This window comes from Vigna angularis, chromosome 2 (genome assembly GCF_016808095.1).
Source record: "Vigna angularis cultivar LongXiaoDou No.4 chromosome 2, ASM1680809v1, whole genome shotgun sequence".
In the NCBI taxonomy this organism is placed as follows: Eukaryota; Viridiplantae; Streptophyta; class Magnoliopsida; order Fabales; family Fabaceae; genus Vigna; species Vigna angularis.
In genome coordinates this window covers 27516237-27617539 of record NC_068971.1, presented here as the reverse complement: position 1 = coordinate 27617539, position 101303 = coordinate 27516237, and the positions used below count along the sequence as shown (strand labels likewise).

At 34.9% G+C, this 101303-nt stretch overlaps 8 protein-coding genes across 11 annotated transcripts; 2 read left to right on the top strand and 6 right to left on the bottom strand.

The window, feature by feature from the left end:
* The first annotated feature begins 4036 nt into the window (after positions 1-4036).
* LOC108328752 (kunitz-type trypsin inhibitor KTI1) lies at positions 4037-4821 on the top strand. Its single transcript, XM_017562642.2, has one exon. It carries the CDS (start codon positions 4075-4077, stop codon positions 4702-4704), a length of 630 nt encoding a protein of 209 aa, XP_017418131.2. The 5' UTR covers positions 4037-4074; the 3' UTR covers positions 4705-4821.
* A 14732-nt stretch (positions 4822-19553) lies between these two features.
* LOC108327457 (uncharacterized) lies at positions 19554-20572 on the bottom strand. Its single transcript, XM_017561155.1, has 2 exons — positions 20170-20572; positions 19554-20077 (listed from the first exon to the last, which is right to left on the bottom strand). Exons 1-2 carry the CDS (start codon positions 20570-20572, stop codon positions 19554-19556), a joined length of 927 nt encoding a protein of 308 aa, XP_017416644.1.
* Positions 20573-21792: 1220 nt separating this feature from the next.
* Positions 21793-22625, top strand: LOC108328611 (kunitz-type trypsin inhibitor KTI1). Its single transcript, XM_017562492.2, has one exon. It carries the CDS (start codon positions 21845-21847, stop codon positions 22493-22495), a length of 651 nt encoding a protein of 216 aa, XP_017417981.1. The 5' UTR covers positions 21793-21844; the 3' UTR covers positions 22496-22625.
* Positions 22626-31011: 8386 nt separating this feature from the next.
* LOC108326838 (metacaspase-1) lies at positions 31012-40859 on the bottom strand. Its single transcript, XM_017560416.2, has 5 exons — positions 40355-40859; positions 32678-33011; positions 31797-31917; positions 31483-31695; positions 31012-31267 (listed from the first exon to the last, which is right to left on the bottom strand). Exons 1-5 carry the CDS (start codon positions 40710-40712, stop codon positions 31208-31210), a joined length of 1086 nt encoding a protein of 361 aa, XP_017415905.1. The 5' UTR covers positions 40713-40859; the 3' UTR covers positions 31012-31207.
* Positions 40860-47123: 6264 nt separating this feature from the next.
* On the bottom strand, positions 47124-54044 carry LOC108329387 (phosphatidylinositol 4-phosphate 5-kinase 6). 2 transcript variants are annotated; one of them, XM_017563564.2, is made up of 3 exons: positions 52799-54044; positions 49351-49612; positions 47124-47681 (listed from the first exon to the last, which is right to left on the bottom strand). In XM_017563564.2, exons 1-3 carry the CDS (start codon positions 53740-53742, stop codon positions 47505-47507), a joined length of 1383 nt encoding a protein of 460 aa, XP_017419053.1. In that variant the 5' UTR covers positions 53743-54044; the 3' UTR covers positions 47124-47504. The 2 variants fall into 2 exon arrangements, with proteins under 2 accessions (XP_017419053.1, XP_052728369.1); XM_052872409.1 differs by having other exon boundaries at positions 49351-49572.
* Positions 54045-61217: 7173 nt separating this feature from the next.
* Positions 61218-67526, bottom strand: LOC108329716 (elongator complex protein 6). The gene is made up of 5 exons (XM_017564064.2): positions 66764-67526; positions 65803-65875; positions 63236-63432; positions 63011-63157; positions 61218-61531 (listed from the first exon to the last, which is right to left on the bottom strand). The coding sequence occupies exons 1-5, from the start codon at positions 67001-67003 to the stop codon at positions 61406-61408; spliced, it is 783 nt and encodes a 260-aa protein (XP_017419553.1). The 5' UTR covers positions 67004-67526; the 3' UTR covers positions 61218-61405.
* A 3355-nt stretch (positions 67527-70881) lies between these two features.
* On the bottom strand, positions 70882-75087 carry LOC108328130 (cytochrome c oxidase-assembly factor COX23, mitochondrial). 2 transcript variants are annotated; one of them, XM_017561940.2, is made up of 3 exons: positions 74916-75076; positions 74014-74090; positions 70882-71085 (listed from the first exon to the last, which is right to left on the bottom strand). In XM_017561940.2, the coding sequence occupies exons 1-3, from the start codon at positions 75004-75006 to the stop codon at positions 71038-71040; spliced, it is 216 nt and encodes a 71-aa protein (XP_017417429.1). In that variant the 5' UTR covers positions 75007-75076; the 3' UTR covers positions 70882-71037. The 2 variants fall into 2 exon arrangements, with proteins under 2 accessions (XP_017417429.1, XP_052729886.1); XM_052873926.1 differs by having other exon boundaries at positions 70995-73722; positions 74916-75087.
* Positions 75088-88342: 13255 nt separating this feature from the next.
* Positions 88343-97414, bottom strand: LOC108328913 (eukaryotic translation initiation factor 4G). 2 transcript variants are annotated; one of them, XM_052873843.1, is made up of 10 exons: positions 97084-97414; positions 96709-96976; positions 96255-96394; positions 95917-96066; positions 95682-95749; positions 95516-95572; positions 93843-95219; positions 90754-93740; positions 88944-89138; positions 88343-88846 (listed from the first exon to the last, which is right to left on the bottom strand). In XM_052873843.1, the coding sequence occupies exons 2-10, from the start codon at positions 96873-96875 to the stop codon at positions 88516-88518; spliced, it is 5472 nt and encodes a 1823-aa protein (XP_052729803.1). In that variant the 5' UTR covers positions 96876-96976; positions 97084-97414; the 3' UTR covers positions 88343-88515. The 2 variants fall into 2 exon arrangements, with proteins under 2 accessions (XP_052729803.1, XP_017418305.1); XM_017562816.2 differs by having other exon boundaries at positions 95682-95746; positions 97084-97413.
* Positions 97415-101303: the final 3889 nt, after the last annotated feature.

Genomic DNA, 101303 nt, shown 5'->3' with positions numbered 1-101303 from the left:
CTATATGATGTGCATGCTTGATAATTTATAATTATCTACTGTTGAGTATATTTTGTGGTGAGCATGTTGATTTGTATCTGCTGGATGTGTGGAAGTTGTGTAACCATGGTGTGTTGAACATTGTTTGACTTGGATGAGGTTGTTGGCTGTACTGGATTTCTGGATTGGGATAAGGACTCTGGGAAATAGTTAAAATGGATAGTGAATGGTATATGTACTGTTTTAGGTTACTGTGAGGGAAGTTGAGTATTGAAATTGGGCAATTGGGGTCTAGAGTACCACAAGACAGTTTGGTGTGGTTTAGACAAATTAATTGTGGTTTGTTGAGAGTACTTGTTGGTAGGATAGAGGAACCTTAAAAACCTGAGTTGGCACATCCTGATCATAGAGCAGCCCTGGCCTAGTCCAGTCAGTTGTGACTAGTCATATGTGCTGACATCGAAGGTGAGTTTGATGCGTTCAGACGTTGGGTTCTTCTTCGGTGACCAATTGGGCAGTTGGGTTAGTTTAGATGAGTCAATGGAACTGGTGAGGGGTCAGAGAACTGAGTAAAGTCTTTAGCAAATGGTTGAAATGAGATTGGGTCCATAAGTTGCAGGAATTGATGTTTTAAAAGGTAAAACTGGATTTAATCACTTCAAAAAGATGTTAGGAAGGGTTAGAATCAGTTGGACATGTTTAATTCAATATATACTTTGAGTTGGGAGTGTTAGAAGTTCACCAAAATGGTTAGAATGAGTTTGGAGTGGTAGAGTTGTGCAAATCTACAGAATTTCATTTTGCAGATTTTGTAGATTCGTAGAGCGAAGCCTTTCGCTTAGCGAGTCACCCTAGCGAGGTGCTCTCTGCCAGGGCATTCGCATAGCGACTCTGTGCGTGATGCGAATTATAACAGAGGGTTGCTCTCTGTTTGATAAGTTGCGTAGCGAATGTAGGCGCTTTGCGACTGTTGCTAGCCTAGAAAATTAGCCAAATTAATTCGAATAGCGAATTAGGGACGCTATGCGAGGGTTTAGGGACTGATAATGTGTATTAGAATTTTAGTTTAGCATAGCGCACAAACTTGGTGCGCTATGCAAATTTTAGTTGTCCTCTTGTCAGAAAAATTCGCCCAGCACATTAAGGGTGGTGCACTATGCGAATTTTAGCTGAAAAACACTCCCCCTGTCAGGAAAATTCGCTCAGCGCACCAAGGGTGGTGCGCTATGCGAATTTTTGCTGTCTTGCCTTGTATCTTGGTGTGTTGTGCGACCTGGTTCAGTGAGTTTCATATTTTTCCACATCTGTTTGAGTTGTTTGATGTTGTTTGACTGTTAGGATGTATGTATTTCCATATATTTGAATTGTGTGGCTTGAAATAATGTGACTGCAAATTGAAATGATGAAATTGAGTGTGAACTGGACATCTCAGGGTGAGATGATTGAAAGTGATGTGCGGGGTGTTAATGTTGTTCTGTATAACTGTATGGAGCTTTGAACTGGTATGTCTATCCCTACACTCAAAGCACTATTCATGCTCAAATAGAGAAGAACAGTGTGAGTGGTGAGAGTAGAGGGAGGTCCTCGTCTATAGTCTTAGAGTTTAGACATAGACAGATTGGGGGATTTACCTTGCATAGTGTTGGGGAGGGCCAGCTGAACTATGCAAGTGCAAAGACGACCAATAGTTCGACAGTTATACCAATCCGGATGAGTCTTGTTGAGTGTTTGAGTCATGGTTTAAAGGGTATGCTTTAATTGTTCTTTTATATGTAACTAAGCATGATGACATCAATTGATTGTACTATATGATTATTGCTTATTTATCTAGCTCACCCTTGCTTCTTGTGGTGGGTTGCTTTTGTATGTTTTCTTTTGCGATGATCATCTACTTGGATGGGAGCAGAAGTTGTTGAGGAGATACCTTTGGAGCAAGAACTAGAGGACACTGATGCTGCTAGGGTTGGGCACAGTTAAGTTAAGAAACTTAAATTATAATTTATCTATACTGTTTTAAACTTAAAAAACTTAAAACTACTTTTACTAAAAACTAATTATACTGGTTAACAGTTCAGTTTAAAAATACTGAACTATTTCATTTCGAGTACAGTTAACTATGGTTTCAGTTTCCTGTTTCCTTTCTCAATCGTAAGTTTTTCTATTTTCTTTTTCCATCACAATTTCCTGCTGCCGCCATTATTGTCGAAGACTCGGGTTGTGAGAACACTTCTCGTTGGAAAGAGAAGCAAATCTGCAAACCCATGTTTTTCCCTTTCCCTTTCAAAAGAGATTGAAAAACCTTGGCATGGTAGCAGTGAAAGAACGAAGGAAAAGAGGGGGAGAAAAACGATGTTGTTGAGACGGGAGCCGAAGGAGGACGCACCTGAGTTCCAGAAGGAGTCGATGGAGTTGCCGGCGGGGGGAGAGGGTGAGGGCGGGAGGTCGTCGCCGAAGAGAGAGTAGTCGAGGAAGGACTGGACACCGACGAGGGAGGAGGCGGAGAAGAGGTCGGGGTGGGTGAAGGGGGTGTGGTCGAGGGAGAAGTTGGCAGGGGAGTTGTCAGTGACGAAGATGGTTTTGGCGGCGAGGAGCGTAGGGAGGCAAGCGCGACGAGGGAGGAGGAGGTGGTCGTAGAAGGAGAGGCGCGGCGGAGGAGGAGGTGGTCAGAGAAGGAGAGGCTCTAGGAGACCACGTGACAGGGAAACAGGAGAGGATCCAGAGAGGACAGTCTAGGAAGGCATTGCGTGTGAAAAGTGTGGCTTTGAACTTAAGCAGTTTACTGGATTCTACTGCACTAACTGCACTAAAATTAAGTTCAGATCAGTTTTTCTTAACTACTTTTTAGTTCAATTCAGTTTCTTTGAATTATTATATAGTTAATTATAGTTTGGTTATAATACAGTACAAATATTGCAGTTTGCCCACCCCTAGATACTGCAGTACAGTCTACTTAGGAATTTCCTATTTGAACGCTTGAAGTATTGAATATTCTAAACTGTTTAAGTTTAAAATTTTGTCTTCATATTTGGATGACTGTAATTCCATACTTAATTACAAGTCATACTCTAACTGTTCTCTTTATTTGGATGTTGACGCCTATATTATATGATTGTGGTTATTATATATTTGGGATGTCACAATAAATATTATATTATTTTTTATACTAAAAAATTAACTCTTTCATATATAATATGGTATTATAATATATTAATAATATAATTATTATGACATTTTTACACATAAATATAAACAATAAAATAATTTTAAAAATAATCCGTTACGTTTATAATAGAATATATTATATTCAAAGTCATACTCGGTCATATAGAGATTTCTTTACATATTTTCGTTTCACAACCCATAAAATTTATCCGTATATATTCTTTTCTTCTATTTTCTCGTGATATCATTGTTTTTCAGTATGTTTTTAGTTTTTAATTTTTATTACTAAAAATTAAAGTTAATTTACTTTTAGATTTTGATTTAATTTAGTCTTATAACTTTAAAAATAAACTTAAAAGCATTAAATCCATTATTTAAAGTTCAGAGATTAAATTAGACTAAATTTTAAAAATAGATTAATTCTAATTTTCACTTAAAAATTAAAGAGAACAAAAATATATGTAAAATTTTTTAAGTATACATGCTTACTAATGAGTTAATTATTCAATCTCGTATCATCAATGATAGATTAAATATCATTTTTAGTCGTTAAATTTTGACTTAAAATTAAAATTTATTTATTTATGTGAATATATGTTGGTTCTTAAATTTTAAAAATAAATAAGTATTGTCTTTTTAACAAAATTATATTAAATTTTTGACATGTCAAATGTGTTTACAAGTTAACATTGAACATAAATATATCTGTAAACCACTCAAATATTATATTAAAACATGTTTAATAGGTCAAAACAAATTCAACGTAATTGAATTAAAATAATTATATGTACTATTTTTATTTTGAGAAAAATATATTAAACTCATAATATACTATTCACCATTTCCATATTAATCTACGAGTCACTCTACTACAGGCAGTCCATAAATAGATTCTTGCTAGGTTGCTTATTCACAACAAGCCTCTCATAAGAAATGGAGATGCGTACTACCACCTTCTTCGTTCTCTTTCTACTTTCTGCCTTCACCTCGTACCTTCCTTCAAGCACCGCGGATGTGCTAGACATGAAGGGTAATTCTGTTCTGTATTCTTCTGCCTATTACTTTCTTATTCCGCAAAACGGTGGGGGTGGTCTAGGCATTACCCGTACAGGAAACGAAACCTGTCCTTTATCTGTTATCCAAAATTCAAATTCTTCTGTTTATGGTACACCGGTGAAATTTAGATCAGATCCGCCGGGTTTTCTTTATGTCGGAGAATTGGACTATTTAAATATCCAGCTTCCTTATGATCTTAAGTGTAGTGGCGCCACTCCTTCTGACTGGACTGCTTTGGGGGATGATGAGAAAGAGCAACTCTATGTTAAAATTAAAGGATACGACAACACTGTATCGGGTTTATTTCAAATTCGGAGCGCTCCGGGTTACTTTCTGGGCTACAACCTCTTGTTCTGTCCCTCGGGTCCTCGTCCTCGTAAATGTAGCTACCTTGCAGTTGAGGTCGATGATGGAGAAAACAGGCGTTTGGTGGTGAGTAAGAGTGACGAAAATCGCTTGGTGGTTAAGTTTAAGAAATTCGGGGAAAGATTCAAAGCAAGTGCATGATGCACCGGTGCCCCTGAAAAGTCATGTGCTTATGACTAAATCAATATGCTTTGGTTTTTAACTTGTACACGTTATTATTGCAGGTTTCAATAAAATAATCAAAGCTTAAGCCATGAATTAGTTGAATCTTTCCATTTATGCATAGGCGAAATTAATTAAAAGAACTTAAACTGGATATAATAATCATACTAGGACGAAGATACTTTGTAAGATAATTTAATTATAATTTTACTGCTATTAATTATTATTACCATTTAGTAAATTTATATTATAAAGATGTGTGTTTGGATAAATGTTCTTGTAAGGATTTATGTGTAAAGAGCTAATTAAGAAGAGAAAAAAGTGAAATGATTTTTTTTTTTGTAAAATAAAATTAGTTTATATATTGAATAAAAATTTACTTTTTTAGACGTTAATGTGAGAATTAACTTATACATAAATTAATTTTAATTTATAGAGAATTTTATTAATTGAAATTTATTAGAAATCATCGATAGAAGAATTCACTTTTAACTTAATATAAAAATAAATCATTTTGGCTTATCATTTTGACCTATTTATTATACATTTAAAAAAAATCAATTAAAATTACTTTCAAATTAAATATAAATATGAAGATTTTCCGAAAGTTTTAATTACTGACATCCAATACTAGAGGAGGGCCAGAGGCTCACCACTGTGTGAGACCTAAAAGTTTATATATTTAAATAATTTTAAGTTGCTCAAGGTAATAAAAAAATATTCTTACAGTTAATTCTTTTAGAAATTTTGCTTAAGTGCAATTCTTTTTGTTGGGAAAATGGGAAATACTATTAAATAAATACCTACAAGGATAAATTAATTCGATTAAGAAGAGGTAATTGTTTTTTTCTATTTTAGTTATTGTGGATTTGACTTTATAATCATGTGTTATCTCATCCATTAATCGCATGCTACTGTGGTTACACATGTATTTTTGTTAATGAAAGTAAAGTTTTTATAATTGTTGGATAAATGTGATTATCTAGATATCTAGATAGAGAAGCCTGAAATAGATATCTAGATATTATTTTCTTTATCTTCATAAGTATCACCTAAATACAAATAACTTTTTAATGTTATTTTTAGCAAATAAAATTAATAAATAATGATTATGATTAAAAGTATAAAAGGAGTAAAAGGCTATAGAACAGCTGTCACGTACAATAATGCAAGATGTTTGTTGCAAAAAGAACAAAACGTGGGAAACGTTCGAAAATTTAATTGAACTGGTTTAAGAGTATGCTAACCCATTATAAAGCTGAGGGTTTCTCCATGCACCATCACAAGTTTCTTTCTCCACCACCACATTTCACAATTGCCCCTTAGTAAAAATTAAAGTATTGTGGTTAAAAAAATTTACTTCACCTAATTTTAAAATTTTTAACTACTTCAATAAATATGATCTTCACTATATACCCCCACAGCCCCAGAGAGAAATGCTCTTCTCATTCTCAATTTTCTAATTTCTCTTCTCTCTTCTCATTCTTAATTATTTCTCTTCTCTAGTTTGTGTGCTTGGTGTGTGGTGGTGGTGGTGTGCTTCTGTGCTTCTGTGCTGGTGAAGAGGTTTGTAGTGAAAGACACTGTATCTTTTCATATTCGTTAACCCTTCAACAAAATCTGTTGATGGAGTTCAATATCTGTTGAAGAAAACAAATTTCAGCACCATCTTTTTCAGACCATTTCCATGATAGCTGCCATCTACCACCAATCCGTGTGTTTCCAGCAACTTCTCCTTGCACAAGACTACCTTGCCTCATGCTACCCTGGGTGAGAGCAACCATGTCCCCATCCACACTTGTTGCTTGTCGTGAGATTGAGAAAGAGAAATGAAACGAGATTGTGGAGGTGGGGAGAGGTGTGCTGCGTAGTTGAGTAAAAGGGGTAAGAAATTAGGGTTTTACATAAAAGTAAATGTAAAAATAACAAAATTTTTAACTTAGGCATTTTTGGAAAAAACAAAAATTAGGGAGGTTTAGGGAGAAGTTTGTGGTGGTGTAGAGAGAAACCTTCTATAAAGCTGTGTGTTAATCCTTGTAACTGAATCAATCAAAACTTCAATTCAAATCATTAACTCAAGTATCACGGTATGAGTATGGTCATTATAATTAAGGACCAGTTCTTTTTATAAAATTTCTTTATCATGAATACAAGATTTTTGCTGTACTCATGGTACCAAAACAAATTAATCATGCCAATAAATGAAAATGACTCATCAGATTGGCCAACTCAGTTTATTTTACTTTCAAACCTTCTCAACATTTTTGTTGTCTATTTGAAATTATTTAATATCAACAGAGTTAAAAATCTTTCATTGCAAATTTTTTTGCAATTTTTTGACTCGTGACACCAAATCCGCTTAGCTGTGGTAAAATACAAAAGATAACTCACCAAATCGATTATTGACCCAATCAAGATGAATACATTTTGTTCCTATGCAAAATTGGTAGGTGTCATTCTTATTGCATCCCTTATTTTTTTTCCTGATGCACCCTTTAAATTAAGAAATTCCAACTTTGTTCTTCGTCACCATCAAAACCTTAACCTTACTTTCTCCTTCCCTCAATTTCCCTTAGCCATACATCTCCCTCTCATCTCTTTGTTCTTCCACCTCCAATCCTTCTCCTCAACATTTGGTTCTCACAATATTCTAAATATTTATTTCACAATTATGTACATCCATCTCCTGCATCTTCATGCACTAATTTCTCCATACATAAGTTACAACATTTGGTTCATACACCGCGTCATTGAAGGAATTTTATTTAGGTGAAGAAACTCATGGACAACATGCACCTCCTTCCAAAAGGTATGTTTTAAGATGTTGTATTAAATATGGATAAAAATATATTCAGTAAGTGAAGGTTATTTCGTAGAGGTTATAAAAAACTCCTACAAACTAACATGATATAGGATGATTTTTGGTGAGTTGTTTAAAAAATGATAATAGTGGGGATTTTAGTTCTTTTTTGAAGAGGCTTATACCCTATTTAAGTTATAATCCATTTTTCCATTTTAATTTTTTTTCCTTTCCCTCAATTTTTTTCAGATCCCTCACAAATTTTACCCTTATTGAAACTTTCCCTAAATCAAAATCCAAAAACTTTTCCCAAATCAAAACCCTAAGCAAGAGTTCACTATTTCCGCAACCATGACCTCCTCTACCTGCTCCCTCTTTCTTGCCATGCCTTCCATGCCTAGTGCATCAACATTTGGTTCCAATCCAACCTCTCGTGTCCATTTTGCCACTCTCTTATCATTGTCGCTCTCCCATATCTCGATCGTATTCCATTGGTTCGTTCAATTATTTAGCGAACAAAGAGTCTGAGCTTAAGCTCAGTCACACTTGTTGGAGGAGCGAGGATGATGCGTTGGAGTTTCCATCCGCCGAGGCTAATACTTCGTCTACTCACAATGAGAAGAGTTTGGCCGACGAGGTCACCGATTTTAGGAGTTGGCTTAAGGACTAGATGGATAGGTTTTTCACTTCTATCTCATCACGAACGACGTTGTTTCAAAGCTCTGGAAGGTTCTTTGGTAATGGCAGGAGTAATCGGCCAAGTGACGTCGTTCTAGTGGTCGTTACGAAATATGACATGGAAGGGAACTGAATCCCCTATTTTCTTTCAACTACTTTAGAATAACAACTAAATTTATTTATATAATATCTTTTTATTAAATTTCTATATTATTTAATTTGCATGCTTTTTTTTTCTACACTTTCCTATTTTAATTTCTACACTTAATTAATTAAATGTAAAAGACCATTTTATCTCTAGACAGAAATATAAATATAATCAAAGAAAATAACATAATAATTATGCCTTAATAAATATGTACACACAAAAACATTAACTACCAAACAAAAACATCAAAGTCTCAAGACTAACTTATTTCCAATACCCATAGAATTGTGATCGAAGTGAGTTCTTAAGACCTTTGATCAACAAGAAACTAGAAAAGAGAGGTGGACGACACATGTGAGAAAACCTCTAGTTGCATGTGTCTTAAACTACGAATTTAAGAAAAGAAGCAAAATCTTACTTACTCTAAAATGGAAACTGATTAGTAGAGAAGGATTCACCACCACTAGTGCAAAAACAACATTTTAACTCGCACAATAGGCTTCGGTTTAGAAGAAACCAAAGCCTTTCAAAACGCGGTGGACTTTTCGTAATTTCGACTAACTTATACGCCTCAGTTTAAGGGGAACCGAGATAGAAAACCCATATTACCTCAGGTAAATTAGCAACCGAGGCCTAAAATCCTCCAAAAGTTTTGTGTGTCCCTCTGCAAAACAGACTTTTCGCCTGACACCTTTTTAAAAGGACCTACTGCCTCAGTTCTACACAGAACCGAGATAGTATGTCTTGTCCAGCACTGAGAATTATGATGTGAAAAGGGTTTTACGCATCGGTTGCATTAATAACCGAGGCGATAAGTGATTTATTGCCTTGGTTAAAAAAAGAATCGAGGTAGTATCTCTTTCGATATTTAACTTCTTAGAAACGTAAAATATTTTCACCTAATGTTCATTCTTCTTCCTCGCGGTTTCCCTCTTCTTCCTTGCGATTTTCTTCTTCTTCCTTGTTGTTTCCTCTTCTTCTCTCAGGCAAAGCTCTTCGTTCATGGCCTTCATTTCTCTCACGCGAAGTGCCTAGTGTGGTCTCCATCTTTGTTGCCTCCATTTCTCTCGCGCGAATTGCATTATTTTTTGCCACCACTAACCGTTCATCATTGCCATTGGCTGTTTGTTGCCACCTTAGGTCGTTCATTACTGCCTTTGGTCGTTTGTTGTCGCCACTAGCCGTTAGTCACCATCTCTAGGCGTTTGCAAAGCCATAGTTCATTTATCCTTATTGTTTAATATAAAGTATGAAAACATTATACTAGCATTTTAATTTCATTACATTTTATTATGTTAATGTGATGAATTTTATTTAATCTGTTAGCATTTTGATTTCAATGGTGAAGTAGGTTCCGTGGCGTTGAAGTGGGAAACAATGCATGATAAACTTAAAATTTGTCCATTGCAGATAAAAAAAAAAGTGATTTTGAAGAAGGAAAAGACCCCATTTTCTGAAGAAAAAAAAAAGACATCTACCGCCTCGGTTCAAAACCAACCGAGGCAAAAGACACCTACATATTGCTTCGGTTCCCTGAACTAAGGCAAAAGACCCCCACATACTGCCTGTTTCCCTTTACAGTTCTTATGAGTTTAGGCTACCGAAAAGAAAATGCATTTGGTGATATAAGTAGCCAAATCAATCCCAACTACATGCCCACCAACTTCCGTCACCGTACTAGGAGAGGCTAGGCTCTGATACCACTTGTAACGTCCCGGCAACTTACAGGGAATGTTGACTGCCCCCACACATCACCACGAGGCTTTCCAATGTGCTTTGTCCTCACTCGCACATTTTCTGGGAACTCCAGGCTAAGTACGCTTAACCATGGAGTTCTTATGAGTTTAGGCTACCGAAAAGCAAATGCATTTGGTGATATAAGTAGCCAAATCAATCCCTTTAAGCTATCCTTCAACTGTATAGTCCCATACCTATACAGTCTCTAGATCCCTCTCATTCCGGTGTATGTTCGATTCATCCATGTGTCCCTTCCACTCGAAGCCTGCTAGGAGCTGCTCCTTGTCTGTGTCCTTTGCACTTCATGTCTCTTGCACCGGCGATCACTTCTCGCCCTCGTCAATGCCCGAGTGTCACATTATACACACAATAAGAATCAAACACATGACCTTCAACCTATAATAAGAATCTTTAACTAATTATGTTATACCTTTGCTTCTGTATAATTTATATTTTATTATTTTAATTAATATTGTCCATGCTCATACCACCTTTATAGATATTTTCTTTTTTTTGAATTTTACAAATAATGGTAAAGAACGACAAAGGAAGGTAATGCAATGAACCATAATGGCACAAAGGGAAAAAAGGTGGAACTGAAGGACATTGGGATATGATGATGGTTCAACATAGGAACCGTTATTGTTTCTCAAACATTTTTTTACGACGATTCAACTTTGGAATTATAGTTGTTTCTCTATAGCTTTTAACTACAGTTGAGAGTTGTAGAAAGGTTGGCTTTTATTTCAAAATTACGACAATGTTTCAATTAACAAGAATAATTTTTTAGTTGTGGTTATTTGACTACACTAGTGTCCTTTTTCGTTTCAACCATATTTTAACAGTAATAGTGGCCAATTTATATCTTAACTATGAAATCATATTAGATTTATAGGCATTATATTCAATACAACTTTTACCACTTAGATTCCTTCACTCTTTTAAAATGTATAAAAACAGAAAATACAATAAAAGCAGAATTTATTATATATTCTTCTATTTTAACCCACATTATTAATTACTTTAAAATAGATACCTTTCATTTTATTTTTTCTCACTTCATTTTTTACCTCGTATAATATAAGTCCAATTTATTGTTTTACTCAATTGTCTTCTTCTGTTCTAATTTTTTTTTTATGTTCTTGAACCCTGGCTCTCTTGTCTAGATCTGTTCCTTTGATTTTTTTTTTTATCACTTATATTGTCAGTCATTTCTTCAAGATTTGCCAAATCATCAGGCTGCTGCTTCTGGACCTTTGAAGGAGATTTTTTTATTGGATTCGTGGAGGTGAAGGGCACAAAATTTCCCTTGAATTCAACTTGTAAGATGAATTTTAGAATATCGCCTGTATGGAGGTATTGCTCCCCTCATGGTAAATAATCAATCTTTAATTTTTATATTTTTAAATAATTTAATTAATATTTGAAATATTAAAAGATGAATACGTGTATACTCATTAACAGAGATGAGATATGTTCAAAATTGCCTGTATGTTAAACATATAGATAAAAATGAAAACGAGTTTTCACTTTAAAGGATGAAATAATGAACCAGACATTTTTCATGCTGTAGTCTATGAATAGATGGCCTTCAATTAAATACCAAGAGTTGTTCTATCAAATCAATTTCAAAGCTATCCTTTTGTTATTTATAATATTGGTGAATGAAATTTAAAGGACAATTAAAATAAAATTAAGAAATTGCTATAATAAATTATTTAAATAGTTAAAATTTATTTTATAAAAATCTCTTTCTTTTGAAACTGTTTCCTTCTGCTTATAACTTGTTTATCAACAACTTTGGCTCATTCACGTGATTCAACTTTGAGAGAAGCTTATCACCACTACAATGTGAGCCTTACAAAATTATAAGAAATAAAGGAGATGCAGATGTTGTTATGAATCCAACGAGATCAATCATAAATTAACAATAAATTTTTAATCAAAAAACCAATCTTTAATTTTTTTCATAACAGTATACGAAAATTGAATAATTTATTAAAAACAATACAAATGAAAAAAAAAGTATTTGATATTTTAACTGTAATGCATCTTAAATTTCTTTTTAATTTTCTCTTCCAATAAAGATGAAGAAAAAAAAAACGTCTTCTCTCCTAAAAACTAAAGGATTGGACACAATAGAGGAGAAAGATAACGTGATTTGTGTGAATGTAAACATGTAACTGTATATTATATGAAAAATGAATTAAACTGTAAAACAAAGTGTTTCGGTGTAGATATTGTCTGGTGTGTCTTTGTTGCTCCTGGCTGTCTGGGACGCTTGCTCTTTTCCAATTGTTGTTGTTCATACTTGCCAAAGGAGGGGGAGGTACCTGCAAAGATACTCCGACGCTCAAGTCAAATGTGAGTTATGGAGCCTCAGCTCTGAAGAGAGTGATTACGATACTGCTCTGAAATATTATTTAGGGTCTCTAGACATAAAGAGAGCGTACCTGAACTTTTGCCCTGTCATTGTATTTATAAGCAAAATAAAAATAACCACCTTACCTAAAAATGTGGTTAGTGGCTTTATAAATATCTTAACCGTTTAAGATATTTTATGTAATAAATATAATATCTAAGATATTTTATGTAATAAATATAATATCTAAGATATTTTATGTAATAAATATCTTACTACATAACATGCCCCCCAAGTCCGAGTTAACAGTTCCGTTTTACGGACGTGGTAACTATAGGACTTATGAGTTTGAGGGAGGCTGTATTCGCTGTGGTCTGAACGTTTCAAACCAGGGATGACCGCGCGGTTGAGTTTGAAGGACCGAAAAGATGTGAAGCCGAACGGCCAAAAAAGCGGGAATGAGTGAGGCCGAACGTGAGGACCTGGATGGCCGAGCGGTAGAGGCTGTATAGTCGAAGGTCATAGAAGCTGAATGCCTGAGGTCACGGACGGTAGAGGTCGAGTGGCATGTGAGGCCGAATGATTGAAGCCAAGCGGACGAACGTCATGGAGGCCGAATGGTAACATTAATGGTGTCGAACGACCGAATACTTGAACGCTCGTACACAGGGATTGTCGAGCGGTTGAAACCAAAAGGAGGCCGAACGACCGACTGCTTGAATGCTCGTACAAAGATTGTCGAGCGGTTGAAGGCAAAGGTCGAACATCTTTGAGACCGAACGGCCGAATGCTTGAACGCTCGGACACAGGGATTGTTGAGCGGTTGAAACCAAAAGGAGGCCGAACGGCCGACTGCTTGAACGCTCGTATAGAGATTGTCGAGCGATTGAAAGCAAAGGTCGAACATCTTTGAGGCCGAACGGCCGACTGCTTGAACGCTCGTACAAAGATTGTCGAGCGGTTGAAAGCAAAGGTCGAACATCTTTGAGGCCAAATGGCCGACTGCTTGAACGCTCGTACAGAGATTGTCGAGCGGTTGAAAACAAAGGTCGAACATCTTTGAGGCCGAACGGCCAACTGCTTGAACGCTCGTATACATGGATGGTCGTGCATTGTCGAGGGCTTGAAATCAAAGGGCGAATAGCTTCAAGGCCGAACGGGCGACTGTTTGAACGCTCGTACATGGATTGTCGAGCGGTTGATGTTCTGGGTGTTCTTGGGCGAACAGCTACCAGAGGGAGTGTATCCCGTAGAACGCTCGTGGACATGGTTTGTCGAGCGGTTGATGTTCTGGGTGTTCTTGGGCGAACAGCTACCAGAGGGAGTGTATCCCGTAGAACGCTCGTGGACATGGTTTGTCGAGCGGTTGATGTTCTGGGTGTTCTTGGGCGAACAACGGCCAGAGGGAGTGTATCCCGATGTTCTGGGTTGTTCTTGGGTGAACAACGGCCAGAGGGAGTGTATCCCGATGTTCTGGGTTGTTCTTGGGCGAACAACGACCAGAGAGTGTATCCCGTTGAATGCTCGTGGACATGGGTTGTCGAGCGCTTTGAAATCAAAGGGCACATTCCTTTGAGTCCGAACGACCGAATGTTTGAGCGCTCGGTTTTTGGTTGACCGTCTACTGCGACCTGCATAAGATATATAACATATATAAAAATATAGAGCGTTTTAAACCTGGTGGTCGAACGTCAATAGGATCGCATGGTAGAGCGGTCGTGTCGATAGATGGTCGAGCCGTAGAGGCCGAGTGGTCGAACGTCAGGGAGGCTGAGTGTTGGACGCTTTAGGCCGAGCGTTCGTGAAAACGAATGCTGGATTTGCTTTGGCGCAAATCGCCGAACGACTGAGGCGAAAGAGTGGAGGCCAAGCGGCCGAACGTCATTGAGACCTACAGCTGAACGAGTGAGGCAAGCGGACGAACGTCATTGAGTGCAACTGGCTGGTCATCAGCAGGGTCGAATGGTCCAATGCTTGAGTGCTCGTGTAGATGTATTGGTCGAGCGGTAGAGGCCGAAAGACCGAGAGTCAATGAGGCTGAGTGTTGGACGCTTTAGGCCGAGCGTTTGTGAAAACGAATGCTGGATTTGCTTTGGCGCAAATCGCCGAACGACTGAGGCGAAAGAGTGGAGGCCAAGCGGCCGAACGTCATTGAGGACGACTGGGCGAGCATCAGTTTAGTCGAATGGGCTAACGCTTGTGGATCTATATGACCGAATGTTGGAGTGTTTGAGGCCATGGATGACCGAGCGCTAGAGGCCGAACGTCAATAAGAAAGGCCGAACGGTCCATGCGAAGCTGCCGAACGTCGATGAGACGGATGGTGGAACGGTTGAGTCCAAACGTCCGAACGTCGTTGAATATTGGACGTTGGTGGAGCCGAGTGTCCGCATGCTGAAGTATTTCAGGATGAAGAACCGACAATGGAGTGCGGCTCGTTCTTGAGTGTCGACCAGGAAATGGTCGAACGGCAAGGAGATGGTCGACCTGAAATTGTTGAACGACAATAAGGAAGGTTTTGTCGATCGGTCTCGATACACGTTCGGTCTTGTCGGTCGGCCTAGATGGTCGACCTGGAGGGTGGCGCGTCTTTGATGGTCGACCTGGAAATTGTTGAACAGCAAGAGGAAGGTTTTTGCCGATCGGAGATGGACGACCTTGGAGGGTGGCGCGTCTTTGATGGTCGACCTTTAAATGGTCGAACGGCAAGGAGATGGTCGACCTGGAAATTGTCGAACGACAATGAGGAAGGTTTTGTCGATCGGTCACGATCGACCCTCGGTCTTGCTGTCGACCAAGGTGGATGACCTTGGAGTGTGCCGAATGGTTGATCGCCAGGGAGGTCGAACGGTGGATTGCCAAGGAGGCCGAATTATTGAACATCAGTGTGGTCGAACGCTGGAACGCTCGTGACCATGGATGGTCGAGCGTCATTGAAGCCGAAAGGCAGAACGTTTGGCGAGGCTGATTGCTGGACGCTTGAAGCCGCACGTCCGTTAGGTGAAATGGCCGATCATGAGTAGGGCCGAACGTCATGGAGGTTCAATAACCGAGCATCAGTTTGGTCGAATGACCGAACGCTGGTGGATCCGAATTGCCGAATGAAGGAGTATTTGAGGTCATGGACGACCGACAATGGAGTGCGGCTCGTTCTTGGTGGTCGAACAGGAAATAGTCGAAGGTCGTTCGGAGTTTGAAGTTTGGGGAATAGAATTTGGGTTGGATGATGTGGAGGCAGAACCGAACGACGCGTGGATTGTGCGAGGGTTGCGGAAGACGTGGATAATGGGTCTGACAAGACACCGAAAGGGTTTACCCTGGGTGACAACCGTCTTCTTCCCGCCTCTCTGTAAAATCCCTTTCTGCCCCCAAAAAACCCTAGAATCAACCACACTGCGGAACGGCCGATCCTGAGGTTGTCATCGACGGAAGCCGCGATCCAAGGTGATCGAAAACCATGGAGTCCCCAGGTTTGGGATGGACTGGCGGAAACGCAAACCTAGCCCTGGCTCGTGGCGCTGCGGAAGGCGCGGAGGCGGAACCGGACGGCGAGGTGATCTTTCGTGTGGGAGTCTTTCGCGAAAACTGCGAGTTTGCTGCCGGCGAGCCTGCTCATGTGACTGGAACCGAGCTCCTGGCATTGGGTTGTGATTTGGGAATTTAGGGTTTTCGGTTTGCGGATTGGGGTTTATGGAAATTGGGAAATTAGGGATTTCTGGTGTACCTCTGTATCCTTAAGTTCTAAGGAGACAGGAACTGAAGTCTGGTGGATGAACCATGACCCTGTGATCAGAGCGTGAGTGACGGTAGTGGTGGTCTTCTTTGCGGACTAGGCTCATCACCAACTGTAGAGGATCGTTCCCGTTCTTATGAATTGGGGTTGGTTTTGATTGCGCGTTTTGGGATCTGAGGAATGGCGTCAATGAAGGTGCTGGTGTGGGCTGTTCTTGTTGAGATGAATCGTGGATAGGAGTTCGGTGGTCTCCACCACTATCGTAGGATCAATGTGACCGTGTTTGGGAGGCGATGGGGATGAATTAATGATTCCCCTATGACAGCGGTGTCCGGTGGCGCGACAGAGGCTGATGGATGGACCTGATTTGGAGGCGTTCTCTGCGCTGGGTCTGACCCGCAAAGAGGCACAATTTCGCAAAGGTGTTTACAGTGGCATTAATGGCTCACGGGGGAGAATCCTTGCGATGATGCGGCAGTAGCTTTATCCGAAGAAGGGATTCATCGAGGCCGAGGCTCCTCTTGTGGCTTCTTTGGGTTGGCACTCGGCCCCACGGTAGGCGCCAAAATGTTTCGGTGTAGATGTTGTCCGGTGTGTCTTTGTTGCTCCTGGCTGTCTGGGACGCTTGCTCTTTTCCAATTGTTGTTATTCATACTTGCCAAAGGAGGGGGAGGTACCTGCAAAGATACTCCGATGCTCAAGTCAGATGTGAGTTATGGAGCCTCAGCTTTGAAGAGAGTGATTACGATACTGCTTTGAAATATTATTTAGGGTCTCTAGACATAAAGAGAGCGTACCTGAACTTTTGCCCTGTCATTGTATTTATAAGCAAAATAAAAATAACCACCTTACCTAAAAATGTGGTTAGTGGCTTTATAAATATCTTAACCGTTTAAGATATTTTATGTAATAAATATAATATCTAAGATATTTTATGTAATAAATATCTTACTACATAACACAAAGTATTACCCTTATTTATAAGGATTAGAAACTCTTATCAGAGTGCACAAACCAAACAGCACCATCGAAACTGACAATCAGACAGCTGTTAAAACTGAAACAGCTCTAGAACCTTTTGGCTTAACACCTGTACACACAAACATATTCTAATACACCTTCTCAAGCCAAAAGCTAGATTTTTCCAGCAACCCCAATCAGCTTCCTGAGGTTTTTAAATCACTTTTATCTCCGCATCAGAATAGGCATTTATTCTCATTTCCATACCTCTTCTTCTTCTTGGAAATAGAATGCCATAGCCGTGTGTCCCCTATATGTATCTTAGAATGCGTTTCACAACATTCAAGTGTGATATTTTGGGATTTTGTATGTACCGGCTCACAAGACCAACATTAAAACTCACATCTCGCCTTGTATTGCACAAGTATCTTAAACTTCCTACCATTACGATAAAAGGTAGCATCAACAACCTCCTCTTCTAGATCAGTTTCTAGTCTTAAGCCCACTTCTTCAGGGGTATTTGCAGCATTGCAATTCTGCATCTCAGCCTTCTTTGTCATCTCCTTTGCATAGCGTGAATGATGCATTACCATACCCTTCTTTGTTTCAACAAATTCTATGCCAAGGAAGTAATTTAGTTTGCCTTAATCACTCATTTCAAACTCACTCAACATTTGCAGTTTGAAATTTTGAATCAACTTCTCATTACTTATAGTAATTAGCATGTCATCTACATATAGACATACTATTAGTCTTTCAACTCTCCCTTCTCTTTTGTTGTCTTGCACATAGACACCATATTCTGACACGCACTTCTCAAAATCAATGTTGTCCATGAATTGATCTATCCTCCGATTCCAGGCTCTAGGGGCCTGTTTTAGCCCATACAGGACTTTCTTCAATCTATATACAAGACCCTGTTGCACTTCAACTTCGAAACCAGGGGGCTGCACCACATATACTTCTTCTTCTAATCTTCCATTTAGAAAAGCTGACTTCACATCTAATTGATGTAATGACCAACCAAACTAATTTTCTAAAGCCACCACAAGTCTCATCGTTTCCATCCTAGCCACAGGTGCATAGATCTCACCATAGTTTATTCCAGCCTTTTGCAAAAAAACCCTTTGTAACCAGCCTTGCCTTATATCTCACAACCTCTCCTTGTGGATTTACCTTAGTTTTGTAAACCCATTTTAGACCAATCGGATTTTTATCAGCAGGCAACTCAGTCAACTCCAAAGTATGATTTTTCTCTATGGAGTCAATATCCTCCTTCATAGCTTTCACCCACTTATCATCTGCTGTTGCTTGCTCAAATGTCACGGGTTCAGCTTTAGCAACAAGAGCATAATGGACCAGGTTTCCCTCTTAAGTTACTGCAGCATCATAGAACAAATCATAGTCCTTCAAGTGTGAAGGTAACTGTGATGTTCTAGATGATCTTCTCTGATTCCTTTCTTGCTCAGGAGACTTCCCTTCCACTGGATCACATTCATCTCTTGAAGTCCCATCTTCCAACTAAAGAGTTATACTCTTTCTCTGCATAGTCTTCCAATCCCACACTCTTTCCTCATCAACAATCACATCTCCACTTACAGTAGCTTGTCCAGTTTCTGGATTGTACAACTTATATCCACCAATTACCAAAATCCGTGGCACTCACTTATCATCGAGTTTTCTCCTCAACTGGTATGGCACATGCTTGAAACATATAGAGTCAAATACTCTCAAATGCTCCACATTTGGCTTGACTTTACTTCAGGCTTCCTCTAGGGTAATATTTCTTCAATCTTTTAGTAGGATTTCTGTTCAAAATATATGTTGCAGTCAACACTGCTTCGCCCCATAAAAGTTGTGGCAGCTCCTTGCTTTTCAGCATGCACCTTACCATATTCATTATGGTGCGGTTCTTCCTTTCTGCCGTGCCATTCTGTTTTGGTGTGTAAGGAGGAGTCAGCTCATGCATTATTCCTTCCTTCTCACAATAGGTATTGAATTCTGCTGAGATGTACTCACCCCCTCCATCCGTTCTTAACACTTTTAGCTTCTTATCATTCTGCCTTTCAACCAAGGTTTTAAACCTTTTAAACACCTCCAGGACTTCACTCTTTCTTTTGATCAGATAAACCCATGCTTTTCTAGTCCAATCATCAATGAAAAGCACAAAGTACCTGCTACCTCTTGGAGTTTCAGTTTGTATGGGTCCACATAAATCTGAGTATACAATCTCCAATCTTTCTGAGGTCCTTTGAGGCACAAAACTCTGAAATTGCCCTCTAGTTTTCTTGCACTGAACACATTCATGACATATAGATTCTGGAATGTTAACCAAAGGCAATCCACTCACCATAGAGTGTTGACTCAGCTGGCACAACTTCCTGAAATTGAAGTGCCTAAACCGTAGAGGCTATAACCACTCTGTTGACGTTCCTGCTGCATTACAACATTGATGCCTCACAACCTTCATTATCACACGGAAGGTTCTGTTTTGAGACAAACTCGCCTTGATAATCATTCTTCTGCTCTGGTAAAAAATACTAAGATAGTTATTCTCCATCTTCATTGCAAAACCTTTATGTAATAGTTGTCCCAAACTCAGTAGGTTTGTCTTGAGTCTTGGAACAAATAAAACTTCATCTATCACCACTTCTCTCCCATTTTCATCACGAAGCACAATCCGATCAGACTCCTTTGCAATCAAGCTTCTATCATCTGCAAATATGGTTTTGCCATTTAAAACCTCCTTCATCTTGACAAACCAATCTCTTCTTCCAGTCATGTGAGTCGAGCACCCTGAATCAAGGTACCATGATGCTTCCTCCAGTTCATCTCCGCTTGTTCTTGCCATCAACATCACTACTTTTGAGTCAGATGTGTTGTCTTGCGCAAGATATGCTTCGGTTTTGGGTTTGTTCTTTGCACCTTCACACCCTTCCAACATTCTTTTGCAAAGTGTCCAAGTTTTTGACAATTAAAGCATCTGACCTTCTTTTTGTCAAACTTCCAACTCTTTTCTTGATCACCATTATACTCTGACTTGTGACTCTTTCGATTTTTAGTGTCATTTGAGTCCTTTCCTTGCTGTTCTTGAGCCTCCTTATGCTTCTTTTTGCCAAACTTCTTCGACCCTTTTCCCTTTCCATGAAACTGGAATCTGACTTGCAAGACTTGCTCTTGATATTGCCTTCGTTCATTTAATCTATGCTCATGAGCCTCCAGCGAATGTTGCAACTCTTCTACCTCCATATTTTCTAAGTCACGAGTCTCTTTTATTGTAACTACAATATGATCAAACCTTGGTGGAAAAGTCCTTAGGATCTTATCAACAATGTACTGATCCGTAACTGTATCCCTGCAAGCCCGCATAGCACTTACATGTTCTTGGACCTTATCAAAGCAATCAGCCACGGTTTCACTCTCTTCCATGGCTAGACATTCAAACTGCCTCCTTAAAATCTGCAACTTCACTTTCTTGGTTTTGTCTCCATCTCCATACGTTTTTAGCAAGATTTCTCATATCTCCTTTGTTGTTTGTGCCTTTGAAATTATGTGAAACACTCTCGGTCCAACACATTGATAGAATAAATCGGGCCTTACTATCAAGCTTTTGCTGAGTTTTGAAGTTTCTATTTCCTTCATCAAAGGCCTTGGTGCTTAATTCAGGCAACCCTTCAAACACCGCATCTCTGCAACATCTTAGAAGCCGAAAATGGCATTCATCTTGATATGCCATTCATCAAAACTTTTTCATCAAAGATTGGATAAAAACCTTGCGTCATTCCTCCTAATCAAACCATAACTTCACCGTAATCTCCTTCTTGCACTCCTATCCTCTCAGATGATCTTCTTCTACACTTCTTGAAGACTCAAGATATCTCACTTCTTGATGGCCTCAAGATACACACTCTGAAGAACTCTCACACCCCTTCTTGAAACATGAAGAAACTAGAAAACTAGTTTGTCTCACACTCACACTCACATGTTTCTAATCTATGCTTTGATACCATAAAGGATTGGGCACAAGAGAGGAGAAGGTAACGTGATTTTTCTGAATGTAAATCTATAAGTGTATATTATATGAAAAATGAATTAAACTGTAAAAGCAGAGTATCACCCTTATTTATAAGGGTTAGAAACTCTGATCAGAGCGCACAAACCAAACAACACCGAAACCGATAATCAGACAGTTGTTAAAACTAAAATAGCTTTACAACCTTTTGGCTTAACACCTCTACACACAAACATATTCTAATAAGAACCATAATGTATTTTATAAAAATTTATAAATTTATTTTATAAAAATCTTGTTCTTTTGAAACTTTTTTTTTCAGCTTATAAATTGTTTATGGACAAGTTTTGGTTCATTCACGTGATTCAACTTTGGGAGAAGCTTATCACCATACAAAGTTATTAGAGATAAAGGAGATGAAGACTTCATTTTAAAATGTGGATTTAAGAGAAAGCTTGAAATTCTTGCAGTCTCGTTAAACTCCTTAGGTTCCACGTTTAACCTACTTTGCTCATGGTCTCTGTTCTGAGAAAAGTTGAACCACATAAAATAGATAAAACATTGTTCACTCAAACTAGAAAACATCATGTGGTGGTCTCTGCCTCTGTACTCGCGCGTCTATAAATACATGTTTCCTAGATTATTCGTTCACACAAACAGAAGATAAGCCTTGTAGAACCTCCCAAAAAATGAAGTTTACGACCTTCTTCTCTCTGTTTCTACTTTGTGCCTTCACGTGGAACCTTCCATTAGCCATAGCTGATGTGGTGGACACTGAAGGTAAACCTCTTCGAAATGGTGGCCTATACGGTCTGAGGCCAGTTATAATAACCGGCAACGGGGGTGGAGTAGAATATGCAGCAACGGGAAACGAAACTTGTCCTTTGTCCGTTGTCCAAAATCCCAATCCTTTCTCTATGGGCTTCCCGGTACAGATTTCATCCCCATTAAGAATCCTTTATTTAGGCGAAGGCGATAATTTGGACTTTGGGTTCATTGCTGTGCCCCTGTGTGCTCCCACTCCGTCTCTGTGGACTCCTGTGAAGGGTGAGGAAGGAGAACTATCTGTTAAACTTACTGGATACGACAACACCGTAAGCGGTTGGTTTAAGATTCAGAGTGTTCCTTATGACATTGGGGGCTACAACATCTTGTTCTGTCCTAATTACATTAGTTCATGTGGTTATGTTGGGGTTATGTTTGATGCTGCTAGAAACAGGCATTTGGTGGTCACCCAGATTGCTAGCACAGCCTTATGGGTTCGGTTTGAGAGACTTTCGCCGGCATCATCTGCAACTGATCTCCATGAACCATCACTGCTCCTAAAAAGTCATGCCTAGTTTCTTTCTATTCGGTGACAAACATAATCTATGCGCTAACTAAATGCTTATTTCGTTGTAATAAATCATCGCATGGCTCAATATAATAAGATTCGACTATCTTAAAAAAATACCCTGTTAATTTAAAATATATATATTTATTACGTACCCAAATCAGATAAATATAAATAAAATATTAATATTTTAAATTGTCAATTGAATGATTTTTTTTTAAAACATCATCAATAATAAGAATAAGAATAATTAAAGTTTATATCTTATCTATACTGCTTTCTCTTTATTTAGATTATAACTTTCCTCGAGTGTATTTTTTTTAATTAAACTTATTTTCAAAATAAATTAAACAAATAAACTTCATCTTAACATTATATACCAATACGTATTTACTGATTACGGTCAAAACTGGATCTACTTTAACTGATGTTGCCAGTTACAATTATTATGTTACATTGTTAATTACAAATTGTTTGTTACATTGTTCCATTGGTAATTAATAAAGTAATTTTTTGTGAAATAAAAAAATAGTTCAAAATTTTTAATGTGGATGAATAATGAAATATTTAACTAATAAAATTACATTTTTAATCTGTTGAAGTAATAATATTAATTGAAAATAATTTTAAACTATGAAATACTATTTGATGATAAAACATTTATATGTAGAAATTTTGAATAATAAATTAAATTTAAAAAATTAAAAATTGAATGCATGAAAAAAATTAATAAAATATAAAAATAAGTATACTGTAATATAATGAAAAAATAAAACAATTAAATATCTCAATTCATTGTTGTAGTTTAAAAAAATACGTATATACATATTAATATTAATTAATGTATTATGAATAAAAGAAACAAGAAGATTATAAATTATTTTGAAATTATATAAACATGGTTTAAAAATGACAAAAAAACATTAATTTATAGTTTATTAACTTTATTTCGTATTGTTTTGGTTATTATAAACTATACAAATAACATGTAATAAATAATATACGACTGATATTGTTATAAATTAGTAAAACTAATTGAGATAAATATTTTAAAGATTTTCACTAAAATAGAACGAGTCTTACATATAACTACTAATATGATATAATATTTGTGAGGTATTAGCTTCTATAGTGGTGTCCAATAACGCAACGAGAATTAGGATAATTATGTGTTGAATTCATTGCATTTGTTCTTTCGATATAGTGCTTGTTTTCTTAACGGAATTATTGTTGGATTTAGTGGAAAATCTCCAATAGAAGTATCAAAGTTTTATTCATAAGTACGTATACAAATATAAAGGAATCAAATATATCACAATAAAAAATAATATTTTATTTATACAATATTATATATATATATATGTTTTACAGTTTTATGACTTTGGAACAACATTTTATTTTAAGCTTAAGTTTTTTTTTCACAGTTTTACTATTTGTGTGTTGGGTTAAATATTAAGTTTTTTTTATTGCAAACCTACCAAGTTATTCTGTTTATTTAAATGTGATGTAATAATTTATTACTTTGAGATAAATCATTAAGCTTTGATATCTCTATAAAAAAAATGAATTCATAGTGTAAAAGCTAGAAAAATCCAACAGTAATATTATTTTATGTGAGATTAAAATTCATTGATTAAAATATTGTTGGTAAAATTTATCAACAAATATTATCTGTTAGTAATTATCAACATATATATTTTTAATAATTACTGAGAAATATATCTGTTGATAAATTTTGTAACAGATTTATCAGTTGATAAATGGTGTGACAATTTTTAATACAGTGGACTATATTGTTCTACCACACATGGAATCTTAAGACATAAACGTTTAAAAGTCAACAAAACTAATGATGCAAATCAGACAATCAAATCCATACAAACATGAATACAATACAACATAAACATCACAAACATGTTTATAATGTAATTCAAATAAACATAAAACTTTTAAAAGCATGTTTATAAGTAACAAAATGTTAATAATCTACGTATCCATCATAATTGTTTTTTTCTACATCATTATCCTATTATTAGTGCTAAGAATGTGGCTGGAGTAGATGGACTGAACTGAACTAGGTTGTTGCTGGGATAATGTTGGGATGGACTAAGGTTGTTGAACACAACTCTATCCTTCTAAAGGCATGAATCTCATGACTAGATTTTGCAAACTCCCGAACCTTTGACTCAAATCATCATAAGCATGGTTAGGTGTTTTCGGTTGCTGCATGAGTGGATAACGACCTTTCTAAGACCTAGGAAAAACAAAATACCTAGAAAGATGGTGGGTCTAGATGTCATTAATTAAAATAAGACAAAATAAGTCAAGTGTAACACAGATGGTTAAAGCTCCTTGTTATGGGTTGGTGGTCATGGGTTTGATTTGTGTTGTGTGCATACTACATGTTTTATTTATTTTATTAATATGACCATTCAACAATCATATAAAAGTCATTCGTGTAAAAAAATAACCCAAAGAAATAAAATCCTTAAGTTTCTCATTATCCTCGCCGCTTTAAGCATCCATAGAACTATCTGTAACATTATCTGCTCTCGTATAACAACACGAGTTATACGATCATCGCATGTGGAAAAAAACAAAACCACAAGAAATTATTGCTCAGGGACATGGAGTGGTTGGGTGCATTAATTATGTGTTGTTACCAAGGAAGTCATGAACATCGATTTCTATAGGGCTTCGACGTAAAAATATTATTAACAGGTATACTTGTTCACATAGTTGTTCAGTTCCCTACGATGGTTACACATTGAATTCGGTTGGGCTTGGACATCAATTCTGGGTATTGCAAAGGGGAAGTTAGTAGGCATAATTAGTATTGTTATCTATGATGAATTGCTTATTGAACGTTGAATTCTTTTGAATTTTGACGTCCGTTATTCTTCTATAAATAACATGCATTTAACATTACTTCCTACCTTATGTTTCCTTATTGAACATATTAGGATCCATGTTTTTTTATTTTCTTTGCATTTTCCTTTTCTTAGATTTCAGACATTTTTATTCTTTAAATTGCAATTTGCTGACTTGAATTTCAAAGTGGCGCATTCAGCTTAGTTGATGTGAAGGTGCCCTTTGAAATTCAAGTCACCAAATGTTTTTTATAGTACATAAATGGTTAGGATATCTTATTGAGAGGGAAGTGCTCAGGAAAAGGAAATATAGTTCATAATATGTTTATTGCTGAAACAATTTTAAGAACTAAAATAAAGCTCTAAAAAACTGTCCAACTTGTTCATTTAGCAATGTATGATTAATCTTTTAAATTGTCTTGAAGTTGTTTTATACTGTGAGATTTCAGAGCTAATTGATATCTTAGGGTGGAAGTAACTTGAAGACAATTCAATATATGAATCTATATACACATTTGATGTCGAATATTGGTTGCATCCGGTGCAAAGACCATGCATTTCCCTTTGGTTGATTCATTTTTCTAAGTTCTCCTGGAGGTGTATTTTAAAGGTTTGACGTTGCATATTGGTTGCATCCGATGCAAAGAACATGCATATCCCTTTGAATGATTCATTTTTTTAAGTTCTTCAGGAGTTGTATTTTAAAGTTGGACGTCGAATTTCCTACCTGGCTGACGTCCTACATCATATAGGATTTATATAAGAAATTCATTTTTACAAGACATAGCATAAAAAATGAAAACAAAATAAGAACAAATACATTCAACGAAACACGAGAAAAAAAATCAAAAACAACATCAAAATATTAAATGGAGAACGTTTGCTAAATTCATAAGTGTGAACATTTTTCGTTGGTTTTCCATAGTACCATCATTGTTAACAAAGAAATGTTTTTGTTTCGTGAAGGACTGATGGAAAACCAAAATAAAACGTTAACATGAATTTGGTGAATGGAGGTGTAGAATTTTCAAAGGGTGCGAAATACAAATCTATTAACTTTTTTCTGTGGATTTCTATCATTCCTTCAAGCTTTTCACAATGATGAAGAATCAACCACAAAGAAGTGTTCACTTTTGTGACCTTGAAGGAGCTAATAGAAACCTAAAGAAAAAAGTTAATAGAGGGAGTGGTTACGTGAAATTTTAAAAATGGAGGTGTAAAGGTTATCCAAGGATCCAAAATTGTATTTAAAGAAAATGAAGGTGTCCCTTGACGTCGAATGTTGTTTGTATTCGATGTCAACTATGCATGGGGAAGGGTAGTGATGAGTCTCAGTAGATGTTGTTGTTACCAATGTGGACAACAACGTCGTATTTTGTAGGTGTTCGACGTCCATCATAATAAAGACATTTTCTTTGGGAATGCAAATGATTGTTTATTACTCATAAAGCATTGGTGTTTGACATCGAACTTGGGTTCCGTACGACGTGATCTATACATGGGGAAGGTCAATGATGAGTTTTAATGGATGTTGTTGTTACCAATAAGGAGGGTAATGTTCTATTTTGTAGAAGTTCGACGTCCATTTTGTAAAGACATTGGTGTTTGACGTCGAACTTGGGTTCTGTACAATGTGATTTATACATGGGGAAGGACAATGATGAGTCTTAGTGGATACTGCTTACCGATGAGGAGGGTAACGTCGTATTTTGTAGGAGTTCGACGTCCATTTTGTAAAGACATTGGTGTTTGACGTCAAACTTAGGTTCTGTACAACGTGATCTATGCATGGGGAAGGGCAGTGATGAGTCATAGTGGATGTTGCTGTTACCAATGAGGAGGGTAAGATTGCATTTTGTAGGAGTTCGACGTCCATTTTGTAAAGACATTTTCTTTGGGGATGCAAATGACTATTTATTATTTATTTATTTTGGATTATACGTCTGGTGTATCCTAAGGTGACGTTATATGGTTAATAAGGGCATTGTTTAACATGTGACTTGTGCATGGTTGGACGTCATTGATTTTTAGACGACAATTTGTATTCTGAAAAGACGTTGAGCGATTGAATTTGTTTACAACAATGCCATCGACAATTTTTAACGTTGGTTGTTCTGTTATTGGACGTTTAACGCATGACATTATATGCGATTTTTGTACTAGTGTTGGAAGCGAAAAAAGCAGAGAACAATGGAGAACGGTGACTCTATTTGCGTTTTGGAATGCACCAAAAGGCCACCACAAAAAAACTATACATGGACACAAATACAAAAAACCTTATTAGTCACAGGAACCGAAAGTAAGTAAAGAATGCCCGAAAAAAAGGTAAAAAACGAAGGAAACAAAGATTACCGCGGAGAAACTCGAACAAACGAATGAAAGACCACTAAGAAAGAGTTCAGACAATATTAATGGAGGCGATGGCATTAAAGGCAATGACCACGATGTTCGAAGTTAATGGAGCAGTATTAGGATAAATGAGGGTTCGAGAGCAATGAAGATACATGAAAAAACTGTAAAGAGTTATGTGAATTTGCACTTTTTTTACCACTACAAAGACATGTTGTCTCGGTTATTTTAATAACTGAAGCAATATGTACTCTATGACCTCAGTTCTACTAAGAACTGATGCCAAATAGTACCGCAAAATATTTAAAAAATAAAAATTTTAGAGTTATTTTTATCTTTTGGCTCACATCTTTGGCCTTGGTTCTTTGTAAAACCGAAGCAAAATGGGTCTATAGCATCGATTCTCTGAACAACCGAGGTCATAGATCTCTTCAGAATTTGAACAGTTTGATTAAGTTCCTTCTGTTGGGTGTAAAGTTAAGAACATATGACAACGGTTCTATAAAGAACCGAGGTCATAAACCTATTTAGAATCTGAAAAGTTGACACATCTCTTTATAGGGGAAGTGTCAAGACTCTATGACATCTATTTTGAGAATAACTGATATCACTGATCCTTATTAGTATGTACTGAAATAAAAAATTTAAATTTGTATATATGTAACTCACCTTTAAACTTTAATTGTTTATTAACCAGTGTGAAAAAGGATATATGACTTCAATATTTTTTCTAATTGAGACTTATAAGTTCGTAAAAATTAAAAAATATTACCACGTCTTTTCGTGCTTCGTTTTCATCGAATCCGAAGCCTATGTGCGCTAAAAATCCATTTTTATACCAGTGGAGCTTCGTTTTCATCCTACAAAAAATGTTTTTTTTTTTAAATTTCGTTATAAACTTCGTTGTGCTTCCCATCCATACTATAATGATGAAATAAGTTTAAAGGACAGTTGGAAGTAACTTAAAAAATACATATAACAAAAATATTTAAAAGCGAAAAATTTATCTTAAAAAAATCTTAGTTTGATCCAAAGTATTTTCTTATCATATTAAAATGACTTTGATTCAGTTACACTTTGAGAGATGCTTATCACCAACACAATCTGATGTGCCATGCAATTGAAAAAAGATGGAAACTTTATTTGAAAATCTTGATTTAAAAGAGAAGTTATTTAACTCTTGCAGTCTCCATAAAATCATTATTTTCCACGTTTAACCTACTTTGATTATGCTCTATCCAGAAATACGTTGAACCACACAAAATAGATAAATGAAGCTATTTACTCAAACTCTAACATATCTTGTGTTGGTCTTCAAATAAGCCTTTCAGACACTCCCAAAAAATGAAGTTTACGACCTTGTCCTTTCTACTTTGTGCCTTCACCTCATACATTTAAACATGTAAAATTCCGTATGATATTGGGACCACATCTTGTTCTCTCCTTTGGATAGTTCATGCGGCTATGGGATCGAGTTTGATGCTGAAAAAACCTCATATTTTTGTGATGACGCATACCTTCTGTAACTGCGTCGGCACAAACCACCACTGCCCTTAACGGGTCATGTGTAATTTCTCCTAGGGAGTGAGATGCATTATCTAAGCACTAGATATATGCTTATTTCGTTGAAATAAATTATCGCATTTCACTAAAAATAATAGGGGAAATAACAATTAATTGACTGCCTTAAAATAAATAGTCCGTTGGTTTTAATAACATGTATTGTAATTATATATATATATATATATATATATATATGATATTGTATTTAAAAATTAATTAAAATTTTGTAATGGAACTAAACTTATCTTAACCCGCTTATAAGGGGTCTAGAAGTTGTGGATTTTTTTTGCCCCTAGTTGATGAGCTTCCTAAAAATGTGTTTTTTTAAGAATGGGTTAAGATTGTCCATTGCTCAAGGTGACAACTCTACTAATAATACAATTAGCTTGAATCTCCTCGGCCGATCTTGTAAGGATACTAGGTTTCTATTAAACCCTCTCTCCAAGATTTCTTCGTTTTCAACAATATGATCAAAATTATCAATGCAATGTAGTTCTTGAAGGGAAATGAGTAGAGCTCAATGACATTTTGTGATCATTTTGCACTACTAAATATTTTTTGAATAAATATAAAAAAGTTAAAGGAAAAAAAGTTATAAATATTTTAAAAATTAATTAAAACAAACAACATACCATTAGTAAAAAAAGTACACATTTTTTAAAAACTTAGATCAAATTTTTATAATTTAGTACATGGGTTTGATATGGTTCTCATTATTTTTTGTTTTCTTAATAATATTTTTTATTCATTTACGTAATGTTAAGGTACTCATACTTAGCATGTTTAAAAAAAACTATAACTTATTAGACATTGATAAGAAAAATGTTGGATAGGATAAGAGTGCTCGCAATGTGGTTTGAGTTGATTTTTAGTTAGAAGTACATCTAAACCAAACATAAAAATTACATCTGACTTAATTTGAACATTTAAAAAGTTTTAACAAACCAAACCAGCAATTTTATTTGAATCTGATTTGTGTTTTTTTATAACTTTTTAATAATATACATGTTATATTCATATATTGTGACATAAACACTAGATGATAACTAGAAAGATTTATCTCTCATAAGCCCTGTAAATCCCCAGCAAGCATACAATATTACACAAACATAAACATCAAAGTTAGGTCTTCTATTTTGTTTTCTTTCAATAATATTTTATTTGTTTTGGCATTTTTTTCTCTTCCAATATTAACATTCACACCATTAGAATAACTCTTCTTCCCCCTTATCCATATGTTAAACATATTATTCCTGTATTATATATTTTTTGGCATAAATCAATAAAGGTATATTAGATTTTTCTCTTCTATACACACTATAACTGACATAATAGATACTATAATAATATTTAAATAATTATTTTCGGTTCAATTCAATTTGGTTTTAATCGGTTCCAAAATTTCAAATTTGTAAACTGATTCAAATGGCTCAGTTCCCCAAAAAAAAATTCAAAATCGATCCAAAAATTTCCGGTTTAATCAGTTTTCGGAAATCAGATTTTTTGTTTCGTGGATCAGTCTAGTTCTGTACACCCCTCATATTGGAAATTTAAAAACCTATTTAAATCTAAAATTACATCAAAATTATGCACATGATGCAAGATTAACACTAGACAATCACTTGTCATTATTGAGACTTTAGGTAAAAGAAGACCTAATTTAATCAGGAGAAAGGGTAAGATGCTCACCTTTTTACGGGGAATTCAATTAGGAATCGAATCAGCATATTAATCCAATGAGTGCAGCAGCAACCGAGTCGTTATTATTAGAGCATATAAAATTCTCAAGGGTAACATAAATCATCCAAACATATCCTCAGTAACTTCCAAAAAAGGATCCTATCTACTTTATAATACATTAATTTATCATTGTGATCAATGTCGTATACAGGGGCAATGCCAAAGAAAACAAATTGCAGAACAAAGAATATTGAGTATCACAAGGAAAAAGGTTTTCTATAAACATCAAATGATTCGCAAGCCGTTAACTGAGGTTCCTGTCGAAACAAAACGCAACAAGGAAAAACAACAGAAGTAAGTTTAACATAAGGAAACTCAGTGAGCACAAACACAAATATAAAAAGGGAACTCTTATAGGTGGTATACAAGTAATGAGTTCAGAACTTCATATCATCCAGCAACTGATAGAAAGGGAACAGTTAAAACATGGTTTGTGATACGATCAAACAACTGTCAAGTAAACTATATTTACCTGTCTCAGTCCACCAGCACTTAGACTACCTCCGGTCACAAGCATGGTGAGAAGAGATGTCACCATATCTCCACCCCCACCGCCACTGCCAGCATCTCTGATGGCAGTGCGCATTGCAGTGAGAATGCTGCCATAAGTAGCCCCATGACCTCGCTCTATTGCTTGGATGAAGCAAAATGTCATTGCCCCAGTCGATGTAATCTTTGATAGAGCCTGTTTATAAATATAGTGATCATATGTTCGGACAACAGATCTCATTGGTCTAGATTGAAACACGATCAGAGATAAATCAATTTGAATTTGCTGAAACTTACAGATGTATCAGCGGAAGTTTGATCATCATCGCATCCACTGAAGCAAATAACTTCCCCACCATTAGATCCTTTCCATACACCAGACCTAGGACGATGGTCCTCCCATGCATATTGTCCATTCCTGTTACAAAGATAGAAGAATCAGTGGACCGTAAGGAAATATGATGAGTCAACAACGACAGCTGTTAGTAAGTTAGTCCATTACACAATTAGCTTTACTCACTAGTTTGTTAGTAACCTTAGAAGATATTTCTATAAATGGGGAAAGAAGATTCGAGAGAGACAAACTGTAAATTTGATGGATTTTGTAATTGAAGGGATTCATGAAGTAGAAACCCCTGAGAATTCTATTCTCTATTTTCTGTTATATTCCTTTGGTTCTTTCTCGCCAGCTTCCATCTCTTTTCTCTATATATGTACAATCTAGGCAAAAAATAAAGTGAAAACTAAATGTATATAAAAACATAGGAAGGAACGGAAGAAAAAGCAAAACACATCTTAGTTTTCTTCTTGTAAATGCTTTTCCCATTGAACTCTATTTATGAAGGAATAAATGTAAGTAAGCAAAGTAAATTTAAATAATGCAATAAATTGGTTTTATCCTACACATGCAGTACGCCACATACAGGCTTCAGTTTTTACTCAATAAGTGACGCTCCAACTTTCCCAGGCATACAATATTTCCTACACGTATGCTATTAATCCTCATACTACTCGGTATTAAATAAAAAGTGCATATATTTATATTATATCCCTTTTCCTTTTCATGAAGCGTCAATGCAAAGTTAAAATTTCATTAAACATCACAATGCTAAAGTCAACCAAGCCAAATATAATAAAGATAAACCATGCAGAAACAACAGACTATTTTATAAGGTAACCTCTTCATTCTGCAAAGAAAAGGCAAATCTAGAACAGTGCCACTGTGGCAGGCATCAATTAGTGCATGTAGCTTAGCTCCGCGAGGAATGGGTCTAACAAGGGCTGCATTGATCTCATCATCTACAATCATACCCTGCGTTTCAAAATCCAGGGGACATAGAGTTTCATCATATCCATCAGCTTCATCACCACTATAGTTCCTTTGCTGTGAACCATGACCAGAATAATGGAAAACCAGAGAGTCTCCAGGTTGAGATCCTTGTGCAAGCCAATACATTGCCATCCTAATGTTGTGCTTGGATGGAAATTTGGGGCCATGGGGATCTTCTTCTTCTGCATTTTAAAATTCAAATGCTTTATGAATTTCTTTTTTTTGAAAAAGAAAATATAGGATAATCAACTCTTCCAAATTTGTAGATTACATCATAACCACATATTGCATGTCAAATTTTAAAATCAGATTTAGCTCATACAAACTGTTGACAGGATTTGACCCCACACATTGCATGAAACTCAAATAGCTATGATATTCAGAGATCTAGAGAAAGAGAAATTCCACATCAAGGTAGAGCCTTCTAGATCGGATTAGACCCTCTAGAGGTGTTAGACAATGAAGCATTAGAGGATGTAAGCCAACCTTCTACCTTTCACTAAAGAAGGCCAAAATATGGAGAAGTTGACATCGAATATCACATTACGCGTGATAGGGAGAGAAGGACGACCAAACCAACACAGAAGTTTGGATATGCTGACTTTATCATTTATGCTTCGATAGCAGCTAAAGATATATATTGTTCAGAGCCTAAAAGCTTCCACAAGGCCCCACAATGGAGGAAATTGAATCTCTGGAAGAACCACAAAAGGTTTCAAAAAATCTAGAATGGCCAAAGTTGATAATCGTGATAGGCGTCTTTAAGAATACAAAAGCCCTATGAGCTTCCATATTCCATTGAAACCAATCCTTCTTCAATAACTGTCAATGGTTTTGCAATTTTTCCACAATCATTTTTCCATAATCTTGCACAAACTGCCTATAATAACCCATAAGGCTGAAAAATCCACGTAAAGCAGTGGCATCTTTTGGGATTGGCCACTTCCACATTGCTTCTATCTTCTCAGGGTCAACAGATACCCCTGCACCTGAAATCACATGGCCCAAATACTCAATGCTAGCTTGGCCTAAACTGCACTTTTCTCTAATGACTTGCAAGTGATGCTCACGCAGTTACTGTAAAACTTGGGATAAATGTTGGAGATGCATATCCAATGAAGGGCTATAGATTAACATGTCATCAAAGAACACTAGAAAGAATTTCTTGAGAAAAGGTTTTAGAACCTCATTCATTAAAAACTGAAAAGTAGCTAAAGCATTAGTCAGCCCAAAAGCATGACAAGGAACTCATAGTGGCCTTCATGAGTCCTAAAAGTTGTCTTCTCAATGTCTCCGTCCATCATTCGAATCTGGTGGTAGCTAGATTTAAGATCCAGTTAAGAAAAAATGGTTGTTCTAGCTAATTCATCCAACAACTCCTCAATTACTGGAATTGGAAATTTATTGGGGATTGTCAACTTGTTAAGAGCCTTATAATCTACACAAAATCTTGACCCACCATCCTTTTTTCTCACAAAAATTATAGAACTAGGATGAAGGTTGATGCTTGGGCGAATGATGCTAGCCTTCAACATCTCACTAATTAGCTTTTCTTTTTCATTCTTCTGTTGGTGAGTATATTTGTAAGGCCTCAAATTAGGAATGGAAGCTCCTTCCCAAAGATGAATAGCATGATCTTGCTGCCTCTTTAGGGGTATTACTTCTAAACTTTGAAAAACTTCCTTGTATGAATTTAATAGTTTATCTACTTTTATTGGCACGGTAGTTGACCCCTCTGTGTATCCCCATTAACTGCCTCCACCAAATACCATGTATCTCCTTTTTGCAATTCAGTGATCAATCCCTTGAAGGAAGTGGTTGTGGTAGACAAAGTTGGGTCTCCTAACACAGTGACTTGATTACCCTCTCCACCAACAGTGAGCTGTAACTTTCCAAAATTTGCCTTTACTTCACCAAAACTAGATAACCGTTCTAGGCCAAGAACAATATTTTCCCCTCCAATATCAAAGATAAAGAAATCTTGACAAATCCTCAAACCTTGAATTTCCAACATCAATTTTGTGCATTTTCCTTGGAATTTCAGTTTTCCACCATATTTCCACCACATATGTAGGAGTATCAACATATGCCAGCCCACATCTTCCCATCAATTCTTTGGAAATAAAATTATGGGAAGCCCCACAATCTATCATCACAATCACTTGTTCTTTACCAATGTGTCCTCAAACCTTCCATGATTTCTTGGTGGTTAAGCCAACCATAGTAAACATGGACAGCTGCATCGTTTTCGCCTCTTCCACCTCAATCTCTATGTTTGTCTCTTCTTCCATTTGCTATTGCTCTACTTTTGTAATTAAAAGCATATGAAATTACTTGTTCCGACAAATATGATTAGGACTATACTTCTCATCACATCTGAAGCATAATCCTTTTTTGATTTTGTCCTACATCTTATCTGTCAGGCGCTTAAAAGATGATCCCCTACTGTGGTTTGAACCTTGGTTGCGTCCCACTAAATTGTTTATTCCTCCTACTTCTTTTCCTTTTCCCATAGCATCCATTTGAGAATTTCCATCTCTTGCAAAACGACAAGTCATGTAATTGGATTTGGATGTTGTCACAGCCTTATTTTCTGCTAAACCTTTTCCTTTGGACAGAATTTTAGTTTCATCTTCAACCATTTGAGTTGTTATCATCAATTCATCCAAATTAGAAGGTTTATACAACTTGACTTCAACCTCGATCTCATCTTTTAACCCATTCAAGAATATCCCAATGAGATAGTCTTGATCCATTCCTTTTAACAATTTTGCATATTGCTCAAATTGTTCAACATAATCTTCTATATTTCCTGTTTTCTTTAATGCCAACAAAACTTCGAAAGGATTTTGCAAAATATTTGGCTGGAAACGTTGTACCACTGCTATCTTGAAAGATTCCCAAGTGGGATATGAGGTCCAAGATTCTAATAGGTTCAAGGGAAATGTTTATATTAGGAGAAATAAAAGGGACAGATAGTTATAACTACCTGTGGGTAGGTTTTATTGTCTCAGACTTTTATAAAGTCTGTGTAGGCAGTTGTTTTTAGCAGTTTTTCATTGTTTTTGTACATTCTGAAAAGAATAGAAAGAGTGGAGAGTCTGGTTCTCTCGAATAACCAGAAATTGTATGTGTTTGGTTTCTCCACATTGGAAGAAACCCGGTATGTTGTTGGAATAAAGATCTGCAGTTTCTAAAACATCTCATTATAGGTCTGAAAACCTATCAGATTCCCATCATTGAAACCAATTTAAAGCTTTTCCCTCCAAAGCCACCATTGAAATCAAAGTTAGAGACTTCTTGCAAACGAAAATATCTATCCAATCTATTAGTCCAGCCAAATGCATCTTCTCATGCAAAGATTGGAATGTCGAGTTCACGCCACCTTGAACCTCCCTACATCTTCCAATTTTGCACATTTTGTCCTGACTTATGGGCTGAAAACACGTTCTGATTTGACCCAAACGGTGCAGTGCATGTCATCTTTTCCACCACACCAGACAACCCACTGATCAAATTCTCCATCCTCTGTAAATGTTCATTTTGCTCCTTTTCCGATCTTTCTCTATCATGCTCAGATTCTTGAAACAAACATTCTAAAGCCTTTTAATCTTGAGTCCATTCTAGTGTTAACCATAAGCCTCCTACACTGCTACCACAGGGCCAAGAAAGGAGCTCTTAATACCAATTGATAGGACAACCAGTAGCTACAGAAAGATCTAAGACAGGTTCCTGAATGATTTTATTATGAATAGAGTTGTTCTGCCAATGTGGTAGGTATACAACCCAAGATGCCTCAGAACACACATATCTTTTTGGGTTTTCCTCCTAAAACTCCAAAAACTAAAAACAACAGCCTAAACACAGACTATATATACTAGTCTATTACAACCTGTTACAGCTGCAGGAGGTTATAACTACCTCCTTTATTTATTTCTCCTAGTATAGACTTTTCCAATGAACCTATCATATATCCAGAACAACTGCTAGATACTAGAAAGACCACTCAAGGTGACTTAGAAGTTCTTATCAAATGGAACCATCTTTCAAATATTGAGAATAGTTGGGAATCCGCTCCCTGCATTCATAAAGTATCACCTTGAAGACAAAGTGAATCTTCATGGAGGGGGTATTGAAAGGTTTGGTACAGTTTACAAAAGAAAGAAAAGAGAAGTTAGTTAGTACAGTTGTAATTACATAACTGTAACAGACTATTATAAATAGTCTTATTAGGAGGTGAGCAGTTAGATTTTGGAGATAGAGAAGGAAAAGTTCAGGATTATTGTGGAGAGTGAGGTTCTCGTGAACAACCTCTGGGGAAAATAAGTTGTAACATTCTAAGCCATTTCTATTCCTATTACATTGGTAGGTACAAAATTGGAAATAAAGCAATAAAGATTTACAAGCCAGAGTATTGTTTCCCGTTGTACTTATCATGGTTCTATCACCAACACACTACTCCCTACTTTAATTTAATGATTACTCTAGCACACTTAGATTTAATAATTACATTTAATAATTACTTCTAACACTTATAAACAAATATTATTACAATAAATACAGAATTGTATTCACATTTTCAACAATTGTCATTCATGTTTGCGATACTAACATTTCAACCATGTTCATGATAATGCTGATTTATTTTGCTCATGATTAGTGAGCACGTTAGCCATGTGATCACACTATAAATTAGAGATTAACATGCATACAAGAACACAAAATTTCTGTAGCACATGTTTCAACTAGTTACATGTCAAAAGGGTTTCACAGATGTTTCTTCTTCTCTTTACCAATAGGATTAAAGAATGAAAACACAGCTTGCTTCGAAAAATAGTTATGCCAATCTCCAACATGTATTTCAGATTCACACTTACTTTGTCGGTAAAAACAGTACAGTTAAAATATATTCGAGGAGTAGGTGAAAGATATAAGTACATGGAAACAGTGTTATCAATTGCATGTAATAGTGCAACAATTGCGGACTTATTTTGCATTGTGGCCTTGGTCTACTATATAAAAGCCATTGTGACATGATTTTAATATCTTTCACACCAATTAGCAGCTATTTTCCTCGTTTTTCATTAGATAGAGTTTTGATCTCCTATCCTATCTAACTTCTATTAAACACAAACTATCTAACACGCAGCTCTGTTTTGTGTTTCTGGCCAACCATGAGTCAGTAATCTGGAAGCGTTTTAGGACAACTAACTAACCTCTTTTGCTATGGTATCTTTCCTGCTGTCTTGGCATGTCTACATTTTGTTTCTTTCCTCAGTTCTTTGATTCTTCATATGTTCTGTTCAGATAGGCAATTCAAAGTTGCAGATAATTGGTAGGTGTCAGTTGTTATTGACTATGTGCAGCTATTGACTATGATTTTTTTACTTTTAATTTTGAATATCTTTACTTTTTGGAGAACTTATATTTTAAGCATTTATGTGTATACAGTACATATTATTTAGTTTGTATTCATAAACTTCAGTATAGAACCTATCCTACCATCCATTATGCCACTATAGTGGTTTCAAGGCTGGATGCCATGCACCAATATTTTGGATTGATTAACAAATATGAAGGTGACTGAAGTCTACTGCTTAGAGTTGTATTTGAGAAACAGGAAACCAAAAAGAATTGAGTTAATGACTAAATTCTTAGAACTTGAAGAGTAGATAACAAAAATATGCCTGACAAATGACAATTGCAGATTGGTGACTTTTCAAAGTTCAATTCATAAAGTTAAACAATCTATCTAAAGCCATGTAAACTTGTTACAAGTAATAAGATTTTGCCCAAATTTTAAAGGGCGCAACACAATGCAAGCGCTGGTTAATGAGCCAGTGTAATTGTTGCTTAAATATAAACTGGCATAAACCAAGACTGAAGAGAGCATATGTATGGATTTTCCATCAGATACTATGTGAAGAAAATATACATACCTGATTCCTAATATATGACAAACTCACACCACCTATCTTCTAGGCTAAAATGTAACAGAACTTCCATTATCATAAAATTTAGCACACGATTCATCTCCTCCCAAAAGCTTTTGATGGAAATACAAAATGGTGTTGATGAAATGTTCTATTGAAGTTACCCTCTTCACCAAAAATTGAGTAAATGATATTTATTGAATTTAACTCTCTTCAACTTTTGGATAATAAGGAGAAAAATAAAAGAGAAACCATGCATCTAAACTCCATATGTTCTATTTATATAAATAACCAATTAATAAAATAACTGCTTATTAATTACATTATCTATAAGCAAATAACTAAAATACAAGATTCAGATATCATAGTAGCATACAATTAATTCAATTAAAACCTTCAGATAGAGAAACAATTCAAAAACAAAGTGAAAACTGGAAAATTACTATATTCCTCAAAGAGATCGTTTACCAACCTGTGTTTCTTCTATCCATTTTTTAGTAGATGTGTTTGTCAAGAAAAGCATTTCTTTTTGTATTAGCCATATTTACCATGAAGGCAATACATGTGGGAACAAACTGGCCAGTTAAGGTAACAAGGTCTTTTTGATGGGCTTCAATCACCCCCTTTGTAAGGGAACATTTCAATAGGGATAGGCATGGGTTCCCTGGTTTTATACTTTCCTAATCCTTCCATGGGTTTTGGCCTATGTCCCCCCATGGTCCTGTTTTTTCTTTTGTTTTTATATTAGCAGGGCACGCTGCAGATGATTGTTAGAGTCTTGGGTGCAGACATTGTTGAGATCATTGAATATATAGTTATGTTTTTATATGCTCCCTTTTAAAAACAAAAAAAAAAAAAAAAAAACTTTCGTTGTTGTCTTGAAAACTTTTACAAACATTCAATCCCCAACAGGCAGAAAAAGAATAATATCCTACATCAAAGAGGTTATAGACAAATTGGCATTGAGTTTACATGTTTCAAAAGCAAAACCTGGGGGACAAAGTGTCACTTTTTAAACCGAGGCAGGTATAGTGACTGATTTTTTATTCAAACCATTCGGGTAAACCATTGACGATTCTATATTTCTCAACCATATTATTCAAAAAACCTAGTGGATACTCAACTCCAGAAATTCTCCTTCCATCTCTATTGAAGAAAAGTGAAAAAGATTACCGAGCTGCAAGCAGAGTAATATTAACAGAACTGCTAGATATGGAAATTTTCAGATTGAAAATTATTAAGCGCGTGACAGAATAAGTCTATCACAATAAACTAATATATAATCAAAATAAAATAGATAAATAAAAAGTGTACTCCTAGAATGTTTCAACAAGCAGTTAAGCCTGCATTATTTGAGAGAATTGCGTCAGTTGAAAAAAATAAAAACCACTCCCGCGTCTCAATCTCAGTTAGCTCGAAATAATTAATTTTAACAAAATCAACCAATGCAATAAATACTAAAACATGAATTATCAAGAATAAAAAGAAAAATCCACTCACAAGATAACAAAAATCCCAAATCATGACATTCCATGAAAAATTCTCTCGGGAAACGAAAGAGAAAATCAGCGATCGAAAGATGAGAAGTGTACCGGTGAGCATAATGATGGAAGATTCTGGAAAACTGAACTTGTTGATGAGAAGGTATTTCATGCACTTAGCGTCGTTGATGCATCCCTTGAGCTCGTGCCTCGAGAACCGGTACGAGATGCCTATGATGACGGCCTTCTTGCGGCCGTGGGGGTTGGGAGGGGGTCCGGGCGGGGCGTGGTTGTAGGGGGATGGTGGCGGATGCGGGTGGTAGGAAGCCGGGGGCTGAGAAGAGACAGCGCGTGGGTCGCCGATGAGAGTGACAGCGTGGCAGAGGGCGCAGCGGATGGATCCTGCGCCAGGTGGCAGCTGGAGAGGGGTGCGGCAGTTGGAGCAGTTGACTAGCATGTTGCTGTACATGATTCCCTGCCAACACAGAAAGGCTTGTAAATTAGGGAATATGGTAGGGGTATGATTGAAATTTGGCGTGTGCTTTCGATTTCTTGGGTCCGAATAAGAGGCGGAATGGTGTCAAACTAATTAACAGAGTTTTTGTTTGTGAGAATGAATAGAGGCAAAAGCGTGTTTCTTTTATTTATTATTATTTCAGTAAGGTTCTGTTAGGATTTGGTGAAGTTAATTTCCTGGAATTTTAATCGAAGATTCATTTGACCTTCCTATATCTTTCAAGCCCCAATTTCTCACATCAGTCACGTTTCGGGAATTTAAATAATATGATACATATATCGTAATTTAAATTTAAATATGTTTTTATTTGAAATTGGAATATTATTTCTTTTTAATTAAATGTATTTAGTCTTTTAATCTTGGAAAATGTTATTTTAGTTTTAAGGTTATACCACGTTATTCATGTTAAAGATTTGGTAAACTAGTTTTTATTCAACATTCTTTACCTGAAGTAAATTTAGGTACATTTTTAAAAAAATTAAATATTTAAATCTCTTTTTAGTCCTTTAAATTAAGTATATTAATTTTTTAAACTTTTGATTTCTATTATTTTTAGTTCATAGGGTTAGATAATATTAGTGATATATGATGTAATATTCCATGTGACATCCCAAATATATAGCAGATATATATGCAAAGACATCATCAATTTATAATATTAGAAAGCAGTTAAGAGATGTACTTAAAGTATTATAGGATTACAGTCTTCCAGAATTTACTAAGAAATTAAAACTTCAAACACTAGAGTATTCCAAAATATGTCCAAAATTTGAAACTTAAAACATAACAAGGTTCTTCAAAATGACATAAGAGAACTAAGAATTTTTAGTGAGTCTAAGCTGCAGCATCATCTTCATTTCTCTCCAATGTTGCCTCCAAAGAAACTTCATCTTCCTCTGCCACATCCAAGTGGATGATCATTGCAAAAGAAAACACATACAACAAGCACCCAAATAAGCAAGGGTGAGCTAATTATATAAAAAATATCAAGCACATAACATACAAGAGTTAACTTAAATCAAAGCAGTTTAAGGCATACATCCTAGCATGTTATCTTCTAGACTTGACTCGTCCGGACTTTAGAATGATAGTCGAGCTATGGCGGGTCCTGCACTCGTGGTGACTTATGAAACTTGGGTTCCCCACCCTGCCACACTCACGAGGTTAGCCTGTTCCGGGCCTTGAGGCATACTGGAAGCCCCCAAGACTAAGACCTCATGCTACTCCTCACCACATGGATTAATCCCTCTACTTGAGTATGATTAGCCATTGGAGTTTTAGAATGACCCCCAAGACTGAGCTCCTACTTTCATTCTAAAACACTAAGGATCTCACTAAGAGATCCTACACAGATGGAACTTGATTTACAACTTGGATCATACTTTCATCACTTTGTAATCATATACTTTCTGCCACAATCAACATATACACAATCTCAACAATATACATTACTCACCACTCACAAATTATAAAATAACATCTCCACAATTGAATCTAAGTTAATCAATACCAAGAACCAAACAGCTCCAACTAACCCATAACAGCTCATAAAATGCATCAATTTATACATACCTACAAGTAATATAATTATTGATTAACACTAACGTTTCAATATAAGAAACAACTATCATTACTTTATTATATATATATATATATATATATATGATACGTACAGTATCTTGTAAATATACGTATTTATATTATATTAGAAGCATATCAAACTCTCTTTTCAGGCACCTGTTTTGCTGCAATCAAGGTTACTCTGGATTCTAAATTAATCATAACTAACCGCCTACCCTGTAAATCATAAAGTGCAAAATGGATATTGGAGTTATTGTTTGGAGATACCAACGCACCATTAAACTAATATATATATATATATATATATTAAACTAATATATATTATATTAAATATATAGGGCTTCATTTCTACCGAACGTTCTCTCCATTTCGATCGGTAAGTCATTTCTCCCTTTCTCCTTCACTGTCTCTGAACATAGGGCATGCAATGTGCTGTTTGCATGTTACTAGTGGGATTCCGCTTTCGAACTTTTAGTCAAATCAAGCTCTAAGAGTTGTTGTTGTCGCCACTTGGGTGGGTTGTAGGGCCAGGTTGTGTTCTTGTGCTGTCAAGGGTACTGCTAGAGCAGTTCTAGTTAGCTGTGCTTGGAGAAACCCAGGTAAGGGGAGCTAAATATTTTTGTATGAATTTATTTTATAAAAATATATGCAGGATGAATGTTGAACTGGTGTGTTCTTGTGAAGCTGTTATATATATATATATATATATATATATATGTATATATATATATATATATATATTTATATATTTATATATGGATCCTTACTTTAAATTTCAAACACACAGTGACTGATTTCCTAAAATTATAATTGACTAGAAATTAACACATGATAATTTTATGCATCTACAATTAACTTGTTTTATTTTATTTTCATCCTAGTAGAGATCTTTCTTTACCCCAATTGGTCACCAGAGAGGACCCAAATGTCTAAACGCATCAAACTCACCTTCGACGCCAACACATATGACTAGTCACAACTGACTGGACCAGGCCAGGGCTGCTCTATGATCAAGGATGTGCCAACTCAGGTTTTTAAGGTTCCTCTATCCTACCAACAAAGCAAGGCTCTCAATAATTAACAATCTACCATGTTCTCTTATGCTCTAAATCTGAAATGCCTAGTTTTAATATTTTCACTTCCGCAACCTCAAACAGTACTTGTACATCTATTTAATACCCATATACATGCTATTATAGAACCCTTACTCCAGACTTTCCAACAAGATCAATTTTAGCCAACAAACTCATTCAAAACAGATTAAATTCATCACATCACAACATGCACAATTTCACAGTTTCAGTTATAACACCCAATACAATAAAAGTCATAAAACAGTTTCACAAGAGCACACCAATTCAACATTCATATGCATATATTTTTATAAAATAAATTCATACAAAAATAATTAGCTCCCCTTACCTGGAAAGCTTAACAGTACCACTCCTAAGAACGCTCTAGCAGTACCTCCTCACAGAGGCGAGTTTGACAGCACCTATAAGCCCCCAAAAATTGGTGTAGAGCACATTTCTTAGAGTTGGAAGGGACAAAGAAACTAAAGGAAAAGCTATCAGTAACAGGCAACCAGCAAGGATACCAATAGATCCTACAACAACTGCCTCTAGAGGATTTCCCAGTATTAAGCTAAACACTTGAGATTTCGCACCTATCACAAGGATACCAATAGATTTTAGCTTATAAAATCATGTCTCTATCCAATCTTCATATATGACAAGGTTAGTTCACCTATGACCACTAAAAGGAATCATTTTCATAACAATTTTTATCATAAGAACCTTTATCAACTCTCACTAACTAAATATTTTATTCTATGTGAGTTAGAATACATATTAGAGTTTGGGATAATCTCCATCTGGGCCACAACTCAATACACTTATCACAAGACTGAAAAAATCTCATTCAACACATATTAAACACTAAACATTACAATAAACATTACCAAGATTATCCATCACATTTCAATCACACATCATCATCTCATTCAACATTATCCACCATTAAAATTCTTTCACACACACATATTAAACACTAAACATTACAATAAACATTACCAAGATAGTAAGTACAGTCACAAGAAAGCCAAAGAACAATATATCACACTTAGTTCATTCATCACATTCTTATATAGTCTTAAGTCCTCACATCATATCATACTACGAACACTCCATTTTTATCTCTTTTTCTTTGATAAAAGTGTTTTATTAGTTTTAATTAGTTTTCAATTTTCAAGAATTATAATAGATTTATGGTTTTTGTGTGTAAATAGGTGTTTTGTGAAATCTTTGCTAAAAAATTGTTTTTAATGGAAAATTTTGTTGAAATAAAAGCTTTTCATTTTCTAGAAAAATAAATAATAGGAAATTCATAAAAGAATAATAAAAAAATATTAGAAGTTTCTTTTAGCTTTAGACTTTAACCTTTTTTATATTTAGGGTTTAGGGTTTAGGATTTAGGGTATAGAGTTCAAAAGAGAAATTTGTGCCCAAATCAAATTGTTGACCTAGTCAACACCATATCCTAGACCTAGTTATTGAACCACGTTTCTTGGACCAAAGTAGACCAAAGGCTAAGCCAAGGCACAGTGAGCCAAGCCAAGGCAAAGTTAAATAATTAAGAATATAGGTTTTACAGAAACAACTCAGAAAACATAATAATATAATGTTCAACTCCCTAAAATTGTGAAACTGACTTCTTTAAACACAAACCTCTAATGGAATATCTCGATAGTCAAGTTAAAGAAATATGTAACCATGTGTAAAAGTTTAAGGTCAATCCAATGATTAACAAAGTAGAAACAAGAGTTTTATCGACTATGTGTAAAAGTTTCAATTCCATCCAACAGTCAAAAGTAAAAAAAAAAGGATTTTATCGAGATCACACACATTCTAATATTTAATATCTCATTTCATTAACACAATAGGTGATAAAGAATCTTCCATTGGTATGAATTTAAGGACAAATTCTCTTCAAGAAAGATAGAAAGATGGTATGATAAAGGACTATATCCTGAAATATATATGAGAAGAACTTAAAGAAGAACATTTACAATTTAAAGGATCTATGAAAAGGTCAATGATCAAAACATGTCTCCTTGAATCGTATAATGTTCCATGAAGAAATGAATTTAAAGAACATGAAAATCATGAGCACAACTAAAGAATAATTTAGAAAATTAAATAAATTGTAATTTTATTTTAATTGCAAACAATTTATTTTTGTTTTTAAATTTTCAAGTTATTTTTGGAGCCAGTATCTTTGGACTTTCTTTTAGGGATGCTTAGGTGCCTTAAAAATTTGTGCCTATATATATGGGTATTAAATACATATGTAGATATTTTTTGAGTCATAATATATGCATTTGCATTTTTGAGAGAGGATTCTCTTGGTTTTTGGATTATAACTCTAATTCTTATCAAAGATTAACATCTTTGTGACAAATCTTAACTTAACTTATCAATATACTATATTGTGGTGTTCTCATCTCTTTTATTTCGCACTCTTCTTTAATTTATTTTTGTTGTGTCCTTAACAGTTCAAATTCAGAAAAGATTATACTTTTTCCTTAATAGAATCGTATCAACATGATTACTTAAAATATGTTTTACTGTCACAAGATAACTCAACCTCGGATGATTAAAATATTGTACAATATAAATAAATAAGATCAAAATCTATACCAAGAATCAATCTACACTACAATAATTCATACAATACTAACTAAGAGAAAAAGATATATGAAAGCATACATATATCAAACATATATGAACATATCGAATAAACCTAAACGTGCACTAGAAAATATTTCTAATTTCTCTTACCTTAAAATAGTATTTTCAAGTTAAAATTTTAGAGTTATCTCCAAACTATTTTAAATTTTGATCGATTCATAATGTTTCTTATTTCAACAATTTAAACTTGATGTAACTTAATTTTTAATAGGAGAAGAAACAAATATGAAATCAAAATATAAAGAGAAAATATAGTTGGTTTGTGTGAAGGCACACTAGTGAAAAAAAAAAACTTTCCACTGTAATTTACCGCTTATTATCAACTGCTTACTCTTATTATTATTATATCATGTCAAACAGTAAGTTAAATTAGAATATTAAATTATAATAAAGTTTGAGATAAGAACAAATTTTAATTTTACATTAAAATTAAAAATTAAAAACATATTTAATTTTTTTTTCTTATAGTTGAGATAGCTTGGTGAACCACGTTTAATAGTCTTTTACTAAAAAAATCTGAATTTCTTATTTCACCGAGGTACCTACAATAGGAAACCAATCATATTTAAGGACTTTTTCCATTCTTTCGGTATATTTTATTGTGATTCAAAAATAAATATTTTAAAACTTACTAATTAACTGCAGGATTACGAATTCATTTAATGAATGTACTAGCAGTAAAATGAAATCTGATTTCCATTATTTTCTACGCAAAGTAAGATCTAAACAACAGGCACCAAATTTGCTAAATTTTCCGATTCGATAAAATAGAATTGGTGTATTTTGATAAAATTTCATCTAACTCTCGTCGCACACCCTTTGGGCACATTCTGAAAACGTTCACATTTAAAACGCAGGTTCTTCAAGGCACCCAAAAAGAATCAATAAACAAAAACATCCAGTTTTCCAGATCAGTGAAAAATTTATTCATAAAAAAGTACTCAACTGTTTATATAGCTTATTAAGATTGGTAAACTGTTCAGCTCACACGTCATCCCAGAATCTAACCGAAACAACTTTCAAGCAAGGGAAAGAAATTAACTCTTTATTGTATATATTTCTCCTCTGGTTATTTTACCAAGCAATTATACAAGAGCCGGTTGTAGGTTTCACCTGCACACCAGCACTATAAATTTACAAAAAGTGGAAAAAAAATGAAAAGTTATCTATAAAATAGTTTTACCATATGGATGCCATCACCCTTCCTCCCTCTATACAATGACCGCAGCCGATATAGATAACAAATCTGCTTTCTTTCAGCCAATAATCAAAAGATCAAATCAAAGAAAGCAAAATGCCAAAGCAATTATTGCAATGGGGATGAAGCTGTTTAAACTAATGTAGCCACCTAGGGAATCTGCTTTCTTCTACAATCTCAACCTTCTCTTTTAATACAAAAGCAGCTGAGATACTCTTACATAACAGGAATTGCGAAGCTTTCATTGTTAACCTGATGCATCCGCTTTTGTGCAGCTTTCACAGCAGCTACTCTGGCTGCATTGGCTGCTCTATTAGAAGCTGCTACAGCTCGGTTTACCCCTTCATCTACCTTTGCCACTTCATATGCTTTCGCTGCTGCTCGTCTTGCATCCTATTTGTGAAACCAATAAAAACAATTTATAATGAAAATTAGCTCATGGTGTTGTAATGTATCTAACTGTCTGCAATTCGTTTTTTTCTCTTTCCATTTACAAGGTTGAGCTAATCTCACCCAAAATAAAGTAATTTTACAACAAAAATTAAAAGGACAACGCACAAAATCGAATGAATCAAATAATAATAAGGGCAAATATGTTTTTCATACATGTATCGATAATTTTAGTCACATATGTTACTTGTGACGTGTTAACCTATTACATGTTTTTTCACGTAAGTATGTATATCACTGCCGTAACAGACATTGACTGGTCTTAATGCAACAAGTTGGGGTAGGTAAGCAGACCAGTTTGACCTGTTTAAGGCCCAATCCGCGAAGTCCAATTTGTGAAATATATCATGTTACTAACATTTATAACAAACATATCAATATTTATAGCATCAAAATTTAAACAACCTTAATTAAAATTTAAGATCCTTGATAAATACTTGGTAAAATCCACAGTAAGTCTGTGAACCAAGCATTAAATCCGTTAAGCCCGCAGGTTTTGCAGACTAGACTCAATTTTCCTGATGGTCATAATGGTTTTTCAAACGTGAGTTCGTTATTCGCAAGGTTTGTGGACCCACCCCTAACAAGTATAATTTCATCATTGAATAGAGAAATGTCTTTGGTCAACTTGTCCAGGTCAAGCCCAGTCTAGCTAAGAAGGTGTTTTTGTGGAAGAAGAGGTGTTTGCCACCACTAAGAGCTCAAGGAACTTAGGGATACAGCTTTGGAGTTGTCCAAATTGAAGGGTTTGCAATTTTTTTTTCATTGAGCCCTAGAGCTTATCCAAATTCTAGAATCTAGAGAACCCCTATACAACCTCTCGAGTTCTTCGAGCTCTCAAAAGGGTGGCAAGCAACTCTTGACTTTCACAAAAATCTCCCCGATATTTCCTTATCTGGCGACAAAAATGCTCATGAACATAACGCCTCTAACTACACTTGTCTGCGAGTAGGCATTATGTTCAAAGGATAGTCAATCCACTCACCTCCCTTCCCCTATCTAGGTGATCATGGTCCAACAGAGGGTTAAAATTTATAAATGAATGGCTGCTCATAGATTTAATTGAATATAACTATGTTTTTGTATTTAACTGGTTCTACATGTAAGTAAGTAACAAGTCAACTATTTTCTCTGTGCTGCATCAAGACTGGTCAAGTCTTCTAATTATACTAAAAATGATAATCGAGAATACTAGTTGTATGAAAAAAGCATAATAAATTAATACACACCAATATTTTTCACTTAACAATATCCACATCAGCGTTTAACATCACAATTAACAATTGCGACTAAAACCCAAACGGACCTATAGTGGTTGTATGGTGGCGGATCCATTTTTTTGTTACAGTACTAAAGGCGAAAATTGGCCATGCTTGAATGAAAAACATATTTTAGCTTGAATTACCCAAGCTAAGTTAGTCCAAGGATAGACTGGGACATCATCCTGATCTTTCGAATATAGTTTTCCATGGCAACCAGAAATGACATACTACCTAGGACCCTATATGAACAATGAGATAAAATATTCAACACTATTCACCCTTTTATATATATAACTGTAAAGAAACATTTAACAAGAACCTCAGAAATAACTCAGACATATAGAATATACCTGCACTGCATTGAGGACTTTGGAATGAGATAGACCAACAGGAGAAACTGGATAAGTAGTGCTTTGAGTGCTTGGAATGTCAAGAAGTCCATTTTGCCAGTGACCGGATTGGGTTTCACCATTTCTAAATGTATACATGCCAAGTCCTTGTCTTCTACCTTCATGCCAGGCTCCTTCATATAGATGGCCATTTGCAAAATGATATATCCCAAAACCATGCATCTTGTCCGCAAAGTATTCACCCACATATGTATCACCATTTCTAATTAAACAGATGTAATTAATTCCAAAGAAATGCAAGAAATAACTTTTGATGGTAAGCAGAGAAAAAGAAAGACAATCCCATACACAATGTTCACAATAAGGCATAAAAATTATTTTTCAGAAATGCTTCGTTATAGACAAAAACACACTGATGCAACATGATGAAGCACCGATTGTTGCATGCCAGGGATCAAACAAATTGATACTAACCACACTTTAGATTTAGAGAGGAAAATGCAGTGGGCATATTATGAAATGTTTCGACACAGTATCTACCAAAAAGTCCAATCATCAGAGAACAGACAAACTGTAACCAAAAAAGGGTAAAAATACATAAACAAAGGATGGAGTTTATTGACTATCACTCTTCTCCCTGAATTTGAATCAAAATGATAGCAGAATCCGAAGAAAGACGGAAAAGAATAAATACAGACTAATGTTTGCCACACGCACAACTCCAGTAAATCTGAGTATTGAAGATCCATTTCAAACTCTGCTCCGAGACCAAAAGTTCCCCTCAATTGCTTTCTCTCCATGATCTCAGGTAATAACCACGTACATGGTTTGAAAAATTTAGCAATATTGTTCAAACCTTTGGGCCGAAACATAATGAAGCAGGTCATTCAGTTTTTTACCATTATACCTACCCTAGAAAACGTGTCTACTTAATAGTGTGCTGATGATATAGTCATTACAACGAATGATGCTACCTGAATATCTAAGCTAAAGGAACATTTTTTCTAAACATTTTCAAATCAAGAATCTTGGATGCCTCAACTACTTCTTGGGTATTAAAGTAGCTCAGTCAAAAGAAGGTGTTGTAATCTCTCAAAGGAAATATGTTTTTAATATCCTAAAAGAGGCAAGTATGATTGACTGTAGACCAGTGGATAGTCCTACAAACCTAAATAAAAAATGAATGACAAAACAAGGTAAAACTTTCTTTGATCCAAAAAGAAATAGAAGACTGGTTGAAAAACTTATTTATCTTACTATTACTAAACCTTATCTATCTTTTGCGGTTAGTGTTGTTAGTTATATCATATAAATTACTTGTATTGACCATTGGAATGTTGTCATTTGTATCCTAGGATACCTCAAAAAGGCTCTTGAACAAGGTCTATTATTTGAAGATAAAGAAAATACTCAAATATCTGGATATTGTGATTTTGACTAGGCAAGATCCTTTACTATCAAACTTTACTATAGGATATTGTGTTTTCATTGGAGGAAATATTATTTCTTGGAAAAATAAGAAACAAAATGTAGTTTCCCAATCAATAGCTGAAGTTGAAAAACCAGGTTGCTCTCTACATTGCTTCCAATCCAATACTCCATGAGAGGACTAAACACATAGAGATTAACCGTTACTTTGTCCGGAAAATGTTGTTGCCCATGGAAATTTGTAAGCTTGTCAAATCCAATTATCAACTTGTCATTGTGTTAGCAAGATCCTTAAGAGGAACTCAAATTAAATTTATTGGTCCCAAGCTTGGTAGATATAATTTGTATGCTCCAACTTCACGAAGAGTGTTAGAATAGGTAGTAGTTGTATTGGCAAATTGTTATATGTTGTACCTATTATTGTACCTGAATCAAGTTGATCTTTGCTATTCCCTATACTCATGGTATCAAAACTTTGTCAATATAAATATGCGAACAAATGAGAGGAATGTTCAAGCTCTCTCAAACACTCAAATATAGTCTCTTTTAGTCTCAACTGATACTCGTTGATAGAAACAAGACCAAAGAAGAAAAAAAAATGAAAATTGAACTTTTAGGACCAGCCCTATTCTCCTTGATTCTGAAACATCATGACCGTAGAATCAAGAGGGAAGATGAAAAAGATGGGATACAAAAAATTATACCCAACAGCTTCCTGAAATATGAATGTCCTAATGCTCCCCTCCCAATTGACTCCAAAGCTAAAGCTCCCCCTACTATTCATACTACCTCACTACTATCTCTCCCACCCAACTGTAGAACTAACCCTCTCCCCTGTCAAATACGGGGGAGTTCAAAAGCTTTTATATGACAGAATAGTAAGAAATCAATCCCCTCTGATTGGGAAAAGTAAACATGACAAGAACTAAAGAAGGGGATTGTCTCAGACTATGACTGTGAATTGTTGGTAGTGGTAAAACAGTAGTAAAGTTTGAAACAAAAACACAACCACACATCAAATACCATGTTCATTTTTGGTGATAAACCGTTCTAAATATGCAAAGAAAGAGATCATATACAAGGTTATAGTTTATCTTAAACTAAATCTTAATTGGTTTCTCAATTTTCTTAGTTGTGTTTTTCTTAATTCTTAACAACTAGAAAACACAATCACTGCATACTCATGCAAAAACCTAACAGCTTGGAATTGAACCGTTCTAAATATGCAAAGAAAGAGATCATATACAAGGTTATAGTTTATCTTAAACTAAATCTTAATTGGTTTCTCAATTTTCTTAGTTGTGTTTTTCTTAATTCTTAACAACTAGAAAACACAATCACTGCATACTCATGCAAAAACCTAACAGCTTGGAATTGAAGCGATCCAATTTTTCTGAAGGCTGAAGATGTGTTAAAAATGAATATCCATAAAAATTGGCTTCATAATAGAGTACGACATATCCAGCTAATCCATTGTTATCAACGGGTGCACTGAGTTACAGAAGGGAAACCAGGATATTTTCTAATCTGAGAGGTATACTTTCAAAACCGAAACCCCAAAAACCTATGTTGAATTCTTGCACGTTCCATTCCTTATCAACACAAGTGAACCTCTAAGAAACACAAGGAATTATATTCAACAGCTCTCAAACCCCACTAACCTAGCAAACAGCAAATATATAACAACTGAATTCTACTAACAAGAACCTGCAATACCACCCACCATTCTAGCTCGTGAAAAAAGCTGACGGAACATAAAATGTAATACTGATGCTCACACTCAGTAACAGAACCTCCCTCCAACAGCAATCAAAGATACACAGTATCATTCCAACACGGACGCGTAACCACGGAAACACACACACAGACATATACATAGAAAACAAAACCTATCCTCAAGTTCACTACTCGTTCCAAAGTTAGCTTAGAACAATCCTAAACTTTAATTAATTGTTACACAACCCAATAACAGTTATTGAAGCAAGCATGGACAAAAAACCACAACAAAATAGAAACCAACCTGAAATGGTAATGACCAAGGCCATGCTTGACACCCCACTTGAACTCTCCAACGTATCTACTCCCATCCTCGCATGTGTGAACCCCACACCCGTGGCTTTGTCCATTAGACCACTCGCCGGCGTACACATCCCCGGTGTAAAACCTATACACCCCAAACCCGTGTCTCAAACCCTGCCGGTAACACCCCCGGTAGCGACTCCCACGCGCCCAAGTCTCCACCCCATAGCCATCGTATTTTCCATCAACCCAATCCCCTTCGTACCTCCCACTCCTACTATAATAATACACCCCGCTGCCGGAACACTTCCCTCGGTGAAACTCCCCCTCGTAAACGTCGCCGTTTCCGAAGACCTGCACCCAGCACCCCGACGCCACGCGCTTCTCCGACTTAGGCCGCGACCCAATCGTCCAGAACACCGGCAGCTGCGGCGCGGGGCGGGCGACCACCGCAGACGGCGACTTGAGCCGAATAGAGCGGAGCGGCAGCGGGAACGCGAGGTTGAGAGAGAACACAAGCGCGGCGGAGAAGGCGATCGCGGAAAGGAGGTCGAGGAGGAAGGACCGCGAGACGAGGAAGTAGAGGTAGAGGAGCGGCACGGCGAGTAGGAGCAACGCGCGCTGCCGCCTCACGCGACGCAGAGCGCGGAAGGCGGCGCTTTTGGCGGCGACCGTTACGGAAAAGAAGGCGGCGTTGTGTGACTTGAAGAGAGGCGGCTGGGCGTGCGGATGGAGATGCTTCTGCTTTGATAGCGAGGGCGGAGGGGTCACCTGCGGCGGTCCGGTGCGCTGTTGCGGTGGGGAGATGTCGATTTCGATTTGAGGATAGAATTGGTGACGATGGTGAGGGTGTTTCTGGTATTGCAGGGGCGGCGAAGGATTGAAATCGGAAGAGACGCCTACGCTTTCTTTTCCGATCTGAACCTCTGATTTCTTCTGATGCATTACATAAGGGAAAGAAATCGAAAATCATTCACTCGCTCGCTCGCTCCAAGGATTCCGTTATTATGACGTTCCAAATCTTCTACTTGCTATTCTCTGTATTTTGGTTTAACGGCGTGTGGTTTTGTTTCTTTGTTTGTACCCCGTTTTAATTTCTGGCTATCGGAGGGGGTGGAATTGTGGGTTTAGCGAATCTCTCTCGATGGATGTCTTGTGCTTGAAAATCGGAGTCTGCGATGAGTTTACGGTAGTAAAATTGAGTGCAAAAATTTAATTGAAAATCTTTATACACTAGATTTTAAATTACATTAAGCAACTATCCAACCAAACCATATATATATATATAATGTAATGGCCGTGGCTGATTGGATCATTAGATGCCCGAAAACAAAATAATTGGAAAAAATAAAATAAGAAAATTCTTAATTTTAGTCACAATGTCTCCAAATTTTATATTTGATCTTTATAAAAATATTAGTTTGTATTTTGTTTTTATCATATTAACTATTTATATAATTTCATACTATTTTTAAATTTTTTAATATTTAATTTTTTTATTAAATATATGATGATGCGTTACCGATGATGTAATAATAAAAATTAAATTTATAAAAGAAAAGGCCAGTAACATAAGAAAAGTTATGACAAACAAGATGTAGACTTTGTAACTTTTTAGGGACGAAAATACTCTTTAGCCAAAAACATAGTGTTTCAGTTTTTATTTACAATTTTTAAGTTGAATCTCTAGACTTTAGAAAATATTTGATTCTATACTTAATTTTCCAATATGGTATTTTATCTTTTTTATACATTAATTAACTAAATTATTCATGATGAAATTAAATAGAAATGTTTAGTTGTTTTAAGGTCAAATACTGGATTAAGAAAAGAGAATAAGGTTATGTAGCGTTAAATATTAATAGAGCATCATATATATCAACGAAATAATATGGTATTGGTACATTTGTCACCGAGCAAGTCTTTTTCTCCTCGTCTCTGTTTTCTTGTCCGAAAATTTTACGTCGTGAATCCCACGTTCTTTTTCTCTTTTTCTCTTTCAAACCCTTTTTGGTACTCATAATTTTTAGTTTAAACAAATGTATAATTATGAAAAAAAATATATATTTCCTGGTTTTCTTTTTTCAATATAAGTTGAAAAGTAGATTTATAAAAAAATAATGGCCTTTTCCAAGATATTTCAACGTCTTTTTCTATTCTTTTTAAACCCTTAAAGGAAGATAAGGATTATTGTGATTTGTTTGAAAAATATTTAAGTTATGTTTCTCTTATAGATTACTTATAATACTTTAAAAAAAAAAATTTTGAAAAATACAAAATTCAGTGAAAGTTTTCGAATTTATTTGATGTATAGTGTGATATCTAAACCAAGCAGTTATCAGCTATAATCGATCGACCGATCGCTCTATCCACTATAGAAATCACTCACCATCTTCTAACTATACCGAACGCTCGTCAACTATCCTATAGTTGAAAGTGTTCGTCAAACATCCTTAAGCAAGAAAAGCGCTCGACAAAAGTCAAGCGATATTACGATACTCAGTCAACCAAATTAAGCCAGAATCAGCGAACGCTCACACACTCAGTCAACCAAATCAGGCGAGAATCAGCGAACGTTGAACTACGTTAAACGGGGTTGACGGACGCTCAATTACGTTAAACGAGGTTGGGCCAATTAGCCCAAAAACTTAAATAATTGGACCAATAATCCAGTTAAAGAAAGTAGTCAAAAAATATCTAACCGTAATAACGCAGGTTACGGAGCCAACTAACCGAATCTCAAGACTAACGTGGATTAGGGATAAGTACCGGATTTACCAACTAACCGAATTTTAAGGTAATCAATTTATTTTACTTTTTAGGTTAAATACAGGAGAACCTAAGAAAAAAAGGTACGTTTTGCTCTAAGATTAAAGAGATCACTTTGTGAAAAAATCACTGATTGAGAGAATTAAAGTTTCACTACTCATATCTGTCTTTAGCATTGGAGTATCTTCGCAGGTACCCCCACTCTCATTGAAGGAAAGACAACGGTCCCAGACGTACAAGAGTAATAAAGCATCATCAACAAGGTTCGTATCTCGGTCCCAAAAAATTATACTAAAACATTTGATTTATAAGTGATAATCAAGTTTTTATTTATATAAAAAAACACAAAAGTTGAAATATTTTAGTTTTTAAACAAATTCATAATATTGGAAGCGTCACGGTTTTATTTTTAGATAATAGAAGAAGAAAAAAAGTATTTCAAATGTACTTTACATCAATTTTTAAAAGATGTGAACCATTGAGTATGGTAAAAATATATTAGATAAACAAATAAAAGTATAATTAGGTTAAGCCTAGTAATAAATAATTCATTAAATAATATTTTAACTAATTTTTTTAATTAAATTATAAAAGATTTGATGCTAAAAAGTGCATCAATGGTCACCCGTTAAGATTATGGTGTCAATTGATATGCATTCAATGCATTATGTTATTAGACTACTTTGTTACAAATGATCAACATGAAAGATAAATTTTAAATTAGAATATTAATTTTTAGGCTTAATAACCTCTTTTGTTCCCAATTGTGTTCGGTTTTATCAATTTGGTCACTAGTTTTAAAAAAGTGTCTACTTAATCCTGACTTAGTAAATTTTGTGTTAACGTTATTCCTTCCGTTAAAAAACACTAACGGTGTTAATGAATTGATGATATGGCAGTATAAATTGGTAACGTGTCAATGAGAGGGTGAGGTGGATTTTACAGTTTAAATTTGGCTGCCACGTCATCACCATCTTCAGAAATCCTAACTTCCATCAAGCACCAAACCTTAGCTGTCGAACCATCCACAATCTTCGCCGTCAACAGCTACGACGCTTCTAACATCATGCACTGCTGCCACCATGAAACATCTTCATTAGACCACCACCAGCGCTACAAAGTCGTCGCAAGGCATCATTCATCACGAGCTCATGCAAGCTGTCGCGACCACCATCTCGCACCCCATCAAACCCGTAAGCTCCGCCACCAATTTTCACCATCACCAAACCTGCATACCAGAAATCACCACACCAAGCAAAACCCTAAATCGCCATGTCGCCGCTATGCAGAGCGAACCTCTCCCTGTAGGATCGTGAACCCAAGTGCGACCTCACCACCGCCACTGCCTCGTGCCATCACCATCGCTACCGCATTGCAAAGCCCACTTCAGGCCGTTGCCGCCGTAAGAATCGCGCCACTCAACGCGAGAACCTGCAACCACCACACCTTCATCACCTTCTCCAAGCCCAAACCTGCAAACCATAAAATCAGAAAAAAAAGCCTCATCCTACGAGATCTGAGTTCGCATCTTCGCACCTCCATCCACTTGAATTCACCGCCTGCAAAAAGGAAAAGACCTCAAATTCGCCAAACATCATCACGTTACCAGTAGCCACCGCAGATGGGAAGGCCGAAACCTAATTCTCGCGAGTTAACGGCGCAGAAGCACTCTTCCCCAATCTGAAACCCTAATTTTTGGATGGGGAAGGGCTGCCACATGGTAAGCCTTCATTTTTGTTTTGCGCGAATTGGGAGTTTGAAAATTGGGAATTTTTCTGAGTTTTTCTGGGTCTTAATCGTGAGGAAGAAGATGATGTTGTTGTTGGTGATTTGGGTGGCGCGAGATTGATGATGGAGGGTAGGTTCAAACTTGGTTGTGCGATTTCCGGCATAGTGGTGACGACTCAGCATGGTGGTGACAACGCGACATTGTTCATGGTGGCGGATGGGTTTCACAGTTGGATAGGGTTTGGACTTCACTATTGCAGCGCGACAAGGTGGTGGTGGCGGATAGGGTTTGGTTGACGGTGGGGAAATTAGGGTTTCTGCTGTTTGAGAAGGCAAAACTAACGTGGTAGGAGGGAATAGGTGGCCCAAAGATTAAAAAAAAATTGAAAAGAAACTACCATATCATCAGACTATTAACTCCGTTTGTTTCTTTTTAACGAAAGAGACAAAGTTGACACAAAATTTCCCAAGTTAGAACCAAGTAGACACTTTTTAAAATCCAAGGACCAAATTGACAAAACCGAGTACAACTGGAGACAAAAGAGGCTATTAAACCTAATTTTTAATTTCAATGCTTTTAGGGACTAACTAAATGGTGAACATGTACATTAAAAAATTTGAAAGACTATAGGCCAAAATACTTATATTCTTGTTAGTTATTGAAAATGCCAAGAACTAGACATCGTTCTAGTGATTGAAAGAAACTAATATAAAAAGTAAAGTGTTTTTCATATATCTCAACCTATCTCAACCTTGTTGTTAAAAAAATTTTAAACTTGATTTAATACTTAAACATTTCAAATATATCATCTTATTAAAAGGCTTTTAAACTCATTTTTATACTTAAACATCCTTTTAAAAATTCAAATTGTTTTAGTTATATAATTCAACGCCCTTTCTTGTATGTTTTTTCTTAAGAGTATTACACAATTGAACTTCATTGATTGAGAAAGACAAATTACTAACAAATGTATCACTTAATATTGATTTCCTTTTTATATGTAATTATACATAATGACTATCTAATAAAATGAAAACACATTTATGGACAAAATAAATCACTTTATAGATTTGTTGGAACCAATATTACCATATTGTGCAACTTCTAATGTTTGAAATCATTCACAATAATTCACTTTTATTTGTAACTTTTAAGGAAACCATACACTTGAAACATACACTCAAAACATATTTACTTATTACCATAGTGTTGTCAAAATGGGTTGTAACCCGTGAGGCAACTCGACCCACCACTAGTTTGAGCCAGGTTGGGTTGAAAAAACTGTAATTTTTTTTTTATGCGGGTTAGTTTTCAACCCGGTTCACTTAGAACCTGGCTCACCAACCCACATAATTTAATTTAATTATTTATTATTTTATGTTTCAATATTATTAGTTAACATTTTTTTTATTATATTATAGATGAGATAAAAAAAACATGTTTCAAGAAAAAAAAATATTATAGATTTATCTATTCAAAACTCTAATATTATAGATAGATAAGTGATACAAAAATTATCAATATTAAAAGCTTATTTGTTCGCCTTTTGTGCTTGCTTTTGGATTACGCTTGGATTGTAAGATTTTTTTTTATTTTGAATTGTCTTTGGAATTTAACATCATTTTAGAGTGAAATTTATTTTGATCTGAATTAAAAAAAATTATATTTTTTTTTATTTTAAAAGAAACTTATAATTAAATGAGTCACTAAACCAACCCGTTTAATCAATCAACCCATAGTGAGTCGAGTCGAGCCGGGTCATCATTATTATAAAATATCTTATGTTCTGTACAATTAACTAATTCTACACGGAACTAATATTTTACGGCAAAAAGAATAGGTAATTCAAGCTATTAAGGAAGCATTGTTAATTAGTTACTACCATCATCATTATTATAACCGTCATATATTCTTAATTTTGTAGACTTAATTTCAGGATTGAACAAAAAATAATTTAATTATACTAAACTAATAGTTAACCGTACTATTTTATAATTAAAAAAACTAATTTATTTTTACTAAAACTAATTATTCTATTTTTTAATTTAGTTTAAAAAAACCAAATCTATTATATTTTCAGTATAGTTAACCGGTCAAAACTGTTTGTAAATTTCTTCCGTCCCTTTCACTTGATTTTTCATTTCGAGTTTGTCCCAAAGAATAGCTCCAACGAAATCTCTACGTAGGCTCAATCATCTTTTGCTTGCAAACTGACTAGTAGTCGATTTCGATCAGGAAGCGTCCTGCATGGTGTACCAGCGTGGCGTTGAGCGTAGCAATGAAGTTGTAAGAAAGAAAAGGATGCAACCACCATGCTCTCTGCATTTAACATGCTCTCTGCATTTGCTTTCAATGGCCATGAAAAATGAAAATTGTAAGAAAGAAAAGGATGCAACCATTTTATAATCACAGATGAAGAAGAGAAAGACATGAAAAGTAACCAACGTGATTAATTGTCATTAATGTTTTCTTATATTTATATTAGATAATCAATTGTATCACACCACAACCAATTATGTTTATGTTACATAACCAATCATGTTTTAGACATGTTATTAAGATTTACATTTTGTATTATTAAATTAAAAAATATTAAAAATAATAAATAAAATAAATTTATTTCACTTTCTACTAATTTTCATTGCGTCGTTATATGCACCTAAACCAAATATAGTATAAATTTTATTTATTACATTTTACCAACTTGATTCTTTGATACCATAAAAAAGCCTATCTATCTAAATGTAGTTAATATGATATTTTTTTACTTGTGGACCAAGTTGACACGAGAGAAAAATCTAATTCATCAATCCATTAATTAGAGTGTACTTTTTCGGTGATCTTATACCCAACGTTGATTTTTCTTTAGCATGTTGATATAATTGATTTTATTACTATAAAAAAAATAAGATACTAGAAAAAATAATATTAAATAAATTTTAGATCAATAAATGTTAAATTCAAGCCTAGACTATACTTTATTTCAGTGAAACAATACTTTGTTAAGATGAACTATACATGGTATTTTGTCGAGATCATCAAGATGACTTCACAGAATATATCGAAATGATCTTCAAAAGATATTCCTGTAATATCTTTGTCGTGTAATATCTCTAAACATGTCTGCTTGTTACTTCTGTTCTAACATGTACCTTTTCATCTACTTAATTTTCTTCTTTCTGCCTCTTCATGTTAGTCTATCAACCTTTGTTTCTATACCCTACAAAGCAAATGCTACACCCTATACCTGACATGTAAAATTCTTATGTTAGTCTCTCATCTAATAACTTCACCGGCTATATCTATCATGCATATGTTTCCCAATTACCAAATCCGCACTACAATATCCGAAGTGATATAAAGATGCTACTAAATGAACGGATCTGTTGTTACATCTCATGTTTAGAACATTCCAAAATAAACTCATTACTTTCCTAAATAATTATTCTGAAATTAAGTACGTTATGTTACAAGATACCTATTTTAAACAAACATACGCGTTTTATATGAACTTCTTCATAAGTAATATGTTATCTTTATACTTCAAAATACGTATTCTAAAATGTACACCCGTACCTTTTGAGGGCTTTGAATTAGTTATTTCGAAACACAAACATTATTATGTATTGACAATTATGTATACTTTTAGGCTTTAAAAAAAGAAGAAAAGGGTGCAAGAGGAAATATAAAAGGCGTAGGAAGTTCATCTGTATTTTGATGTGAAGCAAATTGAAAAGCTTTTAATAAAATGATTCAACTCATGCTCTCCACATTTCCCTTCATAATAAATTTAACTGAATCTTTTTCACGTATCTAATGAAAGCAGGAGATAAGTTAATCTTCGTCTTAAAACTATGCAAATAATTAATATTATTTTATTTAAATCTAACCTTATGCATCCATTTTGAATGTATGGCTAAAATTTACTGCTCCAAGGCTTTCATTACTCATAATACACGATCAAGTGAAAAAAATCATTGACACCAATCAGTGATGCACAAATAAAACCAATAACTCTAAGTGTGTCAATCACCAATTCAAGTATAATCGCATTGGATTCTATCATCTCACAATCGATTAAGTATTGTACCTATCAAGAATCATTGATCATCATTGGATTTTTGTACCAGGATAAAAGCACTCGATGCCATTTTCCTTGATCTTGAAGTGAAAATTGTAACTCTTAATGGCTGTAATTCCATGCTGATGTTGTGTTTCCTTATTTAACACCATCAACTACATATAAAACGAACAATAAACAAAATCAACCACGGTGGATATATGATTTAATCAGAAGTTACAGAGAAGTTTTTATATTAAATCATCATCTAAGAGAAATCCAAGGAATCAACGCAAACAGTAACATGATCTATTAGCAGTTGCAGTGTCACTTATACAACAAAATTCAACAAAGGGGAGATAAACAATAATGGTAGTTATCTCTTTTACATTTAATCAATAAAGATCAGAATGCCTTATTTGAAACTTTGGAGGTACTAAAATGAGAAGCTGGGGAAAATGAATTGTGGGTCAAAACATGATATAGAAGAAAATGTCATTGCGTTTATGGGTCTGCAGATCAACTCTGTAACAAGTGCTCTGCTATATTTTAAGATGAACCTGAAATAGAATAAATTTAAGCTAGGCCTAGCTACAAAACATAAAAATAAGACATTTTTCTTTGACTGAAATACAAAAAGCAACTGTAATGGTTGAAAAGGAGGTGGAACCAAAAGGAGAGGCTGAGTGCAGGAAAAGCACACGTGTGAAGTGGGCAAGCTCAAAATTACGTGGATTTCAGTGTTGACAGAGTACAAATTCTGTTAGAGGAAAGAGAAAGAGTGGAGGAAAAAGAAACTTGACCCATCTCTTTGGGAAATTCTCTCTGTGACTTTCTATTATGGTTGTTTAATTGCTTTTCATTGTATCCTGACCATCCATGGTAGCAGGGAAAGAAAAAATAGAATCTGCCATCAATAAACTTTTCTCTGATATTCCATATTACTCTGTTTATTAACTGTTCTGATACTTTTGTCATAACAGCAACCCTTGGAGCTCCCTCGTATATGGACTGTGACGATTAATCAGAAAGAATAGAAAAGAGAAATCAAATTCAATAAGCAGACTACTTATACCCTGGTGAATTTTTAACACAATACTGCTTTTGTTTGAATTCAGATTCAATTCTTTAACTTAAAAATTGAGAAACTTGAAAAACGTAATCAATAGGTCTATATGAAAAGTTAAGTCATTTGATTTTTACCCAAACACCATAAAGAATTAGAGTAAAATAAGTTCATCATATACACTTGAAAAGACACCTCATGGAGAAAGGGAGTTTAAATATGAGGACTTCTAAGCAGACATTACAAAACGATAAAACTTAAGATAAGGTTTCTTAGTAAAGATCAAACTGAAAACCTTGTAGCAATCCATGTTTTGAAAGCCAAAGGTATCCTATTCTATATTCCATTTCAATAGAAAGGCAGCAGTGGCAGGGTATATTTAATCAAGAAAGTGAAAAAATATAAAATAACAATTCTGTCATAAACTTAGATTACAATGGACAGGAAAACCTATAAGGTGTCGGTGTCAACTCCAAAGGAAGTTAAACGGGTTATTCTCAATAAGATTAAGATCTAGAAAAACTTGGGTCTGTATAAACAGTTTCAGTATGAATTTATTATACTGCAGTGCAGAGTGATACAAGTCTACCTGACCATGCACATCTTTTGCTAAACCAGTGGCCAATGGTTCAGCCTTGACCAAAATGTCAGCACGGTACTCCATCTCTAAGATAACAGCAGTCCTGTCTCCATTCAAATAAATATCTTTATGATCAAGTGCAATCAATGCACAACCCTGTCACACAAACACAGAAATGAAGAACTAAAAACATAGGAATAAGTTTCAAACAAAGAAAAGGTAGTATTATCTTACATATTCTGATGTTAACGTATGGCAATAATGCAGCAAGTTTAAAACATCATCTGAAGAACCATTAGCAGCAACTTCAAGAAAAGATATATCATCTATAATGATAGAGATGGATTTCTTGTCTTGATGTAACAGAGTGATCACTCTTTCAATTTGCTCAAACACAGAAGCAAGCCCATCATGATTGGGTTTTCCTTCCCCTAGGCATCAAAAAAATTTGTTACTCAGGGATGTATATAATCCAACAGACTCTACATTTCTAAATTTCATTAATGTTCCTAAAGCTATGTTTGAATTGATAGATACGTAAGGAGTAGACAGAACCACACAAGGGTCGACATGGAATGGAACTAGTTGTTTTTTCTTATAATTATTAACTTCTTAATCTCATCAGATGAATGGTGTTCACGCAAACTTCACACCTCGCATTATGATCAGTTGCTAATTCAGAATTATGGGATGTAAATGCTTAAATGGAATAGAACTTTCAACACTGCACCAAAATAATGATTTTCACTTGCCATTCTATTGACCCTTAACTACTCTGAGATATTTATCAATACCATGGTCTCTAAAATTTCGTAAAATAATAGAACTGGAAAAATCTTCAGGTATAACATTTTGCTAAATTTTTCCTCTCCTACAATGTTAACCACGGAACTTTTGCTATCAGCAAATAAACCATTAGAAAGAATAGGTCTAGAAGATATCACACCAGTCATTAGATTCCTGTCATGCCTATAGCATGATATATTTGGATATGTTGTCACCAACTTCCATATATCCCTATCAGTATCATTTCTAGGCAGCAACCACCCAATTTCCATCAGTGGATGTTCTCTTTCCTTGATCTAAGGAGAGAATGGATCATCTTGAAATATATAGTCAAGATTAATTAGATTAAAATTAGTGTTATTTCTTCTTCTGGACATCTTCTTTTTTGACTCATTCTTAGCTTCATATAATAAATTGTGAAAACAATCTTTTGCTACTTTTTAATAGCTTGGAAAGTAGACTTTAAACCTAACTCAATCTCACAAAATTGACATAAAAGATGAGGTTTAATCCTACTTATATATTATAATTTGATCATATCTCTATGAAAATGTGGTATTCAACAAATTCCCACCACCAAGGGCTGAACATCTCAAACATGAGAATAGAGATTTATGGATGGATGGATGGTCCAATAATGACACGATAGTAGATGATATAATGACCCAGTATACATTGCTAATATATGTTCTAATCCCATCTTAGAAAGTGGACTTTAAGCTTAACTAAACTTAACAAAACTAGCTCATAAGTCAATATGGGATATTTAACAATCTAACATAATAGTTGACTTGCTAATACATGTTCTAATCCCATCTTAGAAAGTGGACTTTAACTAAACTTAACAAAACCAACTTAAAAGTCAATATGGGATATCTAACAATCTAACATAATAGTTGACTGTATTTACTTTAATCGGATGAATAAAGTATAAACACTCTAATTTCTTTGACAGTTTCAGGCTGAAATTGTTGAATAAAGGATTTTATTAAACTATTGAAGTTTAGAAACACATGAACCAAATTTCAAGTGTCTTCATATGTAAAACACATTGTTGGCTTCTCATCGCTGTTGACTAGCCAAAACACTTTCATATAAGCTCAAATACTTTTCGTATATCATTAATTAACACAACAAATCTTTTGTGCTTCAAACACCGGGCTGCTGATTCATTTTTCTCCATCTAAAATTTAGATCTTTAAATTCTTTCATGTTGAATATGTTTTTCAAACCTTGCTTTTGATTCACTACTACTGAAAGCTACAAAACCTGCATTGTGAATGAGGGGACCCAAACACGGATAAATTCTCAACCTCAAATATATGTCGTGAGATTTACAGTCCATACGTGACTTATAAAGGAAAGTTTTCACTATCTTCATTTACCTGCATATCCTCCCAAACAAGGATAAGAACTAGCTACACACAAGTAGACCACTAAAAAATTCCACTTCTTTTTCATCAATTGTTTACTAACTAATTTGACTACTTCTATATTATCTATAGCCACCTAAACTTCATGCTCCTCTGTTTCTTTTAGTGGAAGTATATTGAGTATCTAAAAGTAAAAATTTGTATTGCTACTACTGACGTCAAAAAGCATCAATAGATTTTAAGAAAATTGTCCAGTTACTGAAGAACATCAAGAATTTCACAATGTGTCTCTGGTTCATACTTTCCATACAACAATCACATATTAATACCGAATTACTCCTTAACTCTCCATTTAAACTTATTTATCCATTCTTGTGCATTTCTTCTATATACATCGCCTAGACATAATTGTAACTCCGTCACCTACTTTAACCATTATAACAATGAAATCAAGTAATCAAGGAGAGTTAGGGAAAGACTCATGAATGACAAACTCATGTAGTTTCTGATCTAAACTTTAAACACAGTACACCAGTAACAATTAAAGACAAACTATTGGAACAAATTCATTCTTGCATCAGTAATCTTTTTCAAACAAACAATGAGAAAAAAGAGCTAAATACCAATAACAAAGTTTCTTACCTGGACACTGAAACATAAGCATAGGAAGGAAAAAGAATCTGCCATTATCTCTTTGAGCAGTTAAGTTGCAACCCTATCACATCACAAGTACCCGTGAACATTGGTAAATACAACCAAGTAAACAACGACATCGTAACAGAGTACAAGAAAACGATATTGACAAACAATATTTTTACCATGGTATTAGTAAGGATCGTTCATCACTGGAAGCAATGATTCAGAAACTTTAGGGCACAGAAGGTGAGTGTTCCTCTCCCAACATGGTTTACTTCATACCTAAAGTGGCATAATCAGGATTCAAAACCTGGACCACTTGATTGAGGGACACAATTTACTACCGCTGTGGTCAACCAATGCTGGTTGACAAACAATTGACTAGCATGTTATGAAACCAAACTACGACGAAAACAAAAGAGCAAACGATCAATTTAGTTTGCGAAATATCACGCGCTATACCAAATTGATTGTTTACTCAAGAAAAAAAGTCCAATACCCAAATTGGTCCTTAGTCTTAGTTCCTACCAGGGAGAAACTTCAAAATAAATCCTCATGCTATCAGTCTATAACTGTAGTCCCTAAAATTATGTTAAAGTATTATTCACAGTACGTTTTTCATTTTTAGATTAAACTAAGTGACAAATTGCACTTTCACAAACCTTTCTTTCAGTTTATAGTTCTCAGGGCATGGTCTATACCTTCAAGGACCAGTTTCAAGTATCCACCAAAAATAAAGATAGACAGACTGGCACTGTCATAGTGCCTCCGGCACTACAGTCGTTGAAAATGCAATTAGCTAATAACAGAATCAAATGCATCCAATGTGAAATGAATATTTAGCCACCTTATCAATAGCAAAAGCAATTTCACCACCAAATCAACAGTAAGAAACGTACATAAATACAAGATTACAGTACCCATGAAAAAAAGAGAGCATATATGTATAGAGAGAGAAGGGAAATACGAGCTTTCGGAGGACGCGATCGTAGTGGGAGAAAGGATGAGAAAAAGCGAGGAAGAGAACGGCGGAAGAAGGGTGAGAAGAGAAGGAGCGTTTGAGGATGTGGTGAAGAACGAAAGCGGCGCTTGTGTCAACACAGTCCTCCACAAGCACGAAGCGACCACACAGAGGCCATGGCTTCGCGTCGTCATTAATGTGAAGCCCCAGCGATTCGTCCAGAAGGTTCCAATTTTTCTGCTCCATCTTCTGCTTCTTCTGCTTTCAGGTCACCGTTTATGAAACTTCCAATCCGACTGCGTCCGGCATGACCCGAATAATCAACGGTTTTTTTCTTCTCGTTTTCTCGGCCCAAAAACCCGAACCATTAGTTAGGACTTTTGCGTCCTGCACCACCTTAATTGCAACCGGCAACCCCGTAGCAAAATTAAAAAGACAAAAATCCCTTTGAGTTCGTTTTTACCACCTGACCTATTCTTCCCCCATTCTCCTTCACTGCGGCTGCCGTAAACCATGTGCCGCTGTAAACAGTGTGTTGCATCTCCGCAGTCGATCTGTCGTTGCCATAATACCCCCGGTCGTCGATGGCAATCAGCTCAACTTCCCTTGCTCCCGGCTAACGCCCACGTGGGTGAACCTGACGCGGTACCGCGGTAAGATTTCCGGAGTGGTTATTCCGAAAAGTGTCGAAGTAGTCATTGCAGAGTACTACTTTCACTGCTGCGAATCTCGTATTCGAATTAAAAACCCATGCTTCGGAAATTTCATTCACTATCGTGTCGGACTCATTGAAACAAAAGAAAACTCCATTTATTTATTCATACTATCTTAATTTATCAATCCAAAATTATTTAAATTTAAGTTTAATATCTATTTTAATTTCTATATTTATCATTTTTTTCTCGAATTCTTTTGCAGTTAAAGTAGTTTTTTTATATGAAATTAAAAAAATTGTTCAATTTGATATTTTTGCTAATGTGTCTAAATTGCTAAGTGTGTAGAATTCACTCAAAAAAAACAAAATGAGTTATCACGTAATAAAGCTAAACTCACACAAGAAAAACAAAATGAGCTATCACGTAATAGAGCTCAGTTCACAGTGACTGACTTATGATTTAGTGGGATGGTGGTTGGCTTCTGATTTGAATTGGGTTGTGAATGAGGAGAAGATGGTTGGCACAAGAATCTAAACTATGTTTTGGGTTTTCTGAATGTTTGTGGTCCGATTGTCGTGAAGTCAGTGGTGAAGGCACGAAAGTCCGATGATGGATTGTGGCTGATTCTGATTTCGATAGGTTTTTGTGATTTAATGGAAAGCGATTTGAGAGTTTCACTCCTTATACATAATTTTGAGTCATCAATGGAGGTTGAACGAGTTTAATGATGGTGCGATTTGGGATTTTGCAGATTTTCATGGAAGAGACGCGATTTTGCGAATTGAGAGTTAATCGCGAATTGGGTTTTTGCAATTTGTGTTGATGATGGTGCGATAGGAAGATGATGAAGGCTACACAACCTACTACGATGAAGGATCTCAGTTTCGATTTAAGGGTTGAATGCGATATGTGTGAGTTAGGGTTCTAGTTCGAAAAGGTTCGTGATTGTTAAGCGAACTAGGGTTGATCTTCGAAGGAGATTTGAGAATTTTGGGTTTCCTACAGGTTCAATGGTTTTGTGATTTTTGGGGTTTCACTTTAGAGGTTCTCGCGAAGATGAAGTTCTTTGGTTCGCGATGAAGAAGATGAAGTTCTTTGATCATGGTTCACACAGTGCTTGTGCGAGGATGGAGATGCAAGTATGGCGATTGCTAATTGCGAAACTCACGATGGTCCAACGACATGAAAAAGATGGTGGCTTGAGTGTGGTGCACATTTGGGGAAGATGGTGATGACATGACGAGATGATGATGTGAGCCCGCCATTATGAGCTCTATTGCATGACAACTCATTTCGTTTTTCTTACGCGGACTCTATGTCGTTAGCAATTTAGACACATTCAACAAAAAAGACTAAATTGAACAAATTTTACAAAAAAAAAAATTGAACGTCGAAAATTCTCGAGAATCACTTTGAACATAAAAAAAAAAAATCAATGATTACTTTAAACAAAAATAATAAATATAGGAACCAAAATAGGTATTAAGTCTTAAATGACACTCAACGCAACTAACTTGGCACTCAACCCGAGCGCCACTAAAAAAGTGGCGCTCAGCGCATCTAATCTGGTGCTCAATGATGACTTGCTCGCCCAGTGAGCTACTCTCTTCGCCCAGCGAGAGCACAAACAAAGAGTTTCCTCAACCCAGCAAGAAAGCTCGTCCAACCTCTGAACCTCACTACCAGGAGTGGTGCGAATACTCAAGGGAAATCTAGGCGCGATATTCTAGTACCAATAGTGATGCAAATACACAAGGAAAGTCTAGGCGTGATAGTCTAGTATTAGGAATGGTGCAAATACTCAAAAGAAATATGGACACGATAGTCTAATACTGAAGAGAAATCTAGTACAAAAATTGGTGCGAATATCCAAGAAAAATCTAGGGGCGATAATCTAATACCAAGAGTGATATGAATACTCAAACCAAGAGTACTAAAAATACTTATTTGTAATATTGTGAAGATTATAATAAAACAGAGTAGGTCAATTAAAGTGAATGAGTATAAAAATAATTTTGCATTTATCTTTTTTCTTACCTAAACATGAGAGAATTGTCAGTTTTTTTACGCCTATTTAAAGGGCTTATTCACTTTTACACTGATGCATCTTGCGTTCGTGGTGGTGGCATTGCAAAGATAATGAGCGAAGGAGCTTTAACGGGAGCATCAACGTTTTCAGGAGAAAGGATTGATAGTCCCTGTGAATGGAGGTCTGCAGCGAACTCCTCAACCTTTCCAGCATTACTATGGCGTCCCTCATCTTCTCTGTTGTGGGGAGAAATGTATGGGAAGAAGAAGAAATGTGAAGAAAAACAGGAAAGATGATGCCCTAATGTGACAAGTGTGGAAAACGCTACGACAGAGGCGCTGCCTGCCACCATGGAAAAAAGATGTTTGGAGTATTTTAAAAAATACTTCCGAAATAGGAAAGTATTTTCAATTCACACTTGTTTGAAAAAGATAAATTGTAATCCAAAATTTGAAAGAACGAGGGTTTCAAAAAATATTTTCGAATCTAAAAATATCTTATGAAACATTTTTTTATTTATTTCAAATTAAGTGTCTGAGAGAACATTTTTTACCTTCCCAAAGATCCAACCGAAAAGTATTAAAAATAAAGACGTCTAAAAAGTGTTATTGTATTTTTAATGAAAGATAGTGTGTAAAAAAAATTATTATATTTTTAATGAAAGATAGTTTGGAAAGGACAACTTTTTACGGAGGTGCAGGAAGAAAAACCTTAGATTACATATTCAGGATAACAAATTAGAGGGTAAGGAGTGTTCCGAATGCACAATTCAAACAAATGTCAGACACATTCCGAAATATAATCAAATATATTTCAGAATAATAGTAAAAGATATTATGGAATACATATTTCAAAATTACGTAATGCAACCGTCATTTACATAATTTGGAAAAAAAAAACATTTTAGAACGTGTAAGTCAAAATAATATTTTTATTAATTTAGATATATTTAAAAAGGACAAAATTGGAAGTATTATAAACTTGGAGAAGCAACCAGAAAAATTGTGCTGAAAAAGCATGCTTCAGTAGCTTTAGGTATCAAAAATTAAGTCAATCTATGTTTCTCCATGTAAGGTGATGCTTTAAGATGATGCATTGTTCTCTAAAGAAACGTTCATTCTAGCTATTGCTGAATTCTAATATTGTTTCCGCCATGTGCTAGACTCAAGAATATCCACAATTTCATAGAGCACAGATGTTACTTAGTCACTTGCGTTTTTTATTGCTACCATGTTTTTGCCATAGTCCATTATTCGCTTGCTGCTAGCTAACTGCCATTAATAACATTGGTGCTCACCGATTAACTTAAATTTTCTTGCTAGAATTTAACAGACGTTAACACACTTCTATGCATTTTGCTCTAGTGGCCCTATGAGACAACCGCAGTAAAAAAAAGAAAAGAAAAAGGAACCTAACTAAGAATTGAGACAAAAAGGGCATAGTGTAGAATACCATTGTACACATTTATTGGAACATCATCTCGCAGCAGTTTCAGAAAGTTTCATAACCTCAGTGCTATAATAGGTGAACCAGTGACCTGGTGAAGTCTTGATTTTGTTTTCTATGATACAATCAGTAAAATCCCAGCCAGGGTTTCATGAGAAGAGGGACCGATTTTTATTTCGTTCCAATCGTGCTTCCCTCTGTTAAACAAGGTGAAGGAACTGGTCAAAACATTTTAAGCAGCATTATCAAGCAATGGGTAATACAATGAAAATTAATTTTAGAAACAATATTAGATCTGAGTTAGTCGGCGCATTTATGTCAAAGAAAACAGAGGAAGACTTGGCCATAGTTCCAATGTATTCATGGATATATGTGCAGTTAATACGATTATATCTCAACAAATGCAACAGTGCCAAGCTAAACTAGTACTGCAACGAAATTCATTGTATCCTTAAGAGAGATATTACGACCATTTAATTTATGCGATGCCTTGAGTTAAACATTTATTTTTATATCTCGTGTAACCAAATGGAAACATGCAGGCAAACTGAAATTCATAATAAGAATAAAACAACCAACAAACCCTTTCTCACACTAGGTGGAATTGGCTAAATCGACCAACTGATACCACTATATTCTATCATAAAACATGTTTAGAATGAGAACACAATACAGGAGATAATGATAAAGAATCCAAAATGACAGTAATATGGTTTCTTAACTAATAATACTCAGTAAGAGACTGTGGATAGGAGTGATCATTGATTGGATCCAAGTTCAGGAAAATCTTGAACACAAACTGATAAAATTGATCGGTTGAAGTTATGGCTATTCAAATAGATGTTAACCTGACCCCATAAGAATCAATTTGGGTTCTCGCTGGAGTAAATATTTAAAAATAAATAAAACAGAAAACTGGAAAAAATAACCCACAAAGAATAGGAAAAAAAAATCTGACAATTATAAAGTTGAAAGAAAACTGATATCTTATATCAAAAGTTGGATCTTGAAAAGAATAGAGAAATAAAGTTGAAGATTAAAGATAATTACATATATCAAGTGCTTTTGGTAGGTTGGTTGGGTACAAAATTTCCAAATACAACCGGTTACTTCTACTTCATACATTTTGAAATTCATTCAACCTATTAACCCAACTTAACTAAATTTTAGCCCGGGTAACGTTGGTCAGGTGACCTCATGATCATTCCTAGTTAGAATATCCTTCAGTTATCTCACCTATCAGAGAAGGCTGTCGTGATTGGCACAGACCTACGTTTTCTAAGGTGTGAGAACAAATGAGAACCAATAAAATTTACGCATGACAAAACTTGTTGACTGCTGGCAGTGTCCAGTAATAGACCTTCATAAACTGAATATTATTTAAAATGAAGAAACTGGTAACAGTTATGGATAATGACATCAACTTGAATAGAAACTGGTTCGACTCTGAAAAGAATATTTTGACAATGAAATTGCAGCAATAAAAAAAATTCCCTGAAAGATGAGTACTGAGTACTGTTTACAGAAGAAGAAGAGATGCAATGGTTCCCAAGGAAGATATATCAAGCTCTAACTCCATTTTAAAATTCAGGGGCAAACCAGGAGGGGGATTTGAGTAGGGGAATTAACAGTGTTAAACAATAAAGATAAAGATGAACATTGAGCTGCAGCCGTGTGTTTCTATAACAGCACAAATTTATAAGTTAGTTTATTCCTCCAACAATTTCAACACCTATCCATACAAGACTAACTCATTTTTATTTTATTCTATACCCCATTTTATTATTTTCTGGATTTTACAGCCTCAACTCCCACATGTAGAGAAGCTGTTAATAGGATTTGAGCATCTGACCACTAGGCCACAAAAGGAACTTAAATATATAACACTCGCCCATTTTTGGTGAATCAAATGGTACATTTTTAACCCTACGCCCTGTTCAGTATTATTTTAAAATGCCCAAACTTAAAAAAACCTTGTATTCCATCAGTTCGGAGCTGCCTATTTAAGTTGACGAACAGTCACAAAGGTAGCAATGGATCGTACACCAGTGTTTATTGCACTATTTGTTCAATGGATTGTAAGATGCAATTAGAAGTACTTATCAAACCATAATTCAAGCCCTACATGACATGTGTTTTAAAAGAGGCATAAACTTAAGAGGTAAGTTTCGTACTCATTTTTATCAAAATCATGTTTGCTGCAGATTACCAAACCCCATAAGATTTAGTTTAGAAGAAGCAAAACCTTAATAATTTCCCTGCTAATTGTGATAGAAATCATGTTTATTACGGATTACCTATCGTCATAGAGAATTACACTCTAAAGTAACATATTTAGCCACCAATGCATTATTTTCATACACCAAGTTCCCTAAAATACCTTGTTACAATCTATTCCCACTAAAGATTAATCATAGTAACCAGCCCCAATTTACATATTTCCATGTTATAACTGATTTCAACAATCACATTAAAACAATGAATCAGTGAAAACAATAATGACCCAACCCAACCAAATAACAAATATTACATCATAAAATTTTGCAAAGCTAGATGAGGTTATTATGATTCAAATAATAAGAGATTTGGTAAAAAACTATAACATGTGATTTAAAATCACAAGCATTGAATAACATGATGTTTTGAAAACCTCTTTTTGTATTATATATATGTCATGCCATTAGTTTCATAATTTGATCTGACAAGGCTCCGCTGCTAATTGCCCATTTGATGTAAAGATTGACTGATTGAACTTTAAGTAACTAGCTCAGCCAGGTTGCTCTAAAGCTAAGTCACCATGAAAACTAATTTTCTTCCCCGTGTTTCTGAGGAACCTACAAATATTTATGCCCCAGTAAACATTCTGAAGGTAGTGTGGAGAAAGAGAGAACATGGACAAAGGAAGGAGAAATTATGCTTAACGGCTGAACAATTCTGTGCTGACAGAAAACTAAATATGCTCAGCCAACATGACAGATTCCTTGTTTTGTATACCAGCATCCCATTTCAGCAGAGATACACAATTCATTTGAAACACTTAATCCTCCTAGGATCCATATAAACACTTTCAAAATATTGAAAAATGTAAAACAATACAAAAAACAAGATGCTATAACTTCTGTTACCTCTTTTTTCTTGCACTCCTTGTAAACATCAAAATGTTCTTGACATTTACTCTTATCAGAATTAAATTTTTCTAAACCTGGAAATGTTTAAAAAGAGTGTAAGATACACTGATAATTGGCTGAATAGCTCAAGGTCGATATGATCCCATAAAGGAAATGTGCAACATTCAAAATAATCACATAACTCTGAACTGTCACTCCTTAGGTATACCATCAACAGTTGCCCTGGTCCAACAATTACTCAACATTTATGCTTAATTCAATCATCAATCAGAAGAAGGCACTCACTACAATAAAGAGTATGATATGAAAGTTCGACAACACAACCTAATACATTAGGAAGGCCCAAAATCTTATTCTCGAATAATGTTATAAAAGAACAAAAACAGATATAGCTAAGCAAATAAATTTTATAATCTGCGGTATGGTCATACAAAATATTTAGCATAGAAAAAATGAAGCCTATTACACAGACGAATAGTTCAGAGGATCATAAATTATGTTGATGGAGATCAAGTTATTTTCAACAATATTTAATTTTCCATTTCATCCACCATGTCAACTAAACTGAATGTTCTTACCCAGGTTCCTTCAATTTTCTTTTACATCTTTTTCCTTCTTTCATTCTTGAAAAGATAACTACTTGATTTCCACTTGACTGAATCCACTAATTCCCAATCGAAATCACCAAAACTGTGATACCTAAATTATTTTAAAAATACATATATATCTGAGGTACGGAAATTACGCACTTATATCCAAAAGATAAGACATTCTACGGCCATTTCAAATTCAATTAGAACATCAATCATCAGAAACCGTAGCCTGATCAATTTGAAAAGTAAAAGTGAAAAAGAAAAAAAATGTAAAGGATGAAGGAGGAGAGCAACAAGAGTACTGACATTTGAGAGAAGCGGTGTATTGCGGAAAACACTGAGAATCGGCGATTCTAGCAGCACTGGGATACGGAGGTGTTGAACCTTTTGACGCCATCACCGTTGGGGCAAACTAACTGGAGTAACAGAGGTTCTGCAAATTTTAATATAGTATAATATTTTCGCTAAAATCAACGAAAGATATTTTAAATTTTTTTAATATAGATATGATTCAAAATAAAACATATAAAATATAATTATAAAAAATAAATCTATCAAGTATATAGTTTATTGGGACTGCGACCTGTAACGGTAAAATCCATCGGTTACATGATTTTGGTCTGGTGTTTATTTTTGTTGTTTATATTTATTTTACTTTTTATATATATCTTATCAAGTATATGATTGATTAATAAAAGAAAGGTACTTAGCAAGTAAAATTTTATCTTTTTTTTTTTCAAAACATATTTATTTGGATAAAGAGGGACTTCATTATCCATTTTGTGTTTAGTATCATAAAAAAATATTATAATTTTAATACATAAATTAATTTTATTAAAAGGTTGGAATAACTAGATATGTGTTTGTCTTTTTAGTAATTATCACATGTTTATTAAATAAAAACAAATAAAGTTAACATATAATTAATTTAAAAAATATTAACTTTTAACAAAATTTAAATAAAATTAACATAATTTGTAAAAGTATAGTTTTCTCTTTATATCAAATCTGTTAATATCTATTATATTAAACCAATTATTTATTTTATCTATTTTTTTAGAAACAATTATGGAAATAAACTTCTCACATGTTATTTAAACACATACATATTTAAACTTATCGCGTGATCAATCATGCGTCAAAAAAATAAATAATATTGATACTAAAGTTTGATTTATTGATTTCAAAACATTTTACGGACAATGTCTTCATAAATAAGTCAATTATTTCATGATTTATCTTAACAAATTTTAGTTGAAAAAATTTATACTCATAATCACAAATAAAGTGATATTTTCCTTATGTTTAAAGTTCTTGATAAACCTATTAGATATACTTAGAAGCATACTATTCTTTTTATTAAGCCAAGGTGTACTAAGAAGTTTTAATGTATTCACTCTACCTTCATGACATGCATCATTTCCTATTGATGTCCATATGTTCTCTATGGTAAAGGTGAGTTGACCTCGGCGTGGGAGTCTGCAAAGACATTTTAACGTTAAGTCAATTGCTATCAATAAATATTAAGGTTATAAAAGAATTATTCTATATATAGTATTATTAAAAAAGTTTATATATCGCAAAAGTTTATCAGAGAAAACAATTTTGAAGATCGTTGGTCAAATTGTAAAGCTAAGAATTACAAAATCTTTTCCGCAAGCTTCACTTACTTCCAACGTTTTGCTATAAAAATATTTTCCAAATGCACGCTACCAATGTCTAGATTTTGGTTTCAACGTTTCTTTTATTTTATTTAAAATTATTTTTAATAGTAGATATTTTGAATGATGAGTTTGGGTTTCAGTTCTATAAATAGAGCACTTTATTCACTCCAAAACACATCATCATAAACCATTCTTCTCTCCTTCTCTCTTCTCTTGGTTTCATTCTTTCTCTTTTCTTCTTTTTCTAAAAATATTATGGGTTTATTTTATTCTCTTTTTAGAGATTCTTGCTAGTTTTGAGAACCTAAAAAATTATGAGAAGTTCCTGTTGTATCCTTGGGGACTTGTGTAATACACCGTGGATAAGTCCTTAAGGACAATAATCTACACGCCTCGGGAAATCCTTTGTTTGTGATCTTTATTCTTTTATTGTCATCCTCTACAACAATCTTCAGAACTTATGGCTGACAAGAACAACTCAATCTTGGAGAATCAAAATATTGTTTCCAGAACTTAGACGGTCTTCGCGAAACCTTTCCCGGAGCTATCAAAAATCGAAGTCTTCTCTGGTCAGAATTTTCGGAGCTGGTAAGAACATGTGTCAACCCTCTTAGACATGTACGGAGTCGCCTTTGCTCTTTCATCTCCAAAACCTGACTCTAGTCTCCCTCCAAATCTGAAACAAGTTGAAGATTGGGTTCATGCAAACAAGGTATGTCGTAATACTTTACTTAGTGCACTCTTTAACGATTTGTTCGATGTGTACTGTTCCTATAAGGAAGCAAAAGACATTTGAGATTCGTTGAATCTCAAATACACTACTGAAGATATAGTCAGACAAAAGTTCATTATTGGGAGTTCCTATCGTTGGGAAATGGTTAAAGACAAGGACATAAAGTCGCAAATCAATGAGTACCATAAGCTACTAGAAGATATAAAAGTGGAGAATGTTCTTCTACCATATGAGTTTGTTTCAGAGCTTTTGATCGAGAAACGATCGCCTTCCTTAACTGATTATAAGTAACAACTGAAACACAGACACAAGCAAATGTCACTTTCAGAGCTGATCACTCACATAATTATTGAAGATACCAACAAGAAAGAGTGTACTGCTGCAAGGGCCAAAGCTTTGTCTGCAAAAGCAAACATGATAGAAGACATATTTGCTCCGAAAAGGTACGAACACAAGCCTGATCACAATAAGAAAAATAATTTTCAAAAATATATCCCCAACGCATCTAACCCCGCCTTTAAGAAGAAAGAAAATTGCTTCGTATGTGGAAAGTCGGGCCATCATGCATCACAGTGCAGGCGTAGAGCAAGAAACGAAAATCCTCTTAGGACAAATATAGCCGAAAGAGACAACATTATTGTTGCGGTCGTTTCTCAAGTAAATTTGATGACCAATGTGAGCAAATGAGTGGTAAACTCTAGTGCTATCAGGCATATCTGTGCAAACAGAAGTGCCTTTACCTCTTACACTAGTGTACGGGATGGAGAAGAACACGTCTACCTTGGTGATTCCACGACCACTCCTGTTTTGGGAAAATGGAAAGTTCTTCTCAAACTCACATCTGGAAAGATTCTGGCCTTGAGTGATGTGCTACATGTGCCATCAATCAAAGTTAATTTAATCTCTGTAGCACTACTGGGAAAAGTGAGGGTTAAAGTGTCATTCGAGTCTGAAAAAATTGTAATGACAAAATATAATGTTTTTGTGGGGAAAGGATATTAATGAATCATCTTCTTCTGCAAATATTGTTGACTAATATGATATATGGCAAGCTAGATTAGGACATCTAAATTCTTCCTATGTTATGAAGTTACAACGACTATGATTAATTAATATGCATGATAAACAAAGTAGTAAATGTGATATATGTGTAGAATCTAAAATAACCAAGAAAACATGTTATTCTATAGATCGTCAAACTGAATTGTTAGGGTTAATTCATATTGATCTAGCTGATTTAAAACAAACCATGTCTAGAGGAGATAAAAATTATTTTGTAACTTTTATAGATCATTATTCTAGATACACTAAAATGTATCTAATCAAACATAAAGATGAAGCCTTTAATGTGTTTCTAACCTATAAAGCAGAAGTAGAAAATCAATTAAATAAGAAAATTAAGAGGATTAGATCAGATAGAGGTGGTGAATATGTGTTGTTTAATAACTTTTGTGTTAAAGAAGGTATCATCCATGAAATAACCCCACCATATTCACCTGAATCTAATGGAGAGTAGCTAAGAAAAAGAATAAAACTCTTAAGGAGATGATGAATGTGATGCTTATTAGTTCTAGTGCATCTGATAACCTTTGGGGAGAAGCCTTACTTACTACGTGTTTTTTACAAAATAAAATACCTCATAAGAAAACTGGTAAAACTCCCTATGAGTTGTGGAGAGGTTATCAACCTAACCTTAAATATCTAAGAGTGTGGGGGTGCCTAGCTAAGGTGATATTACTCGATCTAAAGAAAAGGAAAATGGGCTCTAAAACATCTGATTGAATGTTCTTAGGCTATGTTGAACATAATGCTTCCTATAGGTTTTTATTTCTTAAAAGTGATATACTTGAAAGTAATTCTATAATGGAGACGAAAAATACTGAGTTTTTTTAATATGTTTTTCCTTTAAAGGTTAGTGAAACGTCTCAACCTGTAGATAATAATAATAGTGATGTCTTGTGTGAGGAATTAAGAAGAAGTAAAAACCAGAGGAAGGAAACTTGATTTGGAAATGATTTCTTTAGCTATCTAGTTGATAATGATCCAAGTAGCTTTGTAGAAGTCATTAGTGCTCCTGATGCAAAACAGTGGGATAAAACCATTAAGACTGAAATTGAATAAATTTAGAAAAATAATACTTGGACCTTAGTATATTTGCCTAAAGGAGCAAAACTCATTAGTTGTAAGCAGATCTTTAAGAAAAAGTATCATCTTGATGGATCTATAGAGAAGTATATGGCAAGATTAGTAGCAAAATGTTTTACTCAAAAACCCAACATAGATTACTTTGATACTTTTACCCATATGACTAGGATTTCCTCTATTCGAGAATTGTTAGCCTTAATAGTCATCCATAAGCTAGTAATTCACCAAATGGATGTTAAAACTGCCTTGTTGAATGGTGATTCAGAGAGGAAATTTATATGACTCAACCTGAAGGGTGTGTTGTACCAAGTCAAGAGAATAAAGTATGTAAACTTTTAAAATCTTTGTATGGGTTGAAACAAGCACCAAAACAGTGGCTTGAAAAACTAGATAATGTATTGCTATGTGATGGTTTTTCACCTAATGATGTTGATAAATGTGTGTACTCTAAATTTGAAAATGGTGATTGTGTCATTATATGTTTGTATGTGGATGACATGTTAACTTTTGGTACATGTAATGAGATTGTTGCTAGAACTAAATTGTTTCCAGAATCGAACTTTGAAATGAAAGACATGGGTGAAACTAATGTAATTTTAGGTGTTAGAATCATAAGGAAGGGAAATAATATATTACCATCCCAAGAACAATACATTGAGAAACTTCTTAAGAAGTTTGGATATTATGATTTCAAACCTATGAGTACCCCTTATGATGTTAACTTTAAATTAATGAAAAATAGAGGAGAATTTGTATCTCATCATCAGTATGCCCATATAACTGGGAACTTACCGCACTTGATGAACTTTTCTAGACCTGATATTGCTTATGCAGTAGGTAGACTGAGTAGGTACACTCAATGTCCAAATCAAGAACACTGGGATGCACTTTTCAGGCTTATGAGATACTTAAGAGATTCAATGGATTACCATTGAATACAATGGATTTCCCGTTATACTATAAGGGTACAATGATGCTAACTGGATCTCTGATTCAAATGAAACAAAATCCACTAGTGGTTATGTATTCACACTTGGGGTGGTGCGATTACATAGAGATAAGCCAGACAAACAATTATTGCAAGGTTAATAATAAAATCTGAGTTTGTCGCTCTTTAGATGGTTGGTAGTGAGGTTGAGTGACTGAAAAACTTCTTAGCAAATATTTCACTAGCAATGAAACCAATCACATCGGTGTCAATACACTATGATTGCCAATCGGCAATGACTAATAGCTAAAAACAAGAATTATAATGGAAAGAATAGACATATCCAATTGAGACACAATTTGGTGAAGCAACTGCTAAAGAGTGGAACTATTTCCACTGGCTATGTGAAGTCGGACCGGAATCTAGCAGATCCTCTAAAAAACCCTTGGGAAGAAATAAAATTTTAGAAACATCGAGGGGAATGAGACTTAAGCCACTAGCAAACAAACAGGTGATTGTAACCCAGCCTTTGTGATTGGAGATCCCATGAATAAGGTTCATACAAGTAAAAACAAGTCACTTGTTAGTTCTAATATCACTAGTTTGATTTTAAATCAAATATGTCCCTTTCCTACAGTGTGTGTGAAAGTGCTAGAGACTGCATATTTAAGAGGTTAAACTTTCTGATTAAACAAAGTTTTTAATGATCTCCATATCCTCCACGGGTGGTGTATGATTTGCAGCATACACTTGATGAAATCACCTATATGAGTGTCAAGTAGGGTCGCTTGCATGAGATCTTGGCATGATCTTTATAACACTCATGAATACCGGGCACACGCATTGCCTAGTAAGCGCATCACAACGATAACATCAAGGATTGTAGGGTGTACTATGATTGATAAACCTCTAACACACAGTGTCTTTGGTTCATATAGCTTGCTATACCAACTGCATTGTGTGTTAAGTTTCTTGATCTATGACTCATTCATATAGCCTGCTATACCAGCTCTGAAACTTTACATCTTCTAAAACCCAAGAAATTTTCTTTTCTTTCTCGACTTTTGCAATATGTGGGGATGGTTATTAAAAAAGCCTATATATTGCAAAAGTTTATCAGAGAAAACGTTTTGAAGATTACGTGATCAAATCGTAAAGCTAGGGATTACAAAATCTTTTCCCGCAAACTTCGTGTGCTTCCAACATTTTACTTTGAAGATATTTCCCAAAATGCACGCTGCCAACGTTTAGATTTTGGTTTCAACGTTCCTTTTATTTTATTAAAAATAATTTTTTAATAGTAAATATTTTGAATGTTTTGGATCATGGGCCTGGTTCCCCAGCTCTATAAATAGAGCACTTCAGTCACTCCAAAAAACATCATCAGAAACCATTCTTTTCTCATTCTCTCTTTTCTTGGTTTCATTTTTTCTCTTTTCTTCTTTTCCTAAAAACATTATGGGTTTATTTTATTCTCTTTTTAGATATCCTTGCTAGTTTTGAGATCCTCAGAAATTATGAGAAGTTCCTGTTGTATCCTAGGGGGCTTGCGCAATACACCGTAGATAAGTCCTTAAAGACAATGATCTACACGAATCGGGAAATTCTTTGTTCGTGATCTTTATTCTTTTATTGTTAGCCTCTACAACATATAGTACATGCATTTCTTAACATACTTGGTGGAATCAGCCATCATAGTGGGCCAATAATATTCGGCCTTCAAGATCCTAATTGTCACTACTCTTGCTCCCGAGTGACACCCGCACACTCCCTTGTATAACTATCACATAATTTAGTATGTCTATGAGGGGTTAACTCACTTGAGTAGTAATGAAGATAACCCTCTTCTGAAGAGTTCATCTCTAATCAATGTATACCTGGTCGTCATTTTTTCATAGTCTTTTCTTAGCATTTTCCGGCCAATCTCCTATCTTTAGAAAATGTTTGATGGGTGTCATCCAACTTCTCATGTTTTCAATTGACATGCATTTGTTGGTCTTGGTGGACAATGTTGACAACTCATGTTGCAACACTAACAATACTTGCATTTGTTATTAATGCTAGCTAACTTAGAAAGTATATCAGTTTTGCTATTGTTGACTCTAGGAACATGCTTTACTTGGAATTCTTCAAACCCCTTTAACATCATCTTTAAAATGTGATAATATTAAAGTAACAATTTTCCTATAACTTGATACTCTCCAATTAAATGTCCAACTCTGAGTTTGGGCTTTTATCATCCTTCTTGGCTCATATCGGATTTGGAACTTCCTTGACGTTCCTCAGGCTTCACATGTTGATAATCGTTTGACATTTGTCGAAATTGGCTTTGATCCCTTTATTTTTTAACATAAACCCTATAAACTTTCCATCATTTACTCCAAACATACATTTGTCTAGGTTAAGCCTTATAATGTATATTTGTAAAGTAGAGAAGACCTCAGCTAAGTCTTGAACATGTTGTAGCGAATTGGACTTGATGACTAGGTCATCGATATAAACTTCAACGCTTCGGCTTAATAGGCCCTTGAGCATTTGATCCATGAGCCTTTGGTAGGTGGCTCTTATGTATTCTAGACCAAAAGGCATGACTTCATAATAAAAGTTAGCACTCTCAGTCATGAATGTCATTTTCAACTTATCTCTAGGATCTATGGGTATCTGATTATACCATGAGTAAGCATCTAAGAAGCTAAGTATGCCATGACATGCTACCCCATCCACCAATAAATCTATGTTGAGTAGAGGGTATGCATCCTTGGGACAAACATTGTTTAGGTCGGTATAGTCCGTGCACAAGCGTTATTTATTATTAGATTTGTGAACTAAGACTATGTTCGTTCACCATGTTGTATAGTGTGCTTCTTGGATGAAGCCAACTTATAAGAGTTTATCCACCTTCACCTTAGTGACTTCTCTCTTCTCCTCCTCTAGTTTCCTCTTTATTTGTGTCATAGGTCTAGCTTCCTTGAAAGTTGATAGCTTGCAACATGCTATGCTAGAATCTATGTCAAGTAGCTTTATTGTTATCTAGGAGAATGACCTAATGTTGTCCTTAAGAACAATGGCCAAAGTTTCCTCATCTTACCCCTAAAGAATGGTACCCATTTTTTAAGACTTTCTTGACATCATCAAGAGGGACTTGGTGTTCCCTATTGGCTTAACGCGATCTTCATCCTCTACCATTGGATCAAGATCCTTTGCCTTGAGCTCATACTGGGAAACAACTTTTTCTACATTGTTAAAGGAATGCAGAATTTATGGGGCTGGGAGCTACAAATTGGCGATGTAGGATTCTCGTCTTATTTTCCAGTTCACATGAACCATGATAATGTCTTCCGTTGAGGATGATAAATTCATAGCTAAGAGAGGTGTTGATACGATAGCTCATGACATGTTTATGGAGGGGCATCCTAGGAGGATGTTGTAAGAAGTGCATGCATCAACTACAAGGTACCTTATGAATATCGTCCTAGTGTTCTGACCTTCACCAAACATGGTGTATAGGTATATATATCCCCGAGTTTCCACTCTCTATATATCTGACAAGCTCATCGATGTGTGGGCACATCCTGTCCTCTAAGATTCGTAGTTTCTTGAATGTTTCCCAATATAGAATGAAATATAGGGAAACACTAGAAACATGGGTTTTGAATAGTGTTTCAAATTCCTTTCGCAAAAACAATGTTTAATAACTATTACGAGTGTTAGATAAACTGCAATAGTTGTTAGATGCTTGTGTTTTCGAGTAAGCATTTAGGAAAATGTTTTGAACAAAAAAAACAATAACACAAGTATTTTTATACTAGTTTACTCAACCTAAGCTACGTTCAGTTCTCCCTTAACACCTCTTAAGGATTTCCATTAATCTTATACAAGATTATAAGCGAGCACAACCCACTCTTAGTATACAAGTATTATCAACCACTTTTGGTTCCCCTCGTCAACCTAACTACCTCGAGTTTAACCACTCCTGATATCAATCCTAGACAATTGTCTAGACAGTTTAACTCAACTGAGTTAAACAATACAAGTGTATTAATTTACTTAATATACAAACACAATCAGTGTTTTAATTACAAGTACATATTCAAATAACTCTCAAAGAGAGGAGAAATTGAATACAATGAAATATGATAACTTGAAAGAATTTTTTTTGTTCTAAGAACAAACTCAGACAATGTAAGCTTTAAAAGGAAATAACAGCGTAACGATTCAATGATAGAAAAAGTTCTTTTATTCTCTTTAGCAAGTCCTCCTTGTATAGCTTTCTTCGAGAAATGATCATTACTCAGAAAGAGTTGACCTTCTTGAAGTAAGTGGCTTCTAGTACGAAGATTTGTACTTTTCTACATCTTAGAAAAAGCAACATTATTTTAGCAGTGAGAGCTTGTAAGACTATGGCAGGACACAAAGCTTTAGGAAAACATTCCAAGAATGTCTTCCTATTTCTACACATATTTTTGATCCATGTGCAATGCTTTTAAGTAAACTTAGGGTAGTCACTACCTACATAGATAAAGAGAAAAAGAAAAATAAATAGAAGAACAGTACACTCATGCATTTAATGTTCTTACGTTAAGAGAGTGTTTAGGCATGATTCGTAGTATGAGCATTTAGTGTGAGTTTGTACTTTTCAAAGTAGTGTCTCAATTAATAAAATATTTAGTGTTTACTACTGCTTTCTCTTAAACACGCTTTTGTGTTTAACCTTTTATAATTGACACATAATTGTTTATCTTGCTAGCGTTTAATAAATATGTCCTAATATGCACTTCATTTAGACGTTATACTTCACTAAATGATATTTCGTTAAGTGTTGTATGTTAAACTTCAAAACTTGGAATTGAAAGTCTAGTATCTCTAGACGATATTGTTTTAACATATAATGGTTGTTGAACTTCCTTAATCAACGTACCTTCTTGACCGCTAAACATTTTATTTCTACCTTTATCACCATAGGTCATCCTGTTTAAGATCTATGGCCTTAAAGTTTGTGTTGGTGAAGGTGATGGGTGACATACACCTTCTCATGGATGTCAACATTGCATTAACAAATTGTATTGTCGTTAGATACTATTTCTTTACGATTGTCGAGGACCCCCTCCAGCAAACCCTCTTGCAATGGTGTTAATAGTTCCTTTAAAAGAGGGTTTGGAATCAAGATGTTGATTTCTCCCCTTCATTGGTTGATCTCGTCTCTTATGATCATTATATTCATTCTTACGTCTTTGGTAATCTCTTCTCCTTTCTTCATATCACTTGGGCTCCCTTTGACCAACTCTCCCTCCTAAGCTATAAAACGTCGTAGATGCTTAACCTAAATAAGTTCCTCCTTCTTATTCTTGATCGCAGTGCATTTGCCTGTATTGTGACTAAAGTTTATGTGATATTGGCATTATCGAATAGTATTTACGATAGGAAGTGAGTTTGCCTTCCTCAGGGTGGTGAGGAGGTCGGCGTGTATAGCCTCCTCCAATACTTGAGACCTAGGGGCGTTCAATGGGTGTACCTAGTGAATCTTGGTGTTTTGGGTAACAAAGGTCGAGACGTTATTTTATGGGCATTATCTGTGTTTGGTTTTTCTCATACATGTTTTCAGCTCTAATGTTTCTCTTGAACTCCTTTAATTCCTCGAGTTGCATGTATTTGGTTGTTCTTTACTGCAGCTCATTTATCATTGTTGTCAGGCTTTTACACAGGTTGCCCATGAAAGGGTAGAACACAGAATTGTCATCATGTTATGGAGAGCAACTTCGAGACTAAGGATGGGAATGTTGAATGTTACTTTGCCAAAGCATTCCATGAATGTTGATAATGACTCTCCCTTTTCCTAGCGTATGTTAATCAGAGCTATAAATGTGAGATGGTGTGGTTTGCTTATGAAAAATTGGGTCCCAAGTGGAAGGCTAGAGTGTCGATGCAGTCTATAGAGATTGAGGGGAGCTTGATAAACCTAGTGAGGGTTATGCCTTTAAGGAAGTAGGGAACACTTTTCATAGGACCATGTCTTTGGTGGAATAGAACCTAACTTAAGTAAGGTAAGAATGTATATGGTCGTTCCGGGTCGGTACTGCCATTGTATTTGTCCATGTGGAGTGCCTTCCATCCTAGGGGAGAGGTGTCTCCACAATACCATCTATAAAAGGATGACTCATTATGCCCAGGAGCATTGTGGATATGTTAGTTGTGCTAATTCTTCGTTGGTTTGTTCCTTGCTCAATTGTCTTAGTCTGAGGTTGGCCTCCTCCCTTTTCTTCTTCATCCCATAATCTCCTCTTCCACACTCTTATTGTCTCGGTGTCTTTGACGCTTTGCTTCCTCAACTCCGCCAATTCATAAGGTTCAGTCCTTCGTTTGCGTCATTGTTACGTCCATTGTTTGCCATGTTCCTCGTCGATACCATGCTTGAAGATGGAACTCGACCCCACGGTGGGTGCCAAACGTTCATGCTAGACCTAGACGTACCTAAAAAGCACATTATTCTTCTTATTAGGTCTAGGTGTATCGGGAACCTTCACGTATCCACTCTACTTCACTCTTGTTGTTGATGCATCCTTTGTTGCGGATGGCAATGTGTTCTCTTTCGGTAAGAGTGAGATGACCTCAACGAGAGAGTTTACAAAAATACTTTGATGTTCAAGTTAGTTGCTAGCAATAAATAATAAAATTATAATAAATGATTCTACCAACAAACCTCGTGAACAATGACTATATATAGTATTTGGATAGGTCATGTTTGTTAGACCTAAGGTTCGTAAGTAAGTTTTAGGGTTCCTAATGTACTTTCTTATCCTTAGTTCTTCTACGATATGTCTTTTTGCTTATATGGATCTATATTACAGTAGTGTCATACATGTCTCTAACCTTTTGGTGCAGGTTAAGTTGTCCTCGTCCCTCTATGGTCTGAGGTTTCCTCAACCTATACATGTACACTTAAGATTAGAATGTTGGATAGAGTTCTTAGATATATTAATTGTACTAGTAATGTGACGATACAAATGTTGTTTATAAAGCAAAAAGTAATTCTTTTAATTGGTATTTTACCTATGAAAGTTAAGAGTAGTAGATTTTGCTTAACATGTACTCCACCTTTTTTATAGATAAAGTCAAGAGTTTTGCTTCTTGTTAACCATGAGATCAAGCAAAGTTTGATGAACTAACATACTTAACTTGTGTTTTTTCTATCAAAATGATATCCAACACAATCTTGGTTGCAAAAAGTCTTCTATAGTCTGATATGCCTATGTGAAGATATGCAAAATCTTGATCAAGACGTGCCTCCTAAGGAAAGTCATCAAAATTTACTTTTACAATTTATTCTACTAACAAGGTATAAGCATTACACATATGTGAAGTAACCAAAAAAAATGTACATTTATCCACCTTTAAGTATTTCATGTGCCAATGAGATGGAAGATAATATTGCATAAATTTTAAAGTTAAATTTGAACTTAACTTGAAAATGAGTCAGAATAACATATAACAAAACACGGTCATAAATGTCATGGAATTTTATGTCACTAAAAAGCACAAAAAATAAAAAACAAGAGAGAAAATGCATGTGCAAATTGCAACTAGAACAACGAATTCACAAAAGTTTGGTGACTCTTGGTATAGATAAGAGGAGTAGATGTGTAGTTACAATAAATATTACGAAAGTGCGGTTTTATTTTTTCTAAAAATTACTACATTATAAAATTAATAGTTAGAACGATAATTGCAGGAGCTCAGAATCACATTAGTTTCCAATATAACACAGGCAGATATTTATATCTAGATGTATACATATTCATATAATAATCAGATAGTTATCACACCATTAAATTTGAATTTAAAATCTTTCAGCAAGTTCTAAGAGTCGTTGAGATTTACACTAATATCTTGAATTAATAAAAATTATACATAAATCAGAATCTTCAAAACAGAAAATGCGAATAATTAAACTATAAGCATACGTCCATTAATGCCCATGCAATATCTAGTTTTGGGTTTTTTCAACTTGGTCGACAGAGAGCATAACATACTTCTCCCATTACCAAAACTACAAAGGGAAAAATGGTGAAGTAATATTTTAAAACAATTTAGAATGTCGCGTTATACTTAATCACATATCCCATTTACATCACATTCTTACTAAACTAGGAGTCTACCTATACACATGGACGTTATGCAGATCAATATGGCAGTATATTTTCATGGACAGTTGAATGATACAAAAATAAACCAAACCCCTCACCTCATGATATAACTCGGCCTAAAATTTTCAGACGCTTAACTGAAGCATTTTATAATTGCAGTGAAGATATGGCAGAAATAATATTTAGACAGAAATCCGAACATAAAATCTCCCCACCCACCTCCATGGAGAACCATTTCTGAAAATTTGAGCATCCTATTAGCACTAGACATAAATAAATATTTTCCTCTATCCCCCTAAATAAATTTTTCTAACTTCCTTGATGTAAGAGGTTCCGGCGGCCGGAAGCTCTCCAACCGCAAGTTGGAGCTTGCACAGATCTCACTCAAAACAGCATCACCCTTATCCATTTTTATTGCCTCCAAGATGCTTCCAAGAACATCAGCTGCAAGCCCACCTTCTAATAGGCTCCCCGGTAACTCTCCACCCTCATGTATTAAATGCCCAATCTCGTTCAAAGAGACTACATGCTCTGTTATAGCTTTGGCAAAAACACGGCCAAGAAACTCCGGTGCTTTGGGGGCATCATTAACCGCATCTTCCAAAGTACTAAGAACAGATTCAAACCTAGCCAACACAAAATGTTAATCAGTAACAATTTATTTTATTTAAAGGATAGAGTCTTAAAAATACTTGTCATCATACTATAAAAAAAAAATCTTACCCTTTGATGAGCTGGGCTTGACCCAAGGGTCCATCCTGAGATTTCACAAGCTTGACAAGCAGCTGGGCCAAAAGATCTCTCTCGGTGTCCTTTCTCTCGAAAGAGTCTGTGACCCAGATAGAAACCATGGAAGCATGAAAGCTTGGAGAGTTCAGATCTTTGATACATAGAACAACTTCATTCACATCCCTCGCACTAGATTGAACAATCAAACAGTCAGAAGAATACCAAACAAGACAATAACTTGGAAATAAGATTCTTTGGGAAAATGCTTAAAAAAGGCTTTTAAGTCAGGATTCAACAGTGAATCTTCAAGCTAATTTTTTATCATGAAATATAATTTGTATTGGACTGTAAGATTCAAAGACAATGAGAATTTACTTATAGATATTATATTATGTAGTGTTAAATGTCCAAGAAATAAATAAAGCAACTAAACCATAAGTCTTGTAAAAACAAATTATTAGTTACATCTGAGTTATTTTAGACACATGGAACAAAACAAAGAAATAGCCAAATAGAGTACGTGCATTGCATGAGTTAAGATGTGGAATAATCAATTAGACTAAGTGTTCCTTAAATATCTTTAAACAATTTAAGCTTTATATAGCTTTTTCATATTTTTAACAAAGAAAAAATAACAATCACTAAATGGCGTGATTTGTGTCAGGGATATAAATTGCCCAAATCCAATTCATGTTAACTTACTGTATAGAAGTCATTGATATACATCTCACAATACAAATGAAAAAAATAACCAAATCATAGGATTTGAATTGTGAATCATAAGGTTCTAATAACAAACTATGATTACAAGCTTAAAGGGCGAATCTATATCTTGAACAATTTTCAACATTAACCGGATGTTGCAGCAAAATAACAATTCGAAATGATTGTAGCAGTAGCAACAAAAACAGTTTGAATCACCGGAGGAATAGAAATAAAAGCAGGGAGAAACAAAATTAAAACCCATGGTATGGTCATCACTTTGCCCCATATAGATAAAAAGATGAAGCGAGGTCAAGATCCACGCTTGGAAAAAATAATTACAGACCAAACATGATAAATTAATCTAGTCGTCAGAACATTTCCCAATACAGTAAATTGAATCCATTAAACATACTGCAAGTCCGCAACCATAAAAAATAATAACCACAACTGTAAAGGTCAGGGGTTCAAAACTATAAAAAGATATCATAGTTTAGGAGTGAAACTAAACCCTATTGTTTGGTCATCACTTTGTACTCATCACGTGCATACAAAAGTAATGAAGGGATGTTTCAAATGGCATTATTCTATCAAATTATAGGATTAGAAAAAATAATCAGGCCAAAAAAATGAGAAACAAATAAAACATGAAGTCATCCATTTATAACTTTACATTTATATAGCTATTAAAAATTGATGTATACATCAAATTCATATACATATTTTCTTCACATTTACTAATGCTAGAACCCACGGCGAACTTGGCATAAATTTCACTGCTTAAAAATGTGCATAGAATATCAATGTCGCAATTTTAAAATCAGTTTTTTAATATTCTTTGACAGCAATGCATTTACTGAAACAAAACAATAAAAGACACAATATCAACCAACAAATAAAATCCTTCACCAAAAGGGAATATTCTGTCTTACAAGAGAAACAAGGTGCTTTCAAGTGAGAACAAAAAGAAAACTGCTTATATGGGAGTTATAATTAAATGACTAATACTAAATTATAAATTGTGTTCCTCAAAGAAAAAGCACAATTGGCCTAGCAAGCTGAAACAAAATGGATTAAAAACACCATAAAGAGAAAACAGTACCTGTAGTATTCTCTGATTGCTAACATGGACATGTCCTGTAATCGATCCTGGGTAATATTTTGGGAGACTGCTGTCCCTTGTGTTCTGGCAGGTGGCGAAGTTACAACAGGTTTTTCAGCAAACTTATTTGCATTTCTCATGTCCCTGTTTGCATAATTCACATTATGATCTTGAACACTAGATTGATCATAAGTAGAACCAGAAAATCTATCTGGAGCGTATCTTGATGCAGGATCATCCCTAGAGCTGTATGAAGTGCGCTCCGAAAAATTATTATAACCATTAAGACCGGTTGAACTTGAAACAGCAGGTGGACCTCTAATGGACATTCCTCTCGCAAGACCACCCATTGGTCCCAAGGTTATTGATTCATCACCCAAAGGTCTTTGTGGTAAGGGAACTGACAATGTCCTAGCCTCATAAGTTTGCCGTTCATCAATACGAGCATCCTGGGAACCATACCCACGAGCTTGAGAAGGCAATCCACGAAGTCCACCCATCTGAGCATTAGGAGATAACATAGATGACCCTCTTGGACCAAAATCCATAGGCATTCTTCTAGGTGGATTGTTGCCTGGACCACGACCCAACCTACCAGCTTGGGCCATCCTCTCTTGAGAAGCATCTCTATGAACCTCCTCAATCTTCTTTGGACCTTCAACTTTTCTTCTTTGTTGCCATTTATTCTTTCTCAAATCAATTACATCCTTCAGCATGAACCTCACCCTAGAAGATAAATTCATGTTGTTTGACAGTGATCTCATCATTTCAAAATATGCATCCATATGTTCTTTTGCTTTGGGATGGTCAATCATATCCCCAATCGTACTCATCAGTTTGCACAAAGCTTCAATATCTTCTTCATCTGGATCCTGATACTGACCCAATAGCTTCTTGATGCATGAATGCATTATCCTCTCTGTCAACATTTTCTTCTTATATAGTTCTCCAATCAATCTGATATTACCCAACATACGTCTCCTTGCCTTGGTTCGTTTTTCTTCTCTTTCCTCATTAGACAGCTTGACCTCACCTTCATCAGCCTTGTTAGCTTCTTCTTGCTCTCTTTCACCCCTTTCAAATTCTTCTTGGCACTTGTTTAACAATAGTCTCTTAAAAGTTATCTTTTCATTGTCTTGACTGAGATCGGGCAATGCAACAGCCAGATGAAAACAGAAATTGGCATACATTTCACAGAAGGTAGGCTCCATCAAGGCCTTCTCAAAGATTTGTGAGATGACACCATTGAGAGTGACAACATTGTCAATATTAACTGCTCTGACCTGATCAAAAAGCTTCTCAAAATTCTGAGGAGTTAATTTATTTAATATGCCCTTCAACTGCCTCTGCTTTGCCTCTTCCTCATCCGTCACTTTACCCACCTCATACTTTTTCTCAGCTTTGTGCATCATCTGTAAAGGAGTTTGAGGAGATGGAATCAAACCCCTCTGCTGGAAGTTTGTAGCACGCTGCCACCTTTCTCCATCAGGGCTATTTCTTTGCATTCCTCCCTGATTTACCATGGATTGCATTGGACCAGAAAGAATTCCTCCAGCATATTGCACAGGTGTCTGTGTGCGTGGATTCCTTAAAACACCAAAATTGCCTCCTTGGCCAGTACGAAATCCTGCATTACCACCAACACCATCCAAACGCATACCAGAATGATATGCATTGGAACCTTTACTCCATTTGTCTTCCTCAGTAATACCACTCCCACGACGAGACATGCTGCCTGACCTATCAATAATTCTTCCACTAGAAGGTGAATCACGTTCAGTTACATGAGAACTAAAATTAGGATTCATCAAAACCTCAGCTATGTCAGCCGTGATTTCAAACCCTTCAGGAAGGTCCGTGCATTGCTCTGAAAATTTCAAAAGGAAATCTCTAGAATACTTTTTGCCAGTAACTGCAATTCCTTCAATAAAATGTTCAGTTTCATCTAAAACTTCAAGTTTTGGCGTAGACATGTCAGCAGCATCCTCCCAATCATCAAGTTCAGCTTTACTCTGCTTAGATTGCTTGTCTGCTACATCATCTGACTGTGCAACCTCGGTAGGCAACTGCTCTAAATTTCCAGAAGCAGAATCACTTTCTGTTTTCTCTGCACTTATCACAGATTCTTTCTTTTCCTCCGGTCCCTTGTATGCATTATAAAGATCAGATGTTGACCCAGCAGCATCAGCCTTCAGAAGAATTTCTTTTCTTTTCTTCTTACTCTTTGATGTAGGTTTCACCTTACTAGGCTCCGAAACCAATTTGTCCTTGGTACCTGATGCTGGAAGAGACACTGCACCACTGCTAGTACTGTCTGAACCATCCTTCAAATGTTTTGAAGATGTTTCTATGCTATCAGCAGACTGCTGATCTGATGTGCCAGAATTTGTAGAAAAACCTTCATTACTAATTACACTGTCATTTCTGTTCAAGGAAACATCTTTCCTATCCAAAGAAGTCTCATCAGCCGTCCCATCACTTCCTGCACTACAACTTGTAGATCCATCCTGCCCTGGCTGCGCAGACCACAAGGCTACAGCCTCAGTGTTTAGCTTTACATCACCCTGTTTAGTTTGTCTTAATTCTGTTCCACCAACACTGACATCTTGTTTACATCCTTCAAGCGACAAGTTTTCTGTTTTACCCACTACTTCCATGATATTTGGCTGCAATACTTTATCCTGTTGTGACAGTTCATCTAGCTCAGCACTCTTAAGATTGTTAAAATCATCCACCCCCATGAAAGATCCTTCAGCTGAAGCACGAGTTGACACTTCTGTAGAATCATTAGTTTTCATTTCAACAGCATAAGGCATGCTGCCACTAGTAGCCGATAACAAGTCTGAAGTTGCAGTTGAGATATTTTCACTCGTAATTACTGCAGAATCATTTGTTCCAGTTCCCGTAGTTTCAGAAACTTCATCAGGTATACCACCATCAACAGCTTGGGAAGGCACATTAAGCACAGGAGCAGATTGCACAGCAACCTGTGAAAAAGTGATAAAAAAAAGGTAAAAGAATGTTCACAATTGAAGCAAATCAAAACGAACGAGGAAAAAGATGTTTTTAACAAATATTAACTTACGTACCTGATGCTGTGATTGCCCTTTCTTCTGTATTTTCTTCTGATTATCCTTCAAAGAATTTGACCTACTAACAGATTCCTTCTTTCTGCCTTCATTATTAGGTATAACTGAAACAGAATCTTCAGAGACAGCAGATGTAGAAAGCAACAAGGAAGCTGATGCAGGCTTTGCAGAAGATAGATTTGGAAATGAGCTCAAGACTGATGAATCAGTGGATAACTTAGACTGCTGGGAAGATATTTCAGCTATTTCAGACCCTTTTAGTTGTGCAGAAGAGAAAGCATCACCAGATGTTAATGCAGAACTAGGGGATACACTCTTTTGGGTACTGGAATTGGCAAACGAATCCACAACACCAGATCCACCACTTGATTTAATTGACACAGAGGTTACTCCTGACGGAGCAGATAAGATTGCACTATGCACATCACGAGAAAATTCAGGATTAGGTGGTTCAGCATTTCCAGTAATAGGAGTGCCAGCTTTATTAACAGGCAGGGAACTATGAGATGATGAATTTACAAAACTAACATTCTGCGGACCATGGCTCACAGCATAATTAAATCTGGGTGGCTGGGAATTAGGTGTTATCTGGCTACTTGTTAATGGAAGAGAACTAGCAGTTGGATAAAAGAGAGAATTGGTACTATATGAGCTTGATGGATAGTAACTAATAGGATGAGAAGCTGCAAATTGCTGGGCAGGCTGAGATTGAGAAGCCATACCAGAATGAGGTCTCACACCAGATGACCCACCATCTGAATATGCATCTGCCCTTTTATCAAGTCTTAGCTCTTCATGTGTCTCAGGATGGGTTATCTTGACAGGAGTAGCTTTACGAGGAGCACCAAATTTTCCTCCTTGCTGCGGTTGATATTGTGGGCTAATTCCAATACCCATGTTGCCTAACTGATGGGATAACTGAGGGCCAATTTGAGGAGTGAAACCCATGCTTTGGCCTTGATGCATGATTCCTTGAGGATGAATAGGATGAGGTTGAAGATTTGGAACAAAAACCGGTTGCTGCACTTGTGTGGCACTTCCAATCGGCAAAGGCATTGGCAAGGGCATCTGAAGAGGTGCTGATGACATACCTTGAGATTGAATCTGTGGATTAGGACCACCAAAGTGTACAGATGCCTGTGACTGGTGGTATGGCATTGGCATTGAAATTCCAGTTAAAGGAATGACAGAGGGCTTTTGCATCTGGCTTGCTGGGGGTAACGGTGACACTTGAGTATCCTTTTTTGCCCTAGTCCCAGTATGAGTCTCCCCAGTATTAGATTGGTCACTAACACCTGTATCCTTCTTCACTACCTGCTGCTTTGGAACAGGAGGTGTTGGCATGGAGGGTGCAGGTCTAAAAGAATCATGCCGTGCCTGAATTTCATGAAATTATACACCAAACAAAATGCTTGAATTAGTATGCAAACTGGAGATGAAGATTACTTCAATAGACTGAGTACTAAAACACAGACGCATGCACCCACTTATCAGATTATAATTTTTGAAAAAGGAAGTCATAGCGAACTTTCTATGACAGAGAAGGAGTTGATGTCAATGACATCAATTACAACTTTCTTTCTAAAGTGTTATGCAGCAGCGGCAGCAAATTTATATCTATATTGTTGTACATATAAAAAGGAAGGGGAAGGGACAGACAATAAAATGCAAACCTGATCGCGCTTCTGCTCATCTATATTAGGAGGAGCTGAGCTTGTGCGAGCAGGAATCTGCGAGTAATAGCAAAACATGATTAACCCCCTATAGTTACAGGAGCTATGTACTGAACAAAAGTTTACTCCAGGAGGACAGTGAGCAATTAGTAGATATTAAACTTACAGCCATCCCATTCATAAAGCCAGGACTGATGGATCCAAATTGGAAAGGAAATGCCTTAGATGCATCTGCTGGGGCATACAACAACATTAATCACTCTCACAAATTAATGTAACGAATAAAAAGTTATTTCATAACATGTAACTTTACTATGACCCTAAACTACGATTCAGATTAAATCTTATTTTAATTTTCTGTATTTAATGTACAGCATAAAAAATTTACAAGGGCAACATACCCTTAGCAGGAGTTGTAGGGGCGGCTGGATCAGAACTCATGGAGGGAGGTTGAGAGGTAGGAGCTTTTGGAACAGCTCTGGTGCTCCTTTGCACAGCTGACGATTCAAATGGCTTGGCAGTTGCATTAGTAACTGGCGCATCAGATTCTCCTATAACAAAATATTACAAGCGGATCGCGTCCATAAAACAATATCAAGAACTCAAATAAATACATGAAATACGCTCACATTGCCAATTGCAATGTGCATATAATTCCCCTAAACAACATACCACCGCACTCAAAAACCAACTAAGCGAAGAACCAATTTTCAAAAAGACATATTTACATCAAACTTACCATGAATCTGTGGCTGTAAGTGGGAACCGTTTGGAACAGTCCGGGCTGCATAAGTACTATTAGACTCAGCCGAATTCACCAGTGCAGGGTTTACCCTAGATTGCCCACCTTGTGCATTGTTATTAGACTTCTTGTTAAAACTAACACAGGCAACAATAAATCAATAACAATAACAAAACAGAAACAAAATAAAGAACAAAAGCACGCCACTTATAACGATTAAAGAGAAAACACAAGCAAATCATATAACCCTAGGTCACCGAACAACAAACTCAATTTCAATCCACACCACCTCACACTGAAAAAACCCAACCCAACACGAAATTTAAAAAAAAAAAGGTTAAATTAGAATCGCAATCCCAACACCTATGAGAACACGCAAAAGTTCAAAAAGAAAGAAAAATAAAATCAAATAGAAAGAAAACCTCAAAATTGCAAACCCTACCAAACTCACCTCCGGTTAGAGGAGAGCGACGGAGAAGGCCCGGCGCCGCCACCGCCGCCTCCGCCCCTGCCGTACGCACCGCCGGAGGAGCCTCGCTGCTGATTGAAGCTGGCGGATCGCCCGGATTTTCGGTACACAGCGTCGCTCTTCTCGGACTTTGATTGATTGAAGGACATAAATCCCAACCCTTAATTCCTCAAAATCAAAGTTTCTTGAAAAACAAAACAAAAACACAAAAAGAGAGGAAAAAATAGAAATTTTCCCTCCTCAATTTCCCCTGCAACGAAACAAGCAGATCCACGTCATCATCGCACGCAAGCAAAGAAAGCCCGTACGAGGAACAACATGAAAAAGTGAGGTTAGTTGGGTGAGAGAGTGAGGCACCTGAAGTGTGTGCAATTAGGGTTTCTTTTTGTTTTCCTTTTTCCCTTTGTATTGTTATTATTCGGTGGATGGTGCTTCCCAGTGGCGTGTGTACCTGAGACCGATGGATAGAAGAAAGGAAAGGGCGATTTGGGAAGAGAAGAGAGAGAAAGAGAAAGAGAGAGAGAGAGAGAGAGAGAGAGAGAGAGAGAGAGAGAGAGAGAGAGAGAGAGAGAGAGAGAGAGTAGTGTGCGAAAGCGTGGTAACAAAAACGAAAATACTCGTCCTAAGAGTGAGGCTTAAGAGAGTGGTCAAAAGAAAGGGTAGGTTTTTTAGGAGATCATTTCAGAAACGCCTCGCTCGCGCTTTTGGTGAGATAGATCATAGATACCCTCCTCTCCTTCTAATTCCTTTCTTCATTCACTTTCTCAATCCATAATAAATCAAATATCCATCTTTCTAAACAATTCTTTAATATTTACTTTCTTAAATTTACAAATTATTTTATAACAAACTAACCCCTACATAATACTAGATTTTTTATTTTTATCATAATTCTTTTCATTTATTCAAAATTAATATTCAATTTCTTAACTATATATCCAGATAATACAAACAAACTACTACAGATGGTTTCTAGTTTTATTCGAATTTTTATTTCAAATTTTATAGTTTTTGATTCAAAAAACTTTATTTATAATAAAAAAGTATTTTTATTCTTGACCTATCGAAATTTTTTCAATTAAATGTATATCCCTCCCTCTGTTAATATGAATAGAATTTCTCTAGAGTCAATCGTAATAATTTAAAAAAATTAGTTAAAATCTTTAAAATGTAAAAAACTACTTTTAAACATTAAGTTTTTTAGCACATTTATATTTTTTTTGTCATACTTTTTAGTCCTTACATTCTTAATCATAAAATTCATATCATATATTTTCCTTGCAACATAAATGAACTAATTTACTTTTTTTTTTTCTTTTAGTTTAGTTTGTTTGTGTGATCCGGAATGAGATTTCTTAGTTGCGATAAGATTATTTGACATTTTAGTTAGTACATAAGGAGAGCATCTAAATGTGTTGGTAATATTTTCTTTTATTATCTTTTTTTACTTTTTTAAAAATAGTTATTATCTTCTTGACAAACAGTTATCGAGTGAAGTGTATAGTATTTTAGATTTTAGATGGAGGATTCTTTTTCAAGTATATTTTGTTGCTCTAATCTTCTAAATTATTATTATTCAAATAATTTAAACATATCAAATCATGAAATTAATGGTCATATAAATTCAAGTAGTTTGCTAATATAGTTGATTTTAGATTCTTCCCCAAAGAATTTTTCAGTAAAATTTAAAATTACATACATTACTCTAACTCTTTTTATCTGTATTGGTTCTTACCAGTGGTTAAAAAACATTACGTTGTATGTTTTTTATATGGAAGGTTGTATGATTTACTCCAAAAGTTGTTATATCATGTTACCATTAACACATGTGTAAACAACTAACACATGCTTAAAGTTTAAACTTTTCTAATCAAATATTGCAGCATATAAATATCTTATTATATAATTAGATTTTCTAATAAGTATTATTTTATATAAATTATAGCATAACTGAAATTTATGATAAATCAATAATATATTTTAGTATATAAATTATAACTCATTGTTATTAAAAGATTAAATTGTGGTATAAGATTATCTCTAAGTGTTAATAATTTCCTTCAATCAAAAAATAATAAACTAAAATGGATATACGGTTAAGAAACAAATATACTTGTACACTGAATAAAGTAAAGAAGGGTATAAAATTATTTTTAAAAAATTACTAGATACTATAAGAGTGTGCGAAATATAATTTAAATTAGGAGACGAGGAGTTTAGAGCTTACAATTATATTAAATGATATTCATATCTTAAATATACACTTACTTACCAAGTAATTTAATAAATTATACATAATTTTATGTTTTCTAATAAAATAATGTTTTTTATTTAAAAAGAAATATTTTTTAAATATTGTTTATGACATATTTTAAATTTTTAAAGATTAATTATTGTATTCAAATGTTAATGAATATGAATTTTTAAATAAAATAAGGAAGTGCGTATCAATTTATCAAAAATATAAGATTATTAAATGCTATTTATTAAAGTTATAAATATACGTAAATATTTATTTAAAAAATAAAAGAAAATCATTGTGTTTTGATAAAAATATAAAATACAGAAGAGACGAGTGTATTTAAAATAATAGTGAAATTTATAAGTATAAAAGTGGTGGAAGATGAAAAGAAAGGAAACATTAATAATATATCCTAACTTCTTATACACAACTTTTAATATGTTATTGGTAAAACTCCGGAAATAAGAATAATAGAAAGATTTGAAAATTCTTTATAGTTTTCAGTAAATATTAAATAGAATTAGTGGAACCCATTAGAATATATTAGAATATAAGTAAAATTCAGGAAATAAGAATTATAGAAAGAATTGCATAAACTTTATATTTTTCAGTAAACATTAAACAACACTAATCCAAATATTAGTGAGATTTACAAAATATTATAGATTTCAATTAATAGCAGAAAGTATTTTAAAAATTATATTACAAACATTTTTCATTGAAATATCTAATTAAAAGAGTAAAGATTATAAAAGTATATTAGCTAAATACATATTTTAATTTATAATATATAAAACTTTACTAGACGTGCATTTTGACTGTTTAGAAGATTTTAAAGCACGTTATCATACGTTTATGTCTTAACCCAACCTAGTTGCTTAAGTTTTTAATACATATGGAATTGTTATTATTATATGGCACAGCTTTAATAGCAATAGAATGTATTACAAGATCTAAATTTTAATTGGTATTTTATTTGATTGTTGATATTTTAAAGATAATAAATATTTTTATTCATCGGGATTGATATAAGATTTAAATCTTAAATTTTATGAATTGAAAGATTTTATAAGACTCAGATTTTAAACCACCTTTTATAATAAAGATATCTACTTAAAGTAATTTGAATAATTATTTACAATAAATATTTGATTTTGGGAGGAAATTTAATTAATGTCACAAAATATTCACATAGCTTATTATTATAACATCTAAAATAATCTAACTACGGTAGCATTTCACTCCATAAAAAATAACAACGAAGAATTTATTTAGTATTTAAATTACAACTTAAACATATAAGATAAGTATATATATATATATATATATATATATATATATATATATATATGAAAGAGAGAGTCAAAATTAAATCTTTAATATGTTTGATACGTAGTTCATACATCTTTATTTATATATCCTCTAGTACAATCTACCAATGCACAAATGATACACGCAAGGATAGATTATTAAAACAAAAATTTAACTTAAGAAAAATATAAACAAAATGAAATATTTTAACTAAAAATTATAAAAAAAGTAATTTTATCAAATACAAACATTTAAAAACCATATAGACCTCATAAGTCTATATATAAAAGTATATTCAACAAATTAAATGTCAATTATACTCATATTACATGTCTTGTTAGAGACTAACATCAAATTCAATTAAAGAGAAAAATTAACATATGACTTAAAAATAATAAATCATGATAAGTTTATTATAAATTAAGTCACAAGTGGATTATCAATTATTTTTAACAACCCTTGAAACGATGTTACTTCCTGAGAGATCATAAAATTTCATCTAGTTCCCAGGATTTTTACTTTTGGAGGTTTTTAAAACTCCAACTACTTCCGGGAATTTTAAATCCCTCAAATGTCAATAATTAATTTTCAATAATTATTCTTGGGGTTTCAAACTCCCAGTAATATTTCATTTGCTATGTTTTTTTTTTCATAAATCCTAAAACAAATGAAAGTTTATAAAAGTCCAAGATTTTAAAATTTTAATATTTATAATTGGCATGTAACATACTTATAAAATGAACATAAACAACAACTTCATCAAGTATCGTTACAAGATCAAATAATGTAAACAAAAATGTAGACCACACATGTCCCAAGTTTACATATTTATAAAGAAATTGAAATAATTTATTCATAGTTTGGCAGCCTAATTATTTTTCTATGTTTAGCTTTGTCACTATGGAAACCTTGGTTCATGATTGAGGCCTCAAGAACAAATTTGGGAGGCTTCCATTATACTCCTCATGTTTAAAAGCAAAAGTGGACCTGCAACATTGAGCCACCATCACTATTTGTGAAAATG

Bases quoted from the DNA above. Each gene is read 5' to 3' on its own strand.
- LOC108328752 (XM_017562642.2), top strand. From the start codon at position 4,075: ATGGAGATGCGTACTACCACCTTCTTCGTTCTCTTTCTACTTTCTGCC.
- LOC108327457 (XM_017561155.1), bottom strand. From the start codon at position 20,572: ATGGAAGAGAGTGAAACCGTGGCTGATTGCTTTGATAAGGTCCAAGAA. The intron at 20,078-20,169 runs GTGATCAAGAAA...GAATGTTGGAAG, and splicing joins TCACAAGTCAGAGTATAATG to GGTGTGAAGGTGCAAAGAAC.
- LOC108328611 (XM_017562492.2), top strand. From the start codon at position 21,845: ATGAAGTTTACGACCTTCTTCTCTCTGTTTCTACTTTGTGCCTTCACG.
- LOC108326838 (XM_017560416.2), bottom strand. From the start codon at position 40,712: ATGTACAGCAACATGCTAGTCAACTGCTCCAACTGCCGCACCCCTCTC. The intron at 33,012-40,354 runs GTACACTTCTCA...TTTAAAATGCAG, and splicing joins TTCCATCATTATGCTCACCG to AAGAAGAAGATCCCCATGGC. The intron at 31,268-31,482 runs GTAAATATAGTT...TTGTTTCGACAG, and splicing joins GTGCTGGTGGACTGAGACAG to GAACCTCAGTTAACGGCTTG.
- LOC108329387 (XM_017563564.2), bottom strand. From the start codon at position 53,742: ATGCATCAGAAGAAATCAGAGGTTCAGATCGGAAAAGAAAGCGTAGGC. The intron at 49,613-52,798 runs GTTGGTTTCTAT...CTGTTTAATTAG, and splicing joins CTTGGTCATTACCATTTCAG to AAATGGTGATACATATGTGG. The intron at 47,682-49,350 runs GTATATTCTATA...TTTCACAAATAG, and splicing joins AAGTCCTCAATGCAGTGCAG to GATGCAAGACGAGCAGCAGC.
- LOC108329716 (XM_017564064.2), bottom strand. From the start codon at position 67,003: ATGGAGCAGAAAAATTGGAACCTTCTGGACGAATCGCTGGGGCTTCAC. The intron at 65,876-66,763 runs GTATTTCCCTTC...GTGATGTGATAG, and splicing joins ATCGCGTCCTCCGAAAGCTC to GGTTGCAACTTAACTGCTCA. The intron at 61,532-63,010 runs GTAGACTTGTAT...TTTTATATGTAG, and splicing joins CAAAAGATGTGCATGGTCAG to TTGATGGTGTTAAATAAGGA.
- LOC108328130 (XM_017561940.2), bottom strand. From the start codon at position 75,006: ATGGCGTCAAAAGGTTCAACACCTCCGTATCCCAGTGCTGCTAGAATC. The intron at 74,091-74,915 runs GTCAGTACTCTT...AAACATTTCCAG, and splicing joins ATACACCGCTTCTCTCAAAT to GTTTAGAAAAATTTAATTCT. The intron at 71,086-74,013 runs GTAACAGAAGTT...CTTGTTTAACAG, and splicing joins AGGAGTGCAAGAAAAAAGAG to AGGGAAGCACGATTGGAACG.
- LOC108328913 (XM_052873843.1), bottom strand. From the start codon at position 96,875: ATGTCCTTCAATCAATCAAAGTCCGAGAAGAGCGACGCTGTGTACCGA. The intron at 95,573-95,681 runs GTAAGTTTAATA...TATTACTCGCAG, and splicing joins GCTTTATGAATGGGATGGCT to ATTCCTGCTCGCACAAGCTC. The intron at 88,847-88,943 runs GTAAGATTTTTT...TGTGTTGGCTAG, and splicing joins CAAGCCCAGCTCATCAAAGG to GTTTGAATCTGTTCTTAGTA.